Source organism: Camelus ferus, chromosome 3 (genome assembly GCF_009834535.1).
Source record: "Camelus ferus isolate YT-003-E chromosome 3, BCGSAC_Cfer_1.0, whole genome shotgun sequence".
Taxonomy (NCBI): domain Eukaryota; kingdom Metazoa; phylum Chordata; class Mammalia; order Artiodactyla; family Camelidae; genus Camelus; species Camelus ferus.
The window spans coordinates 96,581,405-96,725,256 of record NC_045698.1 but is presented as its reverse complement, the minus strand read 5'-3'; the positions used below and the strand labels follow the sequence as shown (position 1 = coordinate 96,725,256).

The 143,852-nt window shown below is 42.8% G+C and overlaps 3 protein-coding genes, 1 long non-coding RNA gene and 1 other non-coding gene across 5 annotated transcripts; 3 read left to right on the top strand and 2 right to left on the bottom strand.

Moving 5' to 3' along the window:
• Window positions 1-61,525: 61,525 nt before the first annotated feature.
• Window positions 61,526-76,433, top strand: HSPA9 (heat shock protein family A (Hsp70) member 9). Its single transcript, XM_032476846.1, has 17 exons — window positions 61,526-61,715; window positions 63,048-63,106; window positions 63,338-63,425; window positions 64,264-64,445; window positions 65,200-65,324; window positions 65,868-65,941; window positions 66,024-66,130; window positions 66,656-66,818; window positions 67,829-67,921; window positions 71,060-71,269; window positions 72,344-72,571; window positions 73,304-73,408; window positions 73,924-74,041; window positions 74,457-74,551; window positions 74,940-75,032; window positions 75,214-75,354; window positions 75,673-76,433. The coding sequence occupies exons 1-17, from the start codon at window positions 61,635-61,637 to the stop codon at window positions 75,748-75,750; spliced, it is 2,040 nt and encodes a 679-aa protein (XP_032332737.1). The 5' UTR covers window positions 61,526-61,634; the 3' UTR covers window positions 75,751-76,433.
• LOC116662728 lies at window positions 71,154-86,489 on the bottom strand. Its single transcript, XR_004318737.1, has 3 exons — window positions 86,050-86,489; window positions 77,640-77,713; window positions 71,154-71,817 (listed from the first exon to the last, which is right to left on the bottom strand). It is a non-coding gene; the product is annotated as an uncharacterized LOC116662728 (long non-coding RNA).
• Window positions 71,650-71,720, top strand: LOC116662844. The gene has a single exon (XR_004318934.1). It is a non-coding gene; the product is annotated as a small nucleolar RNA SNORD63 (small nucleolar RNA).
• A 226-nt stretch (window positions 86,490-86,715) lies between the features above and the next one.
• ETF1 (eukaryotic translation termination factor 1) lies at window positions 86,716-112,169 on the top strand. Its single transcript, XM_032476849.1, has 11 exons — window positions 86,716-86,877; window positions 87,037-87,140; window positions 103,261-103,436; window positions 103,824-103,963; window positions 105,988-106,126; window positions 106,431-106,621; window positions 107,480-107,609; window positions 108,160-108,315; window positions 108,606-108,670; window positions 109,427-109,574; window positions 109,858-112,169. Exons 1-11 carry the CDS (start codon window positions 86,773-86,775, stop codon window positions 109,938-109,940), a joined length of 1,437 nt encoding a protein of 478 aa, XP_032332740.1. The 5' UTR covers window positions 86,716-86,772; the 3' UTR covers window positions 109,941-112,169.
• Window positions 112,170-138,504: 26,335 nt separating this feature from the next.
• On the bottom strand, window positions 138,505-142,353 carry EGR1 (early growth response 1). The gene is made up of 2 exons (XM_006180326.3): window positions 141,745-142,353; window positions 138,505-141,023 (listed from the first exon to the last, which is right to left on the bottom strand). The coding sequence occupies exons 1-2, from the start codon at window positions 142,040-142,042 to the stop codon at window positions 139,699-139,701; spliced, it is 1,623 nt and encodes a 540-aa protein (XP_006180388.1). The 5' UTR covers window positions 142,043-142,353; the 3' UTR covers window positions 138,505-139,698.
• Window positions 142,354-143,852: the final 1,499 nt, after the last annotated feature.

Below are 143,852 nucleotides of genomic sequence, written 5' to 3'. Positions count from 1 at the left end.
GGTCTTAAAAAAGAACAATTCGCCTGAGGTGAAGGGAATGGAGAACCCACAGCCCTTATAATGGGGTGACTGGGTGGAGGATGAACCTACTTTAGTCCTCTGGAGATCCTAGCCTGTGGTGGAAATGGTTTGTTTGGCCATAAGCAACCAATTCACATGTATGTGTCCAATGCCCATCTGACATGGTGGCAGAGGTGGATTTTCCATTAAGCTAATGAAGCTTAAGCTTTGGGGCTACTCACTTGTACAGGCCCCATCGAAAGCCTGGACTTAAATTTATGCCTATAATTTTGTACTCTTTTTCTTAAAAAGAGCTTCCTCTAATTGTACAAGCTTTGGGACTCACAAAACCTAGGTCTACTGCCACAGTGAAGAGAATAAACTCTCTGTTCTTAATTTAATTAGCAGCCTCCTTTGAGATCAGCTGTCTATCAGAAATGCCCGTCTGTTTACATGGCCTTGTATGTCCCTCACTCCGGGTGGAAGACCCGGATAATCTCCAAGGCTGCTCCTGGCTCCAGGACTTCACAGTTTCCTGCCTTGAGGCTGATGCTGGAGGAGGATGAAGGTAACTGCTTTGCTGTGAAAGGGAATGTGGCCCTCTTGCCCAAACCCTGAACCTCAGGGAGCAAGTACCTGATAATGAATCATAATTATACCTACATTTCTGGAGACTTTGAGAGTTTCTAAAGGGAATGTGTCATTTGATCTTCACAACAACCTTGAGGGAGGGAGCACATATATACTATGGAGATTTGTTATAGACAAGGAAACTGAGGCTAAGAGAGGTGATAGTAAGATGGTAACAGCTCACACTCACAAACCTGTTGTGACAGCAAGAACGATTACATGTATTATTACTGTGCTCACTTAATCTGCACAATTCTATGATGTAGGTACTATTATTACCATCATTTTTAGAAATGGAGAAACTGCACAGAGAGGTTAAGGAACTTGCCCTAGCCAGACTAAAGAGTAGCAGAGCCAAGTTTCAAACTCGGGCAGTCTGGCTGCAGTTCTTGCTCTTAATCAGTTCACTACCCAAACAACTCGTTTATGTTCATAGGCCAGAATTTGAATCCAGATCTTTCTGACCCCAGAGCCCTTTCCCATCACCACTAAGCACAACGACCACTTCCCTAAAGAACCAGGAAGTGCCAGCCACTTGTGGCCAGAGGCCCAGAGGGAGGCACGAGGTGATTGCCTAAGGATCAGTGTCTAGCCAGGGAAGGAAGGAAGAGTAAAGTGTTCCTCCCGGACTGACAGCTCAAGGTGGGCAGCGAGCCAGCAATCGCCAACTTGAGGTGAGTCTGGGGACGCTTCTTCCCTCCTGGGCCCTCAAGACCCCAAACTATCTGACCATCTCTCCCCACGCCTGTTAATTCTCTGACAAATGAGATCAAGATTACAGTCAAGAGGTGTATTTAGGAAGATCACCATGGCAACAAAATAAAGGATGGTGGATTAGGGGTGAGGTGAGTTAGGAAACAGCTGCAAAAATCCAGAAGAGAAGTGATGAGGTCCCAAATGAAGGTAATGACTGTGGTGTGGAGAAGAAAGAAGCTGCAGGAGTGAACAAAAGAAGGGTGGACAGGGATGCTTCAAATGACACAGCCTACATTCTGGCTTCAGTGGAAGAAGAGGAATAGAGAATGTAGGAGGTGTGGGGGAAATAAACAATGAGGCCTGTAGGATGAGGAACCCCCGGAAGCTGCCAGAAGTGATAACATTCTATCTTCCTGCTCTCTGGGTCCCTAGTCAGGCCGGTTCCCCTCAGGGTCTACTGTGTGTGTGTGTGTGTGTGTGTGTGTGTGTGTGTGTGTGTCTGTGTGTGTGTGTGTGTGTGTGTGTCTGTGTATAGAAGTACCAGCCCTGAGGTCTGGGGCCACATCACAGGGAGGTAAGCTATGGGGAGCATCAGGGAAGCGTGATTTAGAGTCTCATTCCCACTGCCCTTCACTGTGCTGCAAGGACAGTTCAACGTAATGTATAATTACTGCCGCCCAACAAGGCTGCACTGTACACAAAGCTCCCTACCTTCCTCCTGCTCCCTCCTGCCTGCCTTCAGACTATAAATCAGTTTTCAATCCTGAGTGCTACCTGTAAATGTTCAAGCTCAGGATTCTCGCCTCACAATCCTGCATCCCTGAGGGGTGGTTCAGACTCTGAGTGGCCGCTCTCCTCCTAGTCCTGATTCTGACATCCTTCCTATCGCCTGATTGATGGTAAGAGGGTCAGTGAGGGAGCTGGAATTGGCTCTAGGGCCCAGCACCTGGCTTGGGGAGTGGGGATGAATGTCTCTGTGTCTACCTGACTCAGCCAGGCCTGAGCTGGATGCTGCCCAATGTGCATTTTCTAGATCATTTAGGCAAAAAGGCAATGAAACTGACCCTTCCTCCCAGAAAGGCACCCTCCTCCCAGTCCTGCAGGATATGCCAGAAGGCAGGTGGGTGCCTTCCCTAGAGAGTCTCTAAAAGATAGCACCCTCATCACATGCTGATGTGGGGATGAGGAGGCACAACCCATGGCTTTGCCCTGAGCTGGGATGGGAAATCCCATGGTGTACCTTTGGGGTGATAAAAGGACAAATCAAGAGGACTTCTTGGTTCTTTGAGGACTCTGATTCTGTTTTAAAAAAAGATGGATGCTTTCCTTTTCCCCTTCCTGCCTCTCTTTGCTAGGATGACTGCAATGGCCTCCTCATCCCCTACCGGCATCCACTAATACCCTTCTAACACACCCTCCTGTTGAACGGAGGTTAGATCATACCTCTTGCATTCCCTGATTAAACATCTTTGTGAGATTCCCTCCTCCTTTAGGATAACACTGAATTCCTTCCCAAGGCTTACAAGACCTGACCCTGCCTGTCTTAATCAAACCAACCTCACTGGGCACCACTCATTCTCCCACTGCCTCATTCCAGTCACACTGCTTTCTGTTTCTCCAACACTCCTACCACAGGGCCTTTGCACTGGTAGTTCCTGAAACCTGAAGTGCTCTTCCTCCTACTCTTCCAGGTCTATTTCACCACCCTTCTTTGATTGCTCCATTTGAAGTAGGTCCCCCTTTCTATCTCAGCACCCTGTTCGTTCACTTTATAGTACTTACATATTGTATAATTTGTAATTCTGTATTCCTCAGCTGGTTTCCTCATTTTTTGTGGGTTTTCCCCATTAGGCTGGACTCTCTGTAAGGGCAGGAGCCACACTGTATTGTTCATCACTGTATTCCAGGTGCTTAGCATAAAGCCTGGCACATAGTAGGTGTTAATTAAATACTCTAAATGAACTGAATGCATGGGAGGTGGCTGTCACAGGAAGTCCTATAAATTGAAGCTGATTCCACCTACCCCCATCCATCCCCACTTGCAAACAACAAACAGATTCATCCTTCCCTAGAAGATCAGGCTTGTACCCACCCTGAGGGAACTAGAAGGAGTTCCCCAAGGGCCTTGGCCCTCCTTCCTCTCCTTTGGGAAACTCTCTTACCTCTGGCCCCTCCTGGCTGTCCCTGAAGCTGCCCCTCTAAGCATGGGTCAGTAGCCAGTGTTCACCCTCTCCTACTCCCCTTCAGGTCCCTGGGTTGCTGCAAATGATGGCCCATTTCAAACTGATACCTGTGCCAACTAGTGGGAGCAGAGAGGAGCAGAAGGAAGAGTGGGGGTGTGAGCCAGGGACTCAAAAATGGGAACAGGGAGGAAGGCTGAGAAGGCAGCTCTTCCACGTATTATATCCATGATGTAAATGAAAATTAACTGAAAGCACCTTTTGAATAAGCAGCTTTTATTGAGGGAGCTGCTCTAACCCGTAAATGGCTTTACTGACCACCAGGAGCTTCCTGGTTGGGGAGGGGGGTGGGAAATATAACCGTGCTGTCAGGAATTGCTCCGCAGTGCCCTTGTCCCTGCGCCTTTAGATTCCAGACGTGCTTCTTGTGGCTAATGGAACTTGCAGATCTCTAACCTCAGCTTCCACATTGCACTCCCCTCCCCAACCCTGAGTCTGGGGAGCCGGGCCTCTGGGTCTGCGGGAGGCTTAGGCTGCTGGATGCTGCACTGCGTGGATCTAGATGTTGAGTGAATCTCGGGGCTGTAAGCAACGGAGTGTGGCCACAGTGAAACGGCTCTCGGAGCTCTCTGGTATAGCTCTACACCTGGGCAAGTGAAATTTTCCTGGGCCTGTGTGTAAAGGTATGTGTGCTGTGTGTGCCGGTGGGCTTGTGTATATACACACCCTGGGAACAGGCATCACTATATGCCTGTGTGGCTGTGTGTGGGTTTGCACCCTCCTCCATGTCTCTATCCTTTTGTACTCTCCTCAGCTTGTAGGGGGCTGGCCTCAGATGGGTAGTCATGCTTTTTTAAGGACTAATGACTTTTTATCAGAATGATAATGAACTGATGACACATGGAAACCCCTGGGCTCTGGAGAAAAACCAGAGAACAAATGGGAACAGAAAGGAGGTTGGTGGGCCTTGGGGGCTCAAGGACCTTACCTCTGAGAAAGCTCATTCCAGCTCTGTTCAGATTTTAGAGGGGAAGGGGATGGACAAAGGAGGCCCAGAGGATGCTGGAAACACATTATCAATATTCCCAGCCTGGCCTGCCTGCCTTTTCCAGGAGCCTCCAATCCCTGCTTTGCATCTGTTGCCCTCCCGACACACTCACCTTGACCATGACTGTGAGCTGTGAAGGCTAAGGCTGGTTATTCCACTATCCTAGCCTCTGCCCTCTAGCCCTCACTCAAAGCCAAGTCCTGTCCAGAGACAGAAGGGGGCTGCTCCTTGGTATCAGATAACAGAATTCTGAGAGGGTCAGGGACAGGTAAGCGGGCCCTGGAGCAAAAATGGAACATGGACATGCAGCCTGTCAAGACTAATTGGCTTCAATGATCTTTCATGATGGATTTTGGGCCAAGTGACTTGTCACTGGGGAAAGGAGAGGACAGTCCTCCAGAAGCTTGCAGAACTTCTACACTAGAAGGGCCTGGATTAAAAAACAGGAACTTCTCTCATTGGTCAGAGAAGATAAGTGATAGCCCTTTCCTGAAGGTTTCAGAGAGACTTCATGCAGACCTAGATTTACAGCACACAGGGGCTTACTTCACTGGAAAGCCCCTCTATCCCACTGTGCCAATAGGCAGCCACTTTTCTCCAAGCTGGAGAGCTCCAGCCCCCTTAGCAAAGCCTGGCACATAGTAAGTGTTCAATAAATATCAGTTGATGTGATTATTAGCATAATCTCCTAGAGGAGAGTCTCTGAGGGTGGTCTCTGCAAAGAGGGTTGAACCTCTAGGATGCAGGGAGACAGGAGGGATAGGGGGCATCTGAAGCAGGCATGATGCCAAGATGCTCATCTGGAGCACCAAGGAGGCAGAGGCCTTGGCCTCCAATGTGGCCTCTCCTTGCCCAGCCCTTGCTTCCCAGGGCCATCCTCTCTCAGGGCCCTGCAGGGAGTCCTCCCTCTGTCTCTGGCAGGCCCACTGACCTTTCTCTTAAATCTGCAAATATATTCTTGGCAAGTCTTGGAAATAAAATTGTGTTCAACATTTGTATAGGGCTTTCTGCCACCCAGCCCTTTACATACATTAGCTAATTAAATGGAGGAGGATAAGATGGAAGAGGGTCTTGGACTCCAGGCCCTTCTGACCTGAGCAGCTCCAGTCTTATTTCTCCTTTCTTCTTTTTCTGTAAGGTTCAATTTATTCTATAGAAGTGACTTCTGGGGATCTGGCCATTGAATCAGAAAGGAAAGGGAGGAAGGAGTTTAAAAATATGTTGAGTAGATAAGTGTCTCCCTGAGGTCATTCTGTCCTACTGCCAGCCATATCCAGCAACTGGCTCAATCTGAGAGTGCAGATATGTGTCTGCCATGAATGGGTCAGTTACTTTCTCCCACTTTGGAGGAGGACATGAGACAGACAGTAACTTGGGCCAGAGCACGTTGCCAAAGATCCTTCCCAGAGTGCTAGGTGGACCTCTCCCTGGTCTAGGGACAGGGCCGAACTCTCAGCTCACCAGTCACAAACCTGGACAGCCCCTAGCCTGGAGAGAAGCACGTAAACCTCTACCCCCTGCTCTTCCTGGCCATGAGGGTTGGAGGGGAGCCAACCCAGCATCAGCAGAATTTCTTGCACTGCCCCCTAACTATTCCTCACTATCTTCAGACTCTGCCTGTGTCAGCAGTGAATCAGAGTGGAGCTGCCCTCCAATGCGCAGCAAGTCAATTGCCACCTGGAGAGGAGAGACGGGGTGGATGGGGAGAGAAAGGAGGAGAGAGAGAGAGACAAAGAGAGAGAGATTATCAGTGACTAGAACTAGCAGAAAGACCAAGAGAGAAACAAGAGACCAGTTATAGAGACTGACCTAAGGAAGACATAGGCCATATGTCAGACTGAGACTGTGGGAGAGAAGAAAGGAAGATTGGAAAGAGAGAGGGAGGAAGAAGACGATTCTCAGGTAACAATAGTGTTAAGATTGAGGATTTCTTGGCACAGCCAGAGGCAGCTCCATGTAGAAATTCCCCCAGGAGGCCTGGGAGAGCCCCTGGAAGAAGAGCTATATTTCCCAGCCACCAACCCCCTCCCCAAAAGGACAGTATCCACAGGTGCCCATCTCAGATGTAGGGGCTCTTTCAAGAGGCAGATGATGTGCATTCTCCTGCCTGATCACATCACAGGTATTGCAAGCCTGAAGACTCAGCCCTTCCCTCCCCAGGCCTGCCCCCGCCTACCCTTTCCCATCAGTCTGCCTGGTGCTGACTGGGGAGTCAGCAATTCTGGGGGCCTCGCCAAATGCAGCAAAGGAGGGCCTGACCTCCCCTCACCGTAATTATCTGTCTCATAAAAAATAGGCATTGAACTTCATAAAACCAATTAAGACTTCAGGGCCAGGGCACAGGAGCAAGCAGGAGTCCAGGCAGCTCTGGCGACAGTGGGAGCCAACTCTAAGGGCAGGGCAGTACCTGACAGCTCCCTCCTCTCAGCCCCAGCCCCAAAGGCTGCAAAGCTCCTGCAGATGCAACAGAAGAGGCTGAGGTCAGACCTAAGGAAAAACTGGCAGACTGGTTGGCAAGGGCAGTGAGCACTGGGATGGTTTTTTCCCTTTTGTGACCAGCAGTCCAACAGAGCCTGGTTTCTCCCTCTATAGCCCCCGCTCTGGTTCCAGAAAACCTCAAGAGCTTCCCATCGAGTTACCAAGGCAACCACAGCCCAGCAAGATTCACAGTGATGATGGAGAGAAAAAGCAGAAACTGACAGCAGCCCCACGACATGCTGCGAGGGTTGGGGCATACATCCTAGCGTGAGCAAGGAGGCAAAGGCTTTGGGCCAGAGCAGACATCCCCTGCCTCCCTGTCCAGTCAGTTCCAGGACTTGTTTTCCTACAGTTTGTGGCCAGTCCCAGTTGGGTGAGAAGACAGCATCAAAGCTTCCCTCACTGCAAGAGGGGGATTGTGGCTGGCTCTTCCACAGCTTTCCAAAATGGCCGATGCTGCGGCTCCCTACCCCTGCTTTTAAAATCCAGTGGAACTCTCTTTCATAACCACCTGCTCTCTCCCTTAGAGAAGCAGTGTTGCTAAGGGATCATGAGTATGAACTGCTTTATCAGACAGAAGTGGATTTGGCTCTTGGCCTGGTCACTTTCTAGGACTCTGTGGCCTTGGGCAAGTCATTTCTCTCTCAGTCTGTTTCCTTAGCTGAAAATGGGGATCTGATAAATCCCCAGGACTTAATAATATACATATATGTGCTTGTGTGGGGCCTGGCACTGGGTTAATATAAAAAATAGTTCATAAAATTTTATATTTATTATTACTATTTTAATTTTTATTATCATTATGTGCCTCTGTTTACTCATCTGTAAAATAGGAATCATGATTCAATGGGTTGAAGATTAAGCAAGATAAAGTATGTAAAATGCTTAGAACAATACCTTACACATAGAAAGTACTTAATGGTTCACAGCTGTTAGTATTATAATTTCTACATCTCCCCCCACCATCACCCCATAAGGCCTTCAGATTATATCCCTAGAAGCTATCACTGAGCTAGCCTAAACTCCTAGATTTTGAAGCTTCTGGAATTGTAGTAAACTTCTAACTCACTTTGGACCAAGAATAACCCTTTGACTTTTACACTCCCTCACTTCCATCTCAGGAGCCTGAGGTTCCCTGAGCAGGCTGATGTCCAGCTAGATCAGCACCCTGGAGGAAAGGGGTAAATGATCATTTAGAATGGAAAAAGGTTTTGTCCCTACACAGAGGGTCAGATGCCAAGCTGGGGGAGGGGACACAAGAGAATGGATGAAAGACCACATGGGTAGAGCTACAGTGCCTCTTAAACGTTCTTTTGCTGGTCCAGCTGAGGCCTCATTTCCATAAGGAGATCTCGGATATGGTGAGCAAGTGCAGGTTGCTCCCAAACCTTGACCTTCTTCCTGTCTGAAAACACCAACATTCCTCCAGGGCCCAGTCACACTTTAGACCTTTGAGACCCATGAACAGCCTGGTTTGTGATGCAGTCTTCCTCATCCTCAGCACTTTCCACACAACTGTACCTCACTGGTCCAACTGCGCAGGTAGGTGTCCCAGGGTCTCCAGGGTGTGCTGTAAGCTAAAGCTTGCGCTAAAACTGCAGCTGGAAGAACTTAGGTGAAACCTCAGGACAATATCCTAGTAGAAGGAGCTGGAAGACACAGGGAGAAGACTACAGATAAGCTTCGGAATTCGCCTCACTACAGATTTTCGATCAGAGAAGGCCCAGTCCCTAATGTCTAATGACCTAGAGCTTGAGAGTCAATGCCTCAGTTTGGGGTGAGTGAGGCTGGGACTGTCCACACTCTTAAGACACTGGAGGAAGTCTCATAAGACATGGGGCAGTTCTCATGCCCGACCTGGCCAGGGCCTACAAAACTGAGCTTGTTTTTCTCTTTCCCTAACCCCCCTCCTCTGTAGCCTGGAGGACTGCTGCCTTAATGCTCACAGTAAACCTGAGGCCCTGTGGGATGAAGTGGGCTCTAATGGCCTGGGAATTCCTACAAAGCCAGACTCTAGGGAGGACCAGTAACTTTGAGTTCTGAAATCAGAGACCACTTCTGAAGGTGACTTGGACATGTCCTCCCTCAGAATAAATTCACAGACTCAGACCTGTGCCCTCAGCTCTGCTTAGCAACAATACCTTTGTCTCCAGCCCAGAGAGCCCATCTTCTACACCAGTCTCTATATACTGGCCTCCGCCCATTCTTTGGACAGAGAGAATTTTTGATACAGGCATTCTACCCTCCCTATGCCCGTAAGTCGTAACTCGCATAGGCCCTGTTACTGGAGAAGAAAAATTTCTGAGGGTAGGTGGTCTTGGGATGACTGGGTGGGGGATGAGAAAGTCTAAGGGAGATAACTGGAAAAAAGCAGGAGTGGGAGCAGGGAAGAAGTCTCCTCTTTCACGGGCTTTCCCTCAAGGCAGCTGCTGCCCCAAAAGCCCCAGCTGTGACAGCTACAGGTCAGGAATGAGCCACACCCTCACCGACCTGCTCAGCAATCCCTCTGTACCCCATATTCATCAGATTCCCAGACAGGTCCAGGAACAGTCACAGAGGACTGTATTGGGTCCAGGAAAGAGAGAAAAAGCCTTTTCCCCTCTCCAATGAAGAACCTAGTGGGTAGCATATGGCTATTAGCAAAACAGATTAATCTGAAAGTCATTCTGAAGAAAATTCAGAACCCCAAAGATAGCTAAAGCAGGGTCAGGTGCTGGGGACTGGCAAGTGGCTAGGAGTTACACATTCCCAAAACTGGAACCCGCCTGGTCTTGGCTGTGACTCCCAGATAGAGACCTGCCCTACTAACTGATCTCCCAGAGGCAGAAGTCGGGTTCCTTTCATCCTAAGGAGTCTCAAGGACAGTTTAGAAAAGCCAGTTTTCTCTCAAGTCTCTGTCTCTGCCTGCTAGAAAAAGATTGTTTCCAGTTCTCAAAGGCTCTGCTCTGTTTACCCTCAGATTGACAGGTGGACAGACAAAATTTCTAATGTTCTTAGAGTCCAGGCTGAAGATGGCCACCCCACCCCAGATCCTCTCCTGGGATGACCAGAGAGTGCCCCTGCTGTCTAGTTTGTCTGAGGCCAATTGAGGGTGGAGGAAGGAAGGCCTGTTAGAGATGATTCTAGTTGCCCATGCTTTATGCTGCCCCTTCTATTACACTGCCAGAGCCTAAATCAGAGCTGAATTTTGGCAGGGGTCACCGAGGAGGGGAACTTCCAGCAAGCAGTCAACTTGGGAGAAGGACAACACACTGGAGCCCTGCAGCCTGGCATCTGGGCGCATGCCCAGAGCTCAGAGGAGGACTGGACTGTCCTGTCTACAGATGACCCTGGCTTCAGAAAAAGTCATGTTCCACGTACCAAATCAGCTGCCTCCTCTGAGCCTCAGAGAGAAGATGGCTGTGCCAGATTCAGTGAATCACCTCAATGAGTGTGTGGTGGGAAATCTGCCAGCCTCAGGGAGCACAGGCGAGACCCTGCTTCTCCTCAGCAACTCCCTCAGCTGCCAGTGAAACTCGACCAGATTTACCACTGATAATACACATAATAATAGCTGTTTCGAAGAGGACCTCTGGCTCCATGTCTATCAGCTCAGGAGAGACTAGAAGACTCTTCAGGTCTCTTTAGCTCCGACATTCTGTGAGCCTATAGGATTCCACAGCCCACCCCTAGAGGCTGCCTTCCCTCCTGACCACCCATGACTCCCCACTCCTGGTTCTTTCTTTAATCTGATTTAAATCCATCTTGCTGCATCCTAGACAGTGGCAGCTAGAAGGGAAGGTCTTCTTCCAACACCTCCTGTTTTCAAGATCAGAGATTGAGGAAAGGGGAAAACAGATAGGACACTGAGAAATTCAGGGAAGAGAAAGAGCAAAATAAGGAGTGGAGAGATGCCAGCTAAGACTCAAGTTAGTATCTGAAAAAAACCATCTGATTGGCTGGAGAGGTAGGGAACAAGCCTCAGCATTGTCTCCAGTTGTTTTCCCTCTAAACATTTCTTCGTAGCTGCGTCTCTGCACTCCCACCACATGTAGGTGTGAGTGTGCATGCACATGTACACATATGCGCTTAGCCTGTGGGGAAGGCCTAGCTGTGTATGGGTTACAGAGGGCAGCATTCCTCTCCTAGCCAGAGAATTCTGTCTCCAACTGCATAATTATCTTCCCCTTTCACATCCCCCACTCCTAGCCTCCAAGCCTTCTAGCACTAGGTCTTTGTGATTTCAAAACAGCTCCCTCCCTGAGTGCCACATCCAGGGAGTGCTAAGCTGGTCGAATGGAAGGAGAGCCAGTCCTCTTCCCTCCAGAGCACTATCCCATCAAACAATCTCCCTTTACCTCCTCTCCCCTCCCCCTCTTTCATCACTGCTGATGACAACTGCAAAACAGTCCTCCTCATCCTGAGCCTTGCCATGGACTACAGGGGATATGCCTACTTGTGGGGTGGGAGCAGGGTGGGGGGGTGTCTGGGCAGCAACATTCCTAGCAATGCCAATACCCTCTGCCTCCCTTCTCCCACAGTTAAAGAAACTAAAGGGAAAGCCCTCCCAGCCAATCTCTACAGCTACTTGGCAGTTAACCCCAGCTTCCCCAAATCCCTGCCCAGGCTGCCCCCAACCCTGCCCTCCCAAGGTAGCCTGTATTTCTCAGACCTTGGAAAGTCACTGCAGGATATCTCACCCTGAAAGACAGATGTGTTCATGGGATGCAGGGAGACAGTGATGAATTTGCCCACACACTAGCAACCTACTTCCATTAACTCCTGTGTCCAAATAATTTCTTTAAATCACCAAAGATGAGGCTGGGGGAGGGGAAGGCAAGTCTGTGACATCAATCTTCAGTGGGGATTCCTCCTTCAAACCTGGTCAGGGCTGGGCAGGAGAAAAACCCTGCACGCACATATTCTGAGGGCTTCTGGGGCAAAGGGATGGAAATGAGACCCCCTCCTTTCCCCAACCCCCAATGCTGCCCCACAGCATCTCCTGTAACCCCAGTTATCTTCCAACCATCCCACTCCCTTGGGGCCTTGGAGAAACAACACAGATATGGGCTTATGCACACCTTCCTGGAGGTTTCAGGGCTCTGGCTACTCCTGGATGGGGTAGGGCTGTCCTCAGAGCATTCTGACCCTTCAAGGCAGACAAGAGAGCATCTCCTGTGTGATCAGAATCCAGGGGGACCCAAAGGGGCCGGGCATGAGAAGAATAACTAAGATCTGTACTACAATTCCCAGTTTACTTGTTCCTTCTCAAACTACCTCATTTTACAGATGAAAAAGTAGAGACTCAGACGGGTTGACTTGCCCAAAGCTACCAGCTAGAAAAGAGACAGATCTGAGTCAAGCACTGGTCTTCTATCTCCAAAGTATCCTTCAGGGAGCTCATGTTCTGGTAGGATAGGAGGCCAGGAAACAGATAACATTTCAGTTGCTAAGTATGTCCACCTACCTTTGGCTCTGGAACATAGTATCATCAGCTCAAACTACAGTTCTAGCCCCTGCCCTGCTTATACTGCCTGCCTCCAAGCCAGCTCCAGCTGGGATGTTTGTATATCTTGGGAATAGGCCAGATGGGGCCCAGAAAGCAGAAGGGACAAAGAAGGGAAATGCTGGCATTTCTCCAGGGCCCAGGAGCAGGGGAGGGGATGAGAGCTGGGCAGATGGGCCTGAACAGACCATGTGGGAAGCTGGGCTACAGGAAAATTGTGGGCACAATGTGGCCTGGCTGAAACATGGCTTTGCCCAACTGGCAACCAGAGCACTTCTTCCTTCCTCCATTCTCACCAACCCTCTCCAAACTGTCTGCTTCAGATGTGATTCCCCCCTCCCCAACAAAGGGGCTGGCATGTGGAGGGATGTTGTGAACAATTACTGACATCGTAGCCTTCTTGCAGCAGCAGCAGGCTGGGGAGCTGGCAACCCAGACCATAATAGAAACAGCTTGTGATGGTATGTTCCAGCAGATTGGAGAGGGTTCCCCATGGCTCAAACCTGAGGCTAAGGGGCCCGAATGGAAAAAGCAGGAAAGAGAAGGCCTGCAAACTCTTGGCCAACCAGTCAGCTTATTGATAGACTGAAATGCAGGCACCCATTTGGGCTCTCCCTGCCTGAAAGGAGAAAAGTCAGCATTATCCAGCCTGTGATTCTGATGGCTGTTGAGGCTCAATGTTTGGGTCCCCCTTAGAGGTACTCAACCTGTCCCAGAAACGAGGAGAGGGCAAGCAGGAACTAGTCACTGGCACATGCTGACTCCCTTCATTCCTCTTAATAGCAGAAACTCATCTCCTCTCTCAAGTATTTCACTGAAGGAGGTAGTAGAGGGAGAATATCTTTCCTTCCCAGCATCTTGAAGAGCTGCCAGTAGTCTGAATTATCTAGCGGGACCAAACACATCATGAGATGCCAGGAAGAGCAAGAGACAAATACTTTGAGATTGGATTCAAGGCATGGCTTCCTCTCTGAGAACATTATCTGGTTACCCTTAAATCAGGGCACTCCAAATACTCATTCCATAAATCAAAACCACAGAACCCAAATTCTTTAAGATCAGCTGCAGAAGTAGCAGCCAACATAGAACTGTAGAGTCTTAGAGCTAAATGGTCCTCAGGGATTTCTCAGATTCCAGGCCAAAGTCCCTCATCATCTGTTTGGTGACAAAACAAAGTCTGATCTTTTAGATTTTGAAGGGGGAAGCAGGTGATGCAGGAGAGAGACTTTCATGTATAGAGGTGCTCAATAAACTCTGGATGAGGACCATTGGTATAGGAATATGCTTCCAAAGAAGTTCACTGTCTTCTAGTGTAGGAGAGAAAAGACTATAGAGTAGGAGTGGGGAAGTCTTGCTCTTTTAGCCAAGGTGACCAAGGGACCTACTCTGCATCTCTATCAAAATGGAGGTAGGAGGACAGGTAACCATTAGACGGGCCTCCTACACTGGCATGAATCATTCTCAGGACACCTCTGAGCTTGCCTAGGCCCTGATCTTTGTCTTGATGCTTCTCTAGCTGAGGCTGGGAAGCTGGTGCAAACATTCACATCCTCACTCTTCACAGAGCTGCCATTAAGGAGCCTAATTAGCAGAGCCCCATGCTGGGCTGCTAATAGGTTGGAGACATTAAGTATAAATGGTTTCCCAGTCATGGGCAAGAGCAGAGCTCAGGAAGAAACAAATATTTTAATCTCAAAGAAATCTAGGAGGGGAAGGGGTTCCCTCTGCATCTATTGTTCTCCCATCCTCCACCAGCAACAGTTTCTGCGATTCTTAGATCCAGGAATTCCCTGCCTGAGGAGGGCCTCCCCCCACCTCCATGCATGGCAGGCAGCTGTGGGGAAGAGATCTGAATTCCCCTAATATGGGAATAGAAATCAATTCTCAAAGAGTCACAGGGAGGTTTATTCCTGGGACTAAGGCCCTTGAACAAACCTGATGGTCAGGAAATCCTTGACATTTAATTTAAATTAATCTTGTGATAACTCAAGGCCCACTTTCCTGTAGCTGGGGAACTGGGGAAAGGACTGCAGTAGAAGGTCAGGGATGGGAATGGGACAACTGTAAACCCGAATTAGTTGCTCTAGTGTTTCTCCCAATGCGGTTGGGATAAGCAGCAGCAGCAGCAGCAGCAGCAGCTGGGAACTTTGTACGAATGTAAATTCTCAGGCCCTACCCCAGACCTACTGAATTAGTAAATTCTGGATGTGACGACCAGAAATCTTATTTTAACAAGCCCTCCAAGTAGTTCCAATACTCGTTTAAGGGCCACTGCTCTTGGCTCTACCTCTCAGATGGGAGGAGAATGTTAAGAGAAGAAAAAAAATTAGGAGGGGATGCAACAAGCAGCTTCATCCAAAGGAAAAGAAAAATGGAGCTTTCCCAATGTGGAAATCCAAAGCTAGGCCTCTGAGGAGTCCTCTGATCTCAGACCATAAATGTCAGAGCAGTGTCTAAGCGGCTCTGCACGGAGGAGTCTGGGGAAAATAACCAACCCTGAACTTTTGCATTTTGCCCAGAGCAGGAAAAGATAATGGAACAACCGTTTCAGGTAATTTATCTCCTGCTCAGCTTTTCTGAGCTATCTTTCCCTCCAGCTGGGCACCCCCTGAGACTCCTATCCCTCCTTTCCATCTCCCCAGCCCTCTGGCCACTCCCTGTGTCTTACGTCTTTTCCCTTCATGCACTGAATGAGAACTATTTCAAACCGTTTCTTAAGCAGACCAGCAATGAGTGAGGCCCTACTCCATGTGGAGTAAGAGAAAGAAACCCATTATAACGTAGAACTGTAACCTGTAATGGGGCAGCCTCTCTTCATACCCACCCCTCTTTCCCCACCCAGGCCACACCAGTTCACAGTGCTGCCACAGAGAAAGAAAGGAGCCACTCTTTCCCTGACCTTTTATACTGCTCCTGAATGGCAGACTTGCAAAGTTAAAAAAAAAAAAAGAACAAAATAATTTAGGCTTCTAACCAACTTGTAAGTTTCCTGAGGGCCAGTACTGATCTATAGCTTTTTCTCCTTTTATATCCACCATACTAGATACCTGTCATACTAGCTGCCTAATGAACATCTGATAAATTGAACTGCTGAAGGGAGTGCCCAGAAGCAAGAAACTAATGAGTCTGTTTCCAAACTGGAACCACAACAGAGACCAAGAAATAAGTCCTCCCTGAAATGATTACAAAAGAATCCCCATCCTGCTGCCTTTGAGCCCAGGCACTGCCATCTTGGTCCACTCATTCACACAACAAGAATTTATAGCATACCTGCTCTGTGTGGACCCTAGATCTTAACAGTTTAGAAGGGAGGAACAGATATAAAACAAGTAAACCGTGAGAAGGGACAAATTGGCAGTTTGAGATTTGCAGGTACTAACTACTATATATAAAACAGATAAACAACAAGTTTATACTGTATAGCACAGGGAATTATATTCAATATCTTATAGTAACCAATAATGAAAAATATGAAAACGAATTATGTATGTATATATAAGACTGACCTATTATGCTATACATCAGAAACTGGCAGATTTTAACCTAACTATATTTCAATAAAAAAATTAATTAATTAAATAAATAAAATAAAATAAGTAAACATGTATTTCAGGTGATGCTAATTGTCTTGGGGAAAAAAAGTAGTGTAAAGGGGTTAGGGATGGTGGGAACAGGAGTCAATAAAAGCCAGCATGAGGAGGTAGCATGTGAGCAGACACCTGAAGGCAGTGAAGGCGCTAGACCTGCTATCAGGAAGACTGTTCCACACAGAGAGAAAAGCAACGCAAGAGCTCTGAGGAGGGGCCATTTTGCAAGGAGTTCAGCATGGCTGCAGTGGAATAAACAAGGGGGAGAGAGAGAGGAGATGAGGTCAGAGAGAAACTGGTGCTCAAATTATATAGGGCCTTACAGACCACAATAAGGATGTTAGGAAGATGGCAGAGTGTAGGACCACGAGCTTGTCTCTCCTCGCGACTACAACGAAACCACAACTGAATGCTAAACAACCATCGAAAAAAGACTGGAACCTAGCAAGAAAGGTCTTCTGCAACTTAAAGAGGGAACCACAGCAGGACAGTTGGAGGGGTGTGCTCGTGATATAACTGGGCTCCATACCCCTCCTGTGGGCGACCCACAAGCTGAAGATTTATTAAGTCACAGAGGACCTCCCACAGGAGTAAGGACTCTAAGCCCCATGTCAGGCTCCCCAGCTCAGGTTCCGGCACTGGGAAGAGAAGAAGACCCCAGGACCTCTGGTTTTGAAGGCCAGAGGGGCTTGGCTCTGGGAGCCTCATGGGACTGAGGAAAACAGAGACTCCATTTGCTTGGGAAGCGTACACGGAAAGTCACGTTCACCAGGCCCAAGGGCAGAGGCAGTGATTCCACAGGAACCTGGGCAAGACCTGTCTGCTGGATTTGGAGGGTCTCCTGGGGACGTCAGGGATGGCTGCAGCTCACTCAGGGGATATAAAAGCCGGTGGCGGACATTCCAGGAGTATTAATCTACATGAGCTATTATGGAGGCTGACATCTTGATTTGATCATTAGTACCAAGACCTAGCCCCACCCAACAGCCTGTAGGGAAGCCTCAGGCCAAACAACATACAGGGTGGGAACACAGCCCTACCCATCATCAGACTTCCTAAGCCACAAAGGCCTCTAGACACAGCCCTACCCACCAGAGATCCAGGACCAAGCTTCACCCAGCAGTGGTCAGGCACCAACTCCTCCTGCCAGGAAATCTGCATAAGCCTCTAGTCCAGCCTCATCCACCAGGGGTAGATACTAGAGAAAAAAAAATAATAATCCCAAAGCCCGTGGAAGGAATCCACAAACACATAGAAAGATAGACACTACAAGGCGGCAGAGGAATATCTCCCAGGCCAAGGCACAAGATAAAATCCCAGAAGAAATAAGTGATGAGATAGGCAATTTATCTGAGAAAGAGTTTAAAGTAATGATGGCCAAGATGTTCAGAGAACTCAAGAGGAGTATAGATGCACAGAGAGAAGTTTTCAGCAAAGAGTTGGAAAATATAAAGAATACTCAGAGTTGAAGAATAAAATCACTGAAATGAACAATACACTAGAAGGAACCAAAGATAAACTAAATGAGACAGAAGAACAGATCAGTGAGCTAGAAGACAGATTAGTGGAAATCACTACTTCAGAATAGAAAAAAGAAAAAAGAATGAAAAGAAATGAGGATAGGTTACTAGAACTCTGGGATGACATGAAGCACACTAATCTTTGCATTATAGGGGTCTGAGAAAGAGAAGAGAGAGAAAGGAGTGAGAAAATTTTTGGAGAGATAATCACTGAAAACTTCCCCAGCGTGGGAAAGGAAACAGTCACCCAAGTTCAGGAAGCGCAGAGTACCACACAGGATCAACCCAAAGAGGAACACACCAAGGCACATAGTCATCAAATTGACAACTATTAAGGATAAGGAGAAAATATTAAAATTAGCAAGAGAAAAGCAACAAATAACATACAAGGGAACTCCCATAATGTTATCAGCTGATTCTTCAGCAGAAACTCTATGGGCCAGAAAGGAGCGGCAAGATACATTTAAAGTGATGAAAGGGGGAAACTTACAACCAAGAATACTCTATCCAGCAAGGCTCTAGTTCAGACTTGATGGAGAAATCAAAAGCTTCACAGATAAACAAAAGCTAAAAGATTTCAGCATCACCAAACCAGCTTTATAACAAATGTTAAAGGACCTTCTCTAGTCATCAAACCATAAGAAAAGAGAAGAAAAAGAAAAATAAAAAAAGAGAGACCTACAAAAGATTGCTTTGGCTGTTTGGTGTCATTTGCAGTTCCTTATAAATTTTGGAATTGTTCTAATTCTGTGAGGAATGTCGTGAGCATTTTGACAGAGGTGGCGTTGGATCTGTGGATTGCTTTGGGTAGTGTGGCCATTTTGATAGTGTTGATTCCTCTAATCCAAGAGCACAAGAAATCTTTCCATTCCTTTGTGTCATTTTGGTTTTCAGAGTATAGGTAACCTCCTTGGTTAAGTTTATTTCTAGGTATTTTGTTGTTTTTGATGTAATGGAAATGTCTCTGCCAGTTTTAAAATTCTGGTTTTTGAAGTGAAAAAAACAAACAAACCAGTGAATGAAGGGCCGCAAATGGCAAAATATCCTTCTTTTTTTATGGGTGAGTTGTATCTGTATCTTCATTCTGTATTCAACTATTGATGTGCACTTAGGATGCTTCCATATCTTGGCAATTATAAATAATGTTGCTGTTAATAGCAGGGTGTATGTATCTTTTTGAATTAATTCTTATTTTGTGGTTGGCTTTATTCCTTTGATAACTATGTAAGTTTAAAAAGCTAAAGCTCTAAACATTCTTAGAAACAATGAACAGTACATGTATGTAAATTAAAAAATATATGTGCAGTAAAAAAAAAAAAAAGATCAAGCCATGGAAGACATGGAAGAAACTTAAAAGACATATTACTAAATGAAAGAAGCCAGTCCGAAAAGGCTACAAACTGTATGATTCCTACCAAATGACATTCTGGAAAAGGCACAGCTACAGAAACAATAAAAAGATAGTGGTTTCCAGGGGTCTGGGGAGAGGGAGGGAGGGATGAACAGATGGAGCACAAGGGGTTTTTAGGGCAATGAAATAATTCTGTATGATACTAGAGTGGTGGCTACATGTCATTATGCATTTGTCAAAGCCCACAGAATGTACAACATCAAGAGTGAACCCTGATGTAAACTATGGACTTTGGTTGATAATAACATGTCCATGTTGGTTCATCAATTGTAACAAATACGCCACACTGATGAGGGATGTTGAGGATAGGGAAGTATATATGTGTGGGTGGGGAGGGCTATGTGCAAACTCTCTGTATTCTGCTCAGTTTTGCTGTGAACCTGAAACTGCTCTAAAAGAATAAAGTCTATTAAAAAAAAAATAAGGATGTTAGATGAGTGAGAAAGAAATGATTAGAAAGCTCTGCACAGAGGAGTGAGAAGTCCTGATTTTACAGAACTACTCTGGATGCTGTGTTCAGAACAACCTGTAGAGCAGAAGCAGGAAAACCACTTAGAAGGCTGTGGCAGAGCCCATTCATTTTCCCACAAATTCAGTCTCTCTCCATTTTAGCTGGGCAAAAGGCTGCTCAGAAAAGGGACTACATTTCTCAAGCCCCCTTGCAGCTAAGCATGGCCTTGTGACAAAACGCTGGCTGATGGGATGAGCAGAATGGATATTTGTAATTTTCAGGTTATGTTCTTAAAGGAAAGGGACTGCCATCCACTTCTTCCTTCTCCCTTTTCCATGGGCTGGAATCTTACGAACTCAACAGCATTGGAGCAGCTATATTAGGCCATAAGATGGAAGTTGTATGTTGAAGGACAGAGCAGCAAGCCATGCATGAGAAGCTAAGATCCTTGATACTGTGGAGTGACTGTATCAATCCCAGACCACCTATACACAAGTTCATACTTGAGAAAGAAGTAATCTTCTATCTTGAAAATAAAACATTGTATTTTGGAGACTCTGATACAGCAGCCTAATGTGTAATGTAACCAATCTAGAGGTGACTGCAATTGCCTAGGCAAGTGATGACAGTGGCTCTAATGAGGGTGGGCAAGGTGTAACTGAGATAAGTGACCAGATTCTGGAGATAATCTAAAGGGTAGGACTGACAGCATTTTCTGAGGAATTGGATAAGGAGACATTAAAGAAAGAGAAGATCCAGGAATGACCCCAAGGTTTGGGACTTAATAGAAGAGAGATGCAATTATTGCAGTGGAGAAGACAGTGACTCTGAGCGGACTCTGAGCGACATTCACATGGAGATGTCAAGTAGCAGCTGGATCTGAGTCTAAAGTTCAGGAGAGATACAGGGGCTGAAGATATCCATTTGGGATTTATCAGTATATAGCTGACTTTATCCTGAGATAGATGGGATTACCTAGGGAGTGAGAGTAGATAAGAATAAAGGTGCAGTGACAGTCCTAGGGGCTCAGAGATGGGGGAAATGAGGAGCCAGCACAGGAGACAGCAGAGGTAGGAGGAGAAATAAGAGAGGAGTGTCTGGGAAGCCAGACAAAGAGGATGTTTTCAGAAAAAATGAGTGACCATCTGTGTCAAATGTTGCTGCTAGGATAAGTAAGAGGAGGACTAAGAGATAACTGCTGAAATGAGAAGCCATTGGTGACACTGACAAGAGAATTTTCAATGGAGCACTGAAGACAACGGAGACTGAGAAGAGAGAAAGTGGAGACAACCCTGAGTTCCTGGCAGGTAGAAATCACTCCAGCAGTCTGACTCCCACCCTTCCTATCCCAGTTCCAAGCATTCTGAAGGACAGGAGGGTACCCAGCAACTCTTCCCCACGTGTCTGAATGACCCTGCCATCTCCCCTCTCCCAGCTTCCTGGGGCCTCCGTGCAGCTCTGCCTCTGCCCTACTGGCCCCCAAGGCCACTCTCAAGGACTGCCTGGGCAGGCCAGGCAGCCAGGCCTGACACTCCTGGATCATAATTAGTGCTGCTGTTAACGATGTTTGGTCCCTGTGGAACAGCAGCTTGGGAAATTCTGATACTTACAATTTTCCCCCTCAGTGCTTTCTGGGATACAATTTCTCAGCCAGTGCCCGTGCTCCAGCCCTGGGCCCTCACTGCCTCCCCACCAGGGAGAATTAAGGCAGTGCCTCAGATGCCATTCTAGAGGGCCTAATCAGTTAGCTAAAGTCATCTCCTCGCCATTATCACAGCGCTGTCATATTAACCCAGGCACAGCTTTGGGGGAGGCAGGGAGGAAGAGGTGGGGGCACCAAGCCAGCTCCACAAAGCATTCCTAGTGCTGTGACCAGAAAACTTAGAGAAAAAAAGGAGCCCTCCTGGGAGAGTTCTGGAATTTCTAGCAGAGATGCAGCTCAACCATCTACTCTTCCCTGATAAGGAGTCTCTCTGGTGCTCTTTTGTCTAGGGAGAGAGCCTCAGCAGTCAGAGACCTGGGCACTGCCCTGTAGCCCGGCATCCTGAGGCTGGACCTGGGCAAGTCTGAACCCAGCTCTCCTCTGCCCCAGCAGCTTCCAGTCCTGGCCTCTTACCCTGGGAAGTGCTCAGTTCATTGCTGTGTCCTGATCTCCCAGGTCTGGGGACTTTAATTCATTGTCCTGATGGGCCTCTAGCTCTCTAGGAAAGGAGGCTGTGGTGGGCCCCATGCCTCAGGGTCTTGGAGGAGAGCAGCCTTGGGTTAAGGGCACTGGGACTGACTGGACCTTGGCTTCTACTACAGGGGATAAAGACAGAAACCAGCATCTACAAAGCACTTGGTACATGGGAGACCAATGTAAAGTCTTTTTTTTTTTTTTTAATGTAAAATATACATAACATAAGATTTACCATTTTAACCATTTTTAAATGTACAGTTATGTGGCCTTAAGTACAGTTACATTGTTGGGCAACCATCATTACTACCATTCCTCTCCGGAGCATTTTCATCTTACCCAACTAAAAGTCTGTACCCATCAAACACTAACTCCCCCAACGTAGGGTCCTGTATATTTACCTCTTCTAATCTTTATTGTGAGGTAGGAATTTTCCCCATTTTTACCAATGAGGACACAAGAACAGCCTAGGAAAGTAGTGCTGCCTTTCTCAAGGACAGACAGGCAGGAAGAAGGTTTGAATCCGAATCTGCCCAATTCCAAAGCTTATGCTCTTTGTAGTTCCCCACCCTGACCTGCCCAAGGTCTAGAGTCTTTGTGGGAACTGCATCACTGAGTGATGTCACTGAAGACTAGTTACTTCGTATATGATGTTGCACACCAAACTGTAACTGGCAGTGGGAGGGCTTCTGGCCAACGTGGTATGTAATTCTCAGGAAGGATTCCCAAATCAAGGCTAGCCACTATTAATCAGTCTTTTGACTTCTTCACAGCACCCAGCAGGAAAGGGTTCTACACATATCCTTCTTTAACTTGGTACCCTTCTCCAAAGTTGATTGTGTTCATTCCTAGGGTGTTGGACGTTGACACTGTGCAGGAACTCCCCCTCTGCAGTGTGGAATAATCAAAGGAACAGGCTGTGCAGTCAGATGAGCTTGGGTTCAAATTCTGCCTATCTGTCTGTCACTCTATAACCTTTTGAGGCCAACTCTAATGGGAAAAGAGAAACCCCTCAAGTTAGCTCAGGCATAGAAGGTTAGTGTCAGATACATGAGGAGCCACGTTGGGCCTCTCAGGACACTCCAAGGCTGGGGAGGAATCTAGATTCAAGGCGCCCTAGCAGCTGGAGGTCACAGCTCTTCCTTGTCATGCTCCCCTTGCCCCCAATGTGATTCAGCCACTCTGGGTAGGTCTGCTTCTCTTGCAGGCTCTGATTGCTGCTGGGAACTCTTTGCTTTAGGCTGAAGTTTCTAATTGAGGTAATCAGATTGGCTCAGCTCTTTTCTTTTTTCCACCAGGCCATAAATTAGAGGTTACTGGCCAGTCCATGTACTGACTGACCTTGGGTCAGAACCTCCCTCTGGGTCAATCACCAAGGGCAGAGGAGGATGGAGGTGGGTAAGTGGTGGTTTAAGAAGTTAGAGAGATGTTATGTGGTATATAACATGGCCTGCAGCCAAGTTTTGACCAGTACAGAGTCACAAAGGGGGCTGTGGAATGAGTAGTTAAACAGATCTAATACACTACGCTGTGTTACTTATAAAGTTATTTAACTTCTCTAGGCCTCAGTTGTTTTCTCATCTATACAAAATGGGACAGTAATTCCTACCTCATATGGTTGTTGTAAAGACTAAATGAAAGAACAAAAGTCAAAGTGCCTGGTAGTTGCTTAATTACACAGTGGAGTACTTAGTAAACACTGGTATCCCTTCCCTCCTCTAGGAAAGACCACTTCCAGTGCTATACCGATGTCAGCTAAAAACAGAAAGACAAAAAAAAAACAACCAAGACAGGGCTCTGTCTTCTGCTGCAGATTGAAGTCTCCCTGAGGACAAACATGACTCATTCTCTTTTTGTTTCCCTTTTGGCACCTCCACTTGTTGTATTTTATTCTCTTTTGCGAAAATGAGACTCTTAGCCAAGCACCTAGTGGGAGACAGAGATGTGTCCTTTTTTATATTCCTGAAGGGTCAGAATTGCTAGCTAACCCTCATCAAGAGCCATTGGCAGCATGAGTGATAGGGAGCAAAGAAGGCTTCTATGTCAAAAGGAAGATAAATGTGCCCCCACGCTTAGGAGGATGCTTTGATGGAAAGCCTCAGACAAGGCACCATTTTTCTTTGAAATGCTATGAGACAATAAAAATAAAAATAGGTCTTCCCCCAACTCAGAGGCCTGGGGCAGACGAGAGTGGTTAATCTATGCTCTGAGGAGTTATCCTAGGCCTCATTCGATTACCAACTCAGTAAATATTTATAAGATGTCTGCTCTCATGGAACTTATAATCTCATTAAGGAAGGAACTTACAATCTAATCAAACAATCCTACTCATGAATATGTAAGTACAAACCATGATGAGCATTATGAAGGAAAGGAACATGCTCCAGGACAGCATATACCAAAGAATCTGACCTACACTGGGGAGTCAGACCATGTTAAAGATTTTGACCTTCATCCTGAGAGCAATGAGAGGTCACGAAAGGGTTTAAGCAGAGTTTTGGCAGGATCAAATATGTGTTTTGAAAAGATAACTCAGCTACAATGAGGAGAAAGGACTGAAGGGAGATTGTAATTCCAGCAAGAGATAATGGTGCCTTTAACTTTGGTAGTGGTGGTGGTAGTAGCAATAGAGAGAAGTTATGGACCAAAAAGATAATTGGGAGGTAAAATTAACAGAATTTGGTGATTTAATGGATATTGGGGTGGCTGAATGTGGTGAGGACAAGTATTCCAGCTTGTATAACTGGATGGAAGACAATAAGGGAGATGACCTCAAGTGAAGTCTTAGGTCGCCCTTGAGGAACCTCTGAGACATGCAATGCCAATGCTGAGTTAGCAGCAGGATGCATGGGTCTTGAGCTCCAGGGAGGGGTCAGGGCTAGAGACAACAAATGTGTGGGTCATTTGCTCAGAGGTAGTTCAAAGGCAGAAAATGAGTTTGCCTAAGGGGAGAGCAGAGAGTGAGAAGAAAAGAGGACTTTGGGTCAAACCCTGAGAAATTTGGACACATCATCTAGGGCAGTGGTTCTCCAAGTATGATCCATGGACCCCTGGGAGGTAACCTAGATCCTCAAAGTCTGTAAGGTCAAAGCTATTTTCATTATACCATTAAGACATTATCTGCCTTTTTCACTGTGTTGACATTTGCACTGATGATACAAAAGCAATAGTGGATAAAACAGCTTGCACCTTTGCACAAATCAAAGCAATGGCCCTAAACTGTACTAGTAGTCCTTGTATTCTTCACTGCAGTAAAAAAAAAAATTCACTTTCACTTAGGATTGTCCTTGACAAAACTGTAAACATTATTAATTTTTATTATATCTCAACCCTTGAGTAACATCTTTTTAATATTCTGTCTGAGGAAATAGGAAGCATACATAAAGCACTTCTGCTGTATCCTAAGTACAATGGTTGTCTCTAGCAAAAAGACTTCAGCAATTTTTTGAGTTTCAAGCTGAATTACCTGAAACATCATTTTCACTTGTTACAATGACTGAAAGACAAACTAAGATTATCCAGATGTGAATGTCTGGTAGACAATTTCCCAAAAAATGAACAAAGAGAGCCTGTCACTTCAAGGAAAACAACTGACAGCATTTGTTGCCAATGATAAAATTCAAGCTTTCAAGTGAAAATTAGAATTTTGGAACACATGTATCTGCCACCAGAATCTGATGGCTTTCCAATGCTTAATGACTTCTTTGATGAGATTTATGGTGATACAATGAATGTGATTTTTAAAATATTGTACAATGAAATGTATCATCATTTAGAAGATCTATGTAACTCATAGGATCTATATTTTCCAAATGACCAATGCATGACAGTTGCAAAAATCTACTCAAAGTGCAAGGTAAACCAGTGGATTTTAGTGTAATAGAGTAGGGATTGATTGATATGGTTTAAGATTCCACACTGTAATTCACCTTTAAGAAATTACCATGTGTTGAGTTTTGGTGTACTATCAAAGAAAAATATCTACAATTATTTGAAAGCCAAAATATTCTTTCCTTTTCCAACACTATGAGGTCAGACTTTCTTCATATACTTCAACTAAAACAACATATTGACACTGGTTGAAAGCAGAAGTGATAATCCAGATGCTTTTAAGATGAAGTTAGATATTAAAGAGATTTGCAAAAATGTAAAACATAACAATCTTATCACTAATTTTTTTTTTGTTTTGGAAAAATACATTTTTTTCTGTCACCAAAATATGTTATTTATGTTAATATATAGTGGTTTATTGTTCTTATTTTAAAATGGATTAATAAATACTTTTAATTTCTCAATATTCATTTTTAATACAGTAAATGTTAATAGGTATAGCCCACACAAACAAAAGCTCTGAGAGGCCCTCAATAATTTTTAAGAGTGATAGGAATACTGAGACCAAAAAACTTGAGAACTGCTAATTTATACACTGAAATGTCCTCATTTTAAGAGGTCATTCTATCCATCTCCATCAACAAACAGCTTGGAAGAAGATATCTCTCCTGGTTGGCAAACATCTCTAGGGAAGAGGAAACATTACAACTCATGTATCCTCTCAGTGTTTCAGAGCTGCAGAGATGAATCCCATAAGCTTCCTAAAGAATCTAGTGAAAGCCCCTCACCCCCATCAGAAAGCCCTCACCCTGTCCTTCTCTCTTCCCCCAAAAGGTAATGGCTCAAATGAGTCAGTCAAACCCAAGATCTAAATCCATCAATGCCACCACCTCTTCCCACCAGTACATCCTACCCTTGATTTTTTCATCTGCTGCTAGTGGAGGCAATGCTAGAGGAAGGGAGCATGAAGGGGCAGATAGGGTCAGATGTATTTCTGAAATGCCAGCACATTCAATTTGTTGGGTATTTTGCATGAATTTCCTCTTGAGTTCACAGGCTCCTAACTCAGCAGAATTAAAATGGAATGAAGTAATTAGAGCAGCGGGCTGTGAGGATGTTCTGGACCTGGCATCACAGGAAATGTGGGGCAAGGGGAAAAGAAAAAGAGAAGAGAGCCTTGAAGAGAGGGCTAGGCAAGAGACCCATTCCAAGGGTCAGTTCCTCGGGAAAGCCTCCCCTATCCACCCTAGTCCCTGGGTCAGCAGCTCTCTCCACAGCTTTGCTTTCTAAGAATCTATCCTGGTCTGATCCCTCACAATCAAGCTCCAACCTCCCTTTCTAGTCCCCTTTTCAGACACTTCCACCACACGTACCTTACCTTAACTCATACGAAACTCATCATTCCCCCTCATTCCACAGTTGTTCGTGCCTTTGTACATGCATTTATTACACTGTACTGAAATAATTGCTTTCCTATCCGACTCTCCTACAAGACCAGTGGCTCCCCAACCTCTGGATTTCATACATGCATTGCATCCCAGTCACTAAGCAAATTGCCAACTCACAACAAGATTTTTTCTGTTTCGTCCCCAAACCGATTCTTAAATTAGTTCAAACCCATAAGCCCTAAATTACAAACAGGATGATGCTGTCTTGGTGTAATGCAGTAGTCTGAGTTTAGGTGCTAATGGTTTGTTGATCAAAGAAGTATGAAAGGCTAAGTGATATGATTAAAGGGATTGGTGGGTGGGTTATTTGTGCCTGACCATGGAAACCTGAATGCCTGGTTAATTTTAATAAAAGCTAATGACCACATTCCATTATCCCTTAAAAGACAGAGCCAGAGGCTCCTCACTCTGAGGCAGACCATTCCTGTTTCTCTAGATTTTCTTGTTACACTTGCTGGATCTCTCTGTAGAGGATCTCTGACTCTCTTGGGACCAAAGACCCTCCGCTTTCCTTCTTTCTGCGTCTAGGTGGGGTTGGAAGTGGCATAAGAGCCTGCTTTTGTCTCAGTCATGACTGGTAAGTCCATGTTCTCTGCATAGGTCCACTTCTTTGGATGAAAAAGGCCTTCTCCTAGTCCCACTGTTGGAATGAGGAAATTAAACTCTAACCAGTTAATTTCCCTCACAGACACAATTTTTGAGACATAACAAAAGATTGCTGAGTTTTCATTTTGCTAAGTAAGTAAACTTAAAACAAAAAAACTACCATAATAAAAAGGAAAAAAGGAAAAGAAAAAAACCCTACAATCTACTATCATCTTTTCAGTAAAGTGTGAAGATCTGAATATAATCTCACATTAAAGAGAAGTTTTATTAGTACATTTTTAGCCTTATTTAAAGACTCATTACATTGTTCTTGTTTTTTCTCATTTCACTATGGTGATGAAGTGGACCAGTGAATACTCTAGTATGGAGTTTGGGAATAACTAAGCCAGAGCTTCTCTGAGCAGGGAATGGTTTTTATTCATTTGTATTTTCCCAAGACCTAACTCAGAGCCTGGTTTATGATAAATGCTGATCACATTTTTGTGGAATAAAAGAAGAGAAGAATGGAGGAAGGAAAGAATTCCTCAGTTGAGGACCATGATAGGAGACAGATGTCAAGCCCTAATATACGTGGGACCCTGCAGCAAACTGTCACCACCCCAACTCTTCTCTGGAACCTTTTCATAAAGCAACGAGTGCTTACCCTACTCCTTCTTTAACAGCCTTCAGTAGCTCCCTCTTGCCTATGTGTTCAAGTCCAAACTTCCTGGCATAATACATCAGTCCCTTCACAACTGATATCCAACTTCCCTTTCTAGTCCTCTTTTCAGATATTCCTGCAAGATGTCCCTTACCTCTACTCATACAAAACTCATCATTCTCTGCATTCACCATGGCCCTTTGTGTCTTTGTAATTTCTGTTCCCTCTGTCTGGAATCTGCTTTTTCCCCCCTTTCAGATTGGCCAATTCTCAACTCACCCTTTAAGAAGATCCAGCTTAAGTGCCTCTTTCCCTCCCTCTTTCACGTTAGGTGTTCCCTCCTCTGAGATCATGTTACCTGTATAGTAGCAATTACCAACTTGGATTGTGATTATTTCTATGCCTGTCTCCCCCACTGTGCTTCTTGGAGGACAGGGACCATAATGTTCCATTCTCACATTTCCAGTGTCTGGCACTGTTTGTGAATAAACGAATGAATGGGGGCAAAAAAAAAAAAAAAAAAAAAAAAAAAACAACAATGGACCAACCAGCTAACCTCCCTTTCTTGCTGTGCAGTCCAGAGTTAGAGAGGCAACTGTGAATTAGAGGAATAAATTCAAGTTCCTTCTCCCACAGGGTTTGAAAAGCCATCTGAGACAATCTCATTCCCTGATTAAAACCCCAGTGCATACTTCTTTATCTTTAGTACCTAAGGCACTGCTGAGGCTGAGCAAGGAAAACTCAGGGGTCATTTTTCCCACAAAGGCACTTACACAAACCCATTCAACTCTACCTTTAAGTTACTAATGTCAAGAACACGAATAGGAGCCTTGGTGTTCAGTAAAGGAAAAGAGTGGCCGGGTTGAGGGCTTCAAATTTAGGTTTTGTTGAAAATGAAATTGTAGCTGAAGAGTCAGTAGAGTCTGGGTGTGCTGATCATTCCCAAACACTCACCAAATAAAAAATGTGGGAAAACATAATATCTTACCCATGAAACTATCCTTTCCTGTGGTCTTTCTCTGCTTGTTCCTAATTATTATTATAATTTTAATGAGTCATCCATCATCCCCTATCATTCCATATCAACTTGTCCCATGCCTTTTGATCATTAGACTTAAAAAGCAGGAGCAGGACATGCTTCTTGGCAGATATCTTTAGTACCACTTGGACATAGCTAAGACTCCTCCTGCCTTTGATAGATTAGATTAGTTCATTCAAGCAGTTTCTAAACTCTGGAAAATCAGGGCTATCTGTGCCTTTCCAGGTCTAGACAGAAGTGCAGGGCCAGAGAATTTTAACCTCCCGGAGGCCTACAGCAATCTGGAGCAAACAGTTTATCATCTTCCGAGGGCAGGAGGGAAGTTAGGAAGACCAAGAGACACAGTACACAGAGGTTTGGAAGGATCAAGTGGGAAAAGGAGCACAAAGATATTCAGAGAGGAAAATGACCAAAGGGACCAGGAAAGGGTGAGAAATCAAAGGGGACAAGAAGAGAGGAGGGAAGGGGTAGAGACAAAGGATTACATAGGTGAAAACAATGAAAAAGGAAAAGTCTAAAGGAGAAGGAGCCAATGTCATCAGAAGACACATTAATTTCCTCGAGAGTAGGGGCAGTCTCATATTCTTCAATGCATCCCTCATATAATGCCCACAAGTGCTCAGCAAGTACTTATTGATTCCAGCACTGTTTATGATCATGGCTTTCAACAGGAGAATCCAAGTATCTAGTCCGTCAGAATCCTGGGACTGGGATTCTGGCATTCATAGCACCTCTTAATTTCTCTTCCCATCCCAGGCTCTCCATCTTGTCTGTTACAGGCATGATTTCAGACTGTGTAGACTTTGAATCAGCAAAATCTACCCCAAGGGCAAAACTGCTCCCTGTACTGAGCCTGTACACTCCAAAAAAGGCCACAGACCTTGGTTAACCCAGCAAGTTGTGGTATTTGCCCACTTCTCCTAACTATTAATAAATAACTCCCTTCGGCTAGATACAGAAGAGTCAAATGAGGAATTCTGGATGAGGATGCCTGGTCTCAAGTGCAAACTCTGCCTGCCTCCCCTTGCAGTGAATGAGTCTTCACAGAGAACTTAGGAATTTCAGCATAGGGGCTGCTTTCCCAGGCTATGTCCCTGAGTCAGCCTTTCTCTCCATCCCCATCGGGTACTATTCACCAAACCGCCTCTCCCCCCCTGCTCTCTGACCTGGCTTCTTGTAAGGGAAGGCCTGAAGGCAGGACTGCTTCAAGTATTCTTTGCTCTGCTAGGTTTCTCAATGTTTTGGTAAAGGTGTTTCAAACTCTTTGCCTTCTAGATACCCCAACCAATCTACCCCTAAAGTCATCCTGGTGGAGACCCCAGTAGCTTATAACCTCCTCTCTTATAAATTCTTACTTGATCTCCCTTCAGTTTTGTCTTTAAATCCAATGGTAAGAGTGAAATGTAAAAAACAAAAACAAAACAAAACAAAAAAAACCTTCAGAGACTAGACGACTAGTCCCTAACTTCCAGCCCTCTTTCTTATAATGAAAATATTCTAGAGCCTTTGAGTTTTCAGTACAGGGCCTGCTGGAACCTGTCTGAACACCATCATTTATCTCTAGAAAAGCACTGAATACAGCAAGAGGCTAAGGGCATGCTGACAACTGCTCATCAGCAGGCCAGAAATGATGGCTTCAATTTCCTTTCTCGTTTCATTTATTCCCAGGCTGCTTCCTCCCCACCTTCATAAGCCAGTTCTTATTTCAAAAAGTCAAAGTAATAAAGCTGTTCTCCATTATTCATCGGGTTGCATGCTTCCTCCCCATCAAACTATCCTCCACACCCTCCCGTCTAATTCTTCCCATCACCTTCCTTTTCTGCCTCTGCCTCCTTTCCCTCACCCCTTCCAGAGGGAGTTCAGGGTCACTGCCTTTCTTCAAAGTCCTTAGACTTTTCCTAGAATCTTCTGAGGTCATTCTCAGCTGGGTTGATGGTCACAGTGCTAAATACATACTTTATGAAAAGCTTTGCATTCACTGATTTCCTCATGCCAAATTCCCAGGCTATACATCTACTGGAGATAACCCTCCAAAAACCTGTCGTCCTAATGAGAGTTGAAAAATCCCAATGGGATTCATGGGCCATACCCCAGCTAGGTTATTCTCCCCCATCTCAACAACAGGAATTATCATCTCTGGGCTGGGCTGATACCAAATACCAAGGCACTGGCCTTGCAGACTGGGTCTGGACCAGGAGCCAAGAATTCTATGGGGACAGCCCTCTGTAGACACCTGCATAGTCATTCCTCTTGCTGCCATGTTTTGACATCCTTGGACAGTAAAATATAAAGGGATGTGATAGAGCATGTGGGATAAGGATGGGAGTTTGGAGTCAAAACCCAAATTTAAGTTCTGCCCTGATACTTACTACCTACATGACCTTAATTAAGCTACTTAACTTCTCTATGCCTTAGGTGTAAAGTAACAGTATTTCCCTGGTTGGAATGACCAAATGAGAACTGTATGTAAAGCATTTACTGCAGTGCTTGATGCATAAGGAGCACCCAATAAACATCAGAAGTTATTATGATCATATATGAATAAACACCAATAAGTCAGATAAACTTTTCAAACCCATTATAGGCTTTTAAATAAAGAAATACAGCCTTATTTTTTTTTTAAAGTTTTGCCTCTAGGAGTTGCTTTAATTAATTGCTAGAAAGGAGTGATTTATAAGTACCATATTGTTGGAATGCAAATAGATACTTCAAAGAGGTGAAAACTTGTTTTCTTGAGTGGGATAAACATTCCCCTTGGGATCTTGTTTACAAACTCAAATAATTTGTGGGCAAATAGTACTAAAATGTACTCCAGCCCTTATTTAGGTGAAATGATAACAGAACTGTATTCCTGAGCTTTTTGAGTAAATGAGGTTTTTACCCTTTCGAAAAGGAACCATTGCTCAAATGAAATGCCCTAATTTCACTTATTATTTTTAACTGTCTTTTTTTTAAGCTTTTTTTTTTTTTAAATGGAGGTACTGGGGATTGAATCCAGGACCTTGTGCATGCTAAGCGTGAGCCCCACCACTGAACTAGAGCCACTCACCCTTGAAATGCCTAATTTCAAAAGTACAAGGAAAAATGTCGATCTTGAGGTTTTTCCTTTTACATATCTTTATTATAATGTTGAAACATATCGGGTAATGGCCAACTTATTACACAAATACAGTCAATTTTCAATTATTCATGTGAGTTATCCAAGGCAGATATCTAACTAGCGCTGTGTTTGCTTCTTTCCATTTTATCTGCCCGTTATCTTTATTGTACCCCCCCCCACACACACATACACACACAATTCACACATTCACATACATTCTCTTCACACACACACACACACACACACACTCCACTTTGCCCAAAGCAAGCTGGACCCAGAATTGCTTGTTCTGGTAGTTACAAAAGACTTTGGTCCCTCAGACAAGCATCTTTGTTCCTTTTCTCCCTTCAATGCAGGTTTCCCTTTCCTGAATACCACAAGGGAAGGGAAGGGAAAGAAGTAAGAAGGAAGGAAAGGAAATCTGTATGAGACCCCCAGCCCAGCACTGCAGGCTGTGAGAAACAGAAGGCTCCTGCTCCCTGGGCGCTGGCATCTCTCTTGCCATTTTACTGAAACTTTGGGGTGTTTTTCTCTCTGCAGCACCCACGCTCCCTCCCTTTCTGCCAAAGCTCCTTGTTGTGACAGAATGAGAGAGGCTGGTGGGTTGTGGGAGAGGGGAATGCAGCTAGGTAGCCTGAGGGCAGAGTTACAGCTCCCCCTCCAGGAGCAGGGAGGGTGGGAGATTAAGCCACAGACAAATCCTAGAGGCCCCCCCCAGTGCTGAACCACACACACACCCAGAACATCTGTATACACACAGAGCTGTGCACCACCTCTCAAATCCACCAATACACACGTACACACACAAACACACACAAGCAGGAATGGAACTTAGTGGACACTGCCATGTATTCAGTAACACTCAGGCAGGAAATCCCATGTTATACTGGCACAGATCTACCCAAAGCAACCCATGCCTCAGGTCCCCCTCTGTTGATGCTTCTCCCTTCTGATGGGCTAGACAATGGTGCTGGATCCCGGCCATACTTGTGGTATAAGAGAACAGCAAGTCTTGAGTGCATAGGCTCTGATACCATTCAGCACTCCAAGTAGAGGGGACCAACAGTGGCAGGGCCAGCATATTGCTCAACCCTCTCCTTAGAAGTCTCCACTCAGAGCACACATGGGCTCCCTCCCAGAACTCCAGCAGCACACCATGGAAAACACAGGCTCAAGTCCTGGTTAGGGGGCAAAGGAAGTATAGGCTATAGCCCACAGGCTGTGGCTTCCTCACTCCCCTCAGCCTCAGCTCATGTCCCAGTCTTGTCTGAGGGAGAGGCCCACCTACATGAAGGGAAGAGAAAGAATTCAATGACCTCTCAAACCTCCTTCAAAGCTAGAGAAACAGCCAATGAAAGACAGTTGACACATTTGAGCACCAGGCTGAAATACAGAGGACCCAACACTGCCAGGCTAGACCCTGATCAGGAAACTCAAAGGGACATTGTCCACTGTGCGACAGGAGGCTTTAGGAGCTCAGCTACAAGTAGCCAGTCTCAGATGGACTCAATCCCTCTCCTTCCTAGCCACTGCTGGGCAAGTACACTGCCTTTTCACCTTCCTAAATCTTTCTCTTTATTAGACATCTACGTTATTCTTTGTACTTTACGTACACTATTTTAATTTAAATAACTCAAGGTGTCATTGTAGAGAAAATTAAGAAGGCTTGACCAAGATTACATGGCTAGCAAGAGAAGCCAGTCTTCACCCCATGCCTGGATAACTCCAAAGCATCTGCCCTTTCCACTGCTTCTCAAGGTCACTCCACTGGGAACCCACCCCCTCATCTGCCTCTGAATGAGTGTGACACCCTGTCTGGTGGTAAAGATACTGTTGGGGAAGCAAAAGAGGAAGAACGTACATGGTGACCTTTTTCCAAGGGAGAAAAAAAGTAGTGCAACCCGGGTCTCCTGACCTCAGCTTGACCTCCAGGGTTGTGAGAAAAGCCTAGCTCCCCAGAGCAGGGCCCTGCCCCGTGTCAGCCATGCCCAGTAGCATGAGTGATTCATTTAGAGCAGTTCCTCCCTCATGACCCCACACTTTCTTGGCCAGTGTGCTGCATGGCTGCAAAAACCCCAGCCCCGGACATGCAGAGAATGTGTTGATTCAGAAACATTTAAAAATGAATCAGCACATGGTGATGCAGGCTGTTTGTTCAGGGCAATGTGCCACCTATGTTGTAATGTGCCAAATTCCCTCCTTCCCCTCCCTCCAGCTCCTCCCCTTCCCCAAGTCCTGGCTGTTACCCTTGTCATTCTGGCAGTGAGATTCTGTTCCCTTACTCCCTCAGGGGCAACTGTTTGCAAAGCTCAGGCTGCCAACAGAGCAGCTTTCCCAGGTGTGTGTGTGGTGTGTGGTGTGGTGTGTGTGTGTGTGTGTGTCTGTGTGTGTGTCTGTGTGTGTGTGTGTGTGTGTGTGTTCTTCCTCCTTCCTAAACTGAAAAGAGGTGAAGCCACTGGTATCTCTACCTTCTGGAACATGTCCTAGCAGGAGAGGTACCAGTTTCGCATCTGCTTTCAGGAAGCAGGCAAGAACAAGAACTATGAAGTGGGCTTTCTTGAGGATGACCCAAGTAGAGATTATTCCTCCTGGAGGGGCTGCCACCAAAAGTTCATCTCATTTTATTTTCTTCCAAATAGGGCTGTACTTCCCTTCAGCCCAGACAAGCATAATTCATTCAAATACTCAGTCATTCAACAAGTGTTTATTGAGCACCTACAATGAGCCAGAAACTGTTTCAGTTGCAGGAATATGGTGATAATAAGACAGAAAAGCACCCTGCTTTCATGGAGCTTGCATTCTAGTGGGAGAAGGCAGATAAGAAACAGGTGAGCCAATAATCAATGCTGGGACGAATATCAAATAAAATGATATGATAGCACAGGGACTAGATCAGCAAACTATGGCCCACTCACAGTTTTGTAAATAAAATTTATAAAGTAAATAAAGAACACTCGGCAGGAATCTTTCTTTTTTTTCATATTTTAAAATTATTTTTGAATAGATATATATTCCGTGAGTCTAAATTTAAAAGGAAAAAAAAATAGAAAAGGACACACAGAGAAGTGTCTCTAGCAGCCCTGTTTCCCAGCTATCCAGTTTCCCTCCATATAAGCAACAAATGCTAACTTCTTATGCATCCTTCCTGAGAAATTTATTCATATAAAAAGCAAATACATGTGGGTAGTCTATATTTTCCCCCCAAGGAAGTTATTTTAAACTGGGAGATCAGGAAAGACTTGTAATTTAGGCTAAGAGCCAAATGATATGAGGGTACCAGCCAGGCAAAGGTCTCTGAGCAGCAGCCTCCAGGCTGTGGGAACAGCTAGTACAAAGGCCCTAAAGCTAGATCAGACATGGCAGGTCCTAAGATGAGAAAGGAGGCTCATGTGTTTGGGGCACACTGGGCCAGAGGGCAGGGATTTGAGGTAAATTAGAGAGAAATTAGGAAGCAGGAAGATTCTTCTCTTAATGGCCCTACAGCGTCCATATAGTCCTTACTCCTGAGTCTTCCATGCTGGGGTGAGAGGGAAGTCATTCCTGATTTCTAACCCTAGTCTTCTTTGCTACCCTCTTGAGTTTTAAAGAAGGGCCACTTTATCTTTTAATAATAGAATCTATATGTATGTATATGCTGTACATATTTCTATGAGCATGGAGGAAGGTATGGAGCAGGGCAAGGGTAGGAAAGGGGAGTGAGTAATATGATTAGCGTTTCTAAAGGCAGGTCCTACAATCAGATCTCTCAGTCTAGGAATTTGTTGGGGGTTTTTGTTTGTTTTTATTGGGAGCTTGTTAAAGGCATTGTAAAGATGATAATTATCAACCTGAATTGAGTACATGGGTCTTTTCCAGGTGGCAAGATAGTAATAAACAACTCTCCACCCAGGGCTTTGCAAAATGTACGGAATTCTCAATTTACACAATAGCAAGTGGCCTGAAATCTCAAGTTTTTCAATCTCAAGTTTTTTAGGGCCCCTGCTATGTGTTCTGTATCCTGGGGAAGGCGAGTGAACTAGAGTACCTAGTCTGCACCCTGAAGGAGTTTACAATCCAGCTAGGGAAAGAGAAGTTGAGAGATAAAGGTGAGTTAACCTCGGTGGTGCAAACTAATTCAGAGGAGATAGGCACCAATGTGAGCAAGAGCTGTCAAAGAAGCTCTCTCAGGGGAAGGTGAATTATAAGCTGAGTCTTAAAGGACAGAGAGGAACTGAATAAAAATCATGTATACTGCTTAAAAGGAGATAATGTGAATGAAGAGGACAGCAATTGGCACAGTAACCACTCAATAACTGGCAGTAGCTGCTACTTCTTATTATTCTTATTGCTAATTAGTTAACAAAACACTTTCTCATAAACTATTTCATTTAATATTTACATTAACCCTGTGACTGGGTAGGGCCAATGTTACTGTTTCCATTTTACAGGGTAAAGAAACTGAGGCCCAAGATGATTGATGTAGGGTGTGAGGTGGGAGCAGGGAAGGTAGGCCGGGGCCATCCAGGACAGTCTTAAAAGCTGAATTGCCCAAGTCACAGAGCAGAAATTGAAACCCAGGTGCTTTGAATCAACAGAGCATATGCTTACCTCATTGTGGGGTGAACAGCAGGCAACTCAAGCAGGCAGAACAGCAGGAACCAGAGAAAGAAGCAGGGAGCCTTAATAAACCAAATTACATGTCAGTTGCACCAGGAGCTCACTCTTTCTCACGCTTTCTCTCTTCTCTCTCTTTTCAAAAGAGCCTATAGGCTCTGCCTTCTCCCCTAGATAGGTCCCATATTCCCAGATCCAAGTTCTGGCTCAGGAAAGGAGAAACTTATTGGGGAACAACCTCAACTGAGCAGGAAAACTGCGAGGAAGAGAAAATCACCATTTCTACAATCTCATTAGCGCTGCAGACCTACACACACGAATCAGACCTGCAGGTTGTCAGTGCTAAATTACTAAGCCTGAGGCCTGAAGTAAATTAGGCTACATCTCGGAAAAACAGGTTATGTTACTCATATTAAGTATTCAATTCGTGTGGATTAAAGTGCAATCTACTGTTTTGCAAGTCCTTTCTATTCTCAGGATTCTGCTGAGTGGCTGGAAGGGCTATTTTCCACACCCTTCACTCAGACCCACCTAAGCATACTGGCCCTGTCCTGTAACTTCACAAAGGGGACTGGCTGAGATGAGCCACCTACATGTTGCCTATCAGAGCCAGGCTGATGAGGCCCTGGGGCAAGGGGCTTCAGTGACTGCCTTTGGAAAGAGGCTGCCTTCCAGGGTTGCCCCTGGCAACCAAGCTGCTCTGGTGGAGTGCATCTCTTAGAGGAGCTGGGGGAGGTCACTGAACTAAGATGCAGGCAGCATGTAAGTCATCCTCTGCCTTTCCTCCTCCCAGCCTCAGACCCACTCCTGTGATAAGTACAAATGCTTTCACCTCACCTGTCTTCCCTAGGTTAACACGATCAGCCTAGATTCTTCCTGAGGGCAAGAAGGTTAGGGAGAAAGTCCGGTTTGCCCTGCAACATACATCCAGGTACCCAACACATCCTTGGCCAGTTCCCTACACACCACATGCCCTCAAATGACTAACTTTTAAACCCTTTAAGCTCTAAAATTGCTTTCTCCAGGAAGCCCTGACTTGAGCCCTGTGCCCCAGGCAGGGATAGGTGCCCTTGCCCATTAAACCCTGAGCATCACTCTATCATAGTACACATTACCCTACATGTTTTTTATCTGTTTTATTATCTTCTTGAGGTTAAGGACTATGTCTTTTCTAGCACAGGACCTGGCATACAGGAAGCACAAAATAAATTCTTGTTGAATGGAAAAAGGAATGAATAAGAACGTAAGATTCTGACAGGGTCAGTGGGAGGGAGCTGTTCAAGCACTGGCTGGAGGAAGCAGTATGTACAGAGCACAAAGGGTCACAGAATGATCCACTTTCATCTAGAATGCAGGGTGTGAGGGGCGAGCAGGGAAGGTAGACCATGACCATCCAGGACAGTCTTAAAAGCTGAATTAATACAACTGGGACAGGAGAGTGGCAAGCTTAAAACAGTATTTTAGGAAGACAGATCCAGCCAGGTGTGTAGGATGGACTGCAGGGGAGAGCCAGCTGGCAGTGAGACTAGTCAGAAGGCTGTTTTGACAGTCCAGACTTGACAAGTAAAGGGTCTAGACAAGAGCAGTGACAAGGGGAAATGAAAGTAAGAAATAAACCACCCAACTTTGTTGGCTGGCTCCCTCATGCAGCCGAGGAAACATCAGTCTCTGCCTGACCCTGGTTAATCAGCATCCTGTGGTTGCCATTGGAGCCGATCAGCTGCCGATCACTGCTCTCTGCAGAAATCTTAGCTGCCATCCTCAGTACAGTTTAGTTCAAGGGGCTGAGTGGTGCTGGGGTGGAAGGTAAGTCTAGGGACAGTATTTCCCAAACAAGTAGTCCTGGAACAATGTGCACTATATTAGGAGGCATCTTGCAAAAAAAAAAAAAAAAAAAAAAAAAGAGTTCTCTGCTCAGATAATTTTGGGAAACTCCAGATTCAAGAAAGGGCAAAGCCATTATCTTTAACGTAATATCCCACGTCCCTCTGTTTATCATCAACCTTAAGTGACACTGAAGCCTTTTTCACACCACACCCATTCACAGCTTCTAAAAGAGCACTCAGAAAACAGCTGGAAGACTCTGGAATCAAATTTGTTTGCCTTGCCTCCCATGGGATGCGTCTAGGCTACATACATAGAGCACACTGCCTGCACGCCCACTGCCCTTGCTTGGAGGAGTAACTTTACCCACAGCCTTAGCTCAGAAGCAGCATAGAGCTGCTTACAATCTTTGGCCCTGAAGCTAGTCTGCCTGGATTCAAATCCTAGATCTACAACTTAATAGTTATCTAGCCTCTCTGTACTTCAGTTTCCTTATCTACACAATGAGGAAAATATTAAAATTAACTTCAGTGAAGTTGTTTGGGGGATTATATTAGTGAAATAAGCCCTAAAGAGCACTTAACACTATGCCCAGAACATAGTAATCCCTCAATAAATGTGAGCTACTTTTTTTTTTTATCTTTTTTATCTTATGCAGCCAAGAATTCCATGATATCCTTCAACCATAGCTCCGAACTGATGCAACCTGATGAGGCCTGGTATGAAGGCAAGGGCCAGATTCTCTCTTTGGGGAATTAAGAATGGAACACAGGGCCAAATGATTAATGCTGGGACTGAAAGCTGAAAAGATCTTAGATGAGTCAGGATATACAGTTGGGGCAAGAAACTTTGTCCCGAGTCTGCCCCTCACTCTCCATCCCATTTTCTGGTGTCCCTGTTAGCCCTTCCTTTATCAGAGAGGCATCAGGCTCTCAGGTATTTCAGGCCAACAGCCTCCTGGCTGGAGTATTACTACTACTACCTACAGAACATTTCTGACGAGTTGTAGGGGTTTTTCCTTACATCAACAACCAATTCTCCAATTCTCTGGACACTGGCTAGGTGTCCTACAATTTAATTCAGTGCTAACACTAACTACCTGAAATTAGCATCAGGTCTCACAGGTTAACAGCCCAGTCCCACAAGACTACCATCCATTTCAGATGCCAATCACAAGCCCTTGGCCTCCTCTACTTCCAGTCAACCAGCTATAAATGGGGGTGCCCATTACTACCCTCAGGTGCAATGATTTGCTAGAAGAGTTCACAGAATTAAGGAAAGCACTTTACTTGCAGTTATTAGCTTATTATAAAGGATTAAAGGATATTATAAAGGATACAAATAAACAGCCAGATAAAGAGGTACACAGGGTGAGGTCTGGAAGGGTCTCAAGTGCAGGACCTTCTGTCTCCATGGATTTGGGGTGTACCACATTCCTGGCACATGAATGCATTCACAAAACTTAAAGCTCTCACAGTGTTGTCATTGAGCGGCTTTTATGGAGGTTTCATCACATACACATGATAGATCACTTACTGAATCTCCAGCCCCTCTCCCCTTCTCAGACTGTGAGGCGAGTGGATGAAAGTTCCAGGTTTCTAAGCAAAGCTTAGTCTTTCTGGTGACCAGTCCCTATCCTGAAACTATTTAGGGTCCCACCAAGAGTCACCTCACTAGAACAAAAAGGGCTCCTACCATCCTGGAAATTCCAAGGGATTTAGGATTTCTGTGTCAGAAACAAAGGATGCTATCACCCCATCACACAGGAAATTACAACAGTTTTAGGAGTCCTTTGTCAGAAACTGGGAACAATGGTCAAATACGTATTTCTTATTATGCCATAGGTATCAATTCAATAGTGTTTACAGACTCTTACTAGATGAGTAAGAAGCTCATGTCACATCCTCCATGACTTCACCGCATCTTTTACTCTCCCTTGGTATCTCCTTGCCCTTACCACACACACACTTTTCCAGATGCTTCCCTTGTACTCAACAGCTTTCACACATTCCAAGGAGAAGCCTTTGGATTTGGTAGACAGAATGATGAAATGGGGAAATAATTTCTTCCCACCAATACAGCATTTTACAAAGTGTTTTTGTACATTACCTGATTGTGATAATAGCCCTCTGAGGAAGGCATTATTATCCCCATTTTACAGGCAGAAAATTAAATTTTAAAGAACTCAAGTAATAGCTAAAGGTCACACAGCCACATAGGGTAGAATCAGGATGAGATCTCAGCACTTTTGATCTCTAAGCCAGGGGACTGTTCACTACACCCTCCAATCTGGCCTTCACCTCAAGCGAGGACTCAGAGCCAGGCCCATACACTTGAGAATCACAGTCTTGATTTGACCTAGAACTTGTCTCTGAGTAGGTCATTCTCAGTTCTGTGGATGTGTAGGTAGGCAGCACGCCAGATACTTAGCTTTGCCTCTGGAAGCACCATTTGAGAGGTGAGCAGGTAAGGGAAGCCAGGAGCAAACTCTTGGATCAGAGCTGCTCTTCCCACTCTTGTCACACACTCTCCTCTGGGGAGATCCCCAGCAGCTGTGCTATGGCTGGGTTCAATATTCTGCCGTGATGTGATCTGACAGCAGCTAAAAGGCTAGAGTAAGATACTAAGACTCAAAATCCCTCCTTGGAAACATGGTTTCATGTTACTCTCCTTCATGGTCTCTGTGTGCCAAACACTCAGAAAGTCTCAGGCACCATGATTATCTGATAGGTTTTGAGTCTCATTCACTAGTCTCCAGAGACAGCCTGAACTTAAGCACACTCAGGCAAATGATAGGTGTCTGCTTCCTTGATTTTCCTCTTTAGACCTGTCCCTCCTCTCCTTCTGCAGTGGGAACCAATTTTTTTCTTACTCATGAACCAGCTTCCAAATCCTGGGACTCACTTCACCTCTCATCCACCGGCATTATCACAGAATCCTTCAGAGAGCACCCCAAAATCTCCCATGTTTTTATCTTCTGAATTCCAGGACCTATAATATCTTCCTTACAAGGGGAAAAGGATATATTCCTCCTCATTCTCCTTATCCAAAGGAGATGAAAAGACAGATGGTCTTGAGCCCTCATTCTACCCTACTCAAATCACTACCCATCCCATCTCTACCTCAGTTGTCAAAGCCTGAGATAGCACATAGACTAAGGGAACCACACACAAAGTTCCCCCAGGGGACATGGAGGAAATCTCCAAGCTTTTTTAGTTTCTCCCAACACACACACGCACGCACGCTCACTTCTCTGTCTCACCTCCCCTCACCTTGCCGGCCCTCCCTGTCTCTCCCTCCTCCTCCTCTTCCCTCTCCCTTTTTCTCCCTCACTCTCTTTCCCTCTATCCAAGGAGATGTTAATGGAGTTGTCCATTAACTGCAGCAGCTGCCAGAGTGTTAGCCTGACTGGGCAGAGGGCATGAACCCATTTTTTCCAAATTTCAGCCCCCATCACGTATCTTAGGTTTTTAACTTTTCACTTCCACACTGTGCCTCAGCCAGGTTGCTGAAAGCACACTCAGTCTGAGTCCACATGCTTCCCTAGAGCATACACTGATGCCTGCCTGTCTACCAGCCACAGAAGTCATGCATGGAGACATGGGAAAGAAGACAGTAGAATGGGTAAGTCAGCATACATCTCCCAAAGCCCAACTGTATTCAAGAAAATGTTGCTTAAAAAGCCTCGCTCCTGGGATCTTTTTCTGACATTTATCTGCTATTGTGACAATGTATTACAATGTCACAGAGTCTATAAGCCACTCTCAAGAGGAACATAGACTGTTTCTGAAGACTCTGAACCCCAGACCAGTACCCGCCTGTCATTGCTACCTGGTACTGGCCCTATCCTCCACCATGAATTAATAGAAAGTCATATACTTTACCAGCTGTTTAGAATTAAGACAAGAAAACAACAACTTTAGTTATATATGGGAAAATCCTACAGTATTAGCTGTGTACAACCTGGCAAATTGTGGGAACACGGCCTGGTCAAAGAATGAAACTCTGGCTCAGTGCGAGAATCTGCCTGTTCGTGGTTTTTCTTGCTTCTCCCAGCTTTCTCTCTAACCTGTGATTCTCAGAGAAGCCATCCCACAAGTATTAACTGAGTGCTATTATGTGCGAGGCTGCTTCTTCTGGCATAGCCCTTGTGTTCATGGCAAAGACTGTTCCCTTTTTGTGGTTCTCCAACACCCCTACCCAGCTGGGTCCCTGGACACTACAACTCGAAGCTCCTCAAGCCAGCTGGACTTATTTGATCCTTTCTTGAGCTGAGCTTGCCTTTCTTCACACCTGAGTCTAGAAAGCACCGTTTACAATTGACTACTTTACCCATAATTTGTGTTTCCTAAGCAATTTCATTTGAATGAGCTAGATGTACTCCATAGTCAAAGAGGAGAATAGACAATGCATGCCAGAATGGACACATGTGCCTCTCCAAACATCATTTCCTTCAGCAAATCTCTCCCATTCCTGAGCTTTTCTAAGACCAATTGGTTCTGGAGGGGCAAGATCCTACCCCAACCTCAGGGGTAAGAACATAACACAGGCCCAGTCTATCAGATTACTCCTCACCTCTAGGCATAGTAAATGGTTCAGAAAAGGACAGATGACTCAAACCACATTAATCAGTCTTCTCTGAGTTTCTGTAGGAGTTATGGGAAAGATACATACTCTTTCCCCCTGGAATGTTAAGTTCTAAAAATAAATAAACAAACAAACAAACAAACCTAATTAGCCTCCCCTCCAAAAAAATTAACACAAGATCTCTCAAGAAGAATTAGGAGCCACTCTTATTCTCCTGTGAGGCAACTAAGTACTTGTTAAAGAGGTTATGGATATTTGAGGCATGTACCTAAGTCTTTGAGGGCATCTGGATAAGCATTTACTGTGCTCTCTCACACCTTTTTCCTGGGGCCACTATCAAAATAGATGGGTCAACGTACGTCAATGGGATGCTATGACCCAGTGGCATGTCAAGAGAGACTGAGTTCTCTGCTCCTTTGCTTACTCCCTCCCTTCCTATCCTCACAGTGATAAGGAAGTTGAGCTCTAGAAGGTAACCAGAAGCAGTAAGGAACTGTCTTGTGGAGACTTCCTTGGAAGAATGTAAGAAAACCTCATTCTCCCAAGATGAAGCCAGTCCCAAATCTCACAGGTTTTGATGATGAAGCCTGGACTCAGAGAGGAACACAGCGGGTAGAAAAGGAAGATGGAGGAAAACCAAAGGGAACTACTACAAATAAAGAGTGAAAAAGAATCTACCAAGAAAAAAGCAGCATCATGAGAAAACCTACAGGCTAAGAAAACACAGCAGAGAGGTGACAGACAGTTCCTGAATATCTGAATCATCCCATTAAAGCAGATCCCATTAAATCCCTGGGCAGATGCTAGACTACTTTCAGAGAACTCTGGATCCTGCCCAGGGGAGTGCAGAGCCTGACTGGCTCTCAGTCAGTGCACAGACCTGCCCAATTGATTCTGTTAGTCATGGCTCAAGCGTTCTTGAAGTCAAGATGCTTCCATAATTGGTAAAACCCATGTGGAACCTCAGCCTGTGACTCTATGCTAAAAAGGCTATTTAAACCTTTGCTGTCAAGGAAAGCACAGCTGTCCACCAGATGCCTGTTGAAGAAGCCATCTATTGCTAGAAGAACACATCCTTATCTTCTTTCTCAGTAGACCTTTAGTCCTTTACACTTTTTGTACTCAGAAATAGGGGTTGCTGTTCCCAATGTTCATTATCATTGGGCACAAATCTTCACCATTATACTCACAAAGCACTATAGAGTCATTTGGGTTGTTCAGTACTCTATCACTTGGGAGAAGTGCTGCCTTAAGTCGGGTTCCCCAGGAGCAGAGCCTGAGACAGGATTCAGGTCATGTGATTTATTGAGGTGTGTCCTCAGGAGAAAGAAAATGAAGGAAGCAGGAAATGGTAAGAAAGATGTGTGTCTGGCCTCAGGCTGATCCCACGGGACAATTCAAGAGCATGAATGGCACCAAAGAATTGGTCCTTCCTTGAGGCCTTTGTACGCCCTTTGCTAAAAGCTGTAAGGGGTACAGAAGGGGGTCTCCCATGTCACTATCCACCAGAAAGGAGCAATTTTCTGGAGAAAGAGGCATCTGTGAGCCACTGGAACTGAATACAGCAGCTAGGGAAATGGAGACATCGACGTGGTAAAGTGAATTTGGGCAGGGTACCAACAACATCCATTAGAGCCACTATGTTAGCTCTGGCTGCCTTAATAAATACCATAGACTGGGTGGCTTAAATTTATTTCTCACAATTCTGGAGGCTGAAAATCTGAAGTCAGGGTGCCAGTGTGGTTGAGTTCTTGCAAGGATTTTCTTCCTGGCCTACAGATGACCGCTTTCTTGCTGTGTGCTCAAATGGGGTGGGGGAGTGGGAAAGTAGGATAGGGTAGGTAGCAAGCCCTCTGATGTCTCCTCTTATAAGAGCACTAATTCCACCATTAGAGTCCCACCCTCATAACCTCATTTAAGCCTAATTACCTCCCAAAGGCCCTTCTCCAAATACCATCACATTGGGGGACAGGGCTTTGACATACACATTTTAGGGGGACAAAATTCAATCCACAGCAGCTATCATTTTATAAACAGGGACACAAGACAGCTGTTAGCCAGATTTGCTCAATGAGAGCCATTTCCCTTGCACCTAAATTCTTCCAGAATCCCATTTGTTGACTGATGTAGAAGAGACCACTTCGACCCCAACTAGCTGAGACAGGCCTAGGAGCTCCCAATAGTTTCTCTTCTGCATCTCAGCAAGCACTGCTTCTTGCCCTGGGAAAGTCAGGCTGTGATTATTTGCAAGCCTCAGTCCTTGGTAAGTATTCTGTAGGTGACAGCAGAGGCATCTGTGAGCGATCCTATCCAGCTCAGGCTTTGAAGCTCTGAAGCAGAGCCATTAACATTCTCTTCAGTGGCAGACAGTTCTCTTCAGCCCATGTTAGTCTCATTTTCTTCCCTCTCAACTTTTTTTTTTTTTTTTTTTTTTTTTTAAATCAAGGGCAACAGCTTCCTTGTTCCTAGAACCATTTCTTCTCTTCAAAGAGCTCTGGGCTCCAGGGAGGCCTGTTGCCAAGAGACTTGTCAAACACCTCTGGATTCCCAATGAAGAGCAGACTGTGCCACCTGCTCTGCAGCTAAGAACTCAAGAACCCTCAACTCCCCTCACTTGAGGATCAAGCAAAGGACCAGTCAAGAGGATGCCCTCCCTCTAGCTTCCTAGGCAGTCTGAGGTGGTTAAATCATTGGTTATGGAAGCTATCCTCCTAAGTCCCCTAACCCACTCCAACTTCTGGATTTTGGTTATTCAGATAGAGGAAGTCGGGGGGGGGGGGGGAGTTACAGGCCCTGCCTTCAGAGAGCAGAAATCTATCCTCTGCCTATCCTCCCATTCACATGAGAGGAGGTGAGGAGGACTCACCCTTTCACAGAGGAAGTCCTGTAGGCCTGAGAAGGGCAGAAGAGAGTTCTTGAGGATGCCATTAATGCCTCCATTATTTATTAAGAGTTGCCAAATATTCAGCTCTATGGTGGATTCTTAAAAAATAGGAAGACATAATCTCAGGGAAGCTTCAATTCTACTTTTGGCCGCGAAGTAAATTTCTTAAGCAATCTACAGATTTTAGTAAGAGGGACTCCAGTGTCTGCAATTCAGACAGAGAAGAATGAGTCAGGCAGTTGGTAATTCAGTTTCATTGTCCAATTTTCCTCTTAAAGCTGCCCTTTCCCACCAAGAGCTACTGGCTGTACTCCTGTGTCCTCACAAAGGTTTTTGAGGGGTGAGAGGATTGTGCCATATTCTCTCACTGCCCAGGACATTATTCTGTCATCTCTGTATCTTTCCTTCTCTTATGCCCTACAGTTATCTCAGGCATACAAGCACTCACTCCTTACAATTGCTTCTGCAGTAATTTCAGAGGGGCACATGAAAACAACTTTCCCAGGATCATATTTTACCAAACTCCATTGCAGACAGGACAACAGCTATGGCAATAGGGTGCAATCATTTGTACTCATTTTCCTGTCCCTTCTGGCTGCATATCTGGGCCAGAATCACCCAGCACAGCAGCCCAGGTGGGCCTCCAGGCACACAGAGAAGGACTGCTACTCCATCTGCTGGCTTGACAGCAGCCCTTTCAATTCTTTGCAAGGCAGGCTCTGGCTCTGAACCAGGAGACATCTTTTTGTCTTGATAGGGAAAAGATATTCAGCCATTTTGTCAAAAGTGATGACATTTACCCCTCCCACCTTAAACCCACAGACACAAATACTGCTGAAAAACACAGAGCCAAGGATTATTGATCTAACAGGCGCTGTCTCTGGTCTGGGCAACCATTGCTTTGGGGCTATAACAGGAATCGGCATATAAGAAGAAGACAGCCCCAAACCAAGGTGGGGGAAGGGTTAATATGGGGTTTAGAAAACCACTGATAAAATTGGGCATTTTCTTTGCTTTTTTTCAACCAGCCCTTTATCTCTATTTGCCTTCTTTGTGAAAAATGCTTCCTCTGCAGATTATTTAACTATTCCCCAGGGCCTGTTGTCCACCCAGAGTTATCTTTATGCACACAATTTCTTATTAATCTATTCTTACTGCAGCAAGGGAAGGATGGTGGTCCATTTTATAGACGAGGACAATTAAGATTCCTCAACAGAAGAGAGAAGGGAAAAATGGCATTACTTACCCTTACTCGGAAATGAATTAGTTCCTGAAATCCCTGTTTAACTATAGTAACCACACAGAGCTATTTGGAAGTTTTGGCAGAGGCTCCACTATGTAGGATCCACATAATATGAAAGTGAGGTGTCAGCAAAAATGCAAATTTTCTTTTTTTTAATTTATATTTTTTATATAATTTTTAAAGGTTACTTTCGATCTACAGTTATTACAAAATATTGGGTATCTTCTCCGTGTTGTACAATACATCCTTGAGCCAATCTTATACTCAGTTGCCCCTGCCCCACCCCACTGGTAGCCACTAGTTTGTTCTCTGTATCTGTGAGTCTGCTTCTTTTCTGTTTTATCCAGTTTATTTTAATATACTTCTATTAAGGCACTGGGGATTGAACCCAGGAGTTTGTTGTATTTTTTAGGTTCCACATATAAGTGACATCATAAAGTATTTGAAAGATGCAAATTTTCAAAGAAAAAGTTGAAAAACAGTTATGAAATCTTCACTCATATTAAAAAGTTGTTGAATACTAAGAGGAAGTTTTTGAAAAACATTTATTTGGTGAGAAGTGTTGGTATGCTGTTGGTATCCCTCTCCAGAGAAAGAAGGGTACCTGCATTTCACCACAAGCCTAATGAGAAGGGCTTCAAGGGGAACCCTCAGAGAGCTTGATATGTGTCTTGTGCAGTTAGAGGGGCAGAATGACAATTTCTGATTCTAGTGCAAGGAATGTAGGGACCATTGTATGGGCTAGCAGCTGCTTTACAATGCTGGGGTCTGCTCATAGTCTCAGAGCTTGTGTGAGCAAAGAATTGGTTTCTCACAGAGAAACTGGAATTGGATTGTTGACTTATTAGGGGGTATAGAGGAAGAAAGCAATTGACAGAGGAGAGTGTGTATATTTGCCCAGGTCAAGTGTGCACGTGCATGTGTGGAGGGAAGTACAGATCTCTGAAGAACTGACAGAAGTGCCCCAGGAGAAAGCCAGATTTAAACACCAGCCATTCCTGGAAAGCACAAAGCCAGCTTCAACAACATGAGACAAGTATAATATTTCCTGCCACCTCACACTTCCTTACTCTAATCCTGGAAGGGTCAGAAACTCAGGAAAGAAGGATCATACTCCTCTTTTCATTTGTAGCAAGCCCCAGATGATGGAGGACAAACAGCTTAATCTTGAAAAACTTTGGAAATGTTGACAATACCTGGGCTGAGCAAATTAAGTACCTAAGTGAAATCATGTTTTATTATAAAAGTGATGTAGGGCTTCCTGGTATCTGTAAGAAAAGCATTTGTCCAGGAGTGGAGTTTGTACCATCACTACTGAGCAGGTTTAAAACAAAAGTCGGAGCCAAAAACAAAGGTTTTTGGGCTTTGGGTTTTTTTTATGACTACATCCCATGAGTCCTGCTTGTCACTGTTCCAGTTACAATTGTAAAAGTTGTCCCTCAACCTTTATTTTAAAAAGTAATAAAAATACCACCGAAGGGGTCATAACAAGAGAAGTTACTGTCAGAGCTAATAGTTCTCTTTGGCTTAACAGCACTCTAGTGTCCCTGTGGAAAATAAGGCCTATGGATTCACCCTCTGCCCACTTATCCCCTTTCTTAATTTCCCAAAGCATCCTCCATTCCCTCCTTCTGTTACCTTGCAGTACAAACCACAGTTCTGATTGAAGATACTTTTAACGATGTCTTAAAACCTCCCCTATTGTCACAGTCCTGTCCCATATCCTGCCCCCTGCACCTTGTCCATCCCCAGGAATAACACAGGGAGTCACAAGTCATATTGACAGTTTCTGAGCCTCTTCCACAGTAACACTTACTGCCATCTTGTTAATTTTACTTCCTCATTCTTTCCCTATATTCCAGGGGGATGAGAAACATGCACATACACCCACATACAAAGCACTATACAAAGACAATCCATGTTACATACATGGATTCCCTCTATAAAGAGCCCTATGGTGGCTCAAGATATAAGAAAGTCTGTACTTTAGAGGCTCACAATCTAGATGAGAAAGACAGAAACATGCACCAGAAGATACATTGTAACCTCAGGTACCAAATGAAAGTACAGAAAGGAACTAGGTTTATGAAGGACAAGACCACTATGGAATGGGCTAACCACCAAGCTTTCTGAAGGAGATGGCACTTGATCTGAGTGTCACATCAGTCAGGTATGGTGAGGAGGTGGGAAAGTGGGGGGAGATGAAGTCATGGGGTTAGAAGAACAGAGTTAGACTAAGGGCCTCTGACAATGGAGTAATGGGAAGTCAGATTTCAAAGAGGAAGAAAAATCATAAAAAGCCCTAATGGTAGACTGAGGAGCTTGGAGCTTTGATTTTATTCTAGAGACAGTGAGAAGCCACTGACAGTTTCTAGGCAGGAGTTTTATAATAACTATTCCTACTGGAATGTAGAAAATAATCTGAGTGAAGAAGAAGGGGGGGAAAAAGACAAGGAAGCCAGTTAGGAGATCAGCATAAGGCAGGATTTAAATTTTTTCTTCTTTTTTTTTTCTAAAAGAACTGGGAAATTTAAGGAAAAGGAAATAAAAGTTTTGGTTGAAGTGACAGGGGTTTGGGATTTAAAAGACCATTAAGATTACTATAAAAGAGTAAGACAGAAGGTAGAGCTTGAGGAAATCGGCCTCAGAGCAGTATGATGCAGGGAAGTCCTCCAAGTAGACTAGAAAGAGATTCCCCTGAGCTGTAGATGAGGATGAGTTCATAGGATCTGGAATGAGGAACCCACGCCTTGCCCCTCAGCAGCACCTGAGGAGGGAACATGACCCTAGAGAAGACTGGCCACATGATGCAACTACAAGATAAGACTCTAGGCTGTAGGATTCATAGCCTCACAAAAGATTTCTGTGAGTCAAAGATGAAGAGCAGACACTCAGGCTCTGGATGTGAAGGAATAGTGCAAATAACTGGACAGCAAGTGTTTCAGCAATAACCAGCAACTCAAAGTCCCCTCCAATCTTATGCAAAATGTAAGATCCTGAAAGCACAATTCAAGCCTAAAGACGAAATATAACTGAAGTTAAATTTCCTACCAGTCAGATGGGATAGCAGCATATAATTGGAGTTTACCTTCCTTCGAGTTTATAAATAAATGTGGTAATTCCCACACCCATGAATTTATAAATTGAGAGTCATACCTGCTATAATTGCTACAGCTCAAGTGGGAAAAGATGACACCAGATTCGAATGAATGCAATGAGAAGACAAAGAGACAAAAGTCCTAGAGATATTATGCAAGAATAAAGAACAAGACTTAATCTGGCCAGAATCTACAGAAAATTCCAGGACACACTGAGAATGCAGGAAGTTTCTCCTTGTTTCTGTCACTCTCTACTCTTAAGTATCCTTATAGGGGACTCAAGTAAATGCTTTATGAGTTAGTCATAAATTATGATGAAATGTAACTTAAAAAAGCTTTATTCTCTCTCAAGGCTTATGTTAATGCTCAGGTGGACAGTGTAGTGAAAAAAAAAAAAGATCAGATTTAGTCATTGAATTTCCACTTGGTGTCAGATACGGTGGGTACTAGCAATACCTAGATTAATAAAACTCTGTTCTTGTCCTTGCAATGTTCACAGTCTAGTGGGAGGAATGGACATGGTGTCAAATAATTAAACTTCCTTATGTGTATTATAACAGAACAGTGGATAAATGTTCTAGAAGCACAGAAGATTAAGTGACAAGCTCTGTCTCAGGAAACCAGAGAAGGCTTTACAGAGAAGGTGAGGTTTAAGAGCGTTTTACAGGATAAGTAGGAGTTCAATATTTGGATAAGAATTAGAAGAGCACGTCAGGTAGTGGGAAGGGTATACACAAAGCATGGAGGCATAAAGAATTAGTGAACCTGCAGTGGGGGAGGGGAGATTATACTCAATAAAAAAGATGTTCTGTCTGAAATTGGCCCCTATAGTTTTTAACCAAGGCTACCCCTATGATCAACACATTCACCTCAAAAGGATTTCTGAGATACACCAAAGAGAAGTGTCATCTGGTGTACGGCCCTGTGCTGGAGACTACACAAAGGGATACAGATGCTTAGTTACCCACTGAGAACCTAATAGCCTCAGGCAAAACTTCATTTTTCTCTCCATTTCTCTCTTTGAAGACTTCTCACTGAAAGCACTAGCATGTTCTCCCTCCTCAGTAATATCCAACCTCACAGCCTTCTTCATCCACCAAATGAGCAACTTTCAGGTAAAACACTTCAGTTTAAAATTCATATTCAAGGAATCTAGATGAAGCCTGGAGACTCAGAGGGACATATCACACTGCACAGCTTCAAGCTTTCTGTCCCAAGGGTGGCTTCTTTTTAGGCCCTACTCCTTCCCCATGTTTGGCCCTGAAGACACAGGCAGTGTGGAAGAGGGCTATGCTTTCCTACCATCCATGGTAAATTCATGTAAAATATGGCAGAGGAAGAAAATACTCCCCAAAATTCAGAGAGTTTTTCCCTAATAATGGGCCTCAAGATTTAATGAAACATCTGAATCTCATTTTCAGCACATTAATGGTCGGGATTACACATGTACAGGTTATGTATTTTGTGATGTATTTCTGATAGAATTCAGGGATAGGGGAAGAAAAGATATTATTATTGATAGATTCTTTGAGAGTGAATAGAGAGTCTTAGAAAACTGACTTTGACCAGAAAAAGAAAGATAATTTGGTTTTACTCTTCAAATGAAAAGTACATTTGATTTTGAAAAACAATCATCAAGACTCACACTTTTGTGTTTAACAATCACCTTGAAATTGGTCTGCCTCAGAGGACAGCATGATTCTAGGCTACTTTAGCATGAATGATTTATGACATTCATGAACTTGGCAACTACATCAGTTATTCTAAAGCTGGCACCCAACACTACCTGCATGTTAAGTGAAGATTTATGATTTATAAAACTCACCTCATTATGCAGAGGTACATGAATTGTCTTATATGTGCAGTCTATAACTCCCAAGACAGATAAGGAGACAGCTATGTTACATAATTTACAGCTCCTTACTGCTAAAGCTGAAGTTTTAGAGAAAAACTGAAGAAATAACTGGCCCTTTGGAGAAAAATAGCTTTAGCTAACCATTACACTCCCAAATGACGAACCGGCTACAGCCTACCACTATATCTTATAGGAACAAAGAGGCTAATGGTAAAAGTCACTTTAATCACAGCACTGAACTATGTCTATGTTTTGAACACTGCAGTAATAGACAGAACCTAAGTGACTCTTTGGAAATACCAAGCACTATGTTAGTTTAATTTTTTTCCCCAGTTTGGTGTCTGAGACCTCTTGCTGATATTTCTCATCAAGTGGTCCAGCCAGACCCACAGACATGGACTTTAGGGAAGAGAATTCAATACCTAGGTGTGCCCAGTGGCAGAGAATTTAATACCTACATGCACCCTCAAAGCAAAGAAAAGCAAATGCTGGTTTAGGTTCTGGAATGAGCTTGTTTTCAGAGGTTCTTTGAAAATGCAGCATATCTCTCCCCATACCCTGCAAAAAAGTAGAAGCATGGAGAATTAAGTAGAATAAACTTATGAATTTCAAGAAAGAATAGGATTATAAAGACACCATTAAAAATGACAAATATATAAGACCTGCTGACAAGCAGATATTTTTAGAAAAAACATTAAGCATAAAAAGCAGAACACAAAAGTGGCAAGCACATGTGCCAACTGGAGAAAGGTAAAGTGACAGAAAAAAGTGTTTCCAGCCTAGAGATTTTCAATAGTACAAAGCCAAGTGAAAGCAATGAAATTCTAAATTATTTATTTTTAAAATCCCTATCAATCAGGAAATAGACATATATGTGTGGCTGCTCACTGCCATGAATCCAAAAAACACCAATCCTGCTGTCTTCTGCAGAGCTCAAAATAGTGGTTCATCCTCCCTGGTCTTTGAAAGTATACAACACCAACATTTATATACATAAGTTAACAGAAGAAAGCTGAATACAAAAAGTCTTCAAGTAGAGGTAGGAAAATTACTTGGAAAAAAAGAATGTAGGGAACCCATTTCTAACTTTAAGGACTTATAAATCACTCAGTTTTAGAAACGTATCTGGAATTTGTCCATTTCTGACTCTGGGCTCTGATAATGCCATATATCTGCTTGTCCCAATGTGATTGCTCTAACTCATAGGAATGATGCTCTACTCACAAAATGGTGTCTTAGGGCAAGAGGCAATATCAAAGAACCACAAACTATGTATCAGGAAGAGCAAAACCTCTTTGGCTACTGAGAATATGTATATCCAAGAGCAGAGTAGATGCACAGAGAAGACCTGTGTTTGGGTTCAGGAATTCAGTTACTACTACTCATTAAGCTACCTGACCACTCAAACACTTGGTGGTAGACACTTGACCACTCAAACACAGGTGCTGTTCTCCAGGGCTTTGGTTGCTGGTGTTCTATTGGCTGCTTTTAATTCTGAGAGCAACCTCCCCAGCTTGGGCCAGGGAGTCATGCTATAAATGGAATGAGAGAGGTGGGAGAGCACCATACACACATACACAAACACACACATCCCAGAACAACAGCCTAGGACAGAGCTGACTTCCTTCTGGGAAGTCAGAAAGTTGCAGAGAGCACACACAGGGTGGCCTCATCCACAGCCTCTGTGGTGTCACCTTTGCATTTTGCCAGGCTTAAAAAGATTTCATTATTCTATGGTGGAAGACAGGTGTTTGTGAAACACACAGCAGCTATCATGCTCACAGATCCCCCCTTCTCTCTTGAAGAAGAGGTCACAGGTCTCCTTCCAGGTGAACCAGCTTGCTTCACGTCATGTTACACACACAGGGTCACTACCCCCACCCCAACCACTAGTTCAATAAAGCAGAGAATTGGCACCTAAACCAAAGGTCTATATGAGCTCACCCAGTGACCCTTCAAACAACGTACCACTTTTCTGTGCCTTTACTGGGCAAAGGTGGTGTAGTTCAAGACATACAGAAAGGTAGCAAGGGTGGTGCAAGCAGCCCTGGGGTACCTTAGAGTACAGGAAGAAAATATTCAAATGTATTTATATTTATTTTTACCTTTTCCATTTTTAATTTCTATTTTTATATATGTTTAATAATAGTACTATATACATATATAGCTTATAAATACATAAATACATACATTATGAGGTACATGCTCAAATATTTTTCAAATAGGATATGTAATGGAAAAGTCTGAAGCCCCGTAGACACTATGCTACTTGGAATGTTTTTAAGTAAGGTATAGTCCTTATTCCCCACCCCACCCCCATCAGAATCTCCTGTGGAACTTGTTAAACATGCAGATTACTTGATTCACCTCAGACCTACAGGACATAAATCTCTTGGGGTGGTATGTTTAAAGAGCATCCCAGTAATTCTGATGCCTACCGAAATATGGGAACTACTGCAACAGAAGAATTAGCAAGACATAAAGAAGCTTAGCTATGGAACGGGCAGAGTCAGTGCAGATGGGAACATCAGAAGCCCAGTAACTGGCCACTATAGCCAGGTCCTGCTGGGACCTGAGCAAGGAGGAGGAGATACCCAACTTGTTCTTCCAGAACTCTGACTCTGTGGGTACTGAGGCAATGCCTTACTTCCCCAACTAGCCTTCAATTAAATCCTCATTACCTGTACACTATAAATCTCTTAGAAGAAAACATAGGCAAAACATTCATTATCTGACATAAATCTCAGCAATGTTCTCCTACGGCACTCTACCCAAGCAACAGAAATAAAAGCAAAAATAAACAAATGGACCTAATTAAACTTATTTATTTATTTATTTATTTTTTTGCCAAGGGGAGGTAATCAGGTTTATTTCTTTATTTATTTCTAGAGGGGGTACTGGGGATTGAACCCAGGATCTTGTGAATGCTAAGCATGTACTCTACCACTTGAGCTATTCTCTCCCCCCAGGACATAATTAAACTTATAAGCTTTTGCACAGCAAAGAAAACCATAAGCAAAACAAAAAGACAACCTACGGAACGTGAGAAACTATTCGCAAAAGATGAGACTGACAAGGGCTTAATTTCCAGAATATATAAACAGCTCATACAACTTAATAAGAAAAAAACAAACAACCCAATCCAAAAATGGGCAGAAAATCTAGACAAGCAGTTCTCCAAATGAAGACCTACAAATGCCCAATAGGCACATGAAAAAATGCTCAATATCACTAATTATCAGAGAAATGCAAATCAAAACTACAATGAGGTATCAACTCACATCAGTCAGAGTGGCCATCATTCAAAAGTCCATGAACAATAAATGCTGGAGAGGGTGTTGGTGGGAATGTAGTTTGGTGCAGCCATTATGGAAAACAGTATGGAGATTCCTCAAAAGACTAAAAAGAGACATACCATATGATCCAGCAATCCCACTCCTGGGCATATATCCAGAGGGGACCTTAATTCAAAAAGACACATGCACCCCAATGTTCACAGCAACACTATTTACAATAGCCAAGACATGGAAACAACCTAAATGTCCATTGACAGATAACTGGATAAAGAAGTTCTAGTATATTTATACAATGGACTACTACTCAGCCATAAAAAATAATAAAATAATGCCATTTACAGCAACAGGGATGGAACTGGAGAATGTCATTCTAAGTTAAATAAGCCAGAAAGAGAAAGAAAAATACTGTATCACTTATATGTGGAACCTAAAAAAAGACAAACGAAGTTTATTTACAAAACAGAAACAGACTTTCAGACATAGAGAATAAACTTATGGTTACTGGGGTAAGAAGGGATAAATCGAGAGTTCGAGATTTGCAGATACTAACATACATAAAATAGATAAACAACAAGTTTATTTTGTATAGCACAGAGAACTATATTCATTATCTTGTAACAACTTACAGTGAAAAAGAGTATGAAAACGAATATATTTATGTTCCTATATGATTGAAGTATTGTGTTGTATACCAGAAACTGACACAACATCGTAAACTGATTATATACTTCAATAAAAATATATTTTTAAAAATCCTCATCACCTGGAAACCTAAGCAATTTCTCTCCTGATGGTTGGGGAGCAGGGGTAGGAAAGTTTAGAAACCAACAGCCCTTTATAAAGAGGGAGGATGTAATCCAGGTGAACTGAAAAGCTAGCTGACATAATATCACTAATCGTGTACCTTAAAGAGTGAGGATGAGATAGGAGGAAGAGGGTATATGAGCCAGAGTGGTCCGCAAACATTTGAAAAAGGTCCTGTACTGATTGAACATTTAATCTGAAATCAGGTGGGTGATTTCTAAAATGCACACCAAGTAAAAACAGAGGCTGAACAGCAGACACTAGCACTGTCTGGGCAACAGACTGATCCCCTCGGTTTCTCATCTATTAAATAAAAGGTTAGACTTTAAGTGATATCTAAAGACATCTCTGTGTTTTGAGAATCCAAGTTCGGGCCCATGTCCTACATGAGGGTTCCTTTCATTATAACATTTTGATCAAGAATAAAATTCTTGCCCTTTAAATGAAAACATTCAGAAAAGGCTCCTATATCCTTAAGAATTAATTATTAAATGGGTCTTCATAAAGAGCAAATCTCTGCTTTTGTCAGTCCTATACCCTTCCCAAATAGGGACTTCATACACATGTCCTCGAATCTATCCCAAAGCCAACTATTTTCCAAACCTGGGTGAAAATCCAAATGAAGTTAGTTAACTGACTTTTACCCTGTGCAATGAGACTGCATTATCACTGTAAATGTCCTGTCTAATCAAAGTCACATGTTATTTTGATTTATTGCTGCCTTACTTTTCTTTCAGGGTCTTTCTCTATTTCTCCTTTCTCCTATCAAAAGGAGGGCAGGTTGGTGGTTTACTATACATTCAGTATAAAATGAAACTTTCTAATTGTCACCACCTCTGGGGACAGAGACATCACCTAACATAACACTTCCTAGGCTATACTGAGGCAAGCTCTGTTGAATCAGGTTGAGTGGAGTGACACCGTGTAATGTACTCCAGTACAGTATAACTAACACCAAAATGGAAAAGTGAGAACTATCTCCTGAAAACTGCTGCAGGTACATGAAAAATTCCAAGGAGAATAAAAATGACAAATCCCTGCAGTATGCCACATTTTTATTTCATGATGACGGAAGGTGTCACAGTATGATATTCATCTTTGGGAAGACTGAATAAAATGTCACCTGAGTCACCAGTTTAAAGAGACTGCTTTAAAAATATAAACTTGATCCTATGAGTTCTATTACAGATAGAACTTTCTTTATAGCTGCCCTAGAATCTAAACCACATTAAAAACTTTTTTCTAACTTTTGTATTCCATTGCTTAAAATAACTGCTGTTAATAATGGATTAGGCCAGTATTATAAAACTCACCTTCTATGTGGAGGTAAAAGATCAGACCCAGTTTTGTTATGAGACAGTGGAGTGTGGTGGTTAGCAGTATAGGTTCTGGAGTCAGACAGTCTGGCTTCAAATTCTGGCTTAATCACTCATTCAATTGCTATGTGACTCATATAACATACTTGACCACTCTAAGCCTCAGTTTCTACATCTGCAAAATGGAAACACCAATAGTATAATTTTCTTAAGATCATTATTGGTAAGCATTCCTTTAGATAATGTATATAAAGCATTTAGGATAGCGTGGCATTATTTGTCCAAAAGTAAACATTTGACAACTATTAGTAATTGCCATCTAATTACTATCCCTATTAATGGTTGGGAGTTAAATATTTGTTCAATACCTATTCTGCCTGGTAAATATTACCCATGAAAATTACGTACCAACTCCCTTCACTTTCTAGTATGACACTGGAAAGAAACAGAGAAATGAAATACAGTGCTGTGTTGTATGATGAAGAATTGTACCGTATTTCATTTTAGACTCAAGCTCATTTCTTCAAGTCTTCAGGCTGCAGCCCATGTTAATTTGCAAAGCAGTCCAGAAGGGTGTCCTCCACACTAGCAAATACTATACTTACAGTCCCAGTCTCAGGCTCCTGCTTAGACTAGTATCTAGAGCTACCACAGCCCCCTTGTGGTCATGGTGAGTATTTCCCAGGCTCTTAGGGAAACTACCAGGAACCTCAGTCATACATATATCCCCAGAATCACGATCTCAGACATTCTTCAGCTAACACAGTTTCATCCCGGGATTCGTTTGAGTAACAATTTGTGGCTCTTTAAGTGTATGCAACAAGAAGGAAAAAAAGCAAATTCTTAGGAGAACCACGTGAGTAAAGAGAGAGGTGAGGAGAATACAGTTATTCCAATTACTCTACTTGCCCTCCTTATCATATGCCACAGAGATATAAAGTTTTCAATTTCTATTTTGCTTCAATGTTTAATACTATTTATCATTCCTCTCAACGTTCTTTATTAGCACCAGTATATTGTTTTAGAACATACAGCTCTTAAAAATATGGGTCATTAGCTTGTAACTTTGATGGCATCAGGAAAGTACCTCTGAGGGAATGAAGAAAACAAGAGAAATGAGTGTTAAGTAGACTAGTGAGGATAATATAATAATAGATAACAAGCGAGAATATGGAGGTACTTTTTTTTGGATCTGTATAATATATAACCAACATTTGTTTCACTTTTGTTTATTTTTTTACTCCTAAAGAAGAACTAATAAATGGCCGCACTTAGGCTAACAGATGGTTTATTCTTATGTTTGCTCTTAAACTGGCTAACTAACCTGACAGGTTGCTGTTTTCAGCTCCAGGCCCATTGTTAAAATGAAGCTATTAATTTTATTGTCTCTGCTTTATTCCAGTAATCAAAAGCAATAATCATACTTGATTCCTGAGTTGTTCTCCAGGAAGGTCATGGAACTGTAACCTTACAAAATAGCCTGAATTATCAAGAAGATCATGCCTTTGGTGCTTATAAGACAAAGAGATCAAAAGAGTGACAACTACTAGCCTCTACAGAATTGGTAACCATGTTGCCACTCTGAGTCTTATAAGAAGGAAATAATTCTGCTGATCGTTATCGATGCTTTATTGTTTAAGCTATGACTATATAATCACCCTGCCACTTCCCCTAGATGGGTTCAGTTTAAAGGCACTAACCTGCTGCAAGTTCCCTTTGCCCAGCAAAGTAATAAAGCTGTCTCTTTTCTTCTATGCTCTAAAATCCTGTGAGTTTCAGTCTGGCTCATCAGGGACAGGCAGAGGAGTAGGGGTTGGTGGGATCTTTCAGTAACACTCCCACTTCCATCCCCTTCACAAGGTAAACCCTTCAGTTACCTTCTCTCCCTCCCAGACTTCCCCCAGTATTTCCTTCACAATTCCTCACACCGTGGCAGTGATGCTTGTGTAGAGCATCTTTCTTTTTTGGAACAGGATTTCAAAACTTTAAGGACAAATTACTTCATTTTTAAAATCAAGGCATTCCAGGATGTATTTGTTGAATCAATGAATTAATTCTATCTTTTCCCTACGAAACCGAGCAGAACCTTGTTCCCGCCCGCCCCCCTCCCCAAGGTACAAATCCTTTCTCAATCACCTTTTTTTGTTTGTAGGAAATAGGTTTCATTCAGCCTGCCTGGCCTTCCCCGAGTTCCAAAGGACAGATAAAGAGTTGCTGATCAGGGAAGGGAGGGAATGCAGAAACAATGGAGGAAGTCAAGAAATAGTGTGTCCTTGGAGCAGTGTCCCGATTCCTCCTTTAGGAACATACATAACAATACCTTTGAGTTCTGCAAGAACCAAGGCCCCTCCACCCAGGTGGAGGATGGTAACTTCAGGCTGCACAAAAGATTCCTGAAGCACCACCCTGTTGTCTCACCACTAACCAATCGGAAGAAAGTCACACATCCAGCAGCCCTCACCCCAAATTTTGCCTATAAAAAACCCTTACCCCTGCAGGGTTGGCATGCTCAGTGGTAGAAACCGTGCACAAAGTTGTGAGTTCAACTGCCAATACCTCCACTTAAAAAAAAAAAAAAAACACCCACAAACTCTTCCCCGAAAACCATTAGGGTAGTTCAGGTTACTCCAGCAGGAGCCAACCATTCTTCCTCGGCCCTGCAATAAGCCTGTTTTCCAAACTCCGATCTTTCCCTTTGTTTGGCCTCACTGTGTCCAGCACACGAACTTTTGTTCCGTATCACTTACCAATTGGAAACTGGTCACAGCTGAGTAGTCACTGACATCTTGTTACAGGACCCACACCCTCTTGTAGCAACCAGCACAAGGTTTTGAGATGGGCCTGAGGATCAGTGAGGCCCAGCAAAGCCAGGCAAAAGACATCCTGAACTCGGGGTTTTTTTGTTTTGTTTTGTTTTTGTTTTTTTTTGTCTTGATGGTCTGTACGGGAATTAGCCTGTCAGGACCTAAAGCTCTGTGAAAGAAAGGCTGCTTTAGTAGTTCAAAACCTGGGGTCCCTATTGTAGAACACAGTAAGAATTTGGCTAAGATCTGCATATACTGGTGTATTTCAAGATACTACATCAACTGGCAGCCAAAAACGAACAAAAGAAGACTCCGAGCAATGAAGGCTGTTAAACGAGATTTACACAGAACAAAGGCCCAAGACAAGATGGCGCCCTCCCTGAGGAAGAAAACGTGAACTCACGCGGAGCGTGCACGCGCCCCAGCTCGCCCTGGGCAAGGCTCAGGCCAAACTCACGTGAGCTGGAGCGTCCTATGACTGCTGTAGACTCCACCCCTGTTTTTCGTCACTCCTTGCGCACATGCGCGCCAGGCCCTTAGCAGGATGCCAGTTGCGCAGGCGCAACAGACCCCTCCTCTCACGCAACTGACGCAAGGAGACTGTAATCCATTCGCAATGTATCCCGTGTGACCTTGAGTCTTTCCTGTCTGCGAGGACCGGGGTTGTCCAAGGTTTTGCCTTATACCGCTCTTGGCCCACTCCTCTCTCTCTCTGAGCCCAGACCTGCCCCAGCCGGCAAGGAAGGACACGCTTTTTCCAACCATCATGCTACAAAGCATATTAGCTATACATCCTTACTCTGGGAGCGGCGTTCAAGTATTCTTTGATCAGGCAGCGCGGGCGACGCCTCAGCGGAAGAGAGGGCTTCTAGGCACAACGATCAACCCCCGCCCCCCACCCCACGTGGTTGGAGGTTTCCAGAATCGTTAGCACCACTGCTCCGCGCAACTCCTGGCCCTACGAGCGCCTGTTTGTTGCCTCGTACTTCCACCATTTAGCAGCCATGATAAGCGCGAGCCGAGCCGCAGCAGCCCGTCTCGTTGGCGCCGCAGCCTCCCGGGGCCCCACGGCCGCCCGCCACCAGGTAAAGAACTGCCTGGCCTTTCCCAAGGGGCTTACGGCCTTGGGACTCAGTGTGGCAGGCCGCGGCCTTCGGGGTCAAAATCCTCCGGCGCAGACGAGGAGAGATGGGAAATAACGGACCTGCAGTATTCAATGCTGCAGGTTGAAGGCCTTGTTAATGGTTTTTCCCCGTGTCTCTGGTCCTGCTGAGTCACGCCCTTTGCGAGTTTTATTCCTTGAAGTAGCGATTAGTGGTCCTGACAGTTCTTTTGTGACTGATGAGACAGCTTTTGTCTTGAGGGCGAAAGACGTAATCTGGAGGGAACCGCTGCTCTAGTTTTTATCTTCACCTATAAGTAGAGGGACGATTAATCTCTGTAAAATAGAGCGTGGAAGGACTCCGCTGCTTTGATGTAATGAAGGAAGGAAAACACTTAAACAATTAATTGAAAATCAAAGTGTGATTTTTTTTTTTTTTGCTTAGGAACATTTGACTAGTTAATTCCCTAGCATCTTTAGTATAAGATTGTCCTTAGTTATTTCAGAAAAAAAAAAAAGCAAATCACGAGAAGGCCACAGACTGGTTGCTCATTATGGTGTAAGACCAAAAACATACGTTTTGAAGGAATAGTAATTGTGTCTCCTTGCACTCAGGTTGGGTAAAGGAAGCTTGGAAGTAGCCTGAGGCGACGTTGTAACAAGGGTCTTTTATCCTGATTGGAGGTCGTTCCTGACAATTTTTTTTCCCTGTATTTACTCCATAGGATTTCTAATTCTACTCCTTAAAGTAGTTGCTTGGCGAGGTTGGGGGAAATGTCTGGGTAATTTACATTTCTGCCTGCAACTCACATGTTTGGGGCTTAGATGGACAATGCTCCTGATAATGAAGTTGAGTAATATTTTGTAACGCTTTTTTGCTTCCCCCAGGGATATTTGGTAATGTCTGGAGGTAATTTTGGTTGTCACAATCTGGGTAGTCCTATTACTACTAGATTCTAGTTGTAAAGACTCAGGATAAATACCTGCTGCTAAATATCCTAAGGTGTACAGAACAGCCTATGTCCCAGCGAAGATTTTTTTTGAAATCAATAGTGCCAACGTTGAGGGACCCTTTGGTAATGTAATTCAGGACAATTTTATATCTACTTAATTTTATCTGACTTACTTGGAAAATTTATACCTTATTAAACTTGTTATTACAATACTTATTATACATGAAATACTTTATACATGGAGCTGCTTGGTTAAGTGAATGAAAGTCAAACTTTCATGTGTTCTGAAGAATGATTAAAAAACAAGCCCAAGCTTTCATATGTAGTTGATGGCTGATGCAATTTTTTTTTTTTCTTCAAAGGATGGCTGGAATGGCCTTAGTCATGAGGCATTTAGAGTTGTTTCGAGGCGGGACTATGCGTAAGTGTAATTTCATTTCTGTTAAGAGATAGTTAAGTATTAAGCCTCAGAGCAATAGTCTTTAAATCTGTGATTAACTGTTCCACTGGGAGGAAAAAAGGAAACATCTATATTTATTTATAGACTGTGTTTTACCACAGTAGCAAATGTTACTTTTTAAAGTATCTCTACAAGTATTTTGGTGAATTCTATAAGGGTAACAATAATCTTAGCATTTTAAATGTCTTACAGATCAGAAGCAATCAAGGGAGCAGTTGTTGGTATTGATTTGGGTACTACCAACTCCTGTGTGGCAGTTATGGAAGGTAAACAAGCAAAGGTGAGTATGATTGGAAGTTCTGGATCACATAGTGGTAGCTAGTACGCAATCCAGAATTCTGTGTCCTTTGGCTTAGGTAAAGGACATTTTAAGAGCTGCTTTTAAATTCTTAAGACTCTTGTGATGATTCCTAAGGATCTTTGTGCTTAATTGTATGCTGCTGATATTCGAATGTATTTGACTTTGCAGAATTTAAGTGTGTCCTAGTGTAGTGATAAGACTACTAAATTACATCAGGACGCATTGGAAGGATGTGTATTGTTGATTACTTGTATAATTAAAGTCGTGTATTTTTGTAAGTCAGTTTAACCAAGGCTGGAGGTGCAGGAGCAGTCTAGAAGCAAGTGGAGCTCCAAATAACGCCTGGGCTGCATCCTAAGTAAAGCATATTGTTGACTTCCTGCTGTGGTAGAGGCTTTTCCTTCTGAAGCCTCCTTTGTTCCTAAAACCTTTATTCACAACTAATTCTTCTCAAGATTTTGGAGCACCTGTATTTTTGAATTGTTCCTCGGCAGTTTCTTTTTAATTCCTGAAACTTGCGCCTTAACAAAAAAAAAATTAAAAGTAGATTTGATTCTCCACATGGAAGGAAAGATTACCTTGTCCCAACACTGAGTGTGAAATATTTGATTTATATTTATTGATCCTGTTTTTTGGTGGTGGTTCTTAATTATAAGTTGTTTCAGTCTCCAGTGGTACTTGCTTGCTGTATCAGCATTCACAGAGCAGAAAAGCATGCCCATGAAGTACTGTTCTTAAGTGACTATTTTGTGTCTTAATGATTGGTACAGAGACGCTGATGGTGACTGGAACCTCATTCTGTCTTTGGGAGTTTTAGGTGCTAGAGAATGCTGAAGGTGCCAGAACCACCCCTTCAGTTGTGGCCTTTACGGCAGATGGTGAGCGACTTGTTGGCATGCCAGCCAAGCGACAGGCTGTCACCAACCCAAACAACACTTTCTATGCTACCAAGCGTCTTATTGGCCGGCGATATGATGACCCTGAAGTACAGAAGGACATGTGAGTAATAACAAAAATGTATTTATTTCCAAAGGCTACACAGAAGAATCTTACCAGCAGGATCCCTGGGGCAGGCCTTGCCGCTGCCAAAAGGGTCATCCTCAAGAAATCTCAATTCTGCCTTCACAGATTAGGTCTTTGCTATGTGTGACATGATAAATGAAGATTTGGTTAATCATTCCTAGACCATGATAATTGATGTTAAACACATAAGGCAGATAATGGCATAGGCTCCATTGTGTGCTGATCAGGTGTGTTTTTAAGATTTATCCATGTCGTAGCATGTATAGGTATTTCATTCCTTTTTATGGCCAAATAATCTTCCATTGTATGCATACACACTGCATTTTGTTCGCCCATATATTAATGGCCATTTGGGTTGTTTCCACTTTTTGGCTGTTTATAAATAATGGTACTATAAACATTTGTGTACAGGTTTCCGTGTGAACATATGTTTTCATTTCTCTTGGGTAGATACTGGTAATGGAATTGCTGGGTCACATGGTATCTCTGTAATCTTTTTCTAGAGCAGCTGCATAAATCTTTGGTGAGAAGTAAAGTGTTCAGGTTTCATCAGGATGTTTTTACGTGTTAATTATTTCTTTCTAAAAGTTTTCATTAAATGAATTCCTGAAGTTCTCATTTGTTGGCCATGGGCTCTCTTGGGGTGGAAGATGGGATTTCATGGTGTATGGTAACCTAACAGTAGGTCATGCTGGCACATTTTCTCAAACATAACTTTTGTGTCTTTCAGTAAAAATGTTCCTTTTAAAATTGTCCGTGCCTCTAATGGTGATGCCTGGGTTGAAGCTCATGGAAAACTCTATTCTCCAAGTCAGATTGGAGCATTTGTGTTGATGAAGATGAAAGAGACTGCAGGTGAGAGAGAAAGTTTAGTTCATATATGTGAAAGTTCAAAGAACTGGATGTTTCCTCGGAGATCACTCACTTCTGTACTCCATTATCCCTTGGATGAGTCTCTTGTGGCTTTTATGCAGAAGACTTAGGAATGGCAAAACTTTGTTACTCTTTATACTTTTCCCTGCAAATTAAATCTCTCTCCCCAGTTTTCCTAATGGTGGCTTGCTTGCTCTCTTTTCCAGAGGGAAACTAAAAGACTAGGTGACACTTAGAACTTCCCATTTAAGAAACTAGTGGCTCTTTTAAATTTACAAGTAGATCATTGTAGCTGGTGAACCTTAACTAACGTGTTAAAGGTGAGATCTTGGGTTTTCAACCATTGCCTTTAAAATGGGAGTATTCCCCACGAGGTCTCTACATGTTAGATCTAATTCTAAAAAGGCTAATGGGTGCTGTTTGACTTGAAGAGGATGACACTGTTGCTAGGTTACATTAGTAATTGTAGCCTGTTTCATCTGACAGATTCTCATGATTAAATTGTATTCTTTGGTTCTTTTCCAGAAAATTACTTGGGGCATACAGCAAAAAATGCTGTGATCACAGTTCCAGCTTATTTCAATGACTCTCAGAGACAGGTGAGTTCAGTTACCATTCTTATTCAGGAAGTTAATGGTATTGGGATAAAAGGGTGGAAAATGCTTTTTTCTTTTTCTTTAGGCCACTAAGGATGCTGGCCAGATATCTGGACTGAATGTGCTTCGGGTAATAAATGAACCCACAGCTGCTGCTTTGGCCTATGGTCTGGACAAATCAGAAGACAAAATGTAAGTTGGTGTGATAAATTCTACCTAGATTTGTGAAATTGAGTTCTGAATTGGTTCATGAACACTTGAAACTTAGCCTGAATCATCATTTTGATTTCTTAGTGATTGAGCCTTATACTTACACTAAAAATTTAATGCCTTGACCTTCTTTAAGACTTTTGTGGTCTGTTTTTTTCTATTCATTTCAAGATTGTTCCTTTGTTGTTTTTGTTTTTTTGTTTTTTTTAAGTACTGGCTATGGTCATTTTTTTCCCCTTGGTAAGTCTGTTGACAAGTATTCATCCAAAAGAGTAGTTTTTGCTCTTAAAAGTTGAATTAATTTCATTTTAACTATATGTGTGTTTTATATGTTGCTTTTAGGACTACATGTTAAAATATATGTCACTTATGTAGTTATCAACTTTCATAATTATACCCAGGGCGGGAAATAGCCAATATTAGTTATTGAAACTTAGACCCTGTTATGAATTTTGTTCTTGAAGGCTTTTTTTTTTTTTTTTTTTTTTTTTTTTTTTTTTTTTCTAGCATTGCTGTATATGATCTAGGTGGTGGAACTTTTGATATTTCCATACTGGAAATTCAAAAAGGAGTATTTGAGGTGAAGTCCACCAACGGAGACACTTTCTTAGGTGGTGAAGACTTTGACCAGGCCTTGCTACGTCACATTGTAAAGGAGTTCAAAAGAGAGGTTAGTTACCACTGTGGTTAATATGTAGACATTGGGATACTGAGAATTTGTTCAGATTGCTGTTTGCTTTATGATTTTTTTACCCTTAATTGAGCATTGAAAAGACCACTGAAAATGTGTTCCAGTTTCATGTGTGCACTGAACTGTTCTGGTTATTATAGCTTCAAATTGGGAACAAACAACAGATTAAAAGGATATAGTACTTGGTGTTCAGTAGTAATATGGCGTATTATAACAAGGGACTTGAGCATTTTTGGATATTGGGTATCTACATTGGAAGTGAGGTGTAGGAACCAATCCTTTGGAGATACTGAGGGATGACTACAGGTTTCCCCCACTATCTGAAAGTGGAGTGTTCTTACGAAACCTTTCATAAAATGAAATAGCATGAAACAAGCAATTCTCTTAAGACATATTTTGTTAATAGATGCACAGAATAAATGCTCGTGCTCGCAGTGCAAAGCTTTGGTGGCTTGATGCTCAGATGATGAGTGTAGTTCCTGGGGAAGGAGCTTGGTGGTGCTACTCTCGGCATGTGCATTGCCTCTGTAACTGCTAACTGCAGAGCAAATGCTGAATACTATTTTGTGCTTTTTGCCTTTTTTATAAAAGTGAGAATCCTTTTTGAGTTTCATTTGGTTAGTGAAATCAGGTAACTAGTGTAGATCTTTTATAAAAGTAAAGTGGTGTAAAGTGAACTTTTCAAAAAGCGGGGCATATGTATATTGGAAAATGAACTGTGGGAACTCCTTTCTTTGAGCTAGAATTCTATGGAAGCTGCACTTCATAGGATTTCCATAATTGGAAAGAACTGAGAACAGTTCAGCTGTCTGACTCCAGACACAGATAGCCTTTTCAGAATAGGTCTTCTTTTCCCCATAGATTTTTAAGGGTAATAAGTAATTTCCTGTTTCTTATAAAGGTATGGGTCTATTTTGTCTTGTTACAGCTTATCATTGGAATTCAGTATTCATTATCTCATGCACTAATACTGTGTATTCACTTGGTAGACAGGGGTTGATTTGACCAAAGATAACATGGCCCTTCAGAGGGTTCGGGAAGCCGCTGAGAAGGCCAAGTGTGAACTCTCTTCATCTGTGCAGGTGAGAGTGGACAAATTCCAGCAGTCTTGGTGGATCTTTTCATCCTGAGTTTACTTGAATAGCATATTCTAATTGGCATGTCAGGATTTTGGTTGTTTGTTTTTTTTTTCAGCCGTTTTCTGCTTGGTATAAAAAGCTTTTCCGTTAGCAAATGGGCATTATGTTTTTTTATGGATGAACTGAAATTTGTTAAACACCCAAATCAGAGGTTATGTATACTGGTGCCAAATAATTTTATTGAGACCTGAATGACACTGAATACACTTATTTGCCTTAATTTAAAGGTATTGGTTTTAACAGTCTACATTTCTTCTTTAGAAAATGTCTGTTCAGTTCTTCTGTTTTTTAATTGGGGTTTTTGTATTTTGATGTTTCTAATTGTCTTTCATTTAATTATTTGCATCATCAGTCTAGAAAGTGAGCTATGAAACCTGGCTAAAGGCTGGGGTATATGTATTTGTACATGTTTTCTGTGAGCATCAGATTTGCTCAGAATCTGTTTAAGGTGTCAGCTATGTTGCTCCAGTTTTGAGACATTAAGCTTCACTTTGCATTAATCACTAAAAACAGAATAATATGTTAGGTCCAGATCCAGGGACATAACAAGATGGAAGGCAGGAGATCTAATTCTAAGTTCTTAGGTGGCAGCAGGAAAGCAGCCTATGGCTATTTTAGTTGTTTGTTTGATCACCCACTCTGGGAATGGAAGGGGTGTTTGTAGCAGCTGTCTCTGGGTAAAGTGGGTAACCTTTAGTCAAACTTTTTTTTTAAGTAGCTATGAGGAATGACAAAGTTGTACAGGGCCATCCATGAAGTTGTTGGGTATTGCCTTGTCCCTGCTGTCAGAACTTTGCAACACGATGGTTGGGATTGAAACACATGGCATTGCCAGAGGATGGCTTATAATTGACAGGTTTTGGAGTGGGAGGTTGGTTGGTTTTACTGTGGCTGTATCCTATGGATAGGCATTTTGGATGGTTTTCCAGCATTTTGCTATTACAGTAAGGTATATTGAGCATCTTTGTACATTGACATTTGTGCATGTGTGATTGTAAGTCTGTAGGTTAAATTTCTAGAAGCACTTATTACCCTTGTGGAGTTTACAGTATGGTTTAGGGAGGTGGATATTAATTAGAATATTTAATAAGTATCAGAAGTAATGTAGAGGTTAAGACAGACTCTGCAGGCAGACTCCTACAGATTAAGTTTCTGTTTCATTACTTACTGGCTGGGTGACCTTGGATGAATTACTTAACATTTCTGTTTGTTTTCTTGTCTGTAAAATGAGGATAATTAGTGCTACTTTCTCCCTTAGTGTTGTGAGGATTAGTAAATTAGTACATATAACATGCTTATGATAACGTAATAAATAGTAAGTAGTACTCTGAATGTAAATTATTAATGTGGTGTTTTAAAAGGGGGCAAAGTTTATCATTAAAACAGGAAACTCACAGAGGTGTTTGACGTAATAAGGATAGCTTCTGAAAAGTGAGTTGATTGGGCAAAGGTAAAGGGTCAGATTAAGTATGAGGTTCTGGGGTGAGGATGTGAGAAAGTATCAGTGTGGCTGATGAGCAGGAGAAGCATAGAAGATGAGGCTAGAGGCTTTATAGATTAGGGATTTTGTGTCTTTCCTGAGGTGAGTACAAACCACTGAAAATTTTTAAGGTAGGGGCAGTAACATGGTCATATTTGGGGAAGCACACTGAGGTGGAGTGGAGAATTGGGCATGGGGCAGCGCTGTGGCAGTCTGGGTGTGGGAAAACGTTGGGAAGCTAATGTATATTGCAGCACACCTGGTGGTGAGAGAGAAAGAACTTGGACTACAGTGTGGTAGTAAGATACATTAGATTTGAGAGAGAGGAGGGACAAAACTTCATGATGAACTTGCTTTAGAGGGTGGAGAGTCCTGGAGTTTTTCAGTTTGTCACTAACTTGTGTATGAAACTGCACTAATACAGTAACCACACGTGGGTGTTAGAATTAAGAATTTTAAAAATTCCATTCCTCAGTTACACTAGCTACATTTCAAGTACTCAGCCATATTTGGCTAGTTGCTGCTGGATTGAACAGCATGTATAGAGAAGATTCCCATTGCCACAGAAAGTTCTTTTGAATTCCATTGATGTAGGTAAATTTATTTTCTGATTTGGTTTGTTAACATTGTGTGAACAAAGAGGAGATTGTCAGTGTCGTTCTTGAAACTATGTCCAATAACACTTTCTACAGAAAGTGTGTTAACTCTCAATATTAAGCATTTAAATGTCCAGGGTACCTCACCTGAAGAAACGTGGTTTAAGGACTTGTTCCCCTCAGTCTTTATTCCCTGTTTGCCTTGATTTGATGTGAAGTTAGAGGGGTGGCATAAAGTAATTCTCTTTCAGGGGGCTCAACTCTGGGACACCTGTTTCTGGATTTTCCCCCCAGCTTTGTGTATTTATTCTCATCCCTAAGAAGTTAGTGTCTTTATATCTGCAACCTTTTATATAAATCTTGGATGTCTGCATATATAAAGCATATAGTTATTAATTTTAGAGAAAATGCAAGTATGTTTGTGATGTTTAGTAGTGAGTTTTGTTAGTCTGAATAGTCTATCCATGCCTTATTTGGATTTGTGGTTTATTAAATACTAGATGTTAACATGGTGTGACTGTAGAAGTGTTAGTTGCTCTCTGTCGACGTGATAGGAGTAGTCAGTCCTTGTATTTCTTTAGTTTTTTTGTTGCACCTTTCTTAACCATCTTCCTGAAACTTACAAAGCCCTGGTTTGGTGGCACATTACTTGGTTCAGAGCATACCTTTGATATTTTTCTTCATGTACATGGAGTGTTTTTAACTTGGTTGAAGAACACAGTAGTGTGGTTCTTAATGTGTGTGTAGTGGCAAGACAGTTCTTCGCCTCCTAAATGGAGGATTTTTCCTGCTTCTCTATTCTGTTCTTTATTGTTAATAACAGATTCTATAGTATTAACTTCTGGGAATATAAGAGGTTGAATCTTACAGTCACCGTCTTTGGTAGCCATTGATTTAGTGTGTCAGACCCTCCCTGTCGCTTTCAAAGCCTTCCTTTCCTAGAGTGTAGTCTTTCATTGAAGGGATGATGAAACTTAACTGTTTGTCTCCCTGCTTCCTTTGCAGACTGACATTAACTTGCCATACCTTACAATGGATGCTTCTGGACCCAAACATTTGAATATGAAGCTGACCCGGGCGCAGTTTGAGGGGATTGTAACTGATCTAATTAAAAGGACCATTGCCCCATGCCAGAAAGCCATGCAAGATGCAGAAGTCAGCAAGAGTGATATAGGAGAAGTAATTCTTGTTGGTGGCATGACTAGGATGCCCAAGGTATGGACCTGTGGAATTCTTGGCATGGAGAGCAGAGAGGATCAACACATGATTTCTTAAAACACAGCATATGGCTTATGTTGTGTAGGGTCATGAATATGTGGCCTTTCTGTCACACTGACCTGAAAGGGGGATGAATTTTTGTCTTCGCTAAAGAGTTCTTAAAGGGTGTTTTTAAAAAGGATTAGGAAGGGGAGAATGTCTTTGGGGTGGTAGCAGGGAGGATCCTGAACTTTAGTTGTACAGAATTTTTAGGAATGAAAGTTTAAGGTCAGACATCTTAACACGTTGGTACTAACTATTCTCTAGGGGCAGTTTTGGACCTATGTTTTGCAGCATAGTGTGTGAGGTTTCTAATTGCATCTCTTCAACAAAAATTTGTGCAGTGATGCATTTTATCAACACATCATTCTGAAAAGACAGGTGTGTGGAAAACTAATGACTGAGCACAGTACTTGTTGAAGGCGTTAATTCTTCATAGGTTGAATAGAGTTGTCTTGGGCCTTGATTTTTATAATCTTGCTCTGGAGTACTTATATACAATAAATCTAGAGTAAAAAAGAGAAGCTTTGAATCAGACAGATATCTTTATGTTAACAATTAACCCAGGTGTTATTCAGATAGCACCTTTCCTAGCACTAGGGAAATAAGCAGGAGGGGAAACGTACCACATTAGCACCAGTATTGAATTATGGAATTAATACTGCTTCTTTTAAGTTGATTTTTAGTTGATATGTAGTAAAGTACCTGAACCATAAGAATTAAGTTCCCTTGCCTTGTACCTCCTATTTCTAATTTAGAGCACTGTTTGGGGAACCAGATAACAAAACTTATACCAATTGTTCCCAAATTTAAAAGGATTATAAATGAGATACTAGTAAAGTATGTTACCCACATGATGTACTTAACTCATTGACAAGAAATCAACTACAAAATAGTAATTTGAGTAAACACTGGATCTGAAGCAACCTGTCCTGAGATTTGGTAGGATCTTGGGACACATCTGCTGTTCCTCCCTTCTCAGGCAATTGCTCTAAGCAGTGGGTGACAAAATTCTTTTTTCTTGGTGCTCAGGTTCAGCAGACTGTGCAGGATCTCTTTGGCCGAGCCCCAAGTAAAGCTGTCAATCCTGATGAGGCTGTGGCCATTGGAGCAGCCATTCAGGGAGGAGTGCTGGCTGGTGATGTCACAGATGTGCTGCTCCTAGATGTCACTCCCCTGTCTCTGGGTATTGAGACTCTGGGAGGTGTCTTCACCAAACTTATTAACAGGAACACCACTATTCCAACTAAGAAGAGCCAGGTAAGAGCTGCCCCTCCTTACCTTGTCACAGATATACTAGGTTCTGTGAGTGATGTGATCACAGCCACTTCTGTGAGCTTTCCCAATAGTATCTCCTTCACAGGATTGTAATAATTTGCCAAAAAGAGCCTCATCATTTGAGACTAAATTCCTGATTGTCTGTTCTCAAAGGCAGTGAAAAGAATGGCCTGGCTGAGACCTAGGGGAGTATGCTTGTCTTTCTAGTGAATGATAGGAGTTCTGAGATACCAGGCTAGGGGTATTTGGAAAATAGCTTGGCCTTGGATTAAGAATTATTTCCTAACTTTCCCAATTTTTACATCCCCCCCCAAATTATAGTTATTGCTATGTTGGTGCGATGACATATTCCCATTCTGAAGAAAAGTATGGCTATTTCGTTACTGTGAGCACAAAATACATGTCCTGTCTGACCCATTTCCCTAGATGAGCATATTTCAACCTCTTTTTATAGCTTCTTCTCTTGAGGCCTTCTGTGCTAATGCTGCATCTTTGTACAATGCATCTGCTTAGCTGAAACAATAGCTATTGTATGCCCTCTGGCTGTGCTAATCCTACTCCTGTCCTCTGTAAAGACATTAAGCCTTTGTTCTGAACACGGTGTACATTAGCACTCTTCCATAGTCGGGATGTGAATTTCTTCCTTTGGTTTGCACTTTGCAACGGAGAGTAGTTTAATCAGGCTGCCAACTCAGGAAGTTTCCCTCTCCCTAGGTGTTTTCTACAGCTGCTGATGGACAGACTCAAGTGGAGATTAAAGTGTGTCAGGGTGAGAGAGAGATGGCTGGAGACAACAAACTTCTTGGACAGTTTACTTTGGTAGGTATTAGGAGTCCTGACTATGCTTCTCATTCTTTTCATAGTAAAGTTAGATTACTCCAATTCCTAACATTACCATAAACTACTGATAGACAAAGCTGTCTTAACATAGTTCATATAACATAGTTCATAAACAGTGCTTATTTGAAGAAATTTCTCATTACTACTTTTAAAGACATTTGATGATGTTACTGGTTTCTGTCAGCATTGTTTGTTGCTTCTTGGTAAGATGAACAATAGAGAGGTTTGCTCTCATTCACTCTGTCTCCTCTGGTACATGCAGCCGTTATGGTTACTTGCTATATAGTTAACCTTCACTGGTATGAGTTCTTTTTATTTCAGGCAGCAATGAAACTACTGCCCTCACTTACAAACTTGTGTTTTTGTACATTTAATTAAGTGAAGGTTTCACTTGTTCCTTCCCAAGTAATTTGTTCCCCAGAAGACCATATAGGTTTTGGAAATGGAGCGCTGGACCCCTTTGTGAGAAGAGCTTACTCTGGTATTTATTCTAGATTGGAATTCCTCCAGCCCCTCGTGGAGTCCCTCAGATTGAAGTTACATTTGACATTGATGCCAATGGGATTGTGCATGTTTCTGCCAAAGATAAGGGTACAGGACGCGAGCAGCAGAGTAAGTGGTCTTATTTATCGGACTGTAAGAGTGAGGTGAGGGACTTCAGAGTTCCTCTCTGTGGGCAATTAGACCCTCTTGTTGTGCACCTCTTTCCCCTAGCCTCAGGGGAGGAGGATGAGTCCTCTTGCCCCCTTTCTCATAGGTTATGAGTCACATTAACAAGTGTGTTTGTTCCCCAAAACAGGCAAGCACCAAGCCTCTCGACTGCTGAAGTTTTGGTAGGCAGGACAATTGGTCTTTGTATATTTCAGGCTCTTGGTTTTCTTCTGCTTATTATAGGACAACAGGATATTCCTCTTCATAATCATTATCAAAATTGGCTACCCTGAGCAGGAGGATTTTTTTTCTTAAGAGGAGGAGGAGGTATATAATTTTACCTGGGAAATAATGAGGTGCCTTCTTTTCACTACAGTTGTGATCCAGTCTTCTGGTGGTTTAAGCAAAGATGATATTGAAAATATGGTTAAAAATGCAGAGAAGTATGCTGAGGAAGACCGGCGAAAGAAGGTGATTACCTGGCTCACTTAAGTGTGGAATTCTGTCTTACTTATTCTCAGTCTTCCCATATCAAAATTTTTATGTTACAGAATCTAAAGTCCTTTAAAAGACATCTCAGACAGTGATTTCTCCCTCTTGCTGTTTTTACTCTGTAACTATGCAAATTAGTGAGTTACTATGTATACTTAGTTTGTTACCATGTATACTACTGAGGACATTCAGCCAACTGGTTGATTGGAAGTCTTCATTCATATTACATTGCTAGGGTAATTAGGTTTATTTATTTACTTTAATGTAGGTACTGGGGATTGAACCCAGGACTTCGTGCATGCTAAGCATGCACTCTACCACTGAACTATACCCTCCCCCTTCATACTACATTTTAAAATTCTCTTAGGAACGAGTTGAAGCAGTTAATATGGCTGAAGGAATCATTCATGACACAGAAACCAAGATGGAAGAATTCAAGGACCAATTGCCTGCTGATGAGGTAAACTCTTAAAATAGCTCGAGAAGTTGAGAGGCAATGTTACCAGTGCCAGTGAAATTTGTTTTTCTGTGTGGGTCTTGATAGGAATTTAGTTTTTAAATAAACATTTTTGAATGTTTTGCTGTGTGTTATGGAAAAAGAAACCCAGATAAAGTGAGTTTGGCTTTGTTTTGTTTTTAAGTGCAACAAGCTAAAAGAAGAGATTTCCAAAATGAGGGAACTCCTGGCTCGAAAAGATAGTGAAACAGGAGAAAACATAAGGCAGGCAGCATCTTCCCTTCAGCAAGCGTCACTGAAACTCTTTGAAATGGCATACAAAAAGGTACAAGGGTGTTCTTCCTCAATGAGTATTTTGCTCCTAACTTGATGTAACTGCTATGGATTATTGTCACTGATGGCTACTACACAGCCATTTATAGAAATGGGAGTGTCGGAGTTGGAAATATCCTTCCTGCTTTCTTTACTCTGCTTTGGGAGGGTGAGGTCAAAGGGAAGGAATGTCTGAAACTACCAACAGTGTACAAGGAAAGGGGAGGGAGAGTGGAATAGGCAAGATAATGGCTCTTTGATTTTTAATGCATCAGAGAGCAAACTGTCAGCTTTAACATTGTATGAGTGGCTCTCAAATGTTTTCTTACAGATGGCATCTGAGCGAGAAGGCTCTGGAAGTTCTGGCACTGGGGAACAAAAGGAAAATCAAAAGGAGGAGAAACAGTAACAGCAGTAAACTTTGGAGTTGAACAACATGTTATGCTTGGGAGTGAAGGGATTTCCTGAGCAGAAATGGGCAAACTTCAGACTTTTACTGTGTTTTTGCAGTATTCTATATATAATTTCCTTAATATGTAAATTTAGTGACCATTAGTGATCATTTAATGAGTGACAATCCCAACAGTACAAAGTTCACAGTGTTCTGTTCCTAGCCTGTCACTATTTTTCAGCTGCATGTAAATGGAGGGGAAGATGATTTACTGATCATTAGAAAGATTTAACCTTGTTCTGTGCTGAAGTAGCCATATTTTCAAGGGGTGAAACCATCTCACACACAATGAAGGTAGTCAGGCATAGACCTGGAATGAGACCACAGTGGGATGGGATCCATCTAGTTAGCTGAGTACTACTGTACCAGCCTGTGTGTATAAGGGATTCTTCCGCTGAGTCCCTGCAAGGCAAGTCAGCTGTGCCATGTTGGGAGGTAGGGCAGGGGAAGCTAGATTAATGGAAAACTAAACTAGCTGCTATTTATGTTAGGTCTAGCTTTTAAAACAAAAGGCTCCAAAACTTTCCTGTGGCATACTTTTCTAGCTACCCTTTGGCCTATGTCTGGTATCTGTATCCTTGATTATTGTTCTTTTTGATCCATTCTGGATTTTTTTAAAAATAAATAAATATGAAAAGCATCTTGATCTCTTGTTGGTGAGGATTGAAGCCCTGAGATTCAGCTTCCAGAATAATGGCATGAATCACATTTCCCAGTTTCTGACCTAGAGTCTAGTGGGATTTTTCTAACTGGCTAAAAATATAGACAAATTCAAGATTTAATAAGTATCACCAAGGACAAGTTTGGTTCAGGAGGGTTTTCTTTTCCTTTCTAGCCCCATCTGAGGTTTGGAATATTGAAAACCAGGCCTCATGTTTTCAAGCCACTTTGTGCTCTAAAAGCCTAACCAGAATTGGCTTATAATGAAACATGTCTAGTATTAAGTCCTAAGGTATGACTTCAATGGCTCATTACCAGGAACCCAGATTCTATACTTCTGCTTTCTCATCATTAGCGAGCTTCTTTGTCATAAATTCTCATGTAGTTCTTAAGTATCACATACTAACTTCAGAACCAGAAAGGTGACTAAGCATTATTTCTTAAAAGTTTATTTCTTTAAATTTACCTCTTAGAAATTAAGGAGATTATTTACATAATTACATTTTTAGAAAATAAGTATTTGGTCAACACTCATTTAAAAGCTTCTTGTGATTCATGTGAAAAATGCTAGGCTCAAGTTTCAGCCACATGAACACTTGGTGGGAACACTGTGGGATGTGCAGTGATTCTTTATGAAGGACTGTTCTGGGGCATGCTGGGGAAGATAATTAGCATCTCTGGTAGGCCCTTGCCCACTAAATGCTTCTAGTGTTAACCAACTGTGATAACTGAGCCCCTCAAGCATTTAAAGCTCTCCAGTTAAGAACTATTGGCTTATATCATTCAAGATTCATCCTTGAGATCAGTGAGAGGAGGGAACCAGGCATCCCCTGAACAAATAGGTTCTATTAGGAAGGTGGAAGAAGAGCTACTTGGGTAGACACCCACAGATACTGTCTCAAGCTGCCCCGTGTGTAGTATACATAGCAGTTACCTAGCAATAAAACTTAGCGCAGCCTTGAAAGGCAAAACCAAATTTAAATTCAGGTGCATTCTTCCTTTCGTGGTGACAAATGCTTGATAGGTTTGAAAAGGAAAACTTGGGTTATTCCCCCAAGTAGTCTTCCCCAGTTAAAAACTACACCCTTGCAACTTCAGTGTTTTCCCACAACAATTAGCAGTCATTATCACTTTACCTGCCCAAAGCTCTTCCCTAAGCCTACAGGCTTCACTACCTTTCTCCTTACCTTCCAACTACACTTCCACATTGCTGGGACAGTCTTTCCCCAGATTTCCACTTGACTCATCCCTCATTTTTTTCCTAAGGATGTGAAACATAAAACAGTTGTCTCTGTCAGGTTCTTGTCATTTCATATCCTTACCCTACCCTCCATAACAATTATTAACCACCTAATTTGTTCTCCCCCCACTGCTATGGTCTGAGTTTTTATGTTCAACTGCCCCCCCATCCCAATTCCATATGCTGAAATCCTAACTCTTAAGGTAATGCTATTAGGAGGTAGGGCCTTTGGAAAGTGGTAGGTCATGAGGATGGAGCCCTCATGAATGGGAGCAGTGCCATTACAAAAGAGGATACAGAGATCCATGATCCCATTCTGCCACATGAGGACACATTAAGTCTGTGACCTGGAAGAGGGCCTTCACTTGACCATGCTGGCACCATCTCAGACTTAAGCCTCAGAACTGCAAGAAATAAACTTTGTTTATAAGACACCTAGTCTGTTATTTTGTTACAGCAGCCAGAATGGACTGAGACACCCACCAGAATGTAAGTTTCAGGAGGCCAAAGACTTTTTTTTGCTCACTGCTGTTTCCCAGTTACTAGAAAAATGCCTGGCACATAAACACTCAAATTGTTTGTCAAGTCAATTGATCTCTCCCACTTTGAAACTCTGGTTTGGTTTCTACATTTTAAAGATAAAGGTCTTATTTTTGAAGTTTATGTGTAAATTGTACTCTTCATCTGTCAAGAGTACTAGGGACAACAAACCAAACCTGGAATCTAGAATTTAACTGGTTAAAGATTTTTAAAAATATTAATTAGAAAAAGAATTCAAGGGGAAATTAATAGTAATGTTTAGAGGACTGAAAATGTGGCCTGAGGTATCCTGGGGAATAGGAGTAACCAGAATAAATTTGCAACTTTCTTTTAAACTTCCTAGGTATAAAGTCCAATTCTGATGCTGACTCATCTATGTGATCTTAAAAAAATTTATGTTGCTATTTGCCCAAGTAGGGTTGATTTTTTCCTCAACTTTTTATTTCTAACCCATTCTTAGAAAGTCTAGACACATACAAACACCTTTCACCAAGATTCAATTAGCATTTTGCCACATCTGCACTTTCACACTCATGTACTCCCTCTCCATACATATATTTGTTTTCTTAACATAAGACACTTCAACCTAAATATCTCAGCACTCATAAGAACAGAACATTCTCCCCACAACTATTAAAATCAGGAAATTTAGCACAGATATACTATTATATATAGTCTATGTTAACATTTTTCTCGTTGCCTAAATAACTTTTTCATCTAAGGTCAAATCAAAGATTACACATGGCATTTAGCTGTTCTTTTTACTAAGAATAGTTCCTTTGCCTTTTTTGTCTTTTCATGACTTGACATTTTTGAAGGGTACAGGCCATTTGTTTTACAGAATGGCCCTTTGTTTGGATTCATCTGATGATTTCCTTATGTCCAGTCATTATTGGTAGGAACACCACACATGTGTGTCTATCAGTGCATCAACCAACAGGGAGAACAAGATGTCAATTCTATGCTTTGTTCCACGTCTTCATTATTAAGATACCTTTAATAAGTAATCTTTGGGTGTGGCTTAATTTTAAGTATAACTTTTTTTTTAGTAAAAGATTTATTCAGAGAAGATACATACTCCATAGACAGGGGGCAGGCTGTTTCAGAAGGCAAGAGAAAGGCCACGAGGTGTGGGAATTGGTGTTGAGTTTAAGAGTGCGGTCTGCCTCACTCAGAAGGGAGAGCAGCTTAAGTATAACATTTATACTAGAGATTCTATAGCAAGAAGGAGCAGTCAAGAGAAAAGCAGAATGGAAGCAAAGAGACAACACAAATTTTTAAAATAAACTGCTTCAAGCAAAGACCCTTCACTATTTCAAACACCACTGTGACTTCATTCTCCAGTCCCAAGGCTGCTTTGTAAGGCCTATGTATTCTTTCCTGTCCTCTAGTCTCAGAAGTACAATGAAATGAGTGAAAGCCCTAGATAGAAGACTATAATGTGACCTACATTACTCAGTCTGTGAACAGCATGGAGATAACTTAGCAGTTACGGAAAAAACACCTAAACACCATTTCAGTAGGTCAAAAGTCAAATGCCAGCAATTTTGTATGATTAAACCTAATACAATGCACCATCATCACACCCATCTCTGCTGCAGTAGGTCAGGAAACAGAAATCTATCTTCACACTGAAGAGAAGACTGTATCTGAACCAGCCTTAATAATTACAAGCCTCAACTCTGAGATAACAGGAAACAGGAAAGTAAAATGTTCCACCGAAATCATAAGTTCTTAAGCAATTAGACTGGTAAGATAGATTGATTTCCCATTTAGGAAATCTCTGGTTCTTTACCCTTTTTTGGTCACAAGAGTCCTTCAAGAAATTAGTAAAAGCAATGCACCATTTCCCCAGAAAAAATAATATTCCCAATTTTGCATTTTATAGTGGCTTACGGACCCTCTAAAATCATGTGGACTCCCCACTCCCTATCACCGCTGCCCCAAGTCTTTACTCCTTGGGTGAGGGGCTACCAGTCTAACTGCTTAAATTCAAGTTATACCTCCCTGGTCTGTGTCCCCCTTTCCAGTGGCTGTTTTCTCAGTCTTGCCTTCCCATTTCTTAGGTATCCTTGGTATACCTTCTATGAAGCCTTCCCATTTCTTGCCTTCCCACACTGGTAGTTTCACTCAAATTCTTAACATCCTTTTATTTTTCAGTTTTTGAATGTTCAACTCAGCAACTTAGTATAGCTTTTATTGTATTTTCCCCCATCTTCCCTTGGATTATTTTGAAGCAAATTCCAGAAATCGTTATTTTCTCTAACATTTCCGTATATACCTCTAAAAAGATTATTCTATAAAATAACAGTCTCACGATCACATCTAAAAAAATTAATAGCAAAAACTTGAATGTTCAAATTTCCCTAATTGTTTCTTAAATTTCTGAACTGTTAGTCAGGAACCAATAAAGGCCACACCCTATATTGGTTGATATGTCTCTTTTAAACTATAGGTTTCCCTGTCTCTTTTCCCCCAACTTTGCTATTTGTTTAGAAACTGTGCCACTTGTCCAGTAACCGCCTACACTGTAATGATTGCATCCCTGTGATGCCATTCAACATGTTCTTCCAACCCCACTTGACTGATTCAACTTCAGCTTTCTTACAAGATTAGGTGGTGTGTACTTTGATCAGAAGGTACATAATTCTTGTTGGCTCTTTTGTGATGTTAACCAGTCACTGATGATCATTACCTAGATCTCTAATTGCATTAAAGGTATACTATTGTACTTCTATCTTTTCTTCATGTTTTAGTTGGAATTCCTCTGTAAGAGGTAAGAAACTTACCCTCTTAACAAGTAACTAGTTACCCTGAGATACAGTTCATACAGGGAAAGCTTCCTTATGTACCGGTTTTTAGAATGAGTTAGTTGTGTTGTATTAATCGAAGGTGAGACCAATGAGATTTCTTGGGTGTCTCTGTGAACTCATGGATTCTAACTTATTTTATGTGTTTCAATTCATTGCAATTGTTCTTACTGATGCTCAAATTGTTTTAACTTTGGCCTATGGGAGCCTCTTCCTACTGGCCCTTAACTTTGGCAAGGCCTCAGTAGTCAAGGACAGTCTCTTCAATAAACAGCATGGGGAAAACTGGACAGCCACATGCAAAAGAGTGAAAATGGAACACTATCTTATACCATACACAAAAATTAACTCAAAATGGATTAAAGACTTACATTCACATAAGACCTAAAACCATAAAACTTAAAGAAGATAATATAAGCAGTAAGCTCCTTGACATCAGTCTTGGATTTCACATCAAAAGCAAAAACAGCAACAGCAAAAATAAACAAAGGGGACTGTATCAAATTAAAAAACTTCTGCAAAGCAAAGGAAACCATCAACAAAATGAAAAAGAAACCTATCAAGTGGGGGAAAATATGTGCAAATCATGTATCTGATAAGGGATTAATATCCAAAATATATAAAGAAACACAACTCAATACCAAAACAATAAACAATCCAATCAAAAACTAGGCAGAAGACCTGAATATGGATGTTTTTCCAAAGACAGACAGATGGTCAACAGGTGCATGAAAAGTTGTTAAACATCAGTAGTCAACAGGGAAATATAAATTGAAACCACAATGAGGTATTACCTCACACCTGTTAGAATGGCTACTATATAAAAGGAATAAAGAGTGTTGGCATAGATGTGGAGAAAAGGGAACCCTTTTGCAGTATAAGTGGGAATGTAAATTGGTGCAATTACTATGGAAAACAGTGCGGAGGTTCCTTAAAAAATTAAAAATAGAACTACCATTGGATCCAGAAATTCCATTTCTGGCTGTTCATCCAAAGAAAATAAAAACATAATTTGAAAAGATATATGCACCCCCATATTCACTATAGCATTATTTACAGTAGCCAAGATATATAAACAACCTAAGTATCCACCAATGCATGAACGGATAAAAAAGATCTAGTGTATATATACAATTGAATACAGCCATTAAAAAAAAAATTCTTGCTGTTTGTGATAACATGGATGGACCTGAGGGCATTATGCTAATCAGACACAGAAAGACAAATACCGTATCATCTCACTTATATATGGAGTCTAAAAAAAAAAAAAGCTCATATATACAGAGAACAGATTGGTGGTTGTCAAAGGTAGGGACGGGGTAGGTGTGGTAGGGGGTGACCGAAATGAGTGAAGGGAGTCAAAAAGGTACAAACTTCCAGTTATAAAATAAATAAGTCTTGGGGATGTAATGTATAGTACGGTGGCTGGAGTTAATAATACTGTAGTGCATATCTGAAAGCTGCTAACAGAGGGAAGCTTAACAGTTCTCATCACAAGACAAAAATTATTTAACTATGTATGGTGATGGATTTTAACTAGACTAATTGCGATCATTTCACAATATATACAAATATTGAATCATGTTGTATATCTGAAACTAGTATGATGTTAAGTGTAAATTATACTTCAATAAGAAACCAAAAAGTCTATCGGGGTATTAAAATTATTATTATTTTTCTTAAAAAGACCACAGTAGTCTTTGTTCATTTCCTTTCTTACTGATACAGCAAGATGTTCCAAGGTCATTTCGTTCATTTCTGCCTCAGTCCTAGAAACAGCTATTTCTCCTTTTATACTGTTATGTTTAATATTCCTGTATCTTTTTACCCCTTTTAAAAGAGACCATAAACTTAAGGACTGCACTATATCATCCTAGTGCTAGAAAGAAAACTAGTACATGATACATACTCATGGAATTGAACTAAAAGATTAGCATCTGTCTAGGTATTCTACAAGGATCTCTACAGAGTCAAAAGGCAGCACTGGAAACATTACCTCCTCCCAGGGTAGTCCAAGGGCATGGCTCAATCTCACCCTGCTAATTATTCGTGTTATGGGAAGACCTACTCCAGCTAGTGAGCGCTCTAGAATAGGGATTCTAAAAGAAGAAAAAGTTTTTTTCCTAGAACTGAAAGGAGAAAAAACAAAGAGTTCTCTATGTGCATTATTTTCTTAAAGTTGGAAATAATTATAGGGTAAGGCATTTAATGGTCAAATCTGCTTAATTTAACAAGACTATAAATTGGTGTAAAGATGTCTGGTCATCTAGAGAGGAAACTGCTGTCACTCCTTAGTTGCAGTCCCCCTTCCCAAAGAAGGGTTACATTTTGCCACTAGGTGTCCACAAGGGAGTGACACCTTACACTGGCTTTCAAGTCACTTTCACACACATCTGCACTACATAGTTAAGCAACTGTGTCAGTTTACACAAATTTTAAATCCTTTGAATTTTATATTATACCATATAATTTAGGTCTTCTTCATTGCCTTTTACTTGCTGTAAGACTCCTTTATTTAAAGATGGAATCTAAAGAACTGCATTCCTCAAATTCACTAATACAGTTAGGGATATAAATACCTAATATTTAAAACTTCAACTCTGAAAAGTTCTGATTTTCTCACAATCATTAACACACCAGCCACTGAAGCAAGCAAAAACATCCCAAAGACCTATTTTACTGGCTCCCTCTTCCCCCAGGAGGGAAAAATCCCTAGGAATTGGGCTTTGGGTTCTTCCTTTACTGTCTCAAGTTTATTTTCTGCTGGAGAATGATGAAGTGAGTAGTGTCACAGGTCCTCAAGAGATGAATATAGAAAAGAGTAGAAGAGGACAGAACAAATTAGGAGAAAGTAAAAAGAGAACTAAAATTCATTGGTGACACATGGTTGCTGTAAATGGTACTAGGAACTTCACACAAATAATTTAATCCAACAACAGTCTCACAAAATGGGCAGGATCTCCATTTTACACATAAGAAAATAGATTAACCGAGATTTAAGAAGTGACTTGCTCTAGGAGCAGAGTCAAGGCTCAACCCTAAGGCTTCCTAGCTCCAGACTTTTCTTTAACAACCCCACTGACTTCCAGAATAGTCAAAGGGTAAAGCCGTTATCAAATCTTTCCACAGTGATCCCTTCCCTGCCTTCTTCACTTTGGCTACTCATACTGGCCTCAACATTAGCAACCAGTTATCTCATTCTATACCTAACAGCACTTTGTTTTCAAGCTGCTACTGGTGTTTTCAACATCAAAACAATCCATTCTTCTTCTTTCCCCCATATCCCCACCTATTAACTAGGAATGTCATCTATACCTCATATTCAACATTATTACCTAATGTTAGAGCTAGGGAAAAAGTTCTGAGGTCATCCAGAACAAATCCTTCATTTTTCAGAGGACAATTTGTGCCTAGAGAACTTACTTATTCTGCATTTGAGAAAATCTGTATCACCCTTAGATTATGGGAGGTACCTCCTGGACACTGAATGGTCATGGCCCTATTTGAATAGCCTCCTCTTTGCCAAAGCAAATAGCATCCCTGTTCTACTGCTCCCAAATCTCTTCTTCCAGAGATCCATGCCAGCTCCTAACACACTGACTTTCAACTGTAAGTGCAGAGATGGTAAATTTGCAGCAACTAGGTAAGTAAGCTTTTGTGGCTACAGGTAAACAGCCTGGTTTAGAATATTCTAAGAAATAAGCTGCATATCTTGGTAATCACCAAGTTTCAAGGATTCAAACAATAATAAACAGCAGTTCTATCCAGGATCTCACCATGCTTTCTTCAGTATGAATCACACAAAAAAGCAAGCCTGTGAGTTAGTCTAGAAAGCCTGTAAAGCCAACAAACATGGATGTGAAGCAACACTATAAACATAAACATAAAGATGAGCAGGAAAGAGAATCAAGGCAACCTAGTGTAGAAAGTAAGAACTGGGACAAGGGGAATGAAGCAAGGAAAAGAGAGGGACATGGTAAGCACCCAGTCTGTAAATGGTGTTTATGACAACTTAAGGAGGCCCATTACTAAGCACAGTGAATGGCATACAGTAGAAGTACAATAAATATATAATGAGTGAACATACCCTGAAAATTTCAAAATGGAACCTAAGAAGAGATTCCATCCTGGGAATTCATTTGCTGGGGGAGAGAAGACTTGCCCTATAGGAAGTCCATGTCCTCATCCTATGGAAACATAGGTAACCAGGTTGCTGAGCAAGTCCTTTTCACCTTTTTTTGGTCTCAGTTTCCCAGTCTATTAAATGGGAGTAAAACCTCCATCTCCAAGGTATGGACAATGTTGAGATAACACACAAAAAGGATTCAAAGCCCACACAAATGCAATTGTCTGACTGGAATCACCACTGGCATGTCTCATAAGCAATCTCAAATTTAATAAGCACAAGATGAAATTTTCAATCATCCCCCACAACCTGCTCCTTATCTCAGCAATTCTCTGGGAGCCATTCTTGCTCTTCCTCTTCATCCAACCCATCCAATCCATTCCAACCTACAAATACCACTCACATCTTGTGCATTAAGTCTAAGGTACAATTATCTCTCACATAAATTACTGACCTGCTTCAGCACACTAGCTTTTGTAGTTCCTCAGATGTGTTAGGCTCCCTCTTAACAAACTCCGACTCACCCTTTGGATCTCATTCTAGAGCGTTCACTCACTCCTCTTTTATTTCACTCTCACAGCATTCTGAAGTACTTGTGTATTTCCGCAATTTTTTTTCTTATTACTCACAAGTATAAAATCACAAATGGCTATACACAACTGAAAGCTCCACGAAGGTAGGCCCTGTTACCTGTTTGGTTCTCAGTATCCTCAAGAAAACCAGGCCTGGCAATTTGGACCCAATATCTGAATGACTCCAGCTGACGTGAAGAGACATAAATTAGCCAACGAACGCTCCTAACTCAAAAAGACAACTGCCCATTTGATTCAACACTCTCCCCACCTCCACTCTCAGACCAAACCATTCACGGCATCAGATACCTCAGGTCTCCAACATCAGGCAGCCCCTGCTTTCTTCCCCCCAGTAAAGTTCCAGGTCCAAAGTGAACCCCTCTTAGCACTTGGGCGGAAAGGAACGTGCCTCTTTTGTCCCTGCAGGTGGCACGGTCCCGGACTACTCAGAAGTTTCCCAGTCCGGACACCCTGGCGGAGAGTCTGAATCCCAGTCCGCGCAGCCGTGACGCACGCAGGCCCGAGCGCTTTGTCAGATATGAAGCCCAGAAGCGCGAGGCGCTTCACTGACGCTTCTCAGACGCAATTCAAACTGCGCGTCCCGGCCCGAGCGCAAAAGCACATCGCAGACCGTCAGATGTCCTTTCCATTCCAGTAGGTGGGGCGGAAAGGACGATGACCTAAACCCCTCGCCCTTTAAGAAACACCCCCCCGTTCCAGCCAGACTGGGGTCTAAGTAAATCCTCGCGAGAGCCACCTGCTTCCGCTCGCTTCCTGCTCTCGGCTTGCCGGACCGGAAGAAATGAGGTACTTCCCTGCCCCCGGCTTCTACCTCACAAGGCAGCGCGGCCCCAGCTGCGGCCAATCGGCGGGCTCATTGTAGGCCACGGAGCAGAGAGCCAATGGAAAGTCACGGTGCGCGCAGAGCTTCCCCTCTTCCTCATAGGCCCCCTCCCTTCCGCCCGCCGACTTCCACTCAGCCCCTGGCGGAGGAAGTGATGTCACAGGCCCCATGTGAGCGGATTGCAACACATGCAGCTGCCTGGAGAGAGGGAGCCGGTGTCCTACGTCAGAGCCGCCGCCGCGGAGCCGCCGCCGGGGAGGAGCAGCCGCTGCCGCCCAGGACTGGGCCCTTCGGTAAGCTAGCGGGACGGAAAAGCCAGCGACCACCGCGGCAGGCCGCGCGGGGCGGGGAGAGGAGGGACTCGGGGGTGGCAAGGAAGGGGGCCTCTCTGCCCCAGCGGCGGCGCTAACTCTGTGGTCTTGGTGTCTCCGGGCCCCGCCGGGCCGCTCTAGGGAGGAGGAGGCGAGAAGATGGCGGACGACCCCAGTGCTGCCGACAGGAACGTGGAGATCTGGAAGATCAAGAAGCTCATTAAGAGCTTGGAGGCGGCCCGTGGGTGAGCGCCGCGTCTGGGCCCCCCCGTGCCCTCTTGGTTCCCGGACCCCTCAGGATGGCCGCCCCCGCGCCGCATGGCCGGATGAGGAGAACCAGTCACTAGCCAACTCCCGCCTTCTGGACCTCTGGGTAGTACCCCCGTCCCAGCGGCGAGGGTCTACGCGGTTGGCCCAAGAAGGGGTACTTCCCCCTCTTTGGGGTAAGGGGCCCCGCTCCCGGGGCTCTGACCACTCGGACCTCTTGTGGTAGGCCACTGCTACTTTTGTACCCTTCCCAGGCGCTTGAATCCAGCTCCTCCTTTGAGCTCCAGGTGCTGCCACCCGACCCGGCTGCTACTGGGGGAAAAGGGTCCGGCCTTCCTTTCCGATCGCCCTTCCCTGATTTCCTCTCTTCCCCTCCCTTCATGTTCCTCAGCCAAGCCTCGTTAAAATGGCCTCCCCCTCCCGGGCTTCTGAGACCCTGGTGGGTGAAGTTTGGATGGGGCAGGAAGGAGAGGTGATCAGGGGAAACCTTTTTCTGACTTCCTCTGATTTCTGTGGGTCTTAGAACTCTCCCAAGATGACTTCCACCAAGTCCTCTAATTACCCTGGAGCTTCCTGGTTTTAGCTGTTACAGGACCCACCTATAAAGTGAAAATGCCCACGTGTGCAGGGTGGGGGAGTAGGGGAGGTTTTGCTTGGCAGATCTATATCTGTATATCCAGGAGAAATCCGGGTTATGGGGCCGTTGATATGAACTGTAACAACAGGGTCCGTTTTAACCTCTCTTTGGAATTTCTAGGGATAGAAGTGCCTGGTGTACTAATGCTTGTTGAAATTCAGAACTGAGTTAGGTGGGCTTTAAAACTGCTTGTGTGAATTTTGATAAGCTATTAGGTGTGTCCACTGTGGAAAGGGTAGGCTAGATTAAAACTGACTTTATATGCTCTCTTTAAATAAAAAAAAAAAGTTACTCTTTTGGGGAAGATGCGTCAGCGATATTCCTGTTTTCTCGCTTTATGACTTTATTTTGTTCTTTTCCCAAACTTTTTACTCACAGGAAGTGGCAAAAAAAAAAAAAAGTATTTGGAACATTACATATTTGTATGTCTGAGCATTTTTAGAATAACAGAGTGGCCTGTCCCAGGCCATGTTGAAAGTTGTTTTCAGCAGAGGAATTGGACATTCTGGTTTCCAGCCCAGGTTTTTCCTTGATTGGTGCATTTGCTATAATAGGATTAATCAAACTCATAACCGTTACTACTTTATGAAATAAGGTATGCTTAGTTCCATTGAAGGCCCAGGGCTAACAGACTGGTTTTACCATTGTGTTTTGTTCTTAATTAGTGACCTTTCTGCTTGGGATGAAACTTCTGAAAGTTTGGTCCTCTTCAGTCCCTTGGGCTTTTGCTCACTCTTTCTCTAATGTGAATTGAAGGTAGCAGCTTATTTTTCATTCCTTAGGTTTGTTTTTCTTTGAATTTAAAAATAGAATATTCAGGCCTAGTTAATAATCTTACAGGAACTTGAACACAGATGATTCCATGCCACTTGGTAATAATTATTCTCCAACTATGAGAATACTGTACAGGAGGGGTAATATAGGTCATGACCCATTATGATGCACTACCAGGAATTAGCCAGGTTCTTTTGTTTCACTAGTATCTTCTGTTGTTGTTTGAATCCTTCAACTGAGTATTGCTTTTATAGATTGCTGTTGTTTAAAGTTGGATGTGACCTTTAGATTTGTTTTCTTGTTACTTAAATTTCAAGGAAGATTCACACATTAGAATTTGAGTATATTATAGTCTCTGAAGAAGTCTAAAATGTGAATTCAAACTGTAATTTACTTCTTGTCGGAGTGAAATAACATTGAAGATAACACTGCTTAATAAGGAACAACATTCCTTTCTGCTGCTTGATGAAGGAAGCTCATTCTTAAATTTGCTCCTAGCCGTGTTACCTAGCCACTTTAAACTTTTAATCTCCTCCTTTAAAGCTTTGAAAAGCTTTATTCCTTTGTTTAGCGAAGTTCAGTAAAGTTTGAAGCATGCTAAAAATGAGGTTCTTATACACAACTTTTCTTCCAAGTGATAGTTAGCTTGAACGTTTTAGACAAGATTAAGTTGTCTAAAATAGCTGGGGAGCAGTCTTCCTCTAAGCATTGTGGTTAATAATCATGTCCTACTTTGCCTACTTGGCTTTTATTCATGATTTGGTTGCATCTTGAGCCCATGAAAATTTTAAATCTTGGCCATCTCTAGGTATCAGTAAGGGAGTCAATTTTATTCTGCTTGACTCAGAAGTTTCCCAGTACATACCAATTTGGTTTTGGGAATAGCAAGATTGTATTTTCATAACTGAGTTGTATTAAAGTCAGACTTACTAGATTATCATAGTGTACAGTGAGAAATGTTTTTCCTTCTTTATCTAATGATAAAATATTTTTAGGAGAAATGTGATGGACTTTAAGCACAAACTGGATGGCAAAATGAATCTGTGCCAGTGTTTAAGGGGCAAGTTGTGGAGAAAACAGGTTATGTTCAAGCATGGTTATTAGCACTAGATAGCAAAACTTAGTATAGATTAATAGAATGGTTTTGGAAATGAAGATCTCCACATATGTCCCTCTTCCTCCCCTCCAGCAATTCTAGGAATGGGAGTCAGATTGTTTTTTGTTTTTAAACACTAACTCTTAAGTACGTTGGGATATAAGTAATTTTGGAATGGAGATAGTCAGTATGTAATTACCTCTTAATATACGACCCCAATGTAATATAGCTTTAAAGGGGAACCACTTGCAAAATGGACTCACTGATTAAGTACATCTGTACAGAGTGAAGTTTCTAAGCACAATAATATACCGAGCACTTAGTATGTTATATAGACTCTTTGGTAAGCAGTATGTTATTTCACTTAATCCTGCCAAGAAGTATTGCCACCATTTGGTAGAAAAGGCAAACTGAGGTTGAGAAATTAAATATCTTGCTTTCTGAAATGTCACAGAGCTGGAATGTAGCAAAGCCCAGGATTTGAACCAGTGTGCCAAACTGTGCGATGGATATATTTTATGTTTAAAAAAAAAATACAAGGCTGGATTTACTCAAATTATAATCTGAGCTATAACAGACTGTTTCATGTTATCATGTCTATGGAAGACCATTTATAGGAGCTTAATGGATAAAATGGGGAACTTGCTAGGAGTCTTTTTGTAGCCAGCATCATACTTAATTTTCTGAGTTGAAAGGAATGTTACACATATAATTTGAATTTAAGTTGGGTGGGACATACACAGTAGCTTCATATAAGCCTAGTGGAATGTTAGTTTCTGTGTATACTAGTAAAATAACCAGCTAATACCAGCTGTGTATAAGTCCCACTTTTAAAGCTTAGTGGTAGTTCTTCCTGGTTTATGATTGCTTCTGGTATATCCTCCACAGTTGGCTTAATGAGAACAAATGTGTACATAAGCCAAAACTAGAACTAGGGCCATGTAAATAGAAACCATGGTTGTGGGTATCTTGAATAAGGGACTAAATCAGGTGAACATACATAGGAAAAAAGGGGGGAAATTTAGGTTATTTTTTCCTAATGTTTTCTGAGCCAGCAAGAGGTAGTCCCAGAAATAGTGTTGGAAGCTTTATAGTTTTCAGTTAATAAAATCATAACCAAAGCCTGTTGTAACCAAGGACAGTGGTGAATGTGACCAAGGAACAGACAAGGTTAATTTGGGCTAAGTTGTATCTGTGGGTATTAGAATATCTTTTCACTTATCTTCAGCAGGGAATCCTGCAAATTTCAGATACAGTGAGGGCTTAGATACCCATGTTTGCCGATCAGTGCAGTTTATAATAAGCTTCATGAGTGTTCTGTGGAATTTAGGCATCTTTAAATTAAAAAAAAAAAAAACTTATAGATACCTTGACTTTGAAGGAAGTAAAAAATTACCTGGCTATATACATGAGTATCTTTCCTGTCCCCATATATAATTGGGGTGGTAGGTGCTATTTTTCTCCTCTACTCTGAGTAGTTCTGTTACAAGATTTGTGGGGTTTTTCCCCACACCAGGCAGTACTCCAAATTCTTAGTGGACACTAGCTGTCCTGCAGTTTAATTAAATTCTGATACTACCTGGAGGTAATGGTAGATCCCACAAGGTAAAGAAAGGGCTCAGTCCCACAGGACTGCCCCCAAATGTGATGCCAGTGCAAATTCAGGCCTCCCCTACTTGTCAGACAAGCTATAAATTGGGTGTTCCGGTGACTCCCTCCTTGGGTTTGATAATTTGTTAGAATGGCCCAAAGAACTTGGGGGAACTATTTATGTTTACTGATTTATTACAAAGGATATTATAAAGGATACAAACAGCCAGATGAAATGGTACATAGGGCAAGGTCCAAAAAGGTCCAAGTGCAGAAGCTTCTGTCCCTGTGAACTGGGGTATGCTACCTGGGTTTACTAGTCCAGAAGTTCATTAAATCTTGTTCAAGAGTTTTTTAAGAGCTTAATCTGCAATTTCCCCTTCCCAAAAATCTGTGGATAGAGCTGAAAGTTGAACCCTTGAATAGCTTGATCTTTCTGATGACTAGCCCCATCTTGAGTCTAAGAGCCCCACCCTAGGTCACTCCATTGGCATAAACTCAAGTGTGCTCCTAGGGGACTCCCTGGGAATAACCAAAACACTCCCATCTCAGAAAGTTCTAAGGGTTTTAGAATCTTTGCTAAAAGCTGGGGACAAAGACCAAAATCTCCATAAAATTCTTCACATGTTGAGTTAGAAGTTAGTAATTTTATGAGGTCATTGAATAGGTTTAAAATCTAAAAGACTAGTAATATAGACAGATTGTTTATATGACTTGAATAAATTATAAAGTATGTAAAATGTATTTGGGTACTTTCCCCAAGTGAAAATTGTTGATTAGCAGAACATTCACCTAACTGACACTTGGAATGTTCTCAAAGTGATGAGTTTCTGATACATTTATTTTTACTTTAGTTCTCCATATCCTTAAAGGGCTGGCTATATAACTAAAGTGATACTTGATAGTTTTTCAGTTTCCTGAGAGGGGAGGATTATAGAACAAACAACTACAGAGGTCCTGGTAGCTTCTCACTAAGTGGTCAAAATACAGATGCTCCCTACAGGTCTAAGCCATAAGACGAGAGAAAAGAGAGGAAGAGGAGGAGATAAAGGTATATTTGATAGTGTGTAGTGGTGTTCCTCAGGCCACTCCAAGTGTCATAGGCTGCCTGCCCCAACTCAGAACTAGTTCTAAGTGCCATTGTATTCTGGCATGGTGTTGCGTGCACTGTGAACCTGATGAACAATTACTGTCTTTGAATTTCAACTCTTGACAGACTTCTCATTGTAATAGCAGATACACTTATCCTTCCAGGAAAGGAAGGTTTGCTCTGGACACATTCCTAGGTAAGCAAGAATACCTAACTAGAATACCATTTAAGGCAGAATGCAGTGTAGGTCCCCAGTCCTGTCTCATGTCCCCCCCCCCCCCAACAATACGCCAGTTGGACCCTTTTAGCAGAGGGCCCTTTTTCTTTGGGCTTGGAGTTGAGGCTTTGCTCATAGTGGTCCCTAGTACTGGGAACATGTTCAGCTGTGAGAAGACTTACAATATCAGTTTTGCAGCAGGGCTGAATGGTTTTAGACCCTATTTAAGGAGTCAGAGGAGAAATAAGCCTCTTCTCTAGAATCACTGCTGGAACTCAGATGGAACTGTCCATCTGAGAACTTGGGCAGCAGAAATTTCTTCTGAATCCAGCCCTGTTCTCCAGGGGTCTCAGTAGGACCTTCTGGGATACACTGTGTAGGTGTCTCTTAATTCTTCAGCAGCCTGCTATTTTAGTGAAGGGGAGAAAGGATTTAGGGGAAGTTCAAGATTCTAACAGGTTGGAAATGATAAGGTTTCTCATTGGGGCAACTGTCCTGGGAGAACATGATGAAGTTCCCTCTGATAACAGCTTTATCTTATGCCACTGGACGCACTTTGAACCCTTGCTTACTGTCTGTTATAAATGAAAACGTCTTTTTCTGTTTCTGTTTTTCTCTTTTCAAACATTGTCTTTTTCTTTGACTCCAGGTGAATCAAGGTAAAGCATGATTATGCTTTTTTTCTCACCTCTTCCAAAACATTAAGCTTAAGAGCCATAATTTCATTATTATACTTGTGGTTACAAAGGGGAAAACAGACTTGATTCTTTTACATTGATAGATTGATCAAGCTTTCTGTGCTTTAATCAAGTTTTTCTTTCATCTACTTGATTTGTATGTAAATCTGTCTCAAAAGTGTTTACATGTTCACTTTGTCCCTTTTTTAAATTCTCCAAGTTGTTTTATATCTTTTTTAACATCAATTTTCAGACATGTAGCTTTCATCCAGTGTATTCTTTCTCTTTACTCCTGTCACCATCTTTCCCACCTAGTTCAGAGGACTTGACATTTTCAGATGCCTGACAGCTTCTTGTTATGCAGATAACTTGTGGGTACTGGGCCTGTACTCTTCTGTTTTCACATTTTCATTTGATCATTTAAGGTCTCCTTTAGAAGAATGATCCTTGTCAAAACAAAAGATTGTCTTTTTTTCTTGCCATGTCTGTGGCCTTCTGAATTAGATTTTTTTTTCTCCAAACCCACATCTAAGTATATGGAAAATGAAGCCCACAAATACATTTTTACTATTAACTAGTCAGTTTATAAGCTTCAAATACCTGCTGTAGGTTGGACATTTATACATTTGGTGGAGCAACGTGTAATGCATGAGAACATGGTCTGACAGAACCTTGGCATGGTAATATGAGCCATTTCCAGCCCCATATTAGTAAGTACAGAATAACACAGTACACGTTGAAGGGGGTATAGTGTAAGCAGATGATTTGGGTCTTGAATGAGGTGTTTGGCATTGTCAAAAACTGAAAGATTGTATAACTATGTGGGGAGATTTCCTAGGCAAGGCAGGTATTGTTAAAAAAAGTTACTTTGGGCATTAGTATCATTTGGCTGATACAGTATCTTTGATACAGTGGTGTAGTGGGGCTGTAACTCATCTGCAACTTTGAAATGGTAACTGAAATTCCTTATTGATTAAAAGCCAGTTAGCCTAAAATTAGATTCAAAAGCTTTGTGTTGGGTGATATTTGGTGAGCTATTAGTGTATTGAAATAGTGCAGAGCATTTTCACACATATGCCTTGTTGGTAAAGTTGGTTTGAACAAGTTTAAGACAGTCCCAACACAAATTTGCCTTTCAACCTAAATAAACTGTGGTTTGCAATGAAAATGTACTGATCCCCAAACATTAATTCCTTAATACCTATGGATATTTTTAGCTTTCTATTGAAAAAAAGTTTTTTTGGTTTTTGGCTACCCCATTCTCTGGCATCTTCTGGCCTTCATGACTCTACTTAAGCAAGGAGGATCCTAAGGAAAGACAAGGCTAGGGGTTCATGGATGAAATGTATTTTAATCAAGTAATGAAACTAGTTTTGTGAAGATGGGTTGAATAAAATACATTTTGGCTGCTCACAGCAGCTCTGTGAGAAAAGCGATTACTGCCATTTCATGGATGAAGAAATTTTGAAGTAAAGAGAGATTAAGTAGCTTGCCGAGTATCTCAGGCTAACAAGGGGCACTATTAGATTCTGTTCCCACTTTTCTGATTCCAAAGCCTATGATCCTAACTATTATATCACATGGCTGTGCTCTTTGATTCGTATTTCTTTTGCTGAATAGAAAAATCTTGCATTCTCTTCTGCAAGGAAGATTCTTGTCCAGGGATATTTGCAATTTACTAGAGGGAGCAGGTGTGCTGAGACCCAGGAGCAAAGATGAAAGTGAACAGGCGTGCTGTTTGCAAATCTACCCTATGAAGAACTTGGGCACTAAACATGTTTGTTCTTAATGAGCATCATTGGTGAGAAAAATAACTTACTCTTAAATCCTTCCCCAGAAGCTCATTTGTATATTCGCAAGATTAACAGGAAGGCTATGGCTTTTGTTTTATTTGAAAAGTACTTGCACAGTGGCCAAAAAAGATAAGAAGTGGACTTTCTCAAATATAGGGTCCCGTGTAGAACACTGGTTGATAGTGACTCCCTAATGTTGGTTGTGATTGATATCTCCTGGCTTTGCATTGATGTGAGAATGCTAGAGAAATTTTCCAGCTTCTGCTGATCCCTGGTGGAATATTCCACTGGGTTGATTTTGTGAAGTGTTTTTGCTTGTTTGTTTTGAGTTTTGTTTTTAGTTTTCTTTTTATGACAAAGTAAATTCCTGTAATTGTAGAAAAAGTAATACTCCAGCAGATACATACATTTTTGTTTTGGATGGTTGAGTAATCCTAGTGCTTTTGAGGATAGAACACTAAAATGAGCCTTTTGTAAACTTTCTGCTGAAAAGTTTTGGAACATCTTGAGTTATTATATCCTCTAGGCTAGAGACTGCTTTAATGTCTCAGTGTGTTCAGATCTTGGTCCTTTTCCAGTCTGGTTATGGCATCTAACCATAAGGTCAGTCGCACAAAACCAGTTTCCAGTAACTTTGTCTAGTCTCTTTGAAGAGAAACAATCCTCCCTTAGTTTGGTATTCTACAAGCTCTTTATAAAAGGCAGCCCCATCTACCTCCTACTTGCATCATAAATAATGGGGGTGGGGATCAAGGCAGGGATGAACCAAATTAAAGGTGGCAAAAGAAGGGTTAGTTTTTTATGGTAAATGACTAATGGGATGGTTTGAGCTTTTTAGTGAAGCTAAAGCAGGGACAGTAAGTCATTTCAAGGCACATATTAAGTTCTTCGCGAAAGATTGGCAAACTTTGAATTGGTATTTAGTAGTTTAGAATAAATCACTGGTGTCTGAAGTTTTAGAGGAGAGTAAATTTCTGTATTTCTTTCTCCCTTGTGATAAATTACAAAACAAATTCTAGTGTTCCGGCCATATTGTTTTGAACTGTGTTTTTGGTTTGGTTCTTCTGTTAGAAGATTTGGCAGGTCCTGTAATTCAGTAAAGGTGATCACCACCCACCGCAAAGTGAACTCATCTCTCTTTCTGGACTTACTCAGATTCAAATAAGACTTCAGTACCACCTACCAGTGCTGCTTCTGTTTCTTTTTTTTTTTTTCCCCCTAGCTGTGCTGGGCCCTTAATTCTTTGACTTCTACTATTAAGGTCAAGGGGATGGGGCACAAAGAGCCATCAAGTTTCATCTAGCTACCATTTAGTGAGCACATTCTGTTTGCTGTTTGTTGTCCATGCTAAGCATTTGACATATATTCTCTTATAGAATCCTCATGACCTTGTGAAATAAGTAGAAACAGGCCCAAATGGATTTATGTGTAACTTGCCCTAGGTTGTGCTGACAGGACATGAGTTCAGAGCTGTCTGAGTTGAAAACCTGTGCTCATAACCACCCTCTTAATACCTGTCCATATTAAACCTGTGTAAAACTCGCTTTAGTTTCAAATTAAAGTTTAGTTTTGTTCATTTGGTCAAAGAAGAAAAATGGAAAACCCATGGGAGGGTATAACTCAAGTGGTAGAGCGCATGCTTAGCATTCATGAGTTCCTGGGTTCAATCCCCAGTACCTCCTCTAAAAAAAAAAAAAAGGCCTAGTACCCCCACCCACTTGCCCACAGTCACTACCACCCTCACTCTCCTTGTGTAAGAGCTACTGATTCAGAATAGAGGAAGGGGAGATCTTTTTTATCCGAACTTTTTTGTTTTATTTTTTAGAAAGTTTACCAAGGGTTCTGGGGCTCTTGTGCAAATTGGCCAGTGGACAAACTTATGAGAGTCACATTTTCTTCCTACCTATCTTTCTAAAGTGTTCTTGGAGCATGTTAATGATGATGAGCACTGGTGAGATCTTTATAGGTCAAAGAATGCCTAGATTTTCTTTTTGTTTGTCGTTCTTATGTCCGTCTGCTTCAGCAGGCATCTTGAATCAAAGGCTGGGACTCTGTGAGCCATAAAGTTACATACATATACACCCCACGGCCCAGGCTTTGTTCTGATTACCTTGAGTTTTCTTTAGAGACCTTTCAGTCTTGACAATTCAAACAACTTGATGTTTGCCTGTCCATAGTGTTTAGGGGCCATGAAACCTTGGATTGGATAATTAATTGGTAGTACTGCTGTAACCTCCCATTCTAGGGAGAGAAACTGTTCCTTTCACAATCTCCTTTGAGATTGGGGGAACAGAGTTGTCAGCTGTTTCTCTAAATTCTCTTTTGTCTAGTTTTAGTTACTGTCCATATTTAGTCTACTTACAACTACTTCCTTCTGTCTCCCAGCTGTTTTATTTCTCAGAAGTTAGTCCTCTGGGTGGAAACACTGCTGAACTCTTCTTTGATAAGGGAAAGTACCCTAAAATGATGAGAACAAGAAGGAATCTGAGAACAGAGGCCCCTGGAAACCTTACAGGGCACGGTGTATGTTGTGTCTTGTTTTGCCCAGTTTTTACAACATGTGAATCATTGCTGTGTACTTCATAATTCACTGACTCTTAAATGAGGGGCTTTTGATTTTGGGAAAGGGATATAGTGACAAAGCAGGAGTGGGTGAAAACTTAAAATTAAAGACAGCCAGCAGCTCCTTTTGAGAGCTTTTATTTTTCGTTCTACCATGAGGATTGTTCACTCTACTTTAAAATGAAATACTCAGCTTCCTTGGTTTTATTTTGGTGTTTACACAAACTGGTCTAGCAACTTTGATTGGCTTGCCTGGGGGGTAAATGAGTGCTTATTTTGTTTGGAAACTTCCCTGGAAAAACTTTAATCTGCTTGTATCAAACCCAACATACAAAACTTCAGAGATTATGATGTAGCCTTGAAAAGCCATCCATTTAATCCTTTTTTTCTCATCTCTAGTCAGGTGTCAGAAACTTAAGGTTTCCCCTAGACTGGGTGGGGAGAGGCACAAAGGTAAACTAGGGAAAGGTAAATTTTTTTTAACATGAGTCAAAATTCAAAATGAGTAAGAGGCCAAGACTAACTTTCAAGTAGTGTTTCAAATCTACAAGCTGGTGGAAATATACCAAAATTTTTTTGGCAGGTTATACTTTCAAACCATTTTTTTTAAGTGGATTCCTATAACAAGATTATGTTCTTAGGTGTCTACTACTTAGAGAACTATTTTGCTTTCTCTAGGATGTTACATGGATGTGAGTGTAAGATTGACCAACTCTGATGCCATACAGTAAAGTTGCTTAGTGAATGCTTATCTTCTTATCTGCAGTGGAAAGAAAATAGCTGCTTATCTTAAGGTCATTGCTTTGTCCTCCACATGATTATCTTGCTTTAAGGATTTCCTTTAGGCATTTTGGGTTCACTCAGTTTGTACCAACATCCTCTTTAGCCTCAAACTTTCCATCCTTTGGGGTTTGGTGCCTATTAGCTTCCTGAGTTTTGTGCCTTCACTCTTGGTATCTTTGGAGCCCCTTCTTGTTCCATTTCCTACTGATTTCCTCTTTACTAGTTCTGTCTCCTAGGAAACTACTCTGTAAATCAGAGCACATTAGCTTTTTAAAACTGAGCCTTTCTTTTGAGAAATAACTCTCTTGGTCCCTAAAGATTCCACATGCCCCAGGGTAGAGAAATAAGCTCTTTTGAGAATTGCTCATCTGAAAACAAATACAAGCCAGTAAAGCCCATGTTCTGACTTATCTTTTTCCCCATCTTGTATATTTTCATACAGGTGGCACCTACAATCTAGAACATGTTTGAAGTTAAATTTACTTGCCCAGTTTTTCCAGCCCCTCCCAGAGCAAACTCCTTTTCTCCTCCATGGTCTCTGGGATTTGACAGAACTCCAGAAAGAATTATCAAAAACTTTTTTGGAAATTCCTCTTCAGAAGCCTAGTAAAATAAATATTGGAAGTAAAGCAGTTTGTTATATTTGATTGTCTGAAAGTAGGATCCAAAGAACACTCACTGACTGTGAAGAACACTTCTTTTTTTGTAATCAAAGATACCAGTTTGTTTCATTTGGGAATTCTTTTTACCATCTCCTTCAGAAACTGAAACTTGGCCATAGGTAGAATTGCATGTGTGTCTGATTTTTTATTTCTAGGCACCTTGCCTTGGTTTTCAAAAGTTCCTTTTATGTGGTTACGCTTTAAAACTTAAAATGAAAAGTATTTTAGAGTGCAGTATATCTGACTTAGTGTAAGTATGTATGCACATGAGCAAGGGATTGTTCTGAATCACTCTGCTTTATCAGTACTGTTTTGAAATTTTAGCTGACTTAAATGGGACTATATATACATTTATATAGATTAAGAAATAACTATGGGTTAGGTATGGTGTTTGCATACACTTTATCTTATATGAAGTGTATCTTGAAAGCAGCCTTTTTGTAATGATCATTTTGCTTGTGCTTGTGGTGACAACATAATTGTGCTTGATTCTCTGGTTTGCCTAGAATATTTGCTCCCCTTTCCAAGGGGTGGCAGCAGAGCACACACCATACTTTACCATGTACTGTCATTACTCAACTTGTAGTACATTGGGGAAGGTATCACAAAGGTTGTGAACCAGCCTTCTAGGTTTTGAGTAGAAACGTCAACGGAAACAGTGCTGGTTTTCGAGGCAGAACATTAGCTGACAAACTAAGAGTAACTGTTTTGAGAGTGGAAGGGCTCAGTAGCCAGTTTGTCTGCTTATAAATTTTGCTAGCTAAGGGACCTATGGAATTTACCACTAGGAGAAAACTTTTAGAGGGCAGGGTCTCTTGTAAATGAGGTCCCTTTCCAATGCTAGTACCAAGGTGCACATTTGTGAAGTTCATTTTCCTCTATAAAGATATATTTCCAGGCATTTTCAGATTTCAAACAACTGTAGTTACAAAGCTAATATAGGGGTTTTCTCAACTTTTTGATATTGTTCCCCAAACTGTGCCTCTTCCGTTCTTATAAGTCACTTGGCACATAAGCCCATTTGACTTGACACTGTATCCATCTTTTTCTTCTTGACAGCTTCCACTGGACGGTGGACATGTGAAATTACTATGCAAGCTCAGTGATTAGGGGAAAGTTTAAATGCTTCTGGCAGTCTTCCCAGTTTATCTAAAGCCCTCACTCATTTCATTATGGCACTAATACTTGTAATGATTAAAATTGTCACAGCCTTTAAGGGCATCATGATCTATAAGAATCTCAGGAAGTAACTCTCCTGCAGACTCAGCTATCAAGAAGAAACAGTTTGTAAAATAGTATACTTCTTAACATGCTTTGGCTCGTATCAGATCAGTTCTTACCTTCAAAATGTAAAGTGGCTCAATTTATGATGGTAGATATTATAAGAAAGCCATTAGACCTGGTCAGGGCCGATTTGAGGCTTTCGGTATCCCGTGTATATATGTGTTACACATTTGATTGTGTTCGTAATGCTACTTGTTCTCTATAAAATTGCTAATTTAGTTTTTTAAACATTAAATTATTAAGTTTTATTACTGAATTTATTGTTAATTTAGTAAACTCATATTAGCATTTCTCAGGAAAACTTTGATTTTTTCTTAAGCTGTCAAGAGACCTTAAAAGGAGTACTGATTTTTATGTAGATACTTAAGTAACAGCTTTGAGATATAATTTATATATTGTAAATGTTACTCCTTTTTTCTAGGGGGCGGTAATTAGGTTTATTTATTTTTTAGAGGCGGTACTAGGGACTGAACCCAGGACCTCATGCATGCTAAACATGTGCTCTACCACTTGAGTTACACCCTCCACACCCTTTTACTCCCTTTTTTAAGTGTACAATTCACTGTTTTTTTCATAGTTCTGTAATCTAATTTTTAAACATTTTCTTTAACCCCAAAAGAAACCCTCATTCTGGTTACCCAGTCCCATCCCCCATACCTCCTTGGCAGTCACTCTCCTTTCTCTGTCTCTGGGTTGCCTGTTCTGGACATTACATATAAGTGGAACTATACAATGTGTGATCTTTTGTTACTACTTTTAACTGGTACAATGTAAATAATGTACCAACTCTATTCCTTTTTATTGCTGAGTAATATTCCATTGTATGGATAATACCACATTTTGTTTATCCATTCATCAGTGGACATAGGGTTTTTTCTACTTCTTTACTGTTATGAATAATGCCTCAGTGAACACCAGTTTTTGTGTGTACACATGTTTTCATTTCTCTTGAACATATACCTGCGAGTGGAATGGCTGGGTCATACAGTAACTCTGTTTAACCTGAGGAACTGCCAGGCTGTTTTCCAAAGTATTGTACCATTTTACATTCTCAGCATTGAATAAGGGATTCAGTTTCTCCGCATCCTGTATCTTGGAGAAATGTCTATGCAAGTCCACTTGATCTAGATAATCTAATATTTCAAACAGTAAAATTGAGAATTCACTGAATTTGCATTTCCTAAACTAAGAAGAGAGTCAGAGATGAGAAAAGCACCTTAGGGAATTCAGTGAAAGGAACCACCTAGAATGAACTCACCAGATGATTCTACTGTGCAGCTACAATTGAGAACTGCTGTTTTAAGAGAAATATGTTTTAAAATTTTTTAAACATATCAATAGATGAACTATTTCATAAGTGTGTTTTGTTTTCTTTTTTCTTTCTTTTTTTGTGGCAAAATACAACATAAAATTTACCATCTTAACCAATTTTAGGGTATGGTTTAGTAGTGTTGAGTACATTCGCATTATAATCATTCATCCATTGGTGGACATTTGACTGTTTTGATTGATATAATTGTTGCTGCTATGAGCATTAGTACACAAGTATCTAATGGTTCTCAGCTTTCACTCTTGGGTATATATCCAGAATGGAATTGCTAGATCCATTGCTATATGGTAATTCTATGTTTACTTATTTGGGGAACTGCCATGCTGTTATCCATAATGACTATACCATCTAACATCATCACCAGCGGTATATATGGGTTCCATTATCTCTGCATCCTTGCCAACACTTTTTTTTTTTTTAATAGTGGCCATCTTACTGGGTATGAAGTGGTTTTGTGTTTTGATTTGCATTACCCTAATTATAAGTGATGAATTGGTATATTCTGGTAATGTAGTTTTTACATTTGCTTCAGGTAGAACTAAGAATATTGAAATGAAGTATTTCTTAACTGGTGATGCTAAAAGATCTTGAGAATGTAGGTAAAAAAGATGTGGCTGGCATCAGTACTGAGGTTAGAGAGAGGTTGGTGGCTGCTCAGAAGGGACCTCCCATGTGACAAGGCCTTGGTGGCATCTTCCATAGTTCAGACTTTGGACCTGGTTTTTAGTTGTAGAAAACTTAAATTTGCTTGGGTACCTAGAGTTGATCAGACTCTCAGTGCATTGCTCTTTTTAAATGAAACTTAGAAGCGATTAATATATAAAATACATTTAGAGATAAATTATTTAGGGTGTGAGTGTGAAAGACAGATATGCAGAGATTTCCTAACTGGATATTTGTGTGGCTCCCAGGCTCTCATTTCCCGTTATTAGGGTACTTAGGATACTAAATTAATGAATATACATTTACATGGTGTGTCTGGAATTTTAAAAAGGAAGAACAAGATACTAAATTGGTACTTCATCTGGACTTGGAAAGACTTGTTGCATTGCCCTGTGATGGCATCACCCTCTGAAGAACCACTAGATTGATTCCAAGCCTTTGCTGTGGACTTATGGTCAAATTCCAGCCTGTTGTCACACCCTTACCAAAGCTTCTCTGTTTGTCCTTGGAGGATGAGGTGTTTGCCACCCACCCCATAAAGTGCCTTATTTCTTTTGGGTGGGGGCAGGTAATTAGGTTTATTTACTTGATTATGTTTAGAGGGAGTACTGGGGATTGAACCCAGGACCTCCTGCATGCTAAGCACGCACTCTACCACTTGAGCTATATCCTCCCCACTAAAGTGCCTCATTTCTTTACTTACTACATAGCTAATATTCATTCAAATTGTTGAGCACCTACCATATTCTGAACACTAGTCCTAGTTTTGGTACACTTTGATTACACTATTATAGCTTCTACTTTCACCCACTTTGAGAGTGGTTTATATCTACTATTTTAGGGGTATCTCACTCTTAACACCCTTTACTAATGATAAGCATGAAATAAGCTCTTTACTAATGTAGTACTTGAACTGCTAATGTTATTCTTTCTTCCATAGCAATGGCACAAGCATGATATCATTGATCATTCCTCCCAAAGACCAGATTTCGCGAGTGGCAAAAATGTTAGCAGATGAGTTTGGAACTGCATCTAACATAAAGTCACGAGTAAACCGCCTTTCAGTCCTGGGAGCCATTACATCTGTACAACAGAGACTCAAACTTTATAACAAAGGTAATCTGAAGCTTGATCATATGCTTCCTCTACTTTGTTTGTCTTGGTTGTATTTTCCACTTTGATGCTGCCATGATACTTTTGGTCACTTGTGTATTCTCCACCCAGTCCCTTTGGCCTTGGAAAATTTAGTCTTTTTTTTTTTTTTGAAAGTTAAGTAGTAGTTACTGTTCTTAAAAGAGTAAATCTTCCCTTTTAAAACATCTCAAGAAGTTGTTTTCAAATTAAGGAGAGAATTCTGCCTGAGAGATTTACAGATATTTGTGCTTTATTTAAATTATGATTTAAAGGGGCAGGGATGATAGACTGTGGGAACATAACATGTCTTATTAATTGAGGAAAATTAGGTGTGGATATAAGTAGAGAAATTGTTTGTGTTCTTTGCAGTACCTCCAAATGGCCTGGTTGTTTACTGTGGTACAATTGTAACAGAAGAAGGAAAGGAAAAAAAGGTCAACATTGACTTTGAACCTTTCAAACCAATTAATACATCATTGTATTTGTGTGACAACAAATTCCATACAGAGGTAAGTTCAAGCATAGGATACTTTCATGACCCCAGAAGAAAACCCTATATGTTTTCATTGGATGAGGTGTGGGGGGTATACTTAGGAGTGCAATTTCTGGGTCATATGATAACAATGTTTAACCATTTCAGGAATTGCCAGACTGTTTCCTAAATAATTGTACCATTTTATAAAGTGGGCTATTTTCAAAAATAAAAGTTTACTTTTTTTGTGACACTGAATGATACCGTTCAGCATGTTTGAGGAAAGTGCTAAGCTGGGTTTGAAGAACTAGTTACAAGCAAAAAAATAATTGGCTACCTGATCTCCATTTCTCCCTATATATCCATGATACTTGCCTATATTTCTTGCACTCTTAGTTTCAGCTCACAGATTGTAAAATCTTCACTAGCAGGACTGTAAGAGCTTTTTTTCCCCCATGAAACTTTTGAGTGACAGAACTGCCATAATATGATTAACATTAAGGGTGGAAAGGAAACCTCATTAGAGTGACCTAAATCAGTCAACAGTAGAACAATCAGGAATTCACAGCTGGCTCCTAGTTCAGTCTCTTGCCTTTCATCGACCTAGGGGAGAACCTCTACAGTGGAATTAGAACTGACATTTGTCGACACAGTTTACAATGGATGATTTTGCTAACTTGACAGGAAGTTCAGCTCCAGCTGGATCTTGATCGGTTGCATAGCTGGTAGAGACTGATTTTCTCTTGGCTGTCACAGCCTCCTTCTGGCAAAAGCTTCATTGGGGAGGCTCTTTGCCACCCTCTCCCACTTATCTATAGCTGATTTGATGAAAGCAGATTTGAATCTTGTTGATTTAAGTAGTACCTGGTACTCGTGTTACCTAGTTTTAGTTTACTTATTAAGTTAGCTTCATTGGTTTTTCTAAACCTTAACTCCTATTCCAAGGTACCATTTCATCTTGCTAGCTTTATTTTGGCTTTAACTGGTTACAAATGTGGCATACTGAACAACACAATTTATGTCCTATTTAATCAGGATATTTATACATTCTTATGAGGGATAAGTCTATTCCCTATGCGTGGGCATGTTGAAATGTAAATTAATCAAGCTACCTAACAGGTTATCACGATAAGGTAAAATTTTTAACAGGGGCAGTATTCATGTCTTAATGCCAATTATTAAGCATGGTTTGGTTTAAGAGTGATTCTTAATGATTAATCTGCTTTCTAGTCAATTCCTGAAGGAATTATTTTCTCCCTTAGTTAAAATGGAAAGGGTAATAATTTCTTGGTTCTTAAGAGGCTGCCACCTAACAGTTAGTCACCTACCAAGTCTATAATATTTACACTGCATCATGGAAACTTGTGCCCATTTCTGTGGGTCCCAGGACTATTTTTTATTTGCTCTCTCAGGAAGCAGAAATACAGGGATATAATGCTAACCGAGAAGGAGCATTTTCCCCACCTTATAATACCTTTCAAAACTCAGTTTTATTGAGTTTTAGATCTTGATGTCATTAATGATGCTCAAGGCATAGTTAAATGAAACATTTCAAAACTGGAAGATCTTTTTATAAACCGTTCTGGGTTTTGTACTTGATGAGCACTCCCACTCTAGAATTGATTTACAAGATATTCTTACTTGCTGTAGTGAATACTGCCCTTTAATGCTAGGATTATTAATGGTAACAAAAAAAATCAGCTTTTGGAGGTTAGATTTTTTAATTTGAACGTTATGTTCTCTAGACCACTATCAGTCTAAAATCAAGGACCTCGGAATAATTTGAGCCCTGTAACTCTGTATTAGGTTTGTATTCTGTGTCCATGTCAGGTTGGTAGAAAGGTATATTGGTATTGTTGGTTTTCTCCTACATCATGTTCAGTTTTATTTATATGAGTTACATATTTATAGCTGAAGTCTATAAATTATTCCATGATGTGGTACTAGAGAAAAACCTTTCTATAAGTGGGTTGAGAGGGCTTGTATATATTCTTTCAGATTTTGTCTTGATCCTAGCAAAGCTCTGACATGTATTATGTGGTACCTGTGTTTGCTTTTCAGGCTCTTACAGCACTACTTTCAGACGATAGCAAGTTTGGTTTCATTGTAATAGATGGTAGTGGTGCACTTTTTGGCACGCTCCAAGGAAATACAAGAGAAGTCCTGCACAAATTCACTGTGGATCTCCCAAAGAAACATGGTAATCTAGAAAGAGAACATGAGCACCTTTGCTTTGTGTCTACCAATGAGGAAATAGTATATGGGGGAAAGTAAATCCAGATGATGGGAGAAGCATCATGAAATGACTTAGTGGTGCCTGTGGCTCTTTTGACTAGAGAATTAGTAGACACTCTCTAAAAATGAGTGATAGTGTTGAGGGAATAGTGATTTTCCTCTTTGTCCTTTCCTTGGGGAATAATAGCATGATTATGTAGTTTTTAATTAACAAGGCATCTCGTAGTTCTTAATAATTGCCTTTTCTCTCCCACTTTTTTGTGTCAAAGGTAGAGGAGGTCAGTCAGCCTTGCGCTTTGCCCGTTTAAGAATGGAAAAGCGACATAACTATGTTCGGAAAGTAGCTGAGACTGCTGTGCAGCTGTTTATTTCTGGGGACAAAGTGAATGTGGCTGGTCTCGTTTTAGCTGGATCAGCTGATTTTAAAACAGAACTAAGTCAATCCGATATGTTTGATCAGGTAAGTGAGAAGTAGGTGCTCCATTATATAAGTTTCTAGGTGGGAGTAGGTGAGTTGTCTGAGTATTGAGACATGCACATCTTTTATTTTTTTTTTTTTACTTTTAAGTGTTAAATTCCTTGTTAAAAACCTAGCTCTGAGCTGGTAAAGTTCCATGTGTATCATTAGAAATATTAGGAAATATTTCCCCATCTCTTTCTGGGCTTTTTCTCTTTTGGAATACCCTTTTTTTTTTTTTTTTTTAAGGATCTTGCTGGGCCCTATGTTAGCACCTGGTTTAGTGGGTTGCCATAATTAGCTTTAAAATGGAGTTTGACTTCAAAGAAACCCGGAGCTGGTTTTTCCTGTCTTTCTCTTACTTATTCCTGGAGGTAGTAATATAACAGTTGATTAAGTCTAAAGCATTTAATCCAGAAAGCTCTTTTGGTTTGTAACATAGGCTCAGCGTAACACATTCCCAAGGTGTTCCTCTGGAGGAGGGGTAGTAAGGAGCATTGTGGTAGAAGGCTCAACAGAGAAGCTGTATTTAAATTCTACCACCTTATATGGCAGGAGCCAGTAGTTCCTCCTTTCCTTCACAGGGTACTTTTTTTGTGTGTTTAATGAGTTAGCCTTTTAAGGTCTAACAGAATGTGTAATATGGTTGTCCGGGGAAGTTTATTTTGGCACTGTTGCTCACTGAGACTTGCTCATGAATAGATTGGGCTCCTCCCATATTCTTCCTCTGTATACCTCACTGGTCATATTGCTGAGTTTTGTATGCCATTAAGAGGTAATGGGTCTTGAAGTACTGATTATGTGGTGTTTTTTGTTGTTGTTATTTGTTTTTATGTTTTGTTTTGTTTTTTTAACTGTCAGAGGTTGCAATCAAAAGTTTTAAAATTAGTTGATATATCCTATGGTGGTGAGAATGGATTCAACCAAGCTATTGAGTTATCTACTGAAGTCCTCTCCAACGTGAAGTTCATTCAAGAGAAGAAATTAATAGGTATCAGTGAAATGCAATTTATTTACTTAATCTAAAATTTTTTTGTATGTATATATATATATGTACATGATTGTATGTATGAAACAAGACACTGAAAAGGTAAAAGAGGAAGATTTAGCATCTTTATTAAAATATTTCTCAGTGGTATTATTTATAATCTTCCTTTAGTTGTTAGAGGTCTAATAAATGTGTTTGTTTTTACCCTTTGGCAATAGGAACCAAATTTCAGTCTTATTTCCCCATATTAATTATCCTTTGTAATAGAGTGATGAATGGAGAGCTCGAATTAAAGCTTAATGGGGGCATTGTTTGGCTTTGTTTTCCATTTAACACACACATTTCCAAGTGGTTGTGTATTTGGCCCAAATGTTAGCTCTTGAGAGTTACTTTCTGGAGCCTAAACTATTGGTATGATTTCTTGCTGACCTTTGGCACTTCTACTTACTCATTTTTAAGTTGACTTTTTTCTCTCTCTGAGTTTGTGTAAGAGGATCTATATCTACAAAAGAAACCTTAATATGTGTTCTTATTGACCTGTCCCTAACCACAGGGCGATACTTTGATGAAATCAGCCAGGACACGGGCAAGTACTGTTTTGGAGTTGAAGATACACTAAAGGCTTTAGAAATGGGAGCTGTAGAGATTCTAATAGTCTATGAAAATCTGGATATAATGAGATACGTTCTTCATTGCCAAGGCACAGAAGGTAGGAGAATTAGAAAATAAGATTATTATTTGTTACTGACTTATGTTTTCAAAAAGCCTGGGGTGGAGACATGGAAAAGGTGGCTGATATCTTTGGTGTTTCCTCATGATAGGAACAGTGTACCTGGTAGAGATTCATTCAGTGCATGTGACTAATGAGCTTATGAAAAGAAGGTTGATAGAATGAGTTCAAGATCCCTTTCATCTAACCTAACTCATCTCATGGGACTTAACACCTGTTTGTAGTATATGAGAACCAGGTTAACACATTTTTTTCCCCCAATACTACAGAGGAGAAAATTCTCTATCTAACTCCAGAACAAGAGAAGGATAAATCTCATTTTACAGACAAAGAGGTATGTGATTATTTACTTAGTTTGGTGATACATGCAAGGAAATATAAATCCATACCTTGGAACATTGGCCGTGTAAAGTAATATCAGCCTTGGGAAACCAAACCTCATACTTGTTGGCTGTGGGAAGTACCAGAAAGTGATCAGCTCTTATCTGCCATATACTGATCTGATTCCAAGGAAGGTGGCCAGATCATGATTACTCTGGCTCCTTATTTTTAAAGTAATTAAACATGTTCATCCTTGAAGTAGCAAAGAGGAAGATTTATACCTTTCCTGTACTGTGAAATCTGTGCTGCTTTCTTCACTTACTTTTACCAACTCTTCTACTGAAGCACCTTCTGTAGGTTTGGCCTAAATGCATCCCCACAGCTTACAGTGTCACCTGCGCAACACAGATCCCTTTAATTGGTAGCTTCCTCAAATCCTGAGTTAAAGGACTTTGGCTTTTACGAGGCTGCTCCAAAAAGCAGTTCTGTCTTGTCTCTTCTCAGCTGCTGAATGAGTGCTCCTAGAGACACTTTATAACTGCTAAGTGTAGGTTGGCATTCCATTACAGAGGCTAGAGCATGGGGAGGAATGTTGTTTGAAGTAATCAGAATTTCTGTGCTGTTGCGATTATGTCGCCAGAAATCAGAATTCACTTAGTTTCACACAAATACACATAATGAGAGGGGGAGAATGTTGGTGGGCAAGGGAGCAAGTGTCCCTGACTTGATGAACGCTAATTGTTTATGTACCTCATGGCTGCCCCTGCAGACAGGACAAGAACATGAGCTGATTGAGAGCATGCCTCTGCTGGAATGGTTTGCTAACAACTATAAAAAATTTGGAGCTACTTTGGAAATTGTCACAGATAAGTCACAAGAAGGATCCCAGTTTGTGAAAGGATTTGGTGGAATTGGAGGTGAGTAGCAAATCAGAAAACTAAAAGCCAGGGTCTCAGGCCTCGTCCTTTCCTGACTATCCCAAAATAGTTACTTCAGGGGAGGTATGTTCATTATCCACTGAGGCAGGGGACTGAGGCAGCATATGGCTGCAGGTTCACTGGTTAGAACTTTTTTTTTTTTTTAAATCATCACCTTTGCTTTCTATAATCCTGCAAAATAAATCGGGCTTCTCTTCTTAGAGTCAACTCCCAACCACCCCTTTATGTGAACCACAGGTATTTACTTTTTTTGTTTCCCCAGGTATCTTGCGGTACCGAGTAGATTTCCAGGGAATGGAATACCAAGGAGGAGACGATGAATTTTTTGACCTTGATGACTACTAGGTAGTCGACATGGGTCCGGCAAAACGTGCCTCACCCTCCAGCATCCAACCCAAGGAGCATACCCGTGGTGGAATCCAAACAGATCCCTGCCTTACAATTGGAACATTTCCAGAACTTAATCCATGAGCATTGGATATTGAAAAGAAAACCGAAACAAAACCAGACCCAACCCTACACTTTGGTTTGTCATGGTGTCAGCGCAGCAGCCTACAACTAAGTTCCTAAATGCCACTTTGGACTAATTTAAGAGAATCCCAGTTTTTACTTTTACTCGATGGTGAAATTGGTTGCTCTTGTATTTTATGAAAAAAAAAAAAAAAGATTTTTTTAACCTTCATACATAGAAGCAAAAATACTTTAACTGCTGTAAACCTTCAAAAGTTAATAGAAATGAGATCATACTGGTTTGTTTCTTATTTTGATTGGAGAAAAATTAAACTGCTGCATTTCGCAGTGACCCATTTACATGGCATTCTCAGCTTAGACTGCATAAGAAGAAATATATGTGGTGAAATGTTGGAACCATTTCTCTCTTGGTCTCTGTTTAATGTTGAAAGGGTGAGCTAATAGGAGGCAATTTCAACTTCACTCCCTCACACTACCCCTCCTCTCCAGACTGTCAGTTTCAAGAATGCAGATTGCACTGCAAAGTCAAACTGACACATGAAACATTTGGGCCAGTGCTCTTTCCTTCCATCTGTTTTGCAGGCGCATTTGCACCCGGGGTTTGGGAGCCCTTAGCATCAATTGCTTTGACAAAGGTTCCCATAATCTTAGCCTACTACAAACCAGTTTGGGATGGATATGTGGGGCTTCTGTGCTATTGCTGGGATTGGGAGAAATTAAAACATGCAATTTAAGTGGAAGCAAAGAAATTTAAGGAATATTTTATTTTGCTTGGGTCTGTCCTTGGCAAAAGGGAGGTGGTCGTGTTTTCCTTGTGTTGGATGGCATGAGATTATGTGAATGTTTTGATTTATAAAAAATAGACTGCAAGGTTTTTCACAGGAACGACAGACATGTATGATTGCATGTAATTATAAACCCCTGACCTGGTGGGGTTGGATCATCTGTTTCAAATATGGGACTTAACAAGCACCTCTCATAGGAGAAATTATGGGAGGTGGGGTGGGAAGGGCAAGGGCGGGAAGGGATGGGAACACAGCTTCTGGCACCAAGGACTTAACTATGTTGGATCCAAAAGTGGGCCTGGAAACCTGAAGTTTATGCTTCACAGCTGGGCTGTAAATCGGACTTGACCCCAGCTGACATGCAAGGTCGTGGCGTGCCTGAGGTGGTGACAGTGAACAAAGTGTATAGGATGTGCCCAGTGTTAGCGATGGAAAAAAGTATACCAAATGGACTTTGAAGGACCAAAGGTTTTAAAAGTCAATTGGTATCACCCCCACACTGATAGGGAGTGGGGTGCATTTGGTTTTCAAATTGGGTACTTTAAACACTTCAGTGCCTGACTGCTGTTCTTCACTGACTTGACTCAGTCACTTGTAGCTTTATTGGTCTGAACCAGCTCCTTGTTCCCAGGTTGCAGACCTGCCTATCGTTCCAATAATCCTGTTTCACTTGAATGAAGGGAGTATGTCTTACATGTAAAGCTTCTGGTTCTCACACTGTACTCTGAGGTCCAAATGACTGTCTGTCGATGTATAACCTAATGTCTCAACCCCCAGTGAGAAAAGTCAATTCTTTGGTATTTACCAATGCGGGTGGAGGGGGCTTCACCGCAACAGGCTTTTGCCTTGGGCTCTGCTGTTTGTTTGCAGAACACCCAAGAGCAAGCAAACATGCTCTCTTCACAGCAGTACCTTAGGGTTTTGCCATTGTAAATGGGTCTAATGTGATATGACAAGACCAGAGAAATTGGATGTAAATTTACATTTTTTGAATATGCTTGTTTCACATGATACATTTAGGGTATGCAGCTCCTTTTGTAGTTTTTATTTTTACTATTTAAGTTTGGAAATGATGCCAAATTTTTGTATTTCTTTAATCAATGTGTTCTTCAGTGATATATATTGCATTATATATTGATGTGTGTATCAATATATACTGATATGTATTACACTTACACATACAAACACATAAATAAGAGGGGGTGAAAACCGTAGCCTTTGCATTCTCTATAGCCTCTACAGAGAGATCCTAAGCAGCGAAATCTTGGTGTTGTGATGTACAGAAATGGAGAAGAGTATTAAACCATATTTAAGAATATACTTTGTGTGCTTGAGATTCTTTAGGACTGCTCCTGAGAAAGGTCTGAACTGTGGAGACAGTGTGAGCTCTCCAAGGCATGTGTTAGTTTCAGCTTAGTTACTAACTTTTCAGCCTTAGATTTAGTTGTTTTGTTCTACATTTGCCTATGAAAGGGTATATGGCAAAGGATATCTGAGGTCATGACCACAGCATTAATGCCTGAGGAAGGAGGTTCCAGATGCTGGGGCCAAACTAATTTTTATCTTACTCTACATGCATGCCAAAGGGAAGACTGCCTCCACCCACCCACCCCATTTTTAAAGGCATTTCAAGTATGTTATCCCACATAGTTTAACATTCCATGGAGGTCGATGGTGCTTCCCATTTTACAGATGATGAAACAGGCCAAAAGAGCTTAAGTAGCAGCTCTTTTAGTGGCGAAGCCAAATTTTACCCCAGGCTTAATTCCAAAGTTGATTCTCTTTATCTGGTTGCCTTTGAGTCAGTAGAATAGTCCAGATGGAAGAGCAGAAGCCTCCCGCTGATCCTGCATACCAGGCACTGGATAGGAGAACAGTAACCTTGATAATCAAGAGCAAATCAAGAGGCTGGCCCAGTGGAGCAGTGCTTCTGGGGTGTGTCAAAACAAGAGGATTTTTTGTTTAGTTTCCTTTCTCTAAAAGTGGAGGTACTTAGAGCTCCTTCTACGTGGTAGTTTAGGAAGGCTCACTGAAGAACCAAGATGGTACATGATTTGCTTTCTCCAGATTTAAAATACAATGCTTAACAGTAACGGACCCTTTCCTGTCACTTGCTTTTTCAGCATACTTTTGCCCAGTCTGATTTAGATGGTAGCCTTGATGAAACCCAGTCACCCTCTGGGAAGGGGCAGGCATGCTCATGCATGGTAGAAGTGTAATTTTTCCTCCTGATGCATCCCTAGATGCTGTTTGAAGTCAAAAGTTGGAAGGTAGCATAATGATGCCGGATATGCGGGCTGTTGTACTTGCCTGTCTGGGCCTGTAGCACTTGCCATCTTTTGTTCTCTGGCTCCAGTTCTCATGCCATGATGCTTCCAGACAGGCACAGTGGATTCAGGGCGGAGTGCCAAAGTACAATTTAAGCTTCATGCCAGCCTCTCCCTTGTTGCCAGTTTGAGTGAGCGCCTGCTGAAAGTCCTACGTGCCAAGTCCCACCCTGATAAGACTGTGCCTTTCAGGGATATAGGAACTGACAAGCCAAGAAGTGTAGAAGCAGTGGGTGCTGAAGTTGTTGAGGATATGGCTGAATAACAGGCACTAGAGATTGAGGTAAAAATAGTTTACCTCCAGGGTTCTCTGAAAACTCTAAACCTGTCTGGGAACTGTTTCAGGTAGAGTCTGAAATTGCTTGGCAGGCTCATCCTGGAGCTCAGTTAAGAGCCCAGGAGAGTCAGCTCTGTAGACAAACATCTCTGGTTGTCTCTGCTGTTGGTTTGATTTTGGATTTCAGGTAAGTCCTTTCCTATCCCTCAGTTTCCCTATAAGTATCAGGAATACTAAATCTAAAGAGCCTTTCCATCTGTAAAGCTATCAGGATACAAGAGGAGCAGATCTGACATCTGACTGGGATAGAGATCATGCCTGTGAGACCCTGGCAAATTATTTGATGTGTCTGAGCAGCAATTTCCCTACCTGTAACAATGCCTACTCCATAAGGATTGTGGTAGGGATTGAATGCAGTAAGACACATGAAATGCATACTACAATGCCTGGCACTTAGCAAGGGCTCAGATGGAAGGGGCTCTGATGATGATCCCACAGCAACCAACCTTGGTACTCTGCAAGTGGCCTGGGTGAGTTTGCACTGGCAACCACAAGGTGGTGCTAGAGTTAAGGATTCTTGGCTGTAGAAGAAATGAGTTGCTGCTTGTGGGAAAATTTCTGACAAGAATTAAGGGGTACCTGAACAGCTTGCTTACCTTTAAAATGTGGAGATACAGAGAAGGCAAACTACCAAAGGAAACAGGGATGAGTGAACAGAGAGGAGATCCAGGAGTCTCTACCTGGGCTTTGAGCTACCCAATGGAAAAATAATTATGATCACTAACTTTTGTTAAACAGTTAACCATGTACCAGGCAAGGCGTTCTGTCACGTGCATCATCTCATTTAATCTTTAGAAAAACTGTGGTATATACTGTTTGGTTCCAAAGCCAATGCAAATGCACGTCATTCCTCGCTCAAGAAGAGAGAGAACAGTTGCTGACTGCTGAGAAGACAGGTGGACACACCTCACCAACACTTGTGCTTCCAGAGACAACCAACAGCTCGGACTGCATCTGGAAGGCACCATCTAGCAGCTCTCCTTCCCCCAGCACATACACGTTTTGACTGGTCAGCCCAGCTTAGCTACAGCCACAGTTGAGGATGGATAAAAGGAACTCCTTTGGACTCTGTGCAGAGGACTCCTATAATTTATCCTGCATCTTCAGAGAAGAATGTACACATATAATGGAATTTCTCAAAGACTAGGGCGCCTGCCCCTACACTTAAAAATTATGTCGTCAATAGGGCAATTAATGAAACTGGAATACAGACTATGGATGAAAATACTGTATCAATGTTAAATCTCCTAAATTTGTTATCTGTACTGTGGTCGTGTAAGAGAATACCCTTCTTCTTGGGAAATATACACTGAAGTATCAAGGGGTTTAAAATAAGACATTCATTAAGGAAATTTTTGAAATGTCAAACACAAAAGAAAAATAAGAGCATCATTTAACTAACATTTTAGGGTCACCGTGAACACCCATTATAGAACAGTGATAATGAGTGTTTAAGTTCCAAATGATTCACAAGGTATTTAAAACACAACTTCGGTTTGAGTCTTCATTCAAGTTTGGTTTTTACTCAGAATTTGCGTTTGACTCAGAGGTCAGCATTTAGAAGAGTTAATTCTGCTGCAGGGTTTTTAGTTCAGGAGAAATTCCTAATGTGAGTCAGCGAGTAGGGCTGGGGGCTGTGCCTGGGAGGTGGGCCCAGACTGGAAGGAAGAGAGCAGAGGCAGGACCAGGAGAGGAGCTGCTGTCACACACCTCAGAGATGAAATTAGCTCTGAAGTTGGTCCAGTGCTGGCTGAGATGAGGCAATATCAAGAATAGGGCTTTTGGGGGGACCCTTGACCCCTAGATCATTGAGCAACTCTGGGGATGATGGGAAGAAGGTGGAGCTGAACGGCAGAGCCTAAAACCCATTCTCAGGACAAGGGTGTCATTAGATGCTAGTCCTTTGTCTATGGCCATACCCTTCTATAGCTCTTCTGCTGCTCTGTTCTTTCACTTTCTAAGGAATCATAATTTTAGTACTTGCAGGGGCCCTGGACCATACTATTCTAATCCCCTAATTAAAGAGACAAGAAAACTGAAGCCCAGAGAGCAGCATAATGACCTGTCTTGTTCATGCAGCAAATTAGGGAGAGCCAAATGAGTACTTGATGTTACAACTCCAGATTCAGTGCTCTTAACGCATGGAGGATCTTGTCATTCTTCATCTAAGCCCTATTCTCTCCCTTGTTGGAGACAAGAAAGGGAGGATCAGAGAGGGTAAGGGAGTGGCCTGAAGCCAAAGACAGAGCTGGGAGGGGAAAGGTGGCCAACATTTAGGTGGGGTTATGAAAACTGTTTTGAAGTCACTTCCCTATGAGTCATGGTTGGCTTGAGTGTCTAGATTAACTTGCTTCTCCAGCCCCCAGGGTTCTATATTATCCCCATCCAGGTTTCCCTTACTGTCAGACTTTGGCTCTTCCACTCTACTGATACCCTGCCTGGGCTCAGCCCACTCTGCTTGGTTCTCCCATCCTCACCCAAAGGAAATTGAGGGCAAATCCATTTTCAAGGAAGCCTGGAGACCAGGAAAGGAGGGTGGAGACTACAGAGAGAGGCTCTCCAAGCAGGAGTAGCAAGGTAAAGGCAAGATGCAGGAATATTCTGCCAGATGGGGGAAGGGAGGTGGGAGCTGAGCTTGAGAATAAGGAGCATGATGCTGGAACACCTGCTCCAAGTTACAAGCTGTCCAGACCTAAGTACATTCCCAGCCTAGGCTCCCCAGGGGAGCAAGATGGACCAACCACCTCATGACACAGTACCAACTGGAAGGTCTGCAAAGGGGGACTCTATTTATAATAAGGCAGGAGGTCACCTGAGCAAGAGGAGATGCATTCCTGTGCTCAGGGCTAGAAGCCCTCCCTGGCAGCCCTGTCTAACTCGGATTCTAAAGAGACGTAGCACGGAAGGGGCTCTGCTCCTCTCTGAGTAGCTGAGCAAAGGCCCAAAAAACTGTCTCCTCCAGCCTCTGTCTGTTTCCACAAACACAGCCCATTGCCACTTCTATTTCTTAAATTGGACTTAGGTTAACCCTGGTCTTATTCTTTCATTCAACAAGCATTTACAGACATTTCCTGTGTACTGGACCCTGCACAAGATGCTGGGATACAGTGGTGAACAATGCAGTCACTCTCCTTGCCCTTCAGCATTTACGCTCCAGCAGGGGAGACAGCAAGAATAACAATGAAGAGTGAGGAGTATTAGAGCATAAGGGAAGGGCACCACCACTTCATCTGGGGGTGCCTGAAGTGCCTAGTGAGCCAGGTCAGCCTGGAGAGGTGAGAGGTAAGTTTGGAAAGGCAGATGTATTGGTTCTGATTGGACCCAAAGGCCAGGAAACCACTCAGATTTCAGGACACTTTTTTTTCACCCTGGTATTTTTGCTGTTGTTTGCTAACAGCTTTATTGAAATATAACTTACAAACTATAAAATTCACCCACTGTAAGTATAGTTTGCTAATTTTTTGAAATAAATTCATATAGTTGTGCAAACATCACACAACCCAGTGTCCATCACCCCAAAAGGTCTCTTGTGCTTCTCTGCAGTCAATCCCTGCTCACTCCCAACGCTAGGATCTGCTTTCTGTCTCTATAGTTTTGCCTTTCCTAGAAATTTCATGTTACTGGAATAGTGCAATCTGTAGTTTTTACATCAAATTTTTTTCACTTAGCTTCTTTCATTTATATCAATTTTTGAGATGCATTCATGTTGCTGCATGTTTGTTTCTTTTTATTGTTGAGTGGTGTGATACAATAAGAAATACATATTTGGTCTTTATCCTCAATTCTTAGTACACAGCTCCTCTAAAACCCTTGGAATCTCCAGAGTGATAAGAGTATCTTTTGTATGCCAGTGGGGTGACTGTTAGCTGAGGGCCCCTAGACAGCTTCAAGATGGGGCTGCTTGCCAAAAAAGCATCATTACAGGGTTGGAAAATTCAGCCCCAACCCAAGAGAGGGGAGAGGGGCTGAAGATCAAATTAATTACCAATGGCCAATGGCTTAATCAATAATGCCTGCATGATGATGCTTCCATAAAAATTCCTAAATTATGAGATTCAGAAAGTTTTCATTACGGTGAATATATCAAGGTACTGGGATGGCTCCTTGCAATTATATACAAATTTGAGGACCAACTTTTCCATTTCTGAAAAAAAGGCTACTAGAATTTTGATAGAGATTGCACTGAATCTGTATGTAGATTGTTTTGGGTACTACTGTCAGCCTAAAGATAGTAAGTCTTCTAATCCATAAACACAGGATGTCTTTCCTTTTATTTAGGTTTTTAATTTCTTTCAAATGCACTGATAGTTTTCTGTGTATAAATATTTTACTTCCTTGTTTAAATTTATTCCTAGGTATTTTGTTCTTTTGGAATTGTTTTCTTAATTTCCTTTTTGGATTGCTCACTGCTGGTGTCATTCTGGTTTTGATTTTCATTTTCCTGATGACTAATAATGTTGCACATCTTTTCATGTGCTTATCAGCCATTCATGTATCTTTTTTGGTGAAATGTAATCTTTCTTAAATCTCCAATACTGCATTTCCATGAGTGGAGAGACAGGGCGTCCCTTTGTCTCTCAGATACTTTCTCCCTTCCTCCATTTCTCTTTACTTTCAAAAAGTACTTAACAGATGGAGGAGTAGCACAGGGCAGGGAGTTAACAACACAGACACTGGATCCAGATATCCAGTCTCATTCAGCCACTTACTAGCTGCATGACTTTGGGCAAGTATACTTAACTTCTTGTTCAGTTTCTTCAAGCTCAAAACAGGGTGTTTTGTTAAATTAAGTTTTTATTTCATTTGTTACATAAAATAATTACAGCCTACTACAGACAAGCACTGTGCTAGACCCTACAATGCACTCATGAGCAAAAGAGGTAACAGCCACTGTCCCACTGAGCTTCCAGTGCATTATTCCAATGAATGTGAAATCCCAGTGGCAATTAACACCTGAGGGAGGGCCACATGTGAGTGTCTGTCACAGGGCAATCTGAGCTGGCTGTCAGCTTTTCTGAAGACACTGGTGCTTGAACTGCGCACAGAAGATGTTAGCTAGGCAAAGAGGAGGAAGAGCATCCCAGTCAGTGAGAACAAGATGTGTGCGGTGGCGGAAAGTACAGTTGAGGAAGTAGGTGGAGAGCAATGTTGAAGCTCAAAGAATGAAAGGAGGGTGTGATGGAAGATGAAGCTCGAAGAAAGGCCAGAAAGGGCAGACTAGGTTGAGACTCAAAGGCCTTGCTGAGAACTTGAAATTTTATTCTGAAGAATAGGAGGAGCCACTGAGGTATCATAAGCAGGAAGTGACAAATTCAGATTTATTTTTCAAAGAGGTCCTTCTAGGCACAGTGCAGTTTGAGAAGAGAGTATGAGGTTGAGTCTTGAAGTACTGGAACACTTAATACCCAAAGAGAGCATTGTACATCAAGATGTGTAAGCAGTGAAAGAGGGGGCTTCAAGGAGAGATGATCACCTACAGGTCAAATGGTGCTGAGAATTACTCAAGGAAGAAGATTGAAAAAAAATCTACTGGACTCAGAGACAGGAGGTTCCTGATAACATCTTAAGAGCCCCCAAACACTGCTGCTCAGACCTGAGTCTGTCTACCTTCTCTATAGCCCAACAGCTGCTGCCTTAAGACTTCCCCTCTGGCATATTAGAGCAGGTCTTTCTCATTAAGCTTCTTAGGATCCCCTGGCAGCTCTCCCGAGTGGCTGTACTAGTTGCATCATGGGGCCAGGCCAGCTCGACCATGTCTGCCCATCTCATCTAATCCACCTCACTCATTTAGCTGCTTAGGACCCAGAGGTACCTACTGGATGCCAGCATAGAGGCAGCCTCGCGCATGGCTACGCACTACTCTGAAGTCAGACACCAGTTCCCATCACAGCTCTACCACTTATCAAGATCTTGGTGAAAGATACTTAAATTGCTGAAACTGTTTTCCAATCTGTAAAACACTGTGATTAAATATGACAATGAAGCATGTATCAAGTACTCCACCTACAATATTAGCTGTCACAGATTCATATCCATTCATTCAACAATTGTTTATTGTACAGGCAACAGGAATATAGTAATCAATAAGGCAGATATCATCCATGTCAACAAGGAGTGCCTAATCCAGTGGGGGACACAGGCAAGTAAAGATTTCATGCTTTGGTGGGAAAAACACAGGGCACTGGGCAGAGGATGCGTGGGGGAACCAAAGTTATACCCCTAGTCTTGGTAGGGAGGGTTGGTTTTCATTTTGGCACGATCACTCATTATAGCCTAAAGACAGGGTTGGAGTCACTGGAAAGAGAAGATTTGGTTCCTGTTCTTAAAGAGAATATAATTTGGTTGAGGAGGCAAGCATAGGAAAACAATGAGAAGAAACATGCACAGAAATCCCAGGCAACTGCCATATTGGATGTTACACTGGGTTTTTTTGTAAAAACTTTCAGCTTATTAATTCTCAGACTGCAAATATCCCCACTATAGGGAAGCCTAAAAGCTGAGCCCCAGGGCCACTGGAGTATCTATCTCTCTCAAGACAGGGAGCAGCCCAGGCCTCTTACTGCTTCACAGGGTTATCCCAGGCTCAAAGCCCTCTCACCTAGAAGTGAACACAAGGCCTGCCCAGCAGAGGCCTGTGGTTCCTGCAAATTCTGTAGCTGGAGAGAAGGCTGCTGGAGCTCCCCAGCTACTCCCAGGCCTTCCGCCTCTGCTAGGCTCAGCTATAAATAGCTTGCTGGTTTCCAGCTGGGGATCTCCCAGCCCCATGAAGAGCAAGCACCGCCTTCTCACCCTATGCTGCCCTCAGCCTGAAGCAGGAGGGGTGATGGCTGGCAGGGGGAAGCAGATGAGAGGAGGGAAAGGCAAGAACTAGCATCACAGAGAAGCTGGCCACTGGACTACATTACCCACAATCCTGGATCATAGCTGGAAGGAAGAGGCTGCTGGGGGCCTGCAGCCTCAGGTGGGAACAAGGCCACAGGTGTTCTAGTCCCCGGGTGTGCAGCCCAGGCCGAGGCCCAGGTTTTTCCAAAATCTAACCCCTAAAACTTCAGTCCTTGGACCTTAGAAATCATCTCTCCATGCACCATGCACCCAATTCACATGCACTAGGCTGACCTTAGGCCAAGGAGACCAACAAAGTTTCTTATCTTTTAGCCTTATTTGGTGTGTGTGTGTGTGTGTGTGTGTGTGTTACTCAACTCTTTACTCCCAAGCTCTGAAGTAAATTCCTCTGCCTCACCTGAGGACGAACAAAGGCTCACAGGTTGGTCCACGCTGCACTTCTGGAAGAGCTGAGGAGCGGGTGTTCAGGAACTGTTGCTGGTTTGGACTCTGCTGAAGCCTGGTCCCTCTCTCCGACCTTTGCTCATCTCCCAGCAGATAGATCAGGGTAACCACGGGGTTGAGCCAGGTTTAAGTCCCTGGAGGCAGTGTACGAGGGCCTGTGGGGGCTTGCCGATTCCTGCAGCGGATAAACCAGAGTTAGCAGGCTGAGCAAGGGAGACCATTGTGGGTGGTGGAAGCACCCAGTGGGCACTGCTCCAGACCTCAGTCCCACTGCAGGTGTGTACCTGCCCCAGCTCTGCCTCCCCCGACCCATTCCTTCCAACTTTCCATACAGAGTCAAACGATTCATGAAGGGTTCTGGGGTTTATGAAGCTCCAGACCACAGGTAGCGTAGCAGATGAAGATGTTAAGGGCTAGACCTAAAGTCGGGGGCCTCTGACCAAGGTGAGAAGGCACCGGTGACTAGCCTGACAACAGAGTACTTTCCCTGTGCCTCCTCACTCAGGTACAATAGCAACTCTCACTTACTGAGCCAGGCACCAGAAATGCAAGGATGAGTAAGAGCAAATCACAGTCTCAATAAATAAACGACACATAATACTGTGTTAAGTGCATTACAGGCCTACAGGGTGGGGGTGGGAGGATTTCCAGATGGCCAGACGTCTGACCCAAGTGAGGGGTGAGTAGCAGTTCTATCAGAATGGTGTGGGAAGGGCATTCTAGGCAGAAGGGACAGCTTGATTGAGTAAAGGCAGGGAGGAGCGAGAAACAGCAAGCAGGCAGGAAACCAAGGAGAAATACCGAAGGCCGACTAGCAAATACAAGGGGAGGAGCAGTGAGGCGAGAGAGTAGGCCCTCACACCACGCTTAGGAGTTTGGGCTTTAGGCCTTGGACTGGTATCTCCAGCAAAGTCTGCTGTGCTTAGAGAATTAGGGGAAAAAGTGGGACAAAATATGAAACCGGTGGGGGAAGTGGGAACCTCAGCCCTTCTGGGGACTCCCAGGTCCGCCTGTCCCGCGTTTACCTCAGCCAGGCCGCGCCGCGTGTTCGGCCCCGCCGCCGCCCCCTCCTTGGCAGCGGGTCCCCTGGCCGCCGGCTCCCGGGCGCGGGCGGACCCGGAGGGCCGAGCTCCCGCCCACAGCCGCCCGCGGGCCGCCTGCCAGACGCGCCGGGAAGGAAGCGCCTTGTATGGGCCTCGGGCAGAGAGGAAGCGCCTGCTAAGGCCCCGGGAGGAAGCACCATACATGGCGAGGGGCGGGCCGGGGGCGGGGAGCGCGCCCGGGATGGAGGCCGCTTCCGCCGCCGCGAGGCGGAGCCGCGCCAGCCCTACCCCCACCCCGCGCGCGGGCCTTGGAGGAGGGGACGCTCAGGCTGCGGCCCGCGACCCCTCCGAACCCTCCTCACAGCACCCCGCACGGTTCCCTCAGTGCCACAGAGCCCCTGGAATTGGGAGCAGAGGGGGTGTCCATCCTGGCTTTGACGCCCGATCAAGCCGAGATGGATTCCTGGTCCCGCGCACTCGCTCTGTGACCTTGGGGAAAACCCATTCGTCTCTGAGCCTCAGATTCCTCTTCTGAGCGATGTGGGGATAAAATGAGAGGATGCCTGTCAAGCACCTTCTGAAGCGGGCCAGGCCCGCAGCGGCAACGCATTCACCCTAACAATTGTATGTGGCGGGGTGAGGGGGGCGGTGGACAGATGTTCCCAGTACCCTACTGTGGCCCTTTATCCTCTGCCTAGCCGACTTGGCACCTGGGGAGTCTGAATGAAGGGCTATATGGAGCTGATGCCTTCAGAAGAGATCTTTCTAGAAGAAAATAGATACCTTTAAGTCTAGAGTTTTCCCTTCCAAGCTGTGGGGTTCAGACAGAGGGGGTTCCAATCCCAGCTTCTCCTCTTACCAGCTGGTTGATGCTGGGGAAGCTACTTATCTTCTCCGACTCTCAGTTCCCTTACTGATAAAATGAGGTTAATAATTATTGATTGGCAGGATCGTTGTGGTAATAAAATGAAATAGGGCGTGTGTGTGTGTGTGTGTGTGTTGTCTAACACGGAGTAGGTGCTTAACTAAGGTCAGTTCCTCAGTTCTCTGCACTTTCCCAACTGGAGGGTGGGGAGAAGGAGAAAAGAATGGCCAAGTAAGCTTGGCCATTCTTCCTAGAAGCCCTGCCCTCTTGGAGGAGACTGTCCCTTTGGATCTCTGGTGCCTTGCTGCGAAGATTTGGTGCCTCTACGAGAGATGTAACTGTGGCCCTAATGCGTCCCTTTCTCACTTCAGCCACCTCACCCAATGAGCTGCTCTCCCTACCTGCTGCTCTTCTCTATGCACCCCGCACCCCGGAGCCTAGCTGACTTCCTGGACAGGCTGACAAGGGCAAAAAGAACCTGGAGGAAGTTGAAGTTCTCATCACAGCCAGAACCTGGTATCTAGGACAGTGTTCCCTCCCATGCCTGCTGTCAGTACCACACCCACACATTTCAAAAGAGATGGGTATCAATCTCAGAAAAACATTTCCCAATCCTTCCTTGTTGGCCCTGCCCTGCCCTCCTCAGTTCTGCCTGTCCTGGAGTCCCATTTAAATCTAACCTGAATTTTCCTGCTTCTCAGTTGCAGCCAAGCTGCAGTGAGCAGCCCATAAGAGGTTCCAGGCAAGTTTGTGGACACACACAATAGATGTGTCACCCACCGTCTTGTTTCCTTTCATCCTTGTTGGACAAGGAAGCTGTTGTTGGCATGGTAACATTCCCTCTAAAAGTTGCAGCCCTCAAGGATGTTTTTCAATTCCAGAAGGGACACAGCTCCTTCCCCCCACCCTACCCACTCCGTGTCGATCACAAGGGTGACATGTAGCTGTGTCATCTGGCCTCACCCAGAATGGGGACATGGTGCTGGTAGCACAAAAGAAGGACTGGAGGGTAGCAAAGGGCTTAAGGAAGATGCTGATTGGATCTCTGAGGAACAGGTTCCTTCTGTCCTACGTGTTGATCTTCGGCTACCCAGAGAAACCAGTTCTGAGGCCCAGAATATTTAGGGAGCCTCTCAGGATCTCGTGGTGAATTATAAACACACATCTTCACTAAAACCAAGCACCCAACAAATGGCATGATGCCCAGTGCTTAAATCTGGAGAATAAGCTGATAAACAATAAAGCCTCCAGAATCCAGTGATTTCCTTTCTCCTCAGTCTCTCTAAGGAATAAATGAATATTTATTAACCATCTCCCATGTTCCAGTTTCCCATACATTATTTCCACCTAATTCTTCCCACAGTCCTTTGAGGGAGGCATTAGAACACTCATTTTACAAATGGGGAAACTAAAATTTGGACAGAGGTCTTAAAGGACTTGACCAAAAATACATGGTCATGGAGTGGTGGCACTGGGACTGGAACCCAGGTCTTCAGCTTCCCAATCCCACGCAAATGTCCTGTGTTCCTTTGTATTTGTGATTGTGCTACTGATAAAGAAATCTTCCCCCCACCAAGTCCCAAGGCATTGCCTTTCTAGGATGTCCCCAGGAACAAAATGGGCATCAGCATCAGTCTCTGTGGCAACAAGGTCCTGTGTGGCCCTGCGTGGCACAGCTGTGGCATCCTCATCCTCAAACCTGAGGCTTCCACCTGTCAGCTGCCTTGTCTCTGTCATGGAGTTTCCCCAGCAGAGGGCAAGCCGCAGGAAAGTGGTTCCCAGCTGCCAGCCTCATCTAGACAAAATTGCTTTAGCGCCAGCCCTGGCTTCCCTCGGTCCCTCCAGAGTGAGCACATTCAGCTCCCCCGCAGAAGGGAGGGGCAGAGAGACACGGAGCAAAAAAGGAAACTTCCATTTCTTTTGCTGGCTGGGAAGCACTTGGCTTGGAGCTGCCACTCATCTTGTAGGTGGAGAAGATTAATACTGATCCTCTGGAGATTATAGGAGTCTCTAAAATGAACCCTTGGGCAAAAGCTTTGCCAGGGAGAGAGGCTAGTAGGAAAGCCCGGGGTTTGAGTGCAGCAGGAGAGGAGAGGCAGTGTGAGGAGGGAGCAAAGCCCCTGATCTCCTCCTCCTCTCATTTTGTGCTCTTGTCTGGGTGTCATTCTTTCTTCCGTAGGACTTCTGTCCTTCTGTCCAAAAAAGACAAGAGTCATGTCCTGGCAACTGGAGCAGGGTGAGGGAGAAAGCAGTAGGGGGAGGAAAATATCAGATGGTGTCATCAAGCAAAACAGGGGAGGTGTTAATAGTATTAATAGTTAATATTTATTTACAGTGTGTCAACCAGGCCTCATTTATTGTCTCATTTAAGCCCCTCCCTCAGATAGATCCTACTGTCACCCTGTGTTAGAGAGAAAGATACTGAGGTTGATGAGGCTCCTCAATGATGATGGCTCCCAGTTAATGGGGCTGGGCTGGGCACTCTGTAGATATCCCCTCCTTCAATCCCCACCACAAACCAGGGAGATGGAACCATTATGCCCATTTTCTACAGGTGAAAACTGAGGCTCAGAGAAGTAGGGAACTTGCCTGTGATCATTAAGTAATGTAAGTGGCAGAGTGTGGGATTAGAATTCAGCTGTGTGACTCCAGAACACATGCACTTAACTACTTTGTCTTGCTGCCTCCAAGGCTCCTCCATGCGTTGGGGGGCTCCTGTTCATATAGCCTGAGACCACAAAAATCTGCCCACACTTACATTTCCCTAGTGCTCACCACATAGGTGAAAACTTGGCCAGGAGCAGGGAGGGTATAGCTCAAGTGGCAGAGCTCATGCTTAACATACACAAGGTCGGGCTCAATCCCCAGTACCTCCTCTAAAAATAAATAAGTAAACCTAATTACCCCCCAAATAAAAATTAAAACCAAACCAAAAAAACTTGTCCAGGAGCACTCACTTGGTTTAGTTCAGACTTGCCACTAGGGTATTTCTAGGGTCTGGACAGATGGGCCTGGATAATGTGTGGCCTTGTGTCTTGGGGCTCTGGCTGTCTCCAATCTAGACTCCAGGAATAGGAGGAAACCTGGAGAGGTCTTCACTACCCTTCCCATGCCTTGAGATTTCCCTAAGAGATATAAATATGTATAAATTGCACATCCCTCAGGAGGTCCCCTTAAGACCCAGGAAGGTGCTTCTTGGAGGAGAGGATGGAGAGCCCAGTGATTTCCATCAGTGAGACCAGAGAGCAGCAACCTCTCCAACTGGGCAGGCTCCCAGTGGCCTTTCTCAGAGACTCCTCTGCACCTGCACTGTTACAAGAGCAGACTCCATCACTCCCACTCCTGCTACAGGGCTGTGGGGGTGGGAAACACTTGGAATCCTGAGTCAGAGGAAAGGTTCCACTTCACTTTCACTGGAACAGCAAGTCAAGGATGCAGCCGGCAGTCTTTCTGGAAAGGAAGGGTAACTGGAAAGTAAGAATGAATAGTGCTCATTTGCTTCTCTGCCATCTCTTTTATTTAAAAAAGAACATTTATGTATTTAATTTTTATTCCACTATATGTGATGCATATTCATTGCAGAAAATATTTATGATGGAAATAAGATTTATTATTGTGAATTTTTCTTTCCTTTTTCTCTCCTAAACTTACCCACCAAAAGGTTTCCAGCTCAGAATCCAATTCCACTTTCTAGTTTAGAGAGTTCAGTCTTTGCCAGCTCAGTTCCTAGATCTTTTGTAATGCAGAATCAGAATTAGGGTTGAGGGCATTGGTTAAAGAGAGATGTAGAGCCTGAGAGACGGAAAAGGAAGGACTTGGGCACAGAGGCTAAATTGATCTATTTAATAAAGAATAAGGAAGGGATAGGGAGAAGGGAAAGAGATGGATTAGAAAGGAAAGGTAGGAGGAATTTTAAGAATTATTCCTGTGGGGCTTTAAGTGGATTCCCTGTAATTCCCCAAGTAGAGAATGGAATAGCTCTGTATTTTCTGGCTCCAGGATCGTAATTCTTTATTTGCAGCTCTTTATTGCAAAGCTCATAGAGCTTTGACCATGTAGAGATCCAGAATTTACTAGGGTTCTATACAGGAGAGTACAAAAATATTATTATTATTTGATAAATGAAAGAAAACAGTCAAGTATTAATCCTGCTTTTTTTTTTTTAAATAACTGATTAGGCCTAAGTTCTGCATGGACAAATTCTGGCTAACAAATGCAAATGGAATGACAGAATTATAAAATCACCATTTTGTAACCTCTTATGAGATAATAGATTTACACAAGGATCATCAATCCTCCAGGGATTCCTAAAAGCATTGTGTGGTGAAGGATTGACAGGAACTTTATAATATCAATAGTACTTGAACCCACCAATTAATTTTAACATCATAAAAAGAAGAAAAAGAAAGAAAGACAGAAAGAAAGACAGAAAGACAGAAAGACAGAAAGACAGAAAGACAGAAAGACAGAAAGAAAGAAAGAAAGAAAGAAAGAAAGAAAGAAAGAAAGAAAGAGAAAGAAAGAAAGGAGAGAGAGAGAGACCACCCACGAGAACTGAAAACATATGTTCACACAGAAACCTGTACATAATGTTCATAGCTGCAACATTATTTGTAATAGCTAAAAGTGGAAGCAACCCAATATCCATTGACTAATAAATGGATAAACAAAATGTGGTATATCCATACAATGGAATATTATCCAGTCAAAAAAAAGGAATGAAGTACTGATACAAGCTACAAAATGGATAAACCTCAAAAACTTTCTGCTAAGTGAATGGGGGCAGATACCAAAGGCCACATATTTTATGATTCCATTTACATGAAATGTCTAGAATAGGCTAATCCATAGAGACAGAAAGTTGATTGGTGGTTGCCAGGCGCTGTGGGATGAATGGAATCGGATGTGACTGCTACCAGGTTCAGAATTTCTTTTGGGAGTCAAAGAATGTTCTGTTATTAGTGGTAATAGTTGTACAGCATGGTGAGTATATTAAAAAAAACATTGAATTATACACTTAAAATTTTAAGGTTTATGTTATATGAATTGTATTTCAATTTTAAAAATCATAACTAGGAAATTAGAGTGAGAGATAACCAAAAATTATGTGCCTCTTGGTATACTGAAGTATCAGGTACATAGCATGATCTAAAAAGTGAACCTGAATCTGATCAAACCTCTAGGTATAACAACTGTACCAGAAATTCATGAGCTAGAAGGACATAGTAAATAACATTATGGAGACAAAAAAAATACAATGCAATCTGTCAAATCCAAAAAGTGGGGAATTCTTCAGGGCAAATAACCTGTTTTCTTCAATAAATAAATAGCGAAGGCAACTATTATGGATGAAAAGAAACTTAAAGGATATTTCAACCAAATGCAAAGTGTGATCTTTTTGGGGTCTTAATTTAAACAAAGAAACTTAGAAAATACTTATAAAGATATACACTAAAGTATTTACAGATGAAATTATGTAATGTCTGGACTTTGCTGCAAAACAATCCAGGGTTTGGTGGCAGAGAGGGAGGAAGATAGACTCAACAAGACCAGCTGTGGATTGAAAGTTGTTGAAGTGATTGATACACACATTACACTATTCCCTGCTACTTTTGTGAGTGTTAGAAATTTTTCATTCACACACACAAAATGAAGCTTGATCGATCCACGAAATTGGAGCATATTTAAAAGTTATATCTTATTTAAAGGAAAATGGGCTAAGATCAAATAATTGAATTTGAGGTGATTCATGCTGTATTGAAAGCTGAAATTAAAGAACATGAACAAAATCTGAAGTGACTAGTCAAATTATTCTTATCATTACTGTTACTATTACAATCACTGAATTGGAAGTGGAGTGAGGGCACCAGGAACCTCCCAAGGAGGCAGGAAGCAGTGCAGCTTTTCAAACACTCAGAGACACAGTTAAACTAAGTTGTTGGCCTTCTGGCCCCAACCTGCATTTCCAGTCCCATTCCTTGCCCCCCTTTCCTTGCTTTTTGGCCACACCACCATTAATTCACTGGTTCCTGAACACACTGACCTCCTTGCCTTTGCACTTACTGTTCCATCTGCCTGCAAAGTCCTCTCCTGTGAACGCTTCATCTTCCTTCTACACCCTGTTCCTGTGTCTCTTCCTTCTTCACAGAATTAGTCACTCCCTGCTCCATACACACCCCATCACACTGTAAGGCAATTATTTATTTCTAAATCTCTCCCCACCAATTCTGTGCTGCCCCAGTCTCTATCTTGTTTATCTCTACATGCTCAGGGCCTGACTGAGTATTTGATAAATGTGTTTTGGAAAACAGACTGAGTGATTGAGGAGCAGTATAGCATAGACTTTAGGTGGCCCAGTGCTCAGTGTGGCCCCAAGAAAGTTACTCAGACTTGGGCTCTCCCAAGGCATGCCTGCTAAATTGGGGTACAACAAAGCAAACAGTCTGATCCAAGGATAACCAACAGGACCACCTGGTTAACATAATTATTTCACCTGGTAATTAGCAGAAGAAAGAAGTTTAAGAGAAAGACTTTGAGCCCAGTAGTATGCATGAATTATATATTGGAAATGGGGATAAGAGAGAGAATTCAGTGATGGAGGCGAGATCTCAAGAGTTTTCTAATAAATAGTCGAGGGGGCTTGGTTTGCTAATAAAATAACAGTACTTTCTCACTTTTAAAACATCTATAGCCACCAAATTTAGAAAGAAGCCAAACAGCAGCTCACTGATGCTTCTATCCTGCCAGCCCCAACAGACAATCCACCAGCAGGGAATACTGAACAGCCAACCTGTGTCGACTCAGCAAAGAACCTGAGTCCCTAGGAAATCTTTCCCTTCTTTATTTGTTAGCACTCTTCTTAACACGTTACAGTTGAAGGAGCACATCTGTGCAGGGGGAGAAAATTCTCCATGAGAGGACCTTCATAAAGACCTCTACATCATACTGGATTCTAGAAAATAATTATTTGCTTACCTAGTCTTATTTTTTCTTTTTCTTTCATAAATTGAATGATTTAATTCTGATGATAAAAATACTCGCTCATTTGGAGAATACAGAAAAGTGTAAAAAAAGAAATAAAAATTTCCTATAATACTGCCAGAAGTAAAAACGTTTGATGTAAGTGTGTGCACATGTGTGTATTTTATAAAATTGGAATCATGTCATATAGCGTTTTATATATTTATCACTTAGTATTATATTGTAGATATTTTCTTCAGGTCAATAAATACTTCAGAACATGATTTATAATGACTGCCTAGTAGTCCATCATATAACATTTTATTTCAGCCCTCACCCATAGGACATTTATGCTGTTGACAGTTTTTCTCCATTAGGAATAATACACTGTGTATTATTAACAGTCCTGGAAGAATTGCTAGGTCAGAGGGCATGGAATTTTACAAGATCTTTAGTGTGTGTTGTTGCATTGCCCTCAGGAAAGCTTGTACCAGTTTATTCTCCCACCATCAGTGTGTGAAACTTTCGCTTGTCAAAGTGCTATCCTTCATTTCACCATGTGTGAAAAAGGTAAAGTATTCCTTATTTCTTACAATAGATATATATTTTTAATCAGAAAAAAATCATGTTATCATGGTTTTTTTTTAAGAAGAAAGTAAGCATTATTTCTCCCCATTAAGTGGATTGGGAACCTGAGGCTGATGGATTAATAACTTTAAAAGATGTTCTTTATGAAGCCTGACAGTTAGGTCTCAAGAGATTGAAAAAAGTGTTTCTGGATAGAACCAAGACGCTTCTAAGAAGAAAATTCTAAGGACCTTGGCAGTTTCATTAGCTAAAAATGAAGTCTGGCTCTGAAGAGAATGAAAGATGACTCTGAGTAGACAATTCAGGGGAGTCACCACAAATCTAAGGGGACAACATTGGTTCTGAGGCTGCTGGAATGGGATTGGAAGCAGTCACCACTCCAGAGCTTCTGTTTTATAGGGATGTGGGGCAATCAAATTTCCATTTGTGTCTTTCATAGAAGATTGAGGATGCTCCCCCAAGGTACTGCTTGGCCTCATCACTGATCTGAGAAGACTTACAAATGGGCCAAGTCAGGTAGACCTGAGAATATTAAATATGTGGTTCTGAGAAGACAGTTTAAGATGGACAGTTAGTGTTGAGGCGACTGAAAACTGGTTCTGATAAGGCAGCTGGAGGTTCACTGTCTCTGACAAGCCAGTTTGAGGGAATTCAAAGTTGGTTCTAAAGAGATTCAAAGGTGTTTGGCAGAGAGATGATTTTGTTTCTCCTTCTCCCAGACCCTCTCCTAATCCCCTCAACCAGCTCACCTACAGCAGATGCTTTGTCAATTTTTTTCAATAAATGAAGCACAGTTTGGTTCACCAGGAGTCTAGCCTTTGGGTCTGAAAAGATTCTAGGATGAGAAGTTGGTTCTGAGCAGAAATGAGCTTTTGAGGAGTCTAAGGTAATTTTCTCTGAGGAGGGCATCCACTTCTGGTTCTGTGGAAATAGTGACTTCTGGGTTTGTCTGCAAACTGAGGAGGTACTCAGGCCCAGGGGAGAAGCCTGGTTTCCCTGGGTCACAGGGCTGGGAGAAGACACCAGGATAGATTTGTTTCCACTCATTTGCCTCTCCAGATTTATCAGGTCCCCTCCCTCAAAATGAGTCTCCAGTGAGTGTCATGAGGGCCTCCACCCCCACTACTGAAAGGCCTGCTCTTTGGCCTCCAGCAAATCAGCACCACAATCTTAGAGTGCTGTGTCCTTCCAGCAGAGGGGCTCATCAGAGCCCAGGCCAGGGATGCTAGCAGGAGAGAGGGCCCAAGAGGGTCACCCTCAAAGAGGGAGAACAGGCCTGTAGGATGGAATGAGTCCTGGGAAGCCCACCTGGAGAACGGGAGCTCAAAGACAGAGAAGAGAAAGATTTTTTGAATTTAGTTTTAATGAGGTATAAAGAGTTTAAAAACAGCTTTAATAAGGTATAATTTAAATACCACAAAATTCATCCATTTTAAGTGTATATTTCAATGACTTTTAGTAAATTTACGGAGTTGTTCAAACAGCACAGTCCAGTTTTAGAACATCTGCATCATCCCCAAAATAACAAGTTGATATGCAGTCAAGATCTACTCTTACCTCCAGCACCTGGCAACTACTAATCTGCTCTCTGTCTCTATGGTCTAGCCTTTTTTTTGGACATTTCATACAAATGCAATCATACAATATGCACCTAACTTCTTTATCATAACGTTTTTGAGATTTATCCATGTAGTAGCACACATCTGTATTTTGTTCCTTATTATTACAGAGTGATATTTCATTGCTTGGATATACTACATCTTACTTATTCACTAACCAGCTGAATAGACATTTGGATTGGTTCCACTTTTTGGCTATTATGAATAATGCTGCTATGAACACTCACACACATATCTTTACATGAACATGTTTTCATTTTTCTTGGGTAGCCAGGAGTGGAGTTGCTGGGTTGTATGGTAAATGTATGTTTAACTTTGTAAGAAATGGCTAAACTATTTTGCAAAGTGATACCTTTTTACGTGCCCACTAGCAATGTATGAGGGTTCCAGTTTTTTCGCATCCTCACCAACACCTGTTATTGTCTGTCTGAAAAGGATAACTGTTAAGGATAATTCTCTAAAATAAGTGAAGCCACCCTTTCCCAACCCCAACACATAGCCAGGCAGGCAGCAAGTGCCAGTTTATCAGAATTGGGAACACAGACCAGGACCCACTCTCAGGCTGCTGCATAGCCCCAGGGTCCCCTGGCCCAGAGAGGAGAGAGGGAAGGGGCAGTTACAGCCCTGTCTCTGAGCTGAGAGGTGGGAAAGCTGTCGGATAGGGTTTGTGACAACTAGGGAGTGAGTGGGGCCATGTTCCAGAAACCCATCCAGGTCAGAGCCCACAGGAGACAGTAATAAAAGGCAACATGTGCAGGTAACTTCTCAGGGCTAGTCTCCTAAGGCAGCTTCCTACATTATTTGATCTTAGCCCCTTCCTCCTTGTGAGGTACAAGTATGCTCACCAATGCGTGCCCACCATCCACCAGGTAGGTTTTCTCCATGGAAAAGTATCACCGAGGACTTAAGTACATTTGCCAAGCCAAATAAACAATGACATATAAACAGGCATACCTTGTTTAGTCCCAGACATCTCATTACCAGGAAGGTGTAAAAAAACAGGAGGGAGTTTGAAGTAGAGCAATAAAGATGATGAAGGGGCTGGCTCTGTTTACCTGTGGAAAGATAAAATGGAGTAAATTTTTGTAGGAGGCTAGGCCCTGACTCTGTGAGGTTGGAGGTGGGGATGGGGGTGGGGTGGGGATAATTACTTTGAGTAAGAGAGACGTGAATAAATGGTGATATGCTGGGAAGAAGAAGCCAGAAGGTGGGGAGGGGTGGGCTTTGGAGTGGATGAGCACACCCCCACACAAAGACTTGTACTCAGATGCTCACAGCAGCTTTATTTCTAATAGCCCCCAAGGGAACCAACCCCAGTGTCCATGTATGGGTGAAAAGGTGAGCAAATTGTGCTGCAGCTGCGCAGCAGAACACTCTTCAGCAATAAAAAGGAGTAAACTGTTTGTACACACAACAACATGGGTGAATCTCTAAATAATGATGCTAAAATGAAAGAACCCAGACCAAAACAAGTACATTCTGAATTATTCAATTTATATGAAACTCAAGAAAATGCAAACTGACCTATAGAGTGAGAGAAATCAAATCAGTTGTTGCCTGGGCGCTGAGGTGGAAGAAGGAAAGATTTCCAAAGGGTATGAGGAAAGTTTTGAAAGTGATGGATATGTTCACTATCTTAATTGTGGTGATGGTTTCACCTGTGTACATATATGTCAAGACTCATCAAATTATACACTTTGCATGTACCTCAACTATATTTATTACCAGTTTTTTGTGCTTTCATATGTATGTCAACTGTACCTCAATAAAGCTGTAATAATAGTGATAATAATAATCAACAACAGTAAGTACTGAGGAAAAGGCACTTATGGGAGGGCCCCTTGAAAAAGGAAGTGAGATAGATTTACTTGGATCTGGGGAGCTGAGCCACCACCTTGACCTAAGAGAGCATCTCAAGTAAGCTTTTCCTCAAAAGGCTTTCCTGGGTTGTAGTAATACGAAGAGGGAGACAGGAAAAAAAAAATCACTGTATACGAAAAAAAAAAAAAAAGTCACTGAAGTGGAGGGCTAGATTTGCTATGTCGGTGCAAAAATCTTATTAGCACCCAAAGGCTTATGGGTAAAATGTTGAAATCTTATTTGTACAATACTTGATTCTTTTAGACTTGGCCTCATTCCCCTTAGAACCCCGGAGATCTCACTCTGGCCAACCTTCCCCTCTCAAACTGCATTAAGTGTGGCTGAACCAGGGGAAACAGCAGAGGAGAGAGGGGAACATTGGAGGGAAGACCTCTGGCTCTACTCTACCCATCCCTGACTCCATTTCTTCCTGGGGTTGGGTAGCTGTAAGCAGAAGCAGGAAGCACACCTCAAACCTAGCCTGATATCTAGACTGAGCTCTGCCTTTCTGAGTATTTAGAATCTTTCAAAATGGATGAGGCTGAACGTTCCTGAAATTCAAGAGAAAACAGTACCTCTCAGGTACTAGGAAGAAGAGTCAGAGGTCCTTAGGACCTAGTTCTTTCTCTTACTTCAAAATCTAAACCAGTTTTTGGAAGTCCTAGCCACAGCAATCAGGCAAGAGAGAGAAATAAAAGGGATCCAAATTGGAAAAGAAGAGGTAGAAGTGTCACTATATGCAGACGACATGTTTCTATATATAGAAAACCCTAAAAGGTCCACACAAAAACTACTAGAGCTGATTGAAGAATTCAGCAAGGTAGCAGGTTACAAAATTAACGTTCAAAAATCAGTTGCATTTCTTTACACTAACGATGGATCAACAGAAAAAGAAAGTAAAGAAACAATCCCCTTTAAAATAGCACCCAAAGTAATAAAATATCTGGGAATAAATCTAACCAAGGTGAAAGAATTATACACAGAAAACTATAAACCATTGATGAAGGAGATTAAAGAAGACTTTAAAAAATGGAAAGATATCCCATGCTCTTGGATTGGAAGAATCAATATTGTTAAAATGGTCACACTGCCCAAGGCAATCTACAGATTTAATGCAATCCCTATCAAATTACCCAGGACATATTTCATAGAACTAGAACAAATCATAATAACATTTATATGGAACCATCAAAGACCTAGAATTGCCAAAGCATTACTGAAGAGAAAGAAAGAGGCTGGAGGAATAACTCTCCCAGACTTCAGACAATACTATAGAGCTACAGTCATCAAGACAGCATGGTATTGGTACAAAAACAGACATATAGATCAATGGAACAGAACAGAGAGTCCAGAAATGAGCCCACAAACTTTTGGTCAACTCATCTTCGACAAAGGAGGCAAGAATATACAATAGAATAAAGACAGTCTCTTCAGCAAATGGTGTTGGGAAAACTGGACAGCAGCATGTAAAACAATGAAGCTAGAACACTCCCTTACACCATATACAAAAATCAACTCAAAATGGATCAAAGACTTAAACATAAGACAAGATACAATAAACCTCCTAGAGGAAAACATAGGCAAAACATTATCTGACATACATTTCAAAAGTTTTCTCCTAGAAGAAATAAAAGCAAGAATAAACAAATGGGACCTAATTAAACTTACAAGCTTCTGCACAGCAAAGGAAACCATAAGTAAAACAAGAAGACAACCTACAGAATGGGAGAAAATTTTTGCAAATGAAACCGACAAAGGCTTGATCTCCAGAATATATAAGTAGCACATATGACTCAATAAGAAAAAAATAAACAACCCAATCCAAAAATGGGCAGAAGACCTAAACAAGCAATTCTCCAAGGAAGACATACAAATGATCAAAAGGCACATGAAAAAATGCTCAATATCACTAATCATCAGAGAAATGCAAATCAAAACTACAATGAGGTATCACCTCACACCAGTCAGAATGGCTGTCATTCAAAAATCCACAAATGGCAAATGCTGAAGAGGCTGTGGAGAAAGGGGAACCCTCCTACACTGCTGGTAGGAATGCAGTTTGGTGCAGCCACCATGGAAAACAGTGTGGAGATTCCTCAAAAGACTAGGAATAGACTTACCGTATGTCCCAGGAATCCCACTCCTGGGCTCGTATCCAGAAGGAACCCTACTTCAGGATGACATCTGCACCCCAATGTTCATAGCAGCACTATTTACAATAGCCAAAACATGGAAACAGCCTAAATGTCCATCAACAGGTGACTGGATAAAGAAGATGTGGTATATTTATACAATGGAATACTACTCAGCCATAAAAACCGACAACATAATGCCATTTGCAGCAACATGGATACTCCTGGAGAATGTCATTCTAAGTGAAGTAAGCCAGAAAGAGAAAGAAAAATACCATATGAGATCACTCATATGTGGAATCTAAAAAACAAAAACAAACACAAACAAACAAACAAATGAAAACAAAGCATAAATACAGGACAGAAATAGACTCATAGAGAATACAGACTTGTGGTTGCCAGGGGGGTGGAGGGTGGGAAGGGATAGACTGGGATTTCAAAATTGTAGAATAGATAAACAAGATTATACTGTATAGCACAGGGAAATATACACAAAATGTTATGGTAGCTCACAGAGAAAAAAATGTGACAATGAGTGTGTATATGTCCATGTATGACTGAAAAATTGTGATGAACACTTGAATTTGACACAACATTGTAGAATGATTATAAATCAATAAAAATGTTAAAAAAAATAAAATGAACACTTTCCTTTTCCTTTATACTATAGGACTGTAAAATGGGGCAATTACTGAGTCTTGGTCTATTTCAACCATGCAAAGAAACTTGAGTTTCAACTGTCAGAACCTAAAGAAACCCTGGTGACAGTACTAATAAAAATTAGCTTGCAGGTTTGGCAGAATTTCTCAACAAGCCATCTACACCAGAATTACCTAGCATGTTTGTTATCAAGGCCAGTTTCGGGACCCCATCCCAGATTTCAAGAATCAGAACTCTGGGAATGGGGCCTGGGAGTCTGATTCTGATGTGTTATAACAACATAGGAGACCCTTTCTTTTAAAGGAACAGAGTTGAGTCTCTTTGCTCTTTCTTTCATACTTTATTCTTGCCACGTTATGTTTCTTGGGAGTCTGTGATGAGAAATTCTTAAGAACGTGTAACAGGCATAGACTTGTATTCCTGGGCTTAGTGTGAGATGGGGAGGGATAGGTGGGGCTGGGAAGAGGTGTGCCAATGCAAATATTGTCCCATCAGGACACGGCAGTTTTGCCAGGAGGCTGGCAGGTATATGCCCTTTGCTAGAGAAGGTGGCTTGGTTCACCCTGTTCCAGGCTGAGGAGTCTGGTATCATAGGAAAGGGCAGAGATTAACAGTGTTGATGCTTGAGGGATGGAACATTAAAGAAAGAATTGGGCCGATGCCAGGGGACTGCTGGAATTCCCCTTGCTCTAGGATAGGTGTGGGTTGGTAACCTGAGAGACCCTTAGAGGGAGGAGAAGGTATGGAGGTAGGTTAGACCTCAACTTCATTCAGGGTAACTATCCATACTGCATAGAAAGATACTTTATTGTCCTTGATTTGGGGGGTTGGAAGTTGGGAAGGGAGCCAAGGCTTGGGAATTCCAGGACACCAAATCTACTGCACCCATCTAACCAGTGGATGGTGGTATCTGACCAGTTCACAGAAGATTCATACCAGGGTTGGAGGTAGTGCTTCCATTCAGTAATCCATCTATTCACCCTCCCTGGCTCACACACAAAGCAAGCCAATTTGGTTGATTCCTAATACCCTTCCCAGCACAACTTTTCCACTTTTCCTAAGTGTCTGGCTGGGTTGGGTGTCATTCTCTGTGTTCCCAGAGAGCCCCATGTTTGACCATATTGTATAACATAACACCATGTAATAACTTTTGGCTCAACATCCCTGTCTCCCCAACTGACAATCTGCATTGTTGTTGCAGCTCAAGGCCTCTTATAGAGTAGACAGAGACTTGTGACCCCATAAGAATTGCTCTAGTTATGAATGTGGACCCTCAGGGATCTGAGGTCAAAGGAAGGTAGCACCTCAGGCCTTCTACACAACAGGGACAGATTTGGTCTAGATGGGAACCTTAGACACCATGGCAGCCTCCTGCCCACTCTGCCCTGTGTTACAGGAAGCTGCCAAGGATCACAGCTCCAGCTGGCAAGTAATGAGATTTCTTCCTGGAAGGATTCTTGGCTAGAGAACTGGTCCTTGCCTTTTCTAGGCTTCTTTGATGCCCTCAGGTTTCTGGGGACATGGAAGATGAGAGGGAGAGGCTGAGTCAGCCCCAGCTTTGTTGCTGTTTCCCAAAGCCTGGGGCCCACCCCTTAACTCCCCAAAGTGTATACGGCAGGGATTCCCAAGAACACAGATTTTCTCAACCCTGTGTAGAGATGGGGCAGGGCTGGTTAGACATTTGGGGACAGGAGAATAGTGTTGCCTCTGGCCACACATTATCCACCTGTACCTCTGGCCCTGTTTGGCTTTAACTAACCAAGATAAGCTTGCAGCCCACCAGACTGAGGAACAGGCCCAGTATCAAGGAGACTCACACCTAGGTCTCAAAGAATTCAGTCCAGTGACACACAGTGGGCAGGCACGACTCTGACTGAAATATCCTTGTCTCTGTAAAAGCCCTTCAAGCCCCTCAATAGAGACGGCTACTAGAGAGGCCTTCCCGTAGCCCAGGAAACACACACCCAACCACAGCTATTTTATTTTCCTTTTAATTTTTCTGAAGGATATACACCACATATCCCATGGGCAATTAAGCGCATTCAATGTGTTTATAAGCCAAACAGTCACTTTGTTTAAGCAAACACAAGTACAAAGTAAAATAAAACCACAAAATAATGAACTGCATGTTCATAACATACAAAAATTGCCGCCTACTCAGTAGGTAACTACAACATTCCAACTCCTGAATATATTTATAAATTTACATTTTCAGTTAAAAAAATAGACTTTTGAGAGTTCAGATTTTGTTTTAGATTTTGTTTTCTTACATTCTGGAGAACTGAGGCTCAGCTCAGCCCTCTTCCTTATTTTGCTCCCAAAGCTTCCCCCGGATCATCACTCCCTGCCCCCCTTAAGGCTAGAGGTGAGCACATCCCTCACAATTGCACATGTCAAGCCATCAGCAAGGCGCATCACACAAAAGGCACCAAGACGTGAAACTTTTTAAACCAAAAGGACAAAAAAATACCACTTTCCAAAAAAAAGATGAAAAACCAAACCATATTTTGCCACATGTGAGAGTACATTCGGCGATATTTACAAAAAGGTTAACAGAACAACACTCTGACACATGCTCTGATTAATATCGAAAACTGCTGTTTCAAAAAAAAGCTTCAAAAGTAATCGTCACAGCATCATCACAAGGATCACCATTGGTTTGCTTGGCTTTTTTTTTTCCCCAAAGTGAGGACCTAACTCCAAATAATATGATAGAATATGCAAATTATCTTCACATCAAGAGTACCCCGGGAAAAACAAAATCCATGGCACAGACACTGTACAAGGGTACAGGGCTGGGCTTTGGGGGGACCCAAACCCCATTTAGCCAACTTGATTTTCTAGCATTGAAGGGAGCAAGGGGTCAGGCATACAATGGAGATGATACTGAAATGATATATCCCAAATCCATGCAAATCAAGTTCTTTGGATAGAAGTGAAGAACTTGGACATGGCTGTTTCAGGCAGCTGAAGTCAAAGGGAGTAGGAACTGGGGAGGAAAGGGAGCCAGGCAGAAAGGATTGCTGGCCAGCAGACCTTCCACGGTGACCCCTGGGTCGAGTTGATTTGGTTCTGAGAACCTCCATCTGACCAAAGAGGAACCCCCTCCATGGCTATCTCCTCCTTCTGTCCTTTAAGTCTCTTGTGTTTCTTTTTCTCCCTTTTCCCTTTAGCAAATTTCAATTGTCCTGGGAGAAAAGGTTGTTGTCATGTCCGAAAGCCCTGTGGAGGAGCTGAAGGAGTTGGTGACAGCTGAGGAAGGGAAGCTGTTGACTTGGGTGGGAAAAACAGGAGGAACAGAGGAATATGTGGTAGCCACAGAGGGAGAGGGGAAACCACTGTGCACAGGGGACGGGTAGGTCGAGGATCCAGGAGAGGAGTAGGAGGTGGGCACGGGTGATGGGTAGGAGGTTGTGGCTGGGGATGGGTAAGAGGTAGTGACAGGGGATGGGTAGGAAGTAGCCACCGGGGAGGGGTAGGAAGGGAGGGAGGAGGTGGCGGCAGAGGCCACACTTTTGTCTGCTTTTTTGTCCTTCTGCCGCAAATGGATCTTGGTATGCCTCTTGCGTTCATCGCTCCTGGCAAACTTTCTCCCACAGATGTCACAGGCGAAGGGCTTCTCACCTGTGTGGGTGCGGATGTGGGTGGTGAGGTGGTCACTGCGGCTGAAGTTACGCATGCAGATGCGGCACTGGAAGGGCTTCTGGCCGGTGTGGATACGAATGTGGCGGGTGAGCTCATCTGAGCGGGAGAAGCGGCGGTCACAGGACTCCACTGGGCAGGCATAAGGGCGTTCATGGGGGGGTGTCTTGCTGGGCCGGTTAGGGTACTTGCGCATGCGGCTGGGTTTGATGAGCTGGGACTGGTAGGTGGTGTTGAGGGCCTTCAGGTCCTGGGAGCCTGACTGTGTGGCAAAGGCCTTGATGGTAGAGAGTGGAGTGAGCGAAGGCTGCTGGGTACGACTTTCCAGGCCCTGAAAGGGCTTCTGGTCTGGGGTGCCCAGGCCCAGATCCCCTTGCTGTTGTGGAAACAGATAGTCAGGGATCATGGGGACCTGGAAGCCACCCTTGGCAGCAGGGTAGGCAGGAGGTGGGTACTGAAGAGCGGTGCTTGCTGGGCCCGGAAAGGCCTGGCCTTGTGGCTCAGGGAAGAGGTCAGTGTTAGGTGTGGGGAAGGTGGGTGCTGCTGAGTAAATGGGGCTGCTGTCGTTGGACTGTACTGCACAGCTCAGGGGTGGGCTCTGGGAGGCAGAGGAGGAGGAGGAGGCGGCTGGAGATGGTGCTGAGGATGAGGTGGCTGGTGGGTTGGACATGCTCACAAGGCCGCTGACCAGACTGAAGAGGGGCTCGGGCCACAAGGTATTGCCACTGTTGGGTGCAGGCTCCAGAGAGAAGCGGCCAGTGTAGGTGATGGGGGGCAGCCGGGTGGTTTGGCTGGGGTAACTCGTCTCCACTAGAACCTTCTCGTTATTCAGAGAGATGTCAGGAAAAGACTCTGGCAGGAGAGAGAGAGGGAGGAGGCCTGGTTACTGGAGAGCAATCACAGGAGGTGGAGGAGGACCCAAGCTGCCAGGCAAGAGGTCGGCTGGGCTACCATTGACTCTTGAGCTCGTTAATAATTGATAGCAGCAGATTGCAATGTTCCTGGACCTGCTCCAGAGGCAGAACCCATTTCAACAACAGCTGACGCAAATACAGAGAATCCCCCTCCACTGCAGCTCCCCGAGCTCCGCAGCGGCGGCTGCGCGGGCTAGGGATTCCCGCCAGCACCCCCTCGGCCGCGGCTAGTGCGCGCCCCCTACCCCGGGCTGCCGGGACAGCCCTGACCGCAGATTACGGCCCTATCTAGGGGACATGCGGCAGGCAAGACAAGCCTTTCTGGAGGGGGAGAGGGAGGGGACGCAGCCATACCCGTCAAAACAAGCCCTCCTTCCTCACCACCCACCCACGCAACCCCACAGCTCTTCATCCAAAACAAAAGCTGGCTCTTCTGAGCATCGCTAAGGATAAGGAGGGTGGAGGTTGGGGTGGATGTCCCCAGGCATCCCTCTAACACATGACCCTGGGGATGCGAGGAATGGAAGGGAAATCCCACTTGCATCCCTGAGGTTCAGGAGCACTGCTGCGGTGAAGGGAGAGCTGCAAAGGCCGTGGGGAAGGACTGGATTCCAGGAAGGTGGCGAAAGGGCTAGCCCTCGGCATAGGCCACAGCTTACCTGCGGTCAGATGCTCATAAGGCTGCTCGCCCGCCTCCCCCTGAGGGTTGAAGGCGCTGCTGCTGCTGCTGCTGCCGCCCCCTCCACCTCCACCGCTCCCGCTGCTGCTGCTGCTGTTACCGCCGCTGCCCTCGGGGGCCCCGGGAGCACCGAGGAACTGGGGAGCCCCATTGCTCAGCAGCATCATCTCCTCCAGTTTAGGATAGTTGTCCATGGTGGGCGAGTGAGGAAAGGAGCCGAACGGGTCGGAGATCTGCAGCGGGGACATCAGCTGCATTTCGGCCTTGGCTGCGGCCATCCCGGATTGGCGGGCTGGAGAGCTGCTGTTGGGGCGGGTGGGCGCAGCCCGGGGCCGGAGCTGCGGGGGACACTTCTCAGGGGCCTGGCCGGGTCACATGCGGGGCGCGGGGCACACTGTGGAGAGCTCAGGTGGGGTCCCTAGGCTCGCCCTCGCCACCGGCCGGTGTAGATGCGGCGCTGCTACCAAGGCTGGGGTAGGGGCCGGTCCTGCGGCGGCGGAAGCTGGCGGCGGCGGCGGCAGCTGGCGGCGGCTCCCCAAGTTCTGCGCGCTGGGATCTCTCGCGACTCCCCAGATCCGCCTCTATTTGAAGGGTCTGTAACGGGACTGGCCCGCCTTCGTCGTGACGTACATGGCCATATTTGGGAAGCAGGAAGCCCTAATATGGCAAGACCGGCCGGGAGGACCCGGAGTGACGTGAAGCCTACTCTCCGCGAGCCGTAGGCACTGCCATCCCGCACCCCGGGGCCCGCGCGGGCACTCGCACTCTGGGCGCCCAGGTCTCTAGAAAGCCTAATACTCAAGCCGCAGCTGAGGACTCCTGGACCCCAAGCTGCCCAGTAGTTCCCGGTGTTGCCCCCGCCCCTTCCCTCCTTCTTCCCTCCTCCTCCTTCCCTCCGCCTTCTTCCCTCCTCCCGGAGCCGGAAGCGGCCAGGCCATATCTGGGCGATCCAAATAAGGCGCTGCCCAAATAAGGGTTTTTCCGGCGGGGGATCCTTCCTGCTCCTTATTTGGCGTTTCCGGGTCGCTGCTGGCTGCTCCCAGGCTCCCACCCTCCTCCCTCGTTCCCAGCCGGGAGTCCTAACGCGCGCGAGAGCCAGGGACGCCCAGGCGGGGAGGGCTCGAGGAGCGTAGTGCTAGGCACACCGCGGCTCCCTGGCGGGGACTGGGCTGGGAAAGCCCGGGCCCAGGGCGGGGGCGAAGGCGAGTCGGACTAGGGTTTTGCCGCCGTCATCCAAGGCTCGCCCGCCCACCTCTGGGACCGTGGGAGCCGGGCGGGAGCGAAGGGGAGGAGTCGCTGGGCTGGCCGGGGCAGAGGCCGCCTAGGAGAGGCGGGGCCTTGACCCCTGGCCTCGACCAATGGCATGGTGCCTTTCCCAGGTGTAGCTGGGGAAACTGAGTCTAGGAAATAATTGCCAGAAGATTCCTCGGTTCCTTTGCGTTGCGGTGGGCTGCCCACTTCTCCATCTACCAATGGGATGGGGCTGTTGAAGGCTGGGGATCCCTCTGCGCCACAACAACCGAAAGGCTGTTCTCTGGTCCCCACTGGAGAAAAGCCCGCGTTTGGGTGGCTGGATAAAGGAAGCTGATTGCCCTTGGAGAGATGTGCCTGAGTCCTGTACCCACCTGAAGATGGTGGTTCTTGTGCTTTCCCACCTTTATCCAGAACAACTGGAGGTGGGGCGGGCAGTGTGGGAATCTGAAAAAGAGGCTTCCCTATGGACTCTGGGGACCCCAGGCTGGCGCGAAGAGAGGACCTGCTTAGCGGCTTGGTGCTGCCCCCTGGAGGTCCCCTCTCCATCTCGGTTCCCCCAGCCCCTGGCTGAATGGGCTCTTCCGCCGCCTTCTTGCTCCCCCTCCCGGCTCCTGCGCTGGGCGCCATGCCAGGCCGGGGGAGCCTTAGACGCAGTGAGAGCGAACTGAGCAGGCGCCGCAGCCTGGGCTCCCCTTGCAGTTCCTGGGGAGCCGCCGCCGCCGCCGAGGTGCCTAGACTCCGGGAGGGGTAACACTTCACTCGCTGAGCCAGGTCAAGGGCGAGGTTATGGGGGCGTGTAAGCTCCAAAGATTCCCGCAGGTCTCTCGGGAGCTG

What these genes read in the sequence shown, in the direction of transcription:
- HSPA9 (XM_032476846.1), top strand. Translation starts at nt 61,635, where the DNA reads ATGATAAGCGCGAGCCGAGCCGCAGCAGCCCGTCTCGTTGGCGCCGCA. An exon ending in GACAAATCAGAAGACAAAAT is followed by an intron (nt 66,131 to 66,655) that starts GTAAGTTGGTGT and finishes TTTTTTTTCTAG; the next exon opens with CATTGCTGTATATGATCTAG. An exon ending in AGGAAGACCGGCGAAAGAAG is followed by an intron (nt 74,552 to 74,939) that starts GTGATTACCTGG and finishes AAATTCTCTTAG; the next exon opens with GAACGAGTTGAAGCAGTTAA.
- ETF1 (XM_032476849.1), top strand. Translation starts at nt 86,773, where the DNA reads ATGCAGCTGCCTGGAGAGAGGGAGCCGGTGTCCTACGTCAGAGCCGCC. An exon ending in GGATCTCCCAAAGAAACATG is followed by an intron (nt 106,127 to 106,430) that starts GTAATCTAGAAA and finishes TTTGTGTCAAAG; the next exon opens with GTAGAGGAGGTCAGTCAGCC. An exon ending in CTCATTTTACAGACAAAGAG is followed by an intron (nt 108,671 to 109,426) that starts GTATGTGATTAT and finishes CTGCCCCTGCAG; the next exon opens with ACAGGACAAGAACATGAGCT.
- EGR1 (XM_006180326.3), bottom strand. Translation starts at nt 142,042, where the DNA reads ATGGCCGCAGCCAAGGCCGAAATGCAGCTGATGTCCCCGCTGCAGATC. An exon ending in TTATGAGCATCTGACCGCAG is followed by an intron (nt 141,024 to 141,744) that starts GTAAGCTGTGGC and finishes CTCTCCTGCCAG; the next exon opens with AGTCTTTTCCTGACATCTCT.